Raw genomic sequence first — 112,637 nt, 5'->3', positions numbered from 1 at the left:
TTGTTGACACAGTTAATTTGTTTCAGTTGCTCTCAGAGCACACTTGCATTTGGTAGCAGGTGTTGTAGGTAGGGCACTTTTTTTCACACCATTATTGATGGAAATGAATTGTTTAAAAGTTCCTTCTTTTCTTCTTATACAAGGAATGAAAAAAAAATTTATAAAAGAAATGTAAAGCAAAAAGACCAGTCAAGAAATTACACAAATGTTGATGTTCTAGAATGAAATTATTACTATCTAATACTGACCTGTGGTTATAAGTTAAAGAGAAATTATAAAAATGTGATTTTAAGCCATGTAAAATGATAAAGGAATTGATTGACATAAATAGGGAAATGTAAACAAAAACAGTGTTTTGTGATTCACATTTTTTTGAAAATGAAATAACCTTTGATGTAAAAAGTCCAAAGACAATGGCCAATTTTTATGAGGAGCAGTAAGTGTTGAGAGAGAGAGAGAGAGAGAGAGAGAGAGAGAGAAAAGAAGTCAGAAAGAGGGACAAGAAGAGAGAGAGATATACATAATGATAGAAAAGGAGTGTTCATAAGTGCTAGTTGTCACTAAAGAAATAAAAATCATAAGAGAAGGAAAGGGGGGGGTGATAAAAAGGAAGAGAGATTAGATATTGAGAGAGAGAACATATATGATAAATGAAAGTCAATGAGGATGAGAAAAAAAGTAAAACATGGAATTTGAATTGAATCTCATCCCACCAGGCAAGTGAGAATGCTAGATACATTTCTGTCTTGTTGGGAATTTTCAATTGCATATATTTAAATACAACATATCCAAAACAGATATCTCCAAATGAATACAATAAGTTTGACTATCAGAATGTATTTACATAAAGTATGGTACATAAGTAACTGTTTTAGTCTAATACTGCTTATGTTGCACATAATGGATCTTTGTCCAGCTTAGGCAGCTATTTGAAACACAACTAGTTGTTTTCTCTTAAAATGGTGGTGACAATTTTCCTCTAAGCATGCTGTCTGTGAGTACTCATTGTCAAAAGTACTCTATGAAGCAGAAATGCATCTAGAATTCTCTCTTGCTGTGGTTGCTGGTATGATTTTCACCTCCTTTTGATATATATATTGTGTTTTTAAATAGAGCACATCCATAAGTGATGTTATCTCCAGATAACTTTGCTTATCACAATGTATTTATATTAAGTATGATGCATAAATGGGTAAAGGGTAAAGACCTCCTTGGTCATGTATGACCACAGGATTGCGCCAAGAAAGTTCCCCTCCAAGGCACAAGTCCAGTCAAATTTGTTTATGGAAGACCAGCAGTCGCTCATGCATACCAGCCTCCTCTCTTCATGCCACCAATAGGGAAAGGCAAAGGCTGATACAGCTTGGCACCAGTGACGTTGCAACTCATTTCTACAGCTGAGTGAACTGAAGCAATGTGAAATAAAGTGTCTTGCTCAAGAACACAACACACAGCCCAGTCTGGGAATCAAACTCACTACCCTGTGAAGCCAACACTCTAACCACTGAGCCATGCGTCTTCACTTAAATGGGTATATGCATGTATGTATACATGTATGTGTATATATATATATATATATATATATACATGTTGGAGCTGAGAGGTGAATCTATTACATGGTCTAGTGTTTGGAAAGTCATTGTGGACTGCTACTTCCACAATAAGTAGAGTGGAGATCCTCAGAAATAACATTTTTTAAAGGGAGACACCTGTCACATATTCATGTGCCATCCTTTGGCTCTTCGGGCCTTAAACTAATATACTAGCTGAACCCCTCTCTTATAAGTCCTGCATCACAATGCTATTTAATGATTGGGCGTATCAAGACAACCCCCACCCCCCCGGACAATTATCTCCATAGGACAATTCCCCCGATGACAACTACCCCCTAGGACAATCCCCCCCCCCGGTTAATTTCCCCCTCTGTAATATATTAAGAAGTTTTAAATCATCATCTGTTGTCCTCAGAGGTAATTGTCCTTGCGGGGTTATTGTCCATGAGGAGTAAATGTCCTAGACTCATGATTGGGTGTCTTATTGCATGGCTGAACCATTTCAGTCTCTTCTTTTTATCACTTTGGTAATGTTGTACGTTATGTAAAGAACTTATATTGTGGAAGTGTTTCTATGTTTATCTTGTAATGATATCTCTAGTATAGACTGTAAACACTGCATTTCAAAAACTACTAGTCTGCATAGTCCTCTGAATTAGCATGTGGTTTTAATATCTGTATAACTTAACATTTGGTTTTCTTTATTGTGATATATTTTTCTTCAGATATAGGGGTCAACATTATTCTTGAAACTTCATCTTCTTCCATCTTGCTTCAGACCATCATTCAGTATTTGTTCCTTGACAATCAACTAAACTCACAGAAATTGGAGAGAGAGAGAGAGAGAAAGAGAGAGAGAGAGAGAGAGAGCACTGGTAAGGTAAAAAAATGGTTATTTCAAAAAATTGAATGAAATGTCCTCTAAATTATAATTACAGATTCCAACGTATCTGAATGCCATACCAGATAAGAAAGAAAGGCTATCAAAGTAAACTTATTCTTAACTAAATGAAATGCACCAGTCATTTATTTAAATATACACCTAGTGTTGAAAGGTAAATCTTCCCATTATCTTCTCTCTTTAGAGTAAATTGTTGTCCTTGACTATTCAAATGCACAGGCACAATGGGATTTAACATAGAAGAACAATGACATTTTGTGGTAAACAATGATTTCCTATCAAATCTATAATTGCAATGTTTGAAAGGGTTTTTCATTAGAATTTTAAAATATTTAATGTATTAACTTAGGCACAATTGTTGCTGTGTAGTAAGAAGCTTGCTTCCCAACCACATGGTTCTAGGTTTAGTCACACTGCATGGCACCTTGGGCAAGTGTCCTCTACTATAGTCTTGGGTTGACCAAAGCCTTGTGAGTGGATTTGGTAGATGGAAATTGAAAAAAGCCTGTCGTGTGTCTGTGTGTTTTTGTCTGTCCACCCTACTGCTTGACAACTGGTGTTGGTACATTTACATCCATGTAACTTAGCAATTTGGTAAAAGAAACTGATAGAATAAGTACAAGGCTTTAAAAAAGTACAGGGGCAATTCATTTGACTTAAAACTCTTCAAGGTGGTGCTCCAGCATGGCCACGGTCTAATGACTGAAACAAGTAAAAGGTAAAAGAAACCTGTTGCTGTGCATAATGTATTAACTATTGCTGTACATCCCTTCTTTTTTTAATGTCGATCAGAGAAAATAGAGCAATGCCCACTACCTTTTTTTCAGGATCTCTAAGGCTTATGAGAAGCTGTTATCATCAGGCTCAAATACTTACAGAGTGAACTCTGAAGGCCCTAAGAGCTAAGAGGTGGTATTAACTGGGTTACAAATTAAGCTGTCACCCAAGAAAAAATTAATAAATAACGACATAATAGCATTTGGTACAACCTAACTAGATTACATAATTAATTCTGTTTCTGATTTCAAATATTAGCACTAAAATTTTGGCCAGATTTTAGATAAATTAAAGATTTTAAAATGATCTTGGACCTACCTAATTTTTGCTTATCACTTATATTATGTCCACCCCTACAGCCTTGTCTCAAATTCCTATCCCAAGGTCATCCTCCTTGGAACATAGGTTCTCTGGAATTCCTTCCTTTCCCATGGTTTTTTTGTGGCTGTCCAGTTTCAGTTGATGGAAAAAAATATTAATTTCATTGATCTCACAGATCCCAGAGGTTCTGCAAAGTGCATGGCACAGCTTATTTCTCCAAATATGAAAAAAAAAAAAGGAAATTAAATAGATTAATCTAACCAAAAAACAACAAAACTTTGAGGCTCTTTTTTAATTGCTTAATTTGTTTAATAACTTTTTTCTAGTTCTTAAAAGAAACTACTTGAATAGATGCAGGCATGGCTATATGGTTGAAAAGCTCACTTTGCAGCCATGAGGTTTTGGGTCCAGTTCAGCCCTGCAGCACCTTGAGCAAGTGTCTTCTACTATAATTTCCACCCAGCCAATGCCCTTTGAGTGAATTTGGCAGATGGAAACAGTGTGAAAGCCCATTGGATATGTATGTGCACGCGCACGCACGCACGCACACACACACACACACACACGCACGCGCACGCACACACACACACACACACATACACACACACACACACACACTCATAAGGAGAAGCTGAAAAGTTCATAGGCAAATTATGAAGGAATGATGTTAGAGCTGTGAAATGTTGCATGCATTAATTTCAACCCTTCTTATTAATAACTGCATTGTTTCTTTCCAGGTAAACTGATGTCTGACTGTTCAAAGAAAACTTCAAATGTAACTAGTAACGACTTAAAAATGAATAAAATTTGCCATCGTTGTGTTATCAAGTACTTGCAGTAAACAGGCTTTAGTCCCCAAGGACATTTGTGCTGGTGTGGTCACTACATTTGGGAATGATGCTCCAGCTTTATCAACACCCTGAAAGTGGGAAGCTGAATTTAGGAGAGGAAAGGAGAGTCTGGAAAAATGACTCAAGGTCTGGACATCCTACAACTGTCACTACAGAGGAAAACATTGATTGTGTTCACTACATGGTGATGGATGACAGTCGACTGGCTACAAATTAAATAGCCAAAGCTATTAGCATATCTTGTGAGAGAGTTGTGAATATTCTGCACAATGAACTTGGCATGATGAAGCTTTCTGCTTGGTGGGTGCCACATTTTCTGATACCTGATCAAAAGCACTCCAGGCTGATCACATCACAGGAAAATCTAATACTGTTTGAGGCAGATTCAGCTGGTTTCCTTGAGTGTTTTCTAAGCCAGGATGAGTGTTGGCTTCATCACTTTGAGCCAGAGACAAAGCGACAGTCCATGCAGTGGAGACACCCCTCCTCACCTTCTCCAAAGAAGTCTAAAGTTGTTTCATCTGCTGGGAAGGTGATGGCCTCTGTTTTTTGGAATGCAAAAGGCATTGTTTATTGACTATCTTTAAAAAAGCCACTTCATTTATGGAGAGTTCAATGCCAACTTACTGAGGCAGTTACAAAATGTTATCAAGACCAAATGCCTAGGAAAACTGATGAAAGGGGCCTTGTTTCATGAGTACAATGCTTCAACACACAAGTCCTTGTTTTCAATGGCTGTTATGTGTGACTGTGGTTTTGAACTGGTTGATTACTCTCTCCATGCTCCTGATTGGCCCTATCTGACTATCATCTGCTCCCCAACAGGAAAAAACACTTGGCTGGGAACCAGCATCATAGTGATGACAATATCATACATGCTGTTGATGACTTTTTTGATCAACAGGATGAAAGCTTCTTCACCAATGGGTGCTCCAAGCACTGCGATACTGATGGAAGAAGTGTATGAACTGCAAGGAGGACTATGTTGAAAAATAAACCTCATTTGGTTACATTCCATGAGAGTATGTTGATCAGCTTATGAACTTTTCAGCTGGCCCTTGTGTATGTATAGACGTGTATGTGCGTGTGTGTATGTGTGTTTGTGCTTGTCCACCACCTATTAGCACTTTCCAACTGGTGTTGGTTTGTCAACACTCTCATAACTTAGTGATTCAGTAAAACAGACCAACAGAATAAGAGATAACTACTGGGGTTGAGTTGTTGGACTAAACCCTTCAAGGCAGTGTCCCAGCATAACCCCAGTCCAATGACAGAAACAAATAAAAAATAAATTCAATTCATAAAAGAAAGTCAATAACTTTATTTACCTTTATAAAATCTATCGTCATCTTCATTATTTAATGTCCGTTTTTCATGCTGGCATGAATTGAACGGTTTGATAGGTACTGGTAAGCTAGAAGACTGCACCAGGCTTCACTGTTGTAGTCTTCTGGCTTGCCAGCTTCTGTCATACCGTCCAACCCATGCCAGTATGGAAAACAGACGTTAAATGATGATGAAGAGGATGATAGAATCTATGAATGCAACCATCCTCTGCCAAATAATAATAATAATAATGATAATAATAATAATAATAATAATAATAATAATAATAATAATAATAATAATAACAAGAAGAAGAAGAAGAAGAAGAAGAAGAAGAAGAAGAAAGAGACGAAGAAGAATTGCAAATTTTGACTTCTTTTTGAAGATCTATTACAGTTATGTATATTTTTTCCCACCTATTTTAGATGTGATTTGAATTTAAGGTTATTCCACTACTTATCAAGTCATTCAATATATATTCTTTTCTACTCTAGGCACAAGGCCCTAAATTTTGGGGGAGGGGGGCCAGTTGATTAGATTGACCTCAGTACATAACTGGTATTTAATTTATCAACCCTGAAAGGATGAAAGGCAAAGTCAACCTCGGCAAAATTTGAACTCAGAATGTAAGGACAGATGAAATACTGCTAAGCATTTTACCTGGTGTGCTAACATTTCTGCCAGCTCACCACCTTTCATTCAAAATATATTATGTCTGTGAATCAACAATCTCCTTTCATAATAGTTTTCAGTTTGCTTAAATAACTGTTTCTTTCTCTTTCTCTCTTATTTCTTCATTTTGTTTTTCTTTTCCATTTTCAGGCTCTAGTGTAGTAATAAATAGATTTGAAGAACTTATTTGCTGTTATCAATATAGCAAACCTCTCATCAAAGGCATTCCAATCATTTTGGATATCTAGTGTTACATTATCCAGTGAGATCTCCTTTTTTGAGATGGCAGGATGTGATACAAAGAAGACTTGGCTATTATTTCTTGTATAGTGAGTGACTGTATACAGGCTCATTTTTGGTGCATTCTAGTACTACCTATGTACTGTGAGATCTTCATTATAGTAAAGATAATTATAGTAAGGATAATGGTCCATAATAGTGAGACATCAAACAAGTTTTAGCATATAAAAACTTTATAAGCAGTAATAAACTTTTCTTACCTTCATGCAAGTTCATTATTTGTGTGACAACTTAAAACTGTAACTACTTAGCTAAAGTATATGTGTGTGTGTGGGGGGGTATTACTCTGTCTGTTACAATGACGAGGGTTCCAGTTGATCCAATCAATGAAACAGCCTGCTCGTGAAATTAACGTGCAAAGTGGCTGAGCACTCCACAGACACATGTACTCTTAATGTAGTTCTCAGGAGGATTCAGCATGACACAGAGTGTGACAAAGTTGGCCCTTTCAAATACAGGTAGAAAAGAAACAGGAAGAAAGTGTGAGAGTAAGTTACGGTGAAAGAGTATAGCAGGGTTTGCCAGCCCCCACCCTGCTGGAGCCTCGCCCACATATTTCTTTGTCGAAACTGTGTCCTTAGTGGTTGCAGAGTCCACGGTGGCTTCATAAATGATGGTCTTGGACATGCAAGCTCCATTTAGCAGGCACAAATTTTTATCCCTGCATGAACAGCTGGTTTCATTTTGTGGTTTTTGTGTGTTGTGCTGAAACTGATTTTTAAGTTATGCCTATTGAAGAGCTTTCTGTAACTATGATTGACTGGAAAATGTCTACCTATCAGTGCTAAGAAATACATAGCTATATTAAAGGTCACTTTGGGGGAGCAGAGGTGTGTGAACCAGATTGTTTTCTTATTCTATGTTTCCTTTTCTTTATTATTGGACTGGTGACAGGTGCATAGATTATTTCCTTGCTAAATCCACTATCTTTTAGAGCATTATTATATACTGGGACAACACTATTAAAAATGTCCCTATCAGAGGGGAGGCTAGAAATTCTTTTGCTAATATTTTAAGCAAAATTTTTAAACACTATGGGGGGATGGCAGGAACCCACATTAATATAACTAAGTCTATTGTTGGGCTTCCTATAAGGTTTATAAATATTCTTATTTAGATCTAAGGATAAATCTAGGAAATCGACAACCATCAGGTTGGTATCTGGAGTTATGCTAAGACTGAAAGTTTTCATCATTTGGAGAATGTCCCTCCTAAACCGATCTTGTGCTGGTCCATTGGTATTTGTGGTTAAAGCAAGGGCAACATCTTTGTAAATGGAGAAATATATGTCATGAAAAGTCTTGTCCAACGTATCGAATGTGAGATCGCATGTGCCTGCTCCATCATATGACCCCATGCTCACAGCGAAAGCACCCTCTGTATCGGTTGTCTTGACCCATTCTACATTCTCACTGAAGAGTAAAGTCTTTCCAGCATGGAAGATTATGTCCTTATCTTGTGTACTAATTTCTATAAATTCGCTTGCGAAGGTGAGGGCTTTATCTAGCAGTTCCTTAGAGATAGAGGCATAGAAATCGACAATATCAAATTGCATAAATCTCGCTTTATTCTTATTCTAAATGGCTTTAAACCAGTCAATGACTTCTATACTATTGGACCATTGTACTAACCTAGTAGCATTCCTGACTTTCGTATTGATTTTTCCTATAATTTCTTTACTAATAATACCAATTTCTGATTTAGCTAGGTTAATAAGCCTACATTTAGGATTAGATAGGAAGTTCTTTTTATGGTCCTTGATTGTTATAAAGGACTCTTTTTTGGCTATGATCATTTGTACTTCTTTACTTTTTACTTCCAGAGCAGGTTTCTGCCCCAACATCCGAAACTGGGAGTCTTATTATGGCAACCAAATAATTGTCATATTATATTACAGATAAATTCCTTTATTCACATAATATCGTCTCTTTCATTCTTTTGTTGTCTTACCATTACTGTTAACTGATGCTTCTTAGGTCCAACTTTTCTCTCAAGGTACTTACACTCTGTCGATTATGAACACTGACATTACACATCCATTGGAGCATACTGGCTTCATTTCTTGCGAGCTTACGCATATCCTCAGCAGTCACAGCCCATGTTTCACTACCATGTAGCATGGCTGTACGTACACATGCATCATACAGTCTGCCTTTTACTTTGAGCGAGAGGCCTTTTGCCACCAGCAGGGGTAAGAGCTCTCTAAACTTTGCCCGGGCTATTCTTACTCTAGCAGTTACACTTTCAGCACACACCTTGGTCACCTAGGTAGCGAAAGCTATCAACTACTTCTAATTTTTCTCCCTGGAACGTGGTAGAAGTTGGTCTCTGCACATTTTCAGTGTTTATTGCTCCTGAGCATCTGCCACAGACAAAAACTATTTTCCTAGTTAGCCTTCCTTTGACATTGCTACACCTCTTATGTGTCCATAGCTTACACTTGGTGCACCTTATAGAGTTTCTACCTATGCCTTTTTTACAGATCGAGCAGGGCCATCTACCTGAAGGCGTTTGTGATTGGTCTACCTTCCTACTTATTAGGACTTTGGTTTTGGCAAGGTTGATTCTAAGGCCCTTCGATTCTAAACCTTGCTTCCACGCCTGAAACTTCTCCTCCAGTTCTGATAGTGACTCAGCAATTAGAGCAAGGTCATCAGCATAGAGGAGCTCCTAGGGGCATCCTGTCTTGAATTCCTCCATTATTGCCTGGAGGACTATGATAAATAGGAGGGGACTGAGGACTGAACCTTGGTGGACCCCAACCTCTACCCGGAATTCTTCACTGTACTCATTGCCAACTCTCACCTTACTAGCAGCGTCTCTGTACATGGCTCACAGAGCTCTCACTAACCATTCATCTATCCCTAGTTTCCTCATTGACCACCAGATAAGGGGTCGGGGGACCCTGTCGAAGGCTTTCTCCATGTCAACAAAAGCCAGGTATAGGGGCTTATCTTTGGCTAGGTATTTCTCCTGCAGCTGTCTTACCAGGAATATAGCATCAGTAGTACTTTTCCCAAACTGCATCTCATCTAAGCTAACTCTCTTTCTAATTAGTTGGGCTATAACCCTCTCCGTAACCTTCATTACCTGATCCAGCAGCTTGATACCCCTGTAATTATTTGTATCTAGGGCGTCACCTTTACCTTTGTAGCAGTTGACTATTATGCTGCTACACCAGTCATTGGGTATGACTCCTTCGTGTATCACCTGGTTAACTATATGGGTGACTAGGCTATAGCCAACACTACCAGATATTTTGAGCATCTCTGCAGTAATTCCTGATGGGCCTGGGGCTTTCCCTGTTTTCATGCTTGTAATTGCCTTAACTACTAAGGAACTGTCAACTCGGATTGCTGGTCCCTCTGTTGGGTCGACATTCAGCTGACTCTCTTTATCCCATTCATTTTCCTCATTCAGCAACCTTTCATAGTGGCGTCTCCAAACCTCTCTCTTTGCATCCTCATTTAGCGCAAGTGAACCGTCATCCTTGCGAACACATTTCTCTCCTACCACGTCATGATTCTCTCTCACACACTGTCAAGCAACACGAAATACCTCAAGTCTTTCATCCTCATGGCGCAGAACATTGGCAAATTGATAGTTATAAATGTATGTTACTATCATACAGGAGATGTCTGTTTCCAGTCTTCCATGAAAACATGTCCGAGGAGACAGATGAGTGTTGGTGACAGGATAGACATCCAGCTGTAAAGTAGTTGCCTCAACTTCTGGCTGAATCATGTGAGCATGGAAAAGTGCATGTGAAAATGAGAATGATGATGAGGATAGTACCACCACCACCACCTCTACCACCGCCGCCACCACCACCACCACCACCTCTACCGCCGCCGCCGCCACCACCACCACCATCATCATCATCATTTTATGTCCATTTTCTATACTGGCATGAATTAGGTGGTTTTACATGTGTCCGATGAGGTTCCTATATCTGTTTGGCTAAATTTCTGTGACTGGACACCTGTACATATATTCCTAAACACATTGAAAGTACAAAACATCCTCACATATACACAAAACGTTCTTTGGTCAATCTATCTATCGAACTATCTACCTTCTTCAGTCTGTGTCCCTTTCTGTCTGCTTACCGATTTGTCTGCTGATCAATCGTTCCCTACACGCACACACACCTCTAAGATTGTTACTTCCCTTGAACCAAATGAAAGAAACAAGAGAGACAACTTTATAACCCTGTTAATGTGTATATGTATAACTATTTATGTGTGAGCACGAACTCGTTTTATTTTGATTTCTTTTAGGAAATATGAACTATTATATATTTAAAGAGTTGGTTGTCTTTATTATAAGAATCCAGTATATTTCTTCCGCCTCACCGAATTATTTTGTAAAAATAAATAAATAAATGTAGAGTTTTAGAGTTCAGATCGCTTTTCCCGGAAACAATTTTCAAGAGGTTAACTAAATTTATTCAGTTGGTTGTGCGGCCGGTTTTATCTATTAACAGCGTATCCCTCTATTTTTCTGATCCTAGACAGAAAATTATTGGTCTGAGAAATATCAGATTTATAATTTCCTGCCTTAACTTCACTTTCATATCAGTTTATTCATTTTGTGAAAAAAGAATTAACTTTTTCGCTTTTGAAGTTAATTTTTTTTTTTGTGCCAAATCCGGTTACGAGTGTTGATGTTTAATCTTATGTCAGCCCTTACCTAGAAAAACTATGGTGTAAGGTGTTCTAGCCAGGACCTTCATGTTTTTTGGGTTTTTTTTCTGTTGCAGTGTATCTAATATTATATTATGCAACATACCCTTCTTTTTATTAAATATGGTAGACGTAGAGTAGAAGCGGAGATTTGCCATACTACACAGTCATCATGCGAACGAATACCGTGCGGACGGTATTCGCTTGCATGATGTCTCTCTCAGGAAAAAAATAAAACCATTTGTATTTTTTTAGTGTAATCATCAAATTTGGGTCAGTTTGTCTTCATGACATGTTCTGTCAATCTCTCTCGATGAACCCGTCTTTGGTCTCGATGACAGCTTGCCGGTGACCTCGAAACCGCCCACAGGCTCTCGTCATTGTCTCACGTTTTAGACTCCTGGTGACCTTGATAATCCTGGCCCTCAGCTCGTCCTTCGTGTTAGTACCTGGATTTGATGGTCTCTCGTTCCACCACGACCCATACAAAGAAATCGAGGTGTTTGCAGTCAGGCGAGTTGAGAGGCCAAATGTCAGGTGCTGTGTGATTGAAGAAATTCTCTGACAGCCATGGTGGGGTCTTCTGGCTGGTGTGGCAGGGCCAGAATTTTGCCGTTACTCAGTCGATCCAGGGTTTCATCACCTTGCTCAGAACATGGATGTAGCCAGCGGTGTTCAACCGGAGGCTATAAGGGAAGAGGTGGGGTAGCAAAAAGATACTGAAGACTATGATTGTCGCTGGAAATTTCATCTGCATGACTCTGGCACATCCTTGGGTGAGACAGTGAGCCACTTGTTGTTCTGGGATTTGATCTTCTGGTCTTGACAGAAATTCTTCTTAATGGAGAAGCACCACAGCATGCCTGGCTCCAGCGGCTGTTTAAGCTTGTTGATCAGCTTTTTGGTGTGCTTGAGTCACTTCTGCTTCATCTTGGATAGAAATTGTCCTTTCCTCATCTTGTATGAAAAATAGTAAATGTTTTCATGCATTACCAGCTTGATGAGCTTTTCATCCACAACTTTCTCCCGTGCAGGGATCATTGTTGATTATCTGGATTTCAGTTATGAATTCCTGCGTTCTGATAGTGTCAGATTGTTAATCATGGATTTTCTTCTCTGCTCTTCCCTTGTAGTCAAATCCTGAATCTTCCAGCTCCTTTCTGATCTTTTCCACCGGCCTTCTGCTGATGTTGAGGAAGTCTGAAATCGTGTTTGTCCTTCCAGGGCAGATTCCAAGGAGGACTCCATGCTTCTTCCACAAATTGGGAGGATCAAAATTTTCTTTAGTTAATTATTCTTAAAAAAAAAAATAATAAAGCAAAAGTTATTGTTTTTAAGAAGAAAAAGACCAATATAAAAGTAAAAGAATATGTGTAAAATTAGCAGTTGAAAATTGCAAACAAATACTGTCTGCAACCTGTCCTCCAAACAAATCAGTTGACTACTTAGAAGTTTCTCTGTTGGCTAAACTAACATCAATGTTATCTGGCCCCAAGTGAACTCTGAATTATACCTGTGATTAAAGGTGTTCCATTTTTGACCATCCTGTCTTAATTTCAGGCATAGTGTATCTAATATCACTTTATGCAGCATCTCTTTCTAGTTTTTTTAAAGATGGTAGCATGTGATTTATTTCTGTCGAGATGAATACTTGATATCTTTGCCAAGCATCTTAATAGAGAATCACTGAACTAGAGACTCAACTTTCCAAGTTCTTTTACATGGCTTAGAAAACTGAAGGACCACTGCAATTGGTGTGTAAATGACAGGGGAATACGTTGAATAAAATCATAGTTAACTGATCCTCCTGTATTTTCTTTTACTCAAAACCAGGGACTTTTCAGCACCCACCTCATATACTTAAAGAAGGGCAATGGATTGATAGAATTAGTAAATTGTTGAACAAAATACCTAGCAGGATTTAGCTATATCCCTTTATGTTTTGTTTTCAAATACTTTCGGGGTTGAAGAAGAATTTTGCCCTTCTAGGTTTGGTAAAATAAGCACTTATTAAAAACCAAGGTTCATTAAAGCTTTGACAGTGTAATTAAATTTCATGGTCATTCCTGCAATGATGTTAATTATTCACCAAAAAGTAGAATTTATATTTTCTGCTTCTGCAATACTTTTTCAATATCTTCTGTAGGTATGGTTTTCAAAGCCACCACTAAAAGTATTGAATATTTGTTTTGTAAAGAGATATTTGATGAAATATGTGAAAATAATTAATTTGTAAAGTGCTACTGGGAACTCCTTCACTTCTGGTAGCATAAGATGAGCGAGGTTTTTACAAAGCCATGAGGTAAAACTGCTTTCTGCAGATAACAGAAATAAAATTTTGTGCATTCATATCTACTTTCTGTATTCAGACAGTTAAGCTGATTATAGATTTCTCTCAAAATGAGTGCTTTAGTTTGAAATCTATGCTAGAGCAAATGTTTTGCTGAACTGTTGACGCATCTTACTTCATATGTCTCTACAGATACCAATACATATGTTCAGATTATACACAATCACATTTGCAATCTGTATGTTGTATTCTGGATCTGTATGTTGACTCAAACCATGAATAATGCACAATATTTTCTAAGTTACTAAAAATGATAATGCTCACATTTTCAGATAACTGCTCATGATAACTAGATAACTAGCTCACAGATGAGCTAGTGAGAGATCCTCTACATGATCATTCAGTCTGCTATCTTAAAAAAATGTTGGATAATGTAGTCTTGGGCTCCTTGTACATTGAACAAAGCTGGAAAGCCTTTGATCATAGGTCTATTCAATTAGGTTTGACCTCAGGTTAAACCAGGGGTTGCCAAAGAGGGTCCGAGGGATCCCCTAGGGGTTGGAAAGGAATTACATTGGGTTGATGATAGCCAAGGAGGTCAAATGGAGGTCAGCGTGCAAAAGACCAGCTCATCCAGATGAACTGCTTGAAATACTTAGTGCTATGCTCATCCCTCACATTAATATTGTCAATTCCAATAAAAGATATTCCAGTAATAAGATGTGTTTTTCACATTTTCTAACTGTGAAAACAATTTCATAAAAATTGAAAGTTTAATATTGTATACTCATACACGTAATTTTAAATGTAAAAAGTGTGTCATCCTCAATAGAATTTCTTAATTTGTTGTACATATATATTTTAGGTAACATTTTAATTGCCAGCATCAGTACCTGATATGCATTTAAGATAGGTACAGTAGGGTAGGGTATTAAGATATTTTAAATGAGGAGGGTGGTTGATGCAGAAGGAAAAGTGACTAAAGGGGCATGATGCAGAAGGAGAAGTGGCTAAAGGGGATCCTTGGTGACCCTAAGGTTAAACAATCACAACAACTAGCTTACAGATGTGTTACTTATTCTATTATTACTACAATGACCTCCACTCCTTTGAAATAACTTATTGGATACCTTCTCTGCTCACTCAAGTCTACTTATTCCATCCATCTTTCCTTCCTTCAGCTGAACTTTTATCCATCCATTCTTCCACAATACAGTCGTCCTCTAGAATTCTTTCCCTACCCATAGTCACTAACAAAACATACCAGTGTTTAAGTTGAACATTAACTCTTTCAATCTTACAGGTCTGAGAAAACTTGCAAAAATTGTAAATATTTTCCCCACCTCCTATTACCTATTTTATTAAAAGAAATAACACACATACATATTTACATACATACGTACATACATATTATATTAACATATAATTGAAGCACGACCTTCCAACATTAGGCCTCACCGAGGCAATGACCAGTGACTGAGACTTTTGGAAATATGCTGTGCTTGAGAAGACCCAGCAAGCCATGTGAGACCATAACCTTGTAGCCTAAGCCAGGGGTGTAACCAGCCCACTTATGCGTACCTTCCCTTCATTGGACACTGCTTGCGAAGACCTGTTGAGGCAAGTGAAATTGAAATCAAATTCAATGACTGGCATCCGTGCTAGTGGAGCACTAAGAGCACCATCCAAGCGTGATCGTTGCCAGAGTGGCTAAATGGTGTTCGTGCCGGTGGCACGTAAGAAGCACCATTCGAGTGTGATCATTACCAGCGTCGCCTTACTGGCAATTGTACCAGTGTGCAAGTGACACATAAAAAAAAACGATTTTTTGTGGCCGTTGCCAGTACCGCCTGACTGGCCCTCATGTCGGTGGTATGTAAAAGCACCCACTACACTCTCGGAGTGGTTGGCGTTAGGAAGGGCATCCAGCAGTAGAAACTCTGCCAGGTCAGATTGGAGCTTGGTGCAGCCATCTGGTTCGCCAGTCCTCAGTCAAATCTTCCAACCCATGCTAGCATGGAAAGCAGATGTTAAACGATGATGATGATCGGCAACGATGAAAAAACTGTCAGTATTCAAGGGTTCAAATAATAATTCTATTCTCAAGAAGAGCAATGTGTCTAACTCAACCAGCTGTTGTTCCATCACACCCTCTTCCAACTGATCAAATGTGATGAAGACTCATTAACAACAGCCTTCTTCAATACTTTGAACATCTTTCTTATCTTAATGGCTAAAAGCATGTTTTTGAACTGGAAATCACAAGGTTGCAATGTAAACTTCTTAATGATACAGGCATACTTGCAACAGTCAAACAAAAGAATTCTGGTATTTAATAGTTCATTTTCCAATTTCAGGGTGTGAAATAATTAGTCATATGTGAGAGTTTGTGTAGGACATGATGGTGACAATGATAATGGTGGCGGTGGTGGAAGTGGTGGAAGGGGGGGGGCAGTGGTGGTGGTGGTGGTGGTGGTGGTGATGATGGTGATGATGATGATATCTCTGGTGATAGCGGTAATGAGAATTGGGATAATGATGAAGATGATAATAATAGCATCAACAACAACAACAACAACAACAACCACCACCATGACAAACATGCTGCTGTTGCTGTTACAGCTATAGCAGCTGCAGCTGCATCTGTTGATTGTGATGATGACAAGGAAGAGAAGGAGCGGTGCAAGGGCAGGCATTGACGTTCTTATGGAAGACTTATACAAACTCATAGAGATTAGCAAAAACTGAAAAAAAAGAAGAAAATAGGAGAACAATAGCCAGAAAGAGAGGGGGAGAGAGAGGGGGGAGGGAAAGGGAGAGAGAGAGGGAGAGAAAGAGAGAGAGAGAGGGAGAGAAAGAGAGAGAGAGAGAGAGAGAGGAGAGAGAGAGGAGAGAAAGAGAGAGAGAGAGGGAGAGAAAGAGAGAGAGAGAGAGAGAGAGAGAGAGAGAGAGGAGTGGATTGAACTCTGTTTAGATTGGAATGCCAAGAGCACTTAGCAGACTTTGTGCAGAAAACTGATAATTTGGACGGAAATGACAATACAAACAGTTAAACAGTTTCAGTTGACATACCTATTTTATATACAAGTTAGAAAACAATTTTGTTTCAAGTTTTAGAATGTTGATATAACAAAAACATCACCACAAGATCAACTATCGTTTAGACTACTACTACAACAACAAGAATAACAGCATTAACAGTAATTTCAACACTAGTAAACTAACTGTAGCATATGTATGTGTGCGTGTGTTCTTGTGTGTGTGTGTGTACTTGTGTGTGTGTGTGTTTGTGTGTGTGTAAACTACTGAAACTATAACTATCACTCACAATCAATTATGATTTTTGAGTTAGGTGCAGCTCCTCAGCTTTCCAGCCCTGGTCAAACCGTCCAACTCCTGCCTGCATGGGCAATGGACGTTAAATGATGATGATGGTAATGTAGTGTGTGCTATGCTTTTGCTAATTGTTTTAAGCAGCTATGTAATTGTATGCTTATATATGCACCCTCTTGGTCTGCTCACTCTTGACTTTGTGGAACATCCAGGAAAAGAAAGTAGTAAAGAAAATAAGATGCACCCGCTTTGGGCTGGTTCATTTTTTTCTTTTTTTTTCATGAAACCTGAAATGGTGAAAGATTAACTGGACCTTGATAGGATTTGAACTCAAAGCACAGGAAGCCAGAACAAATATGACAATGTATTCTATTTGATGTTCTAACAACACTTGTATGTACATTATTTACAATTGATGGATATTTGTCCTCATCTTGTTTGCTGTTAACACAACGTTTCGGCTGATATATCCTCCAGCCTTCATCAGGTGTCTTGGGGAAATTTCAAACCTGGGTTCTTATTCCTAAGGTATTATTCAGGTCACTTCCTGGAATCAAACTCGGAATCTTGGGGTTAGTAGCCCACGCTCTTAACCACTATGCCATATGCCCGTATGTATTCATGTGTGTATATATACAAGGTCTGATCAATAAATATCTGGACTGTTGCCATAGTAATGAAGCTAAAGCACGCAGAGTAAAGCCACTTGGCACAGATTAACCTCGAATGATCACATGCTGCACACCTTCCTTCCAAGCACTGCTGTAAACAGCGGAAGTGAGCTAGAACGTTAAAACTTAGTGCACATGCACAGCAGAGTTCAAGGTCCATCTGTGCCAAGCAGCTTCACTCTGTGTGTTTTAGCTTCTTTACTATGGTAACAGTCAAGATACTTATTGATCAGACCATGTATGTGTGTGGATGTAAGTGTTAAGAGGAAAAGGTGATGCTCCAGCATGGTTGCAGTCAAAAGAATAGAAAAGGGGCCTGATGAAGCCTTCCGGCTTCACAGACCCCAGTTAAACCGTCCAGCCCATGCTAGCATGGAAAACGGACGCTAAATGATGATGATGATGATGATGATGATAGGGGATGTTGAAAAGTTCTTGGCTTTGGGCAAAAGAAAATACAGGAGGATCAGTTAATTATGATTTTATACAACATATTCCCCTCTCAGATTCACACACTTATTGCAACAGTCCTTTTACAGTTTTGCTAAGCTCTGTAAAAGAACGCAGAAGGTTGAGCCTCCAGCAAGGCCTTTCATGATACCCTTGAAGCCAGAAACTTTTCAGCACCCACTCATATACATATGCGTGTATGTATGTGTGTATGTATGTATGTATGTATGTATGTATGTATGTATGTATGTATGTATGTGTGTATGTAAGCATGCATGCATGCATGGATGGACGAATGGATGTATGCATGTATGTATGGATGGATGGATAGATGGATGGATGGATGGATGGATGGATAGACAGACGGATATATGAGTAATGTTTAACATATAGCTTCCACATTAGGACACTCTTCATATCAGCTCTCAACAGAACATCACAGTAATTTCAGCAATTTCTTCCAGTATCACATTCAAGTAATACCAAGCAGCAATGATGCTACCTGGGAATGTCCAGATTCTTCTTGTCCTCACTAACACACTTGTTTTCCTATGTCATTCATGCAACCACCACAATAAACTAGATGTAGTCGTAACCACTCCAATTATGGGTTAGCTATTTGGTTCTTTGTTCTTGCACTCATCTTATCCATGACAAATAGTTTTCTATTCTCTGTCTGTCTGTCTCTCTCCCTCCCTCTCTCTGTCTCTCTGTTCTACTGTATTCCAAATCCAATAACAGCCAAATAGGACACAATGGATCCAGCTACAAACCTGTGACATCCCATTTATACTGGAAGCACTATACACAGTCATCTTCATACACCATATAGTTTTCTGAGGCCTTCATATTTTAAACTCTTCCCACTACATATTACACAGTTATAACTCTACATTAAGAATGTTTTGTGTCAAGTCAAATAAAGTCATAAGATCAGGGCATTGATTGAATATTTGCAATACAAGGTGTTCCATTCAAATCCACCAGTGTTTCCATGTTGGTATGGGTTGGATTGGTCATCAAAGTCTGAGTGAGCTTTTATTCATTCTCCTAGACATGTCAGACAACTGCATGATGCTTGTATATTTCATTTTTGGCTTGGTTTCTATGGCTGGATGTTCTTCCTAACACCAACCAGTTCAAGAGTGTATTGGGTACATTTTATTTCGATATATAGGCAGGAAAGAAGTTATCATGTCTTTTGTCTTTTAGAACGGTGGTCTCCTATCTTGTTTGCAGCATGGTTATAAAACCAAATAGCTGGCCCATATTTGGAGTGGTTACGACTTCATCTAGTTTATTGTGGTGGCTGCATGAATGACATAGGAAAACAAGTGTGTTAGTGAGGACTAAACGAATTTGGACATTCCCTGGTAGTAACAATTGCTGCTTGGTATTACTTGAATGTGATACTGGAAGAAGTTGCTGAAATTACTGTGATATCCTGTAGAGAACTGATAAGAAAAGTGTCCTAATGTGGAAGCTATATGTTAAACATTACTCATATATCCATCCATCCATACGTCCATCTGTCTACCCATCCATCCATCCATCCATCCGTCTATCCATCCATCCATCCATACTGCAAGACAATATTTTCATGGACCAGGGGATTACATGCATAACAAAACACAATAAAGTGCATAATATGTAATTTAATTATGACATATATAATACATACATATTGCATATACAATACATATATAATGCCAAAACACCCTACAGACTGCAATAGTCAATAAAATAGAAATGAAATTAAAAACTTTATTCTTTCTGTGTGGCCCAGTACCAAATGATCTACAGCTCAGTACTGGTCTGTGGACCAGTGGTTGAGGGCCCCTGCTTTAGAAAACTAAAGGATCCTCTTGATCCTGCACTTTATAGTGTGTACTGGATGCATTTTATCATGGTACCATTTATAGTGAAGTTGCCATATCCTCTTCAGTAGTAAAGGGTCTTCTCAACCCCATGTCTTTGTTTGTTCACCAACCATTTTACAGTCTCCTGCATGAATTTATAGTGCCACCAATACATGCGAGATTTCCATGTACCCTGTAAGACTACAGAGCCTTCACCACTTTATAATGTGTTTGCTCAGTGCTTTGGGGCTGACGAGATGAATGGAAGAGACTGCAATGATAGAAGGACCAGAATGGATGGGAGAGAAGAGTAAAAGTGTGGTGGTAGAAACAGAGTGATTTGGATGAGAGGATGGTAGAAGGGGTGAGAAAGTGAGTAGACAGGAACTGTATGTCCACAGGGTGGACTGTATCTGTAATTCAAACCTCCAGTTTTGTCACATCATGGGTCTAAGGAATACTCAGTCACTTCACATCCTAAGTCAATAAGTAGATTATTCAGTTGATTGAACAACTGAGTACTTAAAAATTGAAATTAACAGAAGAGACCATATACATACCACCACCACCACCACCACCACCACCTGCTTGATATCATATCATCAAAGAGGATAGAATCAGATTTGCTGGGCGTTGAGGGAGAGCTAAAGATGAACTTGTTAGTGAATTTGTTTTGTAGGAGCCTACTTGAGGAAGAGCTAGCACAGGACAACAAGCCAATACCTATATCAAATAGAAATGTGATATATGTATATATATATATGTATACACTTACACATATGATTCGTCTAAGAGTCCATATGTCAGGGAAAAGATGCACTTGTATATCTATAAATAGAGTGGGTATATTATCCGAAATGTACAGTATTATATATCCATCACAGCTGATCTTACCAATCCGTTTCATGCTAGACCCCATATTCCCTTCCATATTGGCTGACTCTGATGAGTGTAAGGTTACATAGTTGGATTGTTACCTAACACTCCATTGCATTCTTAGCACGAAAATGATTTGTAAGGTCAACCGTAATGGATATATAATACTGTACATTTTGAATAATATATATATCATCATTGTTTAACGTCTGCTTTCCATGCTAGCATGGGTTGGACGATTTGACTGAGGATTGGTGAGCCAGATGGCTGCACCAGGCACCAATCTTGATCTGGCAGAGTTTCTACAGCTGGATGCCCTTCCTAACGCCAACCACTCCGGGAGTGTAGTGGCTGCTTTTACGTGCCACTGGCATGAGGACCAGTCAGGCAGTACTGGCAATGGCCATGCTCAAATGGTGTTCTTTACGTGCCACCTGCACAGGAGCCAGTCCAGTGGCACTGGCAACGACTTCGCTCCAATGTTTTTCACATGCCAGTAAGGCGACGCTGGTAATGATCACACTCGAATGGTGCCTCTTACGTGCCACTGGCATGGAAGCCAGGTAACTGCTCTGGCAATGATCACGCTTGGATGGTGCTCTTAGCGCTCCACTAGCACAGATGCCAGTCATCAAATTTGATTTCAATTTTGATTTCACTTGCTTCAACAGGTCTTTGCAAGCAGAGTTTAGTGTCCAATGAAGGAAAGGTACGCATAAGTGGGCTGGTTACACCCCTGGCATAGGCCACGAGGTTATGGTCTCACTTGGCTTGCCGGGTCTTTTCAAGCACAGCATATTTCCAAAAATCTTGGTCACTAGTCATTGCCTCGGTGAGGCCTAATGTTTGAAGGTCATGCTTCACCACTTCATCCCAGGTCTTCCTGGGTTTACCTCTTCCACAGGTTCCCTCAACCATTAGTGTGTGGCACTTTTTCACACAGCTATCCTCACCCATTCTCGCAACATGACCATACCAGCGTATCTGATGCTTCTTAGGGCCAACTTTTCTCTCAAGGTACTTACACTCTCACGAGTATTTCTTACTTGAAATATAAACATTATTATAATGGCATACTAGCAGCATAGCCCGGCGTTGCCCGGGTATGTAAGAGCCCCTAGTAGGCAACAACTAATCCCAATCTAGTCCTTTCCCTCTAAGGAATGAAGGCGCATGTGTAGGTTGCAATGTCTTCTCTTCACTCGAATACTTCTGTGTATACGATGTACCTAGCTGTCCCTTTGGGCGAAAACATGAAAACATCATTGCGCCTCCCAACGCGTGAACAGCCCACGTAGAGTTGACTGTGGGTGAAGCACTGTTCACCCAACAGTAACCCAGCGACTTGTAGCGTTTGGCCTTGGGATTTACTGATGGACATTGCGAAGCAGAGTTTAACAGGAAACTGAGAACGCCTGAAGTGGATTGGTAGGTCAGCGCCCGACGGTTGAAGGTGCATGCGTGGAATGAAGACGTCCTCTCCCTTCCCACAACCGGTAAGTATTGTGGCCGTTATTAAATGTGGTGCCAAATGTTTCACAACCAGACGTGTGCCGTTGCACTGTTTAGGTGGAACCAAATTCTTGATGAGCATAATGGGCGCACCGACTTTGGACTTGAGGATGTGTAGCGGCAGGCCTGGCGGTTCAAGTGAATTCAGGAATTCAACAGGATAATTGGCAAGCTCGGCGGGGTCTGCTGTCCTATCTAAGAGAGTTAAAAAGGTCGAGTTGCGTCCCCTAGACAGTCTGTGGTTTGTGTTTAATACAGAAATCGGTTTGCTATGTGTGCCACATATGATTTAATTACCGATTTTTTCCAGTAATAAAGTATTCTATTGGAATAAAAAGGGCCATATAGCTCCTTGGAGCAGACATGATGCTCGCTGTGAATTTAAAAAAAAATTCCTGCCAATTTGTGAAAGATATTGTCGAAAATATGTCATCTTGAATTTGAACGCGATTTCCCAAAATGGCATGATTTTATCGATTTTTTCTGATGGTAAGGTATTGCATGGAAAACTAACGTCAGAATTAAGTTTCTTAGGGTAACATTAAGCTTCACCATGAGATTGGTGAAAATCGATTGCAATTTGCAAAAACTACAACAGAAAATGTGTTGCATATAAAAAGCTTAGATTCTGGACCCCATGTTGAATTTATCAATTTTTTTCAGAACTGGGGGAACTTTTTAAAATTTTCGCTGTGTTGGTTTTGAATTATGACATTGGGCTATGTGTGTGTCAAGTTTCATCAGAATCGGTTGAAAGCCGTGGTCAGGGTGAGGGTACAACCTGACAGACACACAGACAGACAAACTGCCGTTTATATATAGAGAGATTTGAACTAGTATCCTTGTTTCCGTTGTTATAGTGATATTATCATGACTTATATTCATGGGCCTTTTTCAGGTTCATGTTATATTTCATAATATTCTTGGAATTTTAAATCAACTGGAGTATATTGTTCTCATTTCCTAGGTCAGTGAGCAATATATACTCTAGTTCAAGCAGAATTAGTAAGTAATATCACATCTATGAGAAAAATTAATGAGAGAATATCTTTAATATGGAAAATAGAATGAAAGCAATCTAGTCTCATAGGTTTAATAGAGGGTTGGGTTCAAAATTTCAAGAACATTACCAAATATGAGAGGTGCCTGATGAAGACCAAAGAGCACAAAAGCAAAATTGTTGGGACTATAATAGTTGTTATGAGGACACTCATCTTAATATGTCAGTATGTAATAGAGAAGATTTTGATTATACTGCTAAGATTGATTCACTCGGCAGCAGCAGCAGCAGCGGTGGTGGAGGTAGCAGCAGCAGCAACACCACCAATACCACCACCACCACCACCATGATGTAGAGTTTGCTCAGATGCATGAACCTGATCCTTTACCTATCAATGTCTTCCATAGTATGTGATAGTGTCTCTTGTTGACGTCCATAGTCAACCACTACTTGATCAATGTATGTCTTCATAGGGTAACTCATGTGATCATGACCGTTTCACAGTGTCCAAGATAGACGTCCTTACTTCTGCACTGTCCATATAGCCCAAGCTCTGGAAAATTGGAGCCTTTAACTGATTGAATTTCTTCACATCTTTCAGACTACTGTCCTTTTAACACTACATTCCATCTTTATTCCTGACCTATATGTAATATGTAAAAATGTGCAGTGCATAACATGATAAAAAAACCCAAAAAACTTTAGTGCTGACTGACACAAAGCCACATATTTGCAGGAGAGAGGTATAGTTGAAAGAAATGACTCTGGTACATGACTAGTACTTATTTTACCAATATGCAGAAGGATGAAAACCAAAGCTGATGGTAATTTCAAAAGAATAATAAGTCCCATGAGCCCTGGAAAATGCCTTCCTTTATAATCCCCTTTTAAACTGATACCAGTATTAGCACCTAGAGGGTGGCAGTACTCTTTGGGAGCCTGGTTGTACTGTATGTCCATTGGAAAGTGTTTTTTATGGTAGTTGTTACTGTTTAGTCCTTGGCCACCCATGACTGAGCAAACCTATTGTCAAAGACATTCCAGTCTGGACCATTCCGTCATTTCTTTGGTCATTGTGTACCTATAATTCATTAACAATTTTGGTGTAATCTGAGAGAGATTCAGCTGCTTTTTCTGAGAGGTCAAGCAATCCTCTTATTTCTTTAGTTAAGAAGGAAAATGGCTGTGACTTTTGCAGGCCTTTCACTTGTATAAAGAAAGCTCACCTGAAATATTTCCTCTTAGCTATATTATTGATGTTTATAATCAGTGTTATTACATTCTTTCTATTTCTTTTTACTTAGTGTTACTGAATAGAATATACTGCAAACTGATGAGGTCCAATAAGATCAGTCAGCTTTAAAAATCAAATCCACTCCAGTCAACTTTGGTTATATTGTCCAAAAATTTCTGTCAATTGATAGACACCATACAGCATGCATGACACTATGGTTAAAAATCTTGCTTCTCAATGATTTGGTTCCCAGTTCAGTCCTACTGTGTGGTACTTTGAGCAAGTATCTTCTACTACAGCCTTAGGTTGACCAAAGACTTGTGGCTTGCTGGGTGTTGAGCCATGTCTCATGCAGCCTGCTTCTCAATCAGTATTTAATTTTGACAAGGCAATGAAAGACGCTTTGTAAGAAATAGCGACTAAATCTCTCTCATATTGCATCCTACTGTCTTCAGTAAACGAGAGACACATTGGATACTGTAGATGAAGACACAGTCTTATTGAATAAAAGACACATGGTCATGTTTAGAATACTTAAAATACCTTGAGCAGGGCTAACTTGTAGCTAAATGACAACCTTCCCCTCTATAGCAACAACAACAATCACTATTGGATTAAAGATAGTTTCTGTATTTCATTGGTTACAAAATAGATGAGTACAGTAATCCTTTGTGTTAGACACCATATCACATTGATCATTTGAAGCAAGATAACTTGCAAGAGGGAAACCTAAACAGCTCTGAATATGTTCTAGTTTAATTATACTTACTCATTTCTTCTATTCTTTATTTCACCTTATTTTTTAATCTATTTATTTTTATCATTTCTATGTTCGAAACAATAAGGCTATTTATTCAAGATTATTACATTACTATCAAAATCAACAGACCAAGATAAAAATGTGAAAATTGACTTGTGAGGTGATAAGATTTGAAGAGTTCTGGAAACATACTTCATCTTACACACACTCTCTCTCATCTAGTCTAACTTTGCCTTTGTCTGCCTGTCTGTCTATCTGTCTATCTATCTATCTATCTATCTATCTATCTATCTATCTATCTATCTATCTATCTATCTATCTATCTATCTATCTACCCTCTTTTATACTCCTCTCTGTTTTTATTTCTTCCTTTTTTGTCACGTCTTCTATAATTTTTTCTTAGTCTCTGTGCTTTTCATTCTTATTTCTATGTCACCTCTCTCTTTCTCCCACACTTTGTTTCTTATTCCACCTTCACCTTTACTTTCTGTCAATTCTTTCTCTTTCCAACTCTTCCCAAAATCTTTCTTTTGTTATTTCCACTTTTTATTAAACTTTCTAAACAACTTTTGGTTTCTTTCTCTTGACTATTTCCTTCACTTCGCCTTTCATTAGTTCTTATTTTTCATATCTTCTAAGTTATTCCCTTGTCTCCTTTTCTCACTTCTGAATTATTTATTCTCTTTCTCTCCCTCTCTGTCTCATTTATCTTCGCCTTTTCTCTCCCCTCCCCGTCTCACAACTTATCTGGTTTTTCTGTTCATTTCTCACATTTTCTCTCATATAACACACCCTTTTTTACTATTCATCTTTCCTATCTCAGTCCCCCACTCTCACTCTTTCTCCCACTACTCTGCTTAACTTTGTCTATCACTTAACTTCTCATTTCTCTCTCTTTGTCTCATCAATCTGTCGCTTATCTTTTTCTCTTACTCTCTCTAACTCCTGTTAACTTTTTCATAATTTCTACTTTTTTCCTATCCACTCTGATAAGTAATCTTTCACATACATTCCCTCTTATTCCTTCTCATTACTTTTTTCTTTTCTATTTGTTTTTGTCTCTCTCTCCAACTTATTGCCTTCACTCTTTGAAAAATAAAATTCCCGTCTCTGTTTATTTCTTTTTATATCTGTTTGTTTCTCTCTCTCTCTCTCTCTCTCTCTCTCTCTCTCTCTCTCTCTCTCTTTTAAGCACATTTATCTTCCTCTCTAGTCGTAAGGAGGGGAGAGCAATCCTACCGGAATACGAACAAGCGGCTGATTATGTTCGTTTATGCCACCAGACTGAGGCTGTCCCATCAGTAGCCGCCATCTTGCTATAACACCTGGTAGCGTTTTTCCTCCTCATACACACATACAGCACAGTCGGTTCTTTTGTAGCTGTTCACTGACATTCGATTTGACGTGCAAGTCTGAGACCTTAACGTGTCTGCTTGAAGCGTGTACGTTCTCTTTGTACAGAATCTACTCTCTCAACAGCTATTCAGTAAAGAGAGTAAGCTGATAGGCGTCGATATTTCTAACACAAACGAGAGCGATGTCTGGCCGATTGCCTGCCGTTGTCATTGACAATGGCACCGGGTAAGTTGCTGATTTACCACTTCACATTTCCTCTGTTAAGAAATTAGGAGCAATTCTTCTATAAACCAATATAGCATTCGTACTTTATATTTGGAGTAAGACCAAGTCTTTAACTAGGAAATCGTTCCTCATCTATAATATTTTAACATACTTGCGAACGACTTTACAACTACCGTAACTGTCTAGTGGTATATAGTATATAGTTTACAAACCAACACCTCAGTATTATGTTTGATTTGGGAAAGAAAATAAATTTATTCAACATTCGCTTTAGTTTTGTTTTCGTATGTTTTCTATACTTTGACGCGATTTTATTTTGTTAGAAAACGGAGAGGGCGTGGTTCCCTTCATGATCAATTTTTTCAGTGTTTTTTTATTTGTTGTTGTTTTGCCCCCATGTCAGCTTTGATTGAGCGGTCCTATAACCAAAGATGCCCCAGTTGTGACTAAACGATCTTATTTATCTACGACCACATTATCTAATGTGTCTCTCTTTAAGACTGGGGGGTGTGTGATTTAAGAGAGATTTGGCTGTCATTTCTAGCAGGTCGAACGACCACGTAGAAGCTCCTAGTTGGCTCGTTTTTATTTTAATTTTTGTAGGTGTGTCTGGTAAATGATATCTATTGTTTTAAGCATTATCTAATTTAGATGTGTATGTGCTTTGGTTGTGTATCAATACTTTTAAATTTCGTGACAGCTTAGTTTATATAATAGCTAAAATTTTGTTACACAAGCCCAGCTCTAATCGACACCTGCTCCTCTCTTTCCTTATGTATTCAGTGACATACCACTGTTTTTGCCTTCGTTTTAGAGACTATCAACTTTGTCTCTACTCCACCCTTATGCACTACTTTCCCCCTATTTTAACATAGTTCAGTTCAGCTCTATTTCTCGAGACTGACTTGTCACCGATCTCGATTTCTTATTACACTCCCCCTTGAATAACTCGATATCTAGTTCCTTTTTTGATTTTTGAAGTGTACTGATCTTAATTTTCTCGGTGATTGAAGTAATATCTATTTGTCTTCCTATCTATGTTTACGAAAATAATATTTCACTGAAGTTTGTAAAAAGATCTGAGAATATTACTGATTCGTAAATATTTAGCATTTCATAATAATAATAATAATAATGATGATGATATTAATAATAAACTCCGTGACGAGAGTAGAAAGAATAGAATTTATAATTTTCACTTCACTACTATTCTATGTTAATTTAAGAGTTAAATGAAGACTGAATAATTCAACCGGTCGGATACGAATAAATTAACCCTCAATTATATATCCAGTTTGAATTAATTTTTTTTTTTAAATATTTTGTCAACCAAATTTATTGAACGTTATAAAGTTTGGTCCCTTTTTTGACTACATTTTGTCGACAGTCGTGTTAATTCGTTATTTTATTTCCCTTCTTGATCATTAATAATTCTACTCGTTGAAACATATTTTATCTTTGTCATGTGATAACCAGGAACTGTCGTAGATCGCTGTGCATATGAAAACTAAATGAATTTAGTCATTTCATTGCTTATTCTTTTATTGATTTGTATGTGAATTTATATACAAGCAAGCATACACATAAGTCATATGGGTGGTTTTTAGGAAATGTCAAGTTTCTTGCCGAGTAAAGTACATTCTGAATTTTGTAGGAATTAAATGCAAAGTTAATTTTATATTCATACAAAATTCATTTCTCTCTTTACATATATTTTCATAAACTATTTCTATTAAAATTTCTCGCCTTCACTAACACATGCTTGTACTTCTGTGGGCGTAAATGTGTGTGTGTGTGTGTGTGCGTATATATATATAAAAATGTGTGAGAGAGAAAAAAGTCTAAGAGTTATCACTAGCTCATGTGCTCCTCTTCCGGCATCACTGGGCCAGCTGATGACTCAGATACACGGCTATCTTTTTGGTGTTAATATATATCTCCTGTTTGTAACTAGTACGCCTTCTCACCCCAAAACCAAAGTAAACTTATTTTTGTCCACAAAATCAGTTTTGTACTCTTTTCCACCCACATAATGCCTAAACATTTCTTAGTGGAATGTTTTTTTCCTAATTCTAGCAACTTAAAAAAAAAACAAAAAAACTCCTTATAAATAGATTTTCTTTCTATTTAAACTTTTAAATTAAATCCTACTTTTCGAGAGAAAAAAAAAATGTCTTTTTAAATGACTGACTCACAGAAAGAATTTTCATAACACATTTAGAAATTATTTGTTCAAAGACACCATTAACCTTCTACATGTGGTAATGATTAACAATAGCAATTCTTTATTTCTTTGGATTATTTCCATTGTTTTTATGTGCTAACCAATTTATGTTTGGTCCTGAAATTTTCCCACAAAATGCAATGAGCACAGTAATTCTCATATCAAGTTTTCTATTGGTGACATGTGAGACTTTCTTAGCTAGAATATAGAGCACAAGCAACTTAACTGGAGAAAGAGGGGAAAAAATAAACAAAGCAGAACTGGATAGGTGGCACTATCTTTTTATGGGTTACCAAACTAATGATTCCCGTTTGTTAATGCCAATGCCAGCAGATGGGTAGCTTCATATCAATTCGTTACTCTCTAAATAACATTTGTTTCTTTCCCAAAAATTGCAATTGTTGGAATTAGTGGTTTTATTCATTTTAATTTTAATAACTTCCTTCTGGATGTCATTTTTATTTTACAATTTTAGAAAAAGCTTAACGTAAGTCCCACCCCTTTTTAGAAAAATAAAAGTTAATTGGTTGTAAAATAGTTTATACTTTGAAAGTTTGAAATGTCTAATACAAACAACTTTTTTAGTAATTCATGCATAATTCTATAATTAATAATAGTAATTTTAATAATGTGATCAGAAGTAAATAAAATTTTAGTGAAATTATTTTTTAGGTAAAATTGAAAAAAATAAAACACTTATTCTATTATGAATTTACAAAATTCAGACTTTATAGAAATTTATTGATTATATTATTTAGGTTGGGGTATTAATTTTTCCTAGTTTGTCTATAATGTTTTTGTATTCATTTAGTTTTTAGTTGATTTGGTTTTCTTTTAGTATGAGATTAAAAAAATAAAACAAAAAGGAAAGGGCCATTTCTATAAGCAGTAGACAATAGAATTTATAGTAATTTGAATGATTTTAAATCTTGCCAAGACTGACTTTATTTTTCCATCCTTGGGTCAGTAGAATAAGTTTCAGCAATGCACTAATATCAATTCAATTTATTGGATTCATTTTAGTTTTGTATCAAACTGTTACAATATACACAAAGAAAGTCTAATCTTGTTTCTTACCTATATTCCTATACTGGTTTGGCTTAGTTAGCTTTGCAGATTATTTAGATATTCAATATATAATGACCTTCCTGGTTCAGTTCTTTCTGTATTGAATGTAAAACACTTCAATCTGAGTAAGCTGGTGTCATCTGTGTCTGTAAAAATCAGCTTAAAGTTCACAAAATGGAATAAGTTTCTCATGTGAGAACTGAATTCTAACATTTTGTGGCAGGGTGCTTTTGCTGAAAAGGAAAAGTTTTCTTATCTGTTAAGGCACCCTATCTGAAATATTAGAATTTTGTCATTTTATAATGATGTGAACTTTGTCTATTTCCTAATTGGAATGATGCAATGCAAAGTGTTGTTATACAAGAATGCAATCCTTTAAAGAGTACTTAAATGTAACCTACATTAAATCTCTTTATATTTATTTCTATTCAGCCTTTAAAACATTCAAAATCTTTTCTTATTTGACCATTTTAGCTTTCTTGAATTAGAAGTTAATTTAATTTGGAGCTGAATGATTCCTAATCAGGATCCTAGTACCTTCTCTACTTAGAACATAAATAGTTCATATGGTGTTGTTTAGCTTCAAGTCAGTCTGATTGGGCAAATATAATCTAGTCCAGACCACCCCACTTTTTAAAAAAATTCAGATTGTTATTCAATGATTGAGTTCTTCAATAGTATGTGATTAGAGCAAATATTTGACTGTTCTTTTTAACAGGTTGAGTCACATGTAGAGGCTTCCTTTTTGTTATACATTCATACATACAGAGAAAAAATTGTTTAACCTGTCACTTAGAATACATAGTACAGCATATATACTAGTCATGACTTATTAAATAATTCTTTCTTGCTTTCTTTTTCTTTTGTGTTAATAGCAAAAGAAAATAAAATCCCTTTCCACAGTGCCAAAATTTGATTGGGTGTGCTTCTTTTTATGATTTAAAAAAATGCTTTTTAAAAATCATTTTGTTTTATATATTTAATAAGTACAATTCCCTTTAACCTGATTTGATTGATCTCATCCATCAGCCTTGCTATGCATATAATTTTCCTCAATTATCTGATTCAGAAATCAGTATCATTCTGATATCTGTAGTTGAATGGTTAATGTTAGGAAGAGTATTCTGCAGCCAAAAATTCGCTCCAGACAATTCATATAAATATGAATTCATATAAATCCAATATAAGGTATAATGGATGTAAGGTTAAAATATTGAACTATTAACCACATACCAAGTTAAAACTCCAAGCCTTATTACTGCAGCCATTGTATTGTGTCCCTTAGTAAACAAAGCAGGTAGTTTTGCATACACAAATTTGTTTACTTGACAAAAACAATTATCACTTTTTACATAGTTCAGTGGTTTACAGTAGGAAGGGCATTCCATCAGTATGAACAACTAACAGAGCATTCCTTACCATGCATGCATGAAACAATAGATGTAAATAGCATTAAAAACAAAACAGAACATTGTAGAATCAACCAGCTTATTACAAGCTTGAAGAAAGTGGGTGTAAAACTGTTTAGAAGCAATGTAAAGCATTGTGGCTGAATGTTATTCCATATTGTTTAAACATTTAAAAGAATAAAAAATTCTATTTTGCATGCCTGTAGAATAGTTTCTCACAAGACCTCTAAATCTTGTATTAAAACAGGTTGCCCAGAAATATTTTTTCATAGAATCTGTTTAAATAGTTGATAGCAGTTTGGTATTTGATTAACAAGCTTGTTTGAATTGAACAAGTTTATTAACAAAAGTTATTAAACTTGGTAAGTGAACATGTTAAATTAATAGAACTATAAGTACCAAGCTGAACGTCTATAGCTCCTGTCAGTTTCCTTTTAACCTTATTCAAATCTAAATAGTGGTGCCTCTGTTCAACTCTAATTGATCAGGCCTGTTTTTAAAGACATTTCAGTTGTGGCAATCTTGTCTTGTAGGTGTATCTAGGACTGCATTAACTAATGTCTTCTTTTTGTTATTCAAAGTGGTACAATGTGATTTGAGGGAAATTTGGCTGCTATTTCTGGTAGATTGAGTGACCATGTAAAGGCTTGTTTGTTGGTTGGTGATAGAGAGTTGTTTAAATCTAAATGGCACTATTCTAGATCCTATATTCCTATTTAGGTCAGGTCATCAGTTTACTGGAACCACTCCTGCCTCATTAACTAAAAATATTTTAAGTTTTAAAGAGGAACTAGTATATTGAATAATAATGATTTCTAAAATCGGTACATGCCATACATTCTAGGGAAGGAACAGTAAATTAACACTTTCTCCATCATATTTGAATATGAGTTTTAATTAATTAAAAAAATTTTTTTTCTTTTTATGTGGGTGGTGGGAATTTAGTAAAATACCTCACTTTTTTATGAATTGGTGTATTAAGCTGGTGCTTAGAACATAACTTTATAGAAGGTTTTTAGTTATGGGTTTATATATAAGGATTAAATTTAAGTACGAACACTTTAAATAGGAAGCTTTGTATCAAAGCATCAGAAGCAGTCCTGTGGGTTGGTATCAAAAGGCCATAGATAGATGAAGGTACAGTCCAGTTAAATCAGCTTCAGCACTTGACTGGTACTTATCAGTCCCAGGAATATGGAAGGTAAAGCTGACCATAGCACAATATATTAGTTAAAGGGATGTAGCTAAATATCACAAAACATTTTGTCTGGCAGATCTCCATTTTAGTCAACTGAATGCCATCACCACTTATAATAACAGAACTAGGGTTTCTAAGAATACTAAAGGCCATATATTTTGTGAGAGAGCATAGTCTATTAAATTTGATCCTATGTATTTTATTGTAATTATTTTGTGCTGAAAGAAGAAAAAGCAAAAGTTGGCTGTGACTGAATCTGAGCTGGAAACACGAAAGAATGTAGTATTCCTCTGCATTTATAATAATACTGAACATAAACAATCCTTTCTACTATAGGTACAAGGCCTGAAATTTTGGGGAATGGGGGTTAGTTTATTATTTTGACCCCAGAACTCAACTGGTACTTATTTCATCGACCCTTAAAGGATGACAGGCAAAGTTGACCTCAGCAAATTTGAACTCATAATGTAGAAGTGATGAAATGCTGTTAAGCATTTTGTTTGGTATGCTAGCAATTCTGCCAGCTGACCACCTTAGTAATGCTCATTGTAATAAGAATAATGTAGGCACAGCTGTGACTATGTGGTTTAAGAAGTTTGCTTTGGAACCACATGTGCCAGTGTTCACTCCCATTGTGTAAACTCTGTCAGTTGGCATCATCTACTGCAGAGATTCTCAAACTTTTTGGGTCACCCCCCCTCATGGTCACATAACACCCCCAGTGCTGCCACCCCTATTTTTATGTATAAATATTTAATGTTTTACTAATTTATATATACTATAAATCATTTGGTATTCAATATAATTTATATACAATACTATAATATAATAAATTCATAACATCCCCCAATACACTGCCTTCCAACGCCTCCTTTTTCTTACCCACCCCCCAGCACCAGCGCTCACTGGTGGGGGCGGGTAGCAGCCACTTTGAGAACCTATGATCTACTTTGTCCATGGGTTGATCAGTACCTCGTGAATGAAATTTGGTAGAGAGAAACTGGAAGAAGTTGTCTTGAAATGTGCAGTGTCATTGGTTTACAAACTACTGCAAGAACATTTCCTAGCTGTTCTTTGTTTGGTAAATTAGGGAAAATATTATCTTGCTTGAAAACTGATAAGGATCGGGACAGGAAGAGCATCTGGTTGTGTTTAAAGTCTGCCTTAATGAAATCTTGTCTGACCCATGTTAGCATGACAAAGTGGACATTGAAGTGAATGATTATTAATGGTTTCAAATTTTGGCACAGGGCCAACAATTTTAATGGGAGGGATAATAAATTCCATTGATCCCAGTGCTCAAATGGTACTTATTTTATTGATCCTCGAAAGGATGAAAAGCAAAGTTGACCTTGGTAGAGTTTAAACTCAATATAAAACTGGAAGAAATGCTGTGAAGCATTTTGTCCTGTTTAGTAACGATTCTGCCAGCTAACTGCCTTAATAGTTATAATAATACTTTGTTCATGTTAAATTTGAAAATATTTTTTGAATATAGTTAAAAAAAAAATTCTTTATCCATAAATTAGCCCTGATTGAGCAGAGCTGTGATAAAAAAAAATTCAGTCCTTGACTCTTCAGGCTTTTTTTTTTTTCCAGGAAGTTTATTTTAGTTTCTGTTGTCTAATGAGTTCTTTTAAAGGTCTGGTATTCTTTGAGAGAGATTGGACTGCTATTCCAGGCAGGTTAGACAATCACATAGAAGCTTATTGAATCAGCTAATATTTCATTAGAAATGTTGAATGGAATTATACAAGCAGAAAGAGAGGGCAGGCAAAACTTTTAGGCTGATATTTATTCTGAAATGAGTGGTGTTAGTATGATTTAGAATTATGATATGAAATTTCAATAAATTTAAAGTTCATTTGCTTTTGAAATATTTTTGTATGATGGCTATAAAATAAAGGCAAAAACACAACAGCGACATACTTTCTGCAAAATCTAAATAGAATATTCTGCAAGTTGAACAAAAAATAAATATACATGATAAACATTAGAGAAATATTGAAATTTTCAGAAATTGTGTTTATTAGTGGTGACTGTGTTCACCTTGAAATAGTTACAAGAATGAAAAATGTTAAGGATTGAGGAACATGTACAGGTGTTAGGGTTCAATAAAGTTAAAAAATGTTTCTTTTTTTTTTTTTTGCTGCATTTATCATGATGAAGAATGTTAATAGATCTATGCATAAAAATGAGCTTCTTATTGAAAGATGTGGTTAAGAAGTTGACACACTATCTTCTACCAAAGGCTTAGGTTGATCGATATGTTGTGAGTGAAGTTTGCAAGCTAGAAAGTAAGCAGGTGACTACTTATACACATGTATATAAATCTTGTGGCATTTAGAGATTATGTCATGTTCCTTTACAACCAAGCTGGATTTGATAGAGATGAATAAAATAAGTACTGAATTATATAACAATGTGTGTGTATATGTCATCTTTTGATGTCCATTTTCTATGTTAGCATGGGCTGAATTGGTTGGCAGGAGTCAATGAGCTGGGAGACTGCATTGAGTTCTAATGTCTGTTTTGGCATGGTTTCTATGACTGGATGCCCTTCTTAATCTCAACCACATGACAGTATACTGGATTTTTTTATTGTGAGATTGGCACTAGTGAAGTCACCAAAAAGCTCTTGAGTGGGGTTGTGTTAGAGAGGGAGTTGGCTTTATGCCAGGTGTTCAGAGACTAAAGTATGATAGAGGCACAAGTATAGAAGAGATACATGGCTACTCCACATTTTATAAGGATGAATGGGAGTAACTTGAAAAAAGGCCATGATGGTGGTGACAAGGTGTCAGAGTGTAACTCTCAAGATGCAAGAAGGTGAGTATAAGAAAGAATACGTAGAATGGAGAGGGGTGGGTGGGTGGATAAATTCATCAGTGTGTGAGGAGGTGGTTAGAGATGAATGTAGTGAATGGAACAAGATGTAGACAATGAATAAATATCAGTAGAGGTAGAGCAGAGTGAAAGAACTAGGCGATAAGTGCAATATAGCAAGGGAGATAAGCAGAAGTATAATAAATGTGTAGGCAGGTCAGAAAATATGGAGATGATATGTAAGGAGAGAGAGTGGGCAACAGTGACAGAGATGGATGTCAGAGATATGTAGAGATGGCTATAGCAAGTGGAATACAAAGGTAGTGGGGAGGTATATAAACGGAATAATTGTTGGTGAGTACAAAGCTCTTTTAAGCTAGAATTGATTGATTAAGCAGTGTATGTTTGAGTGTACCCAAATGTGTTAAATACAAATGTACATAGTTTTATTTCAATCATCACCGCTTCATATGCCTTTAATTAATCTATTAATGCATATATGTGTGTGTATGCTTGCATACTTAATAATATATATACACGCATGCATATATAAATATACACGTCTCTCTTTCTCTCTCTATATACACACACACTCACATATATGCACATATGTACACCTGAAAATATATTGGGCATAGTGTTAACATCTTTGGATCATAGGATGCATACATTTTAACATGTGTAGGAGAATTTTTTTCTTCATACTATTTCTGCAGTGGAAGGTCTTCCCATGTCTGAGTGTGCTCAAGTATGTTAAATATGACTTTACACGAACATATTTTATTCAAGGCTGCTTGTGCAACTTTTATCTGTCATCATCATCATCATCATCGTTTAGCATCTGCTTTCCATGTTGGCATAGGTTGGACGGTTTGACTGGGAACTGGTGAGCCAGATGGCTAGACCAGGCTCCAATCTGATCTGGCAGAGTTTCTACAGCTGGATGCCCTTCCTAACGCTAACCACTCCGAGAGTGTAGTGGGTGCTTTTATGTGCCACCGGCACAAGGGCCTGACAGGCAATACTGGCAACGGCTATGCTCAAATGGTGTTTGCCTGAGCTTGAGTTTCCCTCAGGATATACTCTCCTCCTAGACTTTCACTTCCTGCTAGTGATTAATAAGTATCAGGGTTGTTTATCCCTGAGTGTTAGCCTGCACTTGTGTCTCCCTGGGATTTACTGCTGCACTAAGATGCTGTTCCAGTTCTGCATGGTGCTACAAAGTGCTGAGTTTGCTTGTGTAGCTTTGGAGAGGTTTGACAGTATACTTGATGAGGGTGAGACTGTGTGTTGATGAACTTAGACATTAGGTTGCCTCCTGCTTTATGACATGAACTGGTGTGCTGTAAGCAAAAGTGCTGCTAGTATTAGTACACTAAGAATATCATACCATCTGATATACATATATATATATATACACACACACACATGCATAAGTGTGTATATATGATGGACTAGTCCGTTGAAGATGACTCATGCATGTTCAGCGAGAAGATGGGGAAAAAGTGTGTGTGTACATATATATATGTAGATATATGTATGTATGCTTACACACACACACACACATGTATACTTATGTCAGGTTGCTCTCAAGTGCTACTGGTATTATGTAATCCAATGCAATTTGTTACATGGTTGGGCTGTTTGTGACTAAACTGTCAACTCCATCAAGCTGGCTTGGTGAGGAGAGTGATTTTTGGACACCCTGCAGGATAAAAAATATGCAAGACCCATCAGAGGCTGGAGTAATTCAAGAGAATCAACAACCGTCCAATTGAGGTATACTGTTCATTAGTCTTGTGGCTTACTTGCACCAACTGTTACTATCAGTAGTACCAAAAATCTGAACAGTCCCACTCAAGCCATTACCACTTTAAACAAGTCACTGTGTGGGCTTATTCTTTTTATCAAGATCATCCTGCAACGCACTCCTTTTGTGTGTGTGTATAAGAGGAAGAGAAAGAAAAGAAGAGAGGAAGGAAAATGAAAAGAAGCAATGAAGAAAGGGAAAAGAGAGAGAAGGAAAAAAGTAAAATTCTTTTGCCCTCATGCATTGAATATAAGATAGTCCATCACACACACATGCACATGCATGTATATGTCATCATCATCCACTTTTCCATGCTATCTTGGTTCAAACAGAATTTTTTGAAGCAGATTTTCTACAACCAGATGCCTTTCCTGCTGTCAGCCTCACTTGGTTCCAAGCATCATTGGAAATGTATAGCACCATTTGTGTTATGGTTAGACTTGTTTACAACAATTACACAATGTCAAAATAAGGAGATACACACAATGAGCTTCTTTCTGTCAACCAAATCCACTCATGAAGCTTTGGTTAGCTTGAATGAAATATATTTCCCCAAGATGCTATGCAGCGGGGCCAAACATGAAACCATGTGGTAGAGAAATAAACTTCTTAACAGTTATGCTTGTATATAATGTGTGTGTGTATCATCATCATCATCATCATTTAACATCAGCTTTCCATGCTGGCATGGGTTGGATGGTTTGGCAGGAGCTGGCAAGGCAGAAGACCACACCTTGCTTCACTGTCTGTTTTGGTGTGGTTTTTATGGCTGGATGCCCTTCCTAACATCAACCACTCTGCAGAGTAGACTGAGTACTTTTTATGTGGCACCAGCATAAACGAGGTCAGTTTTGGCATGGGTTTATTTTTTACAGTTGGATGCCCTTCCAAACACCAGCTATTTTACAGTGTGTACTGGATGCTTTTTACATGGCACAGATACTAGCAAGGTCACCAAGTAACTTGCAAATACATATATGTATGATTTCCTGGTTGAATATTAATCTTGATTTTGGTAACTGTCCTTATTGGCTTTAGATTATGGATTGTTTTCTAAAGTTTTGTGGAGTTTTTGACCAAGATGAGCTTGCAGATTTTTGCATTGTCCTTGTTGCACCAGTCATGATGTGTGTGGCATAAGGATTCTGTTGCAGATCCAGCTGCAGAAACAGAGCAGCTCTTAAGCCACTCCATTAAAACTCTAAATTGTATAAGTTTGAAGTATTGGTGTTCTGTTTCTCTACTGGTTGTTGGAATTTTAAACAAGTTATAGAGTACTTCAGTTGTTGAACATGTCAGCTTTTTCTGCAATGGTTTGTTGTTCTTAATATCTTTTTGGCTTATCTTTGAGTCTAATTTCTAGATGTATGGTAAGTCAATGACCATCCATCTAGTACTCCATGACTGATGTCATTTACTTTGGTGATGTTGACTTAGATTGTTTCTTCTTGAAAATGACTGATGTAAGTTCATGTGAGGGCAACATCCCAGAAGTTTAGAAACCAGGCCTCTATAAAACTATAGTGTAGAACAAAGGCAATACTGATAAAGTGAATAGTATGGTAATTTTAAATAACTCATCTCATAAATTTAGATTATGCTGTGATAAGTATATTACAGAGAATTTTAGTATATGGTACCAGAGTGAAATATTAATATACTTGGTGTTGAATTGACCATTAAGATTTTAATTTAACTGTTAATTTGTATTATTAATTTCTGTTGTTATTGATTTTGAATGCAAATAAATTCTTGTTACTTGTAAAGGCTTTAAATACAGAAAGCTTATTATTACTGTAATAGTAATAATAATAATGACAATAAAACTGGTTTTAAATTTTGGCTGAAGGCTAAAAGTTTTAGGAGAGGGGTCAAAGTTGACCTCAGCAGGATTTGAGATCAGCAAGTAAAGAGCCAGAAGAAATGTGGCTAAGTATTTTGTCCAACATGCTAATGATTGGCAGAATTGTTAGTATGTTGGGGAAATACTTTTCACTATTTCTTCCAGCTTTTGACAGTCTGAGTTCAAATCTCACCAAGTACCAGTCAAGTCCTTTCAAAATTGTTAGTCTTGTGTCTAAAACAGGAGCATATTTTGTGAAGGCTCAACAATGAAGTGATTAACACTTTGACTTACTTCCCATAGATCTTAAATTTAACTCTATTAAAGGTACTTTGTTGGGTATTTGAGATTAATAATTTGAAATTGCTGCTAGCTTTTCTCTAAATATTATTTCAACTACACTGGATGGTATCTACTATCTACTCTGTGGAGTGTTAGCAACTGGACATATGCTTTAGTCTGTACTATTTTTCTTTTCAATATTTATTTTTATCATGAAAAGATGAAAAGAGAAAAAAGTCAGATTTTAGTGATTAGACATGTTTGAAATGATATTAGAATCTGCTCCTTTAATGAATTATTTAAGATAAACAAGTTCTACACATGGTAACTAACTTTTTAGAAGCTCTTCTCATGGTATTGAAATTTTGATTGAATCCTCACTGATTTTTGTAGCATGTAGATATGTAAACTCTAACACTTTGAGTGGTAACCTTGAAAGTATGAAAATTCTGGTCATTACTACTACACATTACTGCAGCGCAAAGATTAATTTGGATTAACATGTCTTTAATCTCTGAGAATATCACTAAAAATAAACTGTTACAATAAAAAACAATTTTAGAATTTATAACATTTTCATTCTTCATCAAATCTGTGTATGTAAACATACACACACACATAAACACAAACATACACATAAACACACACACACACAAACAAACATACACACACATGCACACACATATATACACTCATATACACATACACACACACGTGCATATATTAGCTGGAATTTCTGAGATGAGAAAACATGCAATGATAGATTTGGTCTAGTGTCCCCATTTCGTCTGTTATAGTCAAAAGGCTTCTCTTATGTAAGTTAAACAGGTCACAGTGGTTTTCTGATTGATATTCTTGACTCTTATACCTTTGTCTTGGAAGCTAATGCTATACTTGCTCAGTAGTTGTTATTCTACAGACTTTCTATTTCCTAATCATCTCTTGTTGATATGTGTCTGGGTTGCCACATATGAGTTTTGCTTGATGTTGATCCCTTCATGGTTAATGGGAATCAAAGTTCCAAGTATTGCTTGGTGAATGCAGGATTGTCATATGCAGATTCTGTGTGTGTGTTGTTATTAGGACATCAAGAAGACCATTCTGTTATTCTTTCCAATTAGACTCTCAGTATATTTCACAACCAAATATTCCATAGTAGTCGTAGTTAGTTCTTTGTCTATTTAGTGTAACAAAGTTGGAAAGGCCTATGTCCTAGGCTAAGTTGTAAGTGCTAGAATTAATTTTGATATTATTCCTATTGAGAATCTTATAGTAGCAGTGTTGGAGAGGGATGTGTTGCTGAAGGAGTTTGAAAACAAGGTTTTAACAGTGTTGTTACTTTTGAGTTGTGGTATCAGTTAGCAGGTGGAAGATAGAAAAATTTCTTCACTAAACTTGTTCTTTCATTAGGTGGCTTCAAAGCCTGGGGCATTGCATGAAATATGTGATCATTGATGGATAGTCGGAAAATACTGAGTGAAATGGTTTTTTAAGTTGTTACCACTACCTTGGCAAAGGCGGAGATATTGTTTTCAGTCGTGTTTGTTTGTCCAGGGACAAGATATCTCAAGAACCACTGGATGGATTCTGATCAAACTTTCAGGGATGTTTGGCCTTATGACTGGCACAGACTGATTAGATTTTAGGATCGATCTGGTACCAGGCAAAGATTCTGGATTATTTGTTATATTTACTTTACGTGAAGCATTATGATCTTACGTTGACTTTCAAGTCTTTCTCTGATTATTTCCCTCAAAAGCTCGCTCATGGTTTCCAAGTAAGTTATGGTGCCATTGCTGTTTCCAAAGTTTTATTTTTGTTTCTCTATTATTAATTTTATTTGCGTCTCTTTCTTAGAAGAAACTGATGGATAAAGAAATCGAACTACATAAACAAATAGCAGCAAAACCATTTAGAAATTAAATAACACTAACATATTCAGTAACAATAATAAATTTTATTTATCCTTGACAATTTTTAGTTTTGAATATAACACTCCTGTTTAAAACCTCTTACCTACTTGACTATTGTATTTCTAGCTCTGCCTGTATCAATGTTGAAGGGAGAGTGGATTGACTACCTGATCCATAGAAACTATTTAATGTTAAGGACTGTTTACTTTGTGTATAAGATCATTCCAATGTTCCTGTCATCAATCCTGGTGACTCTGGGTGAAACTTTTGACTCAACAATACATAAACCCAGACTCAAACATATGCATTAAAAAGTATCCACATCTATATGCATGTAAAATACTTCTACACACATCCATTCACACATTTCTTTCTGCTCAATACATAAACCCTTACACATGCCCACACTCCTATTCAAGTAATACATAATCACAGACATATATGCATAAACATGAAGTTTTTCTATTCACACTTCTCTGAGCAACACACACATACACACACATTTCTGCCTCTCATACACATATCAAAAAGCATCCGCTCAGATATACAGACACCCATGTACACCTACTCATGTATGCATACACATACAGGGTGCACACACAAACAACATACATATATGGGCAAACAAATATTTGTGTACTTTTTAGTCAGTGACATTTGAAAAGCTTGGGATTTTACTTCTGTTCTAATAGATTTATAACAATAATTTAAGAAATAAAAATTAATTGCAAAATAATATGCTTATATTTAGAGAGAGACATATATGTCATCATCATCAATGTTTAATGTTCGCTTTCCATGCTGGCATGGGTTGGATGGCTTGACTGAGGACTGGGAAGCCAGAAGGCTGTACCAGATTCCAATCTGATCTGGCAAGGTTTCTACAGCTGGATGCCCTTCCAAACGCCAACTACTCCAAGACTGTAGTGGGTGCTTTTCATGTGCTGGTGGCATGAGGGCGAGTTAGGCAGCACTCGCATTGACCATGCTCAGGTGGTGCTTTTTATGTGCCGCTGGCACGGGAGCCAGTCAGGCGGCACTGGCATCAACCACACTTGAATGTGCCAGTCAGGTAGTACTGGCATTGGCCACAACAATGGCTTGACTCAACAGGTCTTTGCAAGCACAGTTTATTGCCCAATGATTGAAGGGTACTCTTAAATGGGCTGGTTATGCTGCAGTGGCATAGGTCACGGTCTCATTTGGCTTGCCAGATCTTCTCAAGCACAGCATATCTCCAAAGGTCTTGGTCACTTGTCATCGCCTCTGTGAGGCTCAACTTTTGACGGTCGTGCTTCACCACCTCATACCAGGTCTTCCTGGGTATACCTCTTCCACAGGTTCCTTCTATTGCTAGGGTGTGACACTTTTTCACACAGCTGTCCTCATCCATATGCAACACATGACCATACCAGTGCAGTCGTCTCTCTTGCACACCACAACTGATGCTTATGTCCAACTTTTCTCTCAGGGTGCTTACACTCTGTCGTGTTGCTTACAGTCGTACTGCTTAATATATATCTGATATTAATCTGACATAAACATATATCTGATATTAATGAGATGCAGGCATGGCTGTGTAGTTAAGAAGTTTGCTTTCTAATCACATGGTTTTGTGTTCTGTCCCAGTGTGCCACCTTGAGCAAGTCTCTTCTATTATATCCCTGGGCCAACCAAAGCCATGTGAGTGGATTTGGAGATTGAAACTGAAAGAAGCCCATTGTGTGTGTGTTATTTGTGTTTCTATCTCCTTATGACATCATGAAATGTTGTAAATAAATGTCATTCATTTCCAAGAGAAATATTTCCTAATTTGGAAACAGATAAGGGTTGGTGACAGGAAGGGCATCTGGCCAAAGAAAATCTGCCTCAGTAAACTCTGATTGATCCATACAAGGATGGAAAAGTGATCATCAATGAATGCTATAATGCATAAGGTGGTAAGTTATAAGCAATTTTTAATCAATTGAAACTACAACCACAATGATGAGAAAAGTTATCAGTATTAATGAAAATATATACGTATTTGTATATATTTAAATTTATTGCTATTCCTTTATTGATTTGATAATTAGACTGTGGCAGTGCTTATAATAATTTGAATGGATTTTCATAATCTTTTAACCCTTTAGCATTCAAATTGACCATATCCAGCCTAAATATTCTACCAGTTTTATGTTAAAACTGGCCAGATCTGGCCTCTCATACCTATCATATAATGTCATTCTAAAAATAAGTAATCAAAGCATGAAAATCTCTTAGCTACAAGATAATGCAAGATTAATTCAAAATAAGCATTACATTTGAAAGAGTAATCTGAAGGCTAAAGGGTAAGGTAGAAACTGAACTGAGTGCAAACCAAATGCCATAAGGTATTTTTGTTCAAAGCCATGATTCTACATCCTTTACAAACAGACATGTTTGATGGGCTTTCATTAATTTCATCCCCATGGCCATGAAAGATGGCATTTGCAGAAGCCACCATGCAGTAGAATTGAACATAGAACCTTGTTGTTGCAAAAAAAAAAAAATTCTTAAAATGTCAGCTTTGTGTTTGTGTGTGACAAAATCTATATCATTGGTTATGGGCTTGGAGGAAATTGCCAGGACAGTGTTTTAACTAAATGCAGTGATCTAGTCCAGTGGTTCCCAACCCTTTTATTTAAATGAATTTAGTTCATGGCCCCCCAGTACTACCTTTGTGAACTCCAGTTTGGGAACCACTGACCTAGTCTTTGATGACACAATAGTGCAAATAATCTCTAGCCTTGAGCAGGTGAGTCGAATCTCATTATGAATAACCTAGTCTGATGTTGGTAACTATTTGGGGAAGTTTTGGTAGGCATTCTCCAGCTAAGTTAACAGAGGCATGTAGAATTAAGTATTTTCATGAAAGACCATAGAACTTCAATAGGATATGAATTTGCAGCCATTTTGGAAGTTTGATATTTTACTTAGTCATTTTGACTCTATAACAAATATCTAGACAAAATGTTTGGTCATGTTCAGTGCATCACAAATCTGACTTGAAGATCTCATTGGGTTTGACTGAAATATTTTAACTTGGGTATGTGAGATGAGTTTTTGTTAAAATAAACAGCAGTAATATATTACTGCTGATTTAATCAACTATGAACTCATCTAACCACCCACACACACTACCATCACCTTATTTTGTTGCAATTGGCCTTGTGCCCATTCAAACGAAACTGATAGTTTATCTTGAGTTTATTTTTCATTCTTTATTTTGGAAGTGTTGGAGGTTAGTCATGAACAGAAAAAGGTATCTTGATATATTTTGTGAAGTGGGAAGTGATACAAAAGGCAGGTGTGTTGTAATGTTTTTAATAAACTTGCCTTAGCACCAGTAAGTGCTGAGGAGAGAAAGCTAGTGTCATTTCAAATTTGCTAGGGTGTGACTATTTCAGGACTACACTCAAATGATTTCTGGTTCATTTCATCTCTGAAGAGTTATGAAATTAATCAGTTGCTTTTAGTAAATCTAGTGTTACCATCAAGCTTTTTGTTTTCTTTTTACTCCGTGGAGATTCAAATTTTGTGATGTGTTTAAATGTGTTTTTGCCAGGGAACATAGTTGAATGTTAAAGTGTTGTGAACTGTTTGAGATCTGTGTACTGACACTTGAAGTTAAAGCCATTAAAGAAGTGGAGGTTGTCCTATAATAGAGCATATGGTGTCACTTGCAACTTTGAACTCGGCTGTGCTTTCACATTGGACTTAATTGCTGCTAGATGACCTGGACCAGTAAGAGTTTATCCAAGGCAGAACATTAAACTTTGGTCATGTTATGAAGTGTGAATCCTTCAGCCACTGTGTTGGCACTCATAACAGTTCAGCATGAAGCAATTCTCAAAATAGCTGTGATAAGACTTAAGTTATATGACTATTGGTTAGCAGTCAGGCCAGTGTTTTCTAATCTCATTTAATGGGAAAATAGTCGGGAGTCTGTTTGTAATGGTTGATAGTAGTGGTGGTGGTGGTGGTGGTGGTGGTGGTGGTGGTGCTGCTGCTGCTGCTAATATAAGTGTAGGGGATGAATATGAGTTTCTAGTTGTAAAGTGGTGGCTTTCATTGGTGCACTTTCCCCCCTATTTAGCAAGCATACCAACGTAGTTTTTTGTTTTTAAATTATATACAGCAAACAACACTCTCTTTAATGAACATTGATACAGTATTAGCTACTGAGGTGAATGGAAGAAACAGTTTTATTAAAACATTTATTCCTGTAAAACTCATTATAAATTGACATCTCTTCTTTATCCTTGTCTACCTCCTACTCACTTAAGTGAAGAAAGAAAACTATTTTTCATTTTTGATGATGTAGAGACAAGTCTGCTGCATAATTTCAATCCCAGATTGCAACCATTTTATTCCATTTATGTTATCTATACCATTTGCCAATGCATAAATCTCACAACTTCCCAATATTGCTTTTCTTACATATTTGTTTTATGCCTATAACAAAATTGATTGCTGGTGTTGCTGCAGTCCTTATCTGAGAGCCAGTTTTGTAATCTGATATCGAACTTGAACTTCAAAATTTGATCAATATGTTGCAATCTGTTTCTTGTTTATTTTATTTATTTATATCCTACCCTAGACCATTCATTCTAAATCATTTGTATTCAAGGTAAAATCTCAATATAAGCAGAATGATATTGTGGGATTTCAGTTTGGCAACAGCAGCATAATATATCAATATATTAAGTTTCAAATAATTTACTAACCTCTCTACCCAAAACCTTGATTATGTTGAAAATTAATTGAAGCACAGAAGCAGTATACTTGTTAGAAATATAATCACAAAAGGGTTAACATCCATGTAGATAGCTGCAGCCTGCCTAATTACTAACTAATGTTATCTTCCATCCATATAGTTGACCTTTCATATCCTGATCATAGCCAAGTCCAACAAGGAACCAAATAGGAACCATCAAGAGGTATAGCTTGGTGCTCCAATTAATGAGTATACTAGCTGGCAGTTTTGACTTGAAATTTTTTTTCCTATGCACAAAATATGCATTAGACTAGCACACTACTCAAGGGAAAGGGGGATAGATGTCACTGATTTGCTTAATGAAAAGCTGGCATGGGAACCTCTTTGTGGTCACTCTTTACCTAAAAGTAGCAGACAAATCTTCAAATTACACTCTGCCATACTTAAATAAAGGAAAACATTGAATAATGTAGTCAAAGATACTCCTAAAAAGGAGGATTGTCATGACTGAAATATTTCTTGGTGCAGATATGGCTTTGTGATAAGAGATTTGCTTTTCAACCATGTGGCCTTGGGTTCAGTTCCACAGCATGGCAACTTGGGAAAGTATCTTCTACTGTAGCCCCAGGCTGACCAAAGCCTTGTGAGTGGATTTGGTGGACAGAAACTGAAAGATCTCGGTCTTATATGTGTGTGTATCTGTGTTTGGTCCTCACCACTGCTTGACAACTGATAACAATTTGTTTACATCCCCCATAACTTAATGGTTCAGCATAAGAGACTGATAGAATAACTACCAAGCTTTAAAAATTGAATACTGAGGTTGATTTGTTTGACTAAATTCTTCAAAGTATTGCCCCAGTATGACTGCAGTTCAATGGCAGAAACAAGTTAAAGCTAAAAGAAAGGTATGTCTACTTTATCAGGGAATGTAGAAAGTGAGGTCTCTCCATGATGTCTGGTAAAACAGTGGAGGTTAAAAGGAAATTTTGTTTTTAAATGAGCTGTGATATGTTCAGAGCAGATATATAATAGGGACTTGAAAGTGATAGAATATATATTGGAAACTGGAACTTTACTCACTGTTACTCTGAATTTCATGCTTCAAATTTTTGGATAGTATACCTGAAGATTAGAGCAACAGTCACTAGGTAACAGTTAGTGATATTAATAGATACAACATAACTTTGCACTTTATATTGAGTTTTGTTTTGTTTGTTTCGTTTTTGCTTGCACAATTTTTTTTGTGCAGATGTGTATAGAACTAGTAATTTATTTATTCAGCATTCATCAGAGTCTTAGCTTTCTTTTTCCAGTGTGTTAATGTGCTCGAAGGTCCACTTATTTTCGGGTTAATGATGCTGAGTTTGTGTAGTGTCTAGTTCCTTATTTCAAAAATGTGAAAGATAAGTAATGTTTACAACAACAGGTGATCTTATATACCAACCAAAGTCTTGTAGTTTAAGCATATAGCTACTGTACTTATAATACATGAATACTCATGTGTCTGTTTCATTCTGCTATTTTAACTTACATTGCAGAGCTCTTATTTTTGAAAGTTTTAATTTCATCATATCTCTCACAAATGTACTTGCTACCAGATCTATATTGTACCACTGCGCATACATCACACTTGCACTCACTGCTATTATGTATACTGTATCACTTGCACATGTTGTTACACAAGCCCCTCCCCATTTGAGACACTCATTCTCTTGTTCAAATTCACTCACACTCACACATTGCTTGAAACTTGTGCACTCTCTCACTCATGCACGCTCACACACCTACACTCCCTTACACTATCGAGCTCATTCTCTGACACATACACGCACACACATTTTCAAACTCACTGCTGCCCACTCTTACCTTAACTTTTAATTTGGAACTTATTTTTAGCTAATTTAATCGTTTTTAGGAAGATTTGATTGATATCAAACATAGCTGTTACTTGTTAATGGTCATTTCCCTTACTGGTGTTGGCATGAGGTAGTAGTGGTTGTGGTTAAAATAATTAGGTTGCATACATGGTGGTTTTACTCTTATTATATACATCAGACTCAGCTAGAACATGGAGAACTAATCTATTGTTAACTAAATTAATGAATGTTATTTTATCAGTTAATTCTCTGTTGCTGGAGACCATTCCCAGTTTTCAGTTGTACTGACATTCAGAAAGAATTGCTGATTGTTGGGTAGAGAGAGATATGTAGGTGAATAGATAGATGGTGGGTTGCTGGTGGGTCAACAACACTGCACTACTCAGTCAGAAATGTGAACTTATTGTTCACTCTTTGCTTTACTTTGATTGCTATTTAAAGTTACAGGTACAGCACACAATTCTTAATGGCTTATTCTATCATTATGTCCCTTTCTGTCTCTCTATCATAAATGGGCACACCTGTGCCTGCTCACTTGCATATGTATACATATGGATATGTGCTGTTACACACACGTACACAAACTGCATGATTGCATACAGTTACACACTTTACTAACAGGTTATTTTAGCGTACTTGTTAATATTTCTTTACAGTTTTGAGTCATGTCAATTTGATATTGATAGATTTGAAAAGCACTAATTGTTATATTTATTTAGTTCTATAATTTGCCTGCATTTTAATCATGTCTTTAAATCCTGTATAGAGGTTTATAGGTTATACAATGTCACTGTGACATGTAAATTAAAAAACAGTACTATGCTATTATTCTGGTTGGTGCAAACTCTTAAAGATTTAAAATTTTAATTTTGGTTAAAATACTTGACTTAATAGTTTGATCAAAGAACTGGAGGTCTCCTTCTAAGCTTTGGATCTATAAAAATATAAATGTCTTTGAGGTTCAAGTTATTGAAAAAAACGAGCAAAATGGATGTTAGTGTGTGTCTGGGTGAGTGGAAGAAAAAGAAATCCCTTTTGTTAGCAACCGGTCTGGCTTAGTTAAGCAAACTTTTGATCAAAGACCTTCCAGCTATTACTTTCCCATAGTTTCAGGTATTGTGTATCTAGAACTAATTTATCCCATGTCCTATTTTTAAAGCTAGAAGTATGAAGTGAGGAAGATTTGCTTTATGTTTTTAATAATAGATTGTGCAACTGCATTAAGATTTCTTCATTGGTTCATTATATCGTTGATAACCATGGCGATAAAATTCATGCCACACACACACACGTATATATATATATATATATATATATATATATATATATATATATGACATCTTTGTTCAAGCTTCTCATTATCAAGAACCCAGGTGTGAAATTACTTCAAAATTTCACTATTTTAATTCTCAATAACCCTATCAGCAATGTAGTCATCATTACCAATACCATTGGCATGGCAGCTGAAAGCTATTCTTATAATATAAAGATCTAATATTGTGGTCCCATTCATTGGTTGGTCTAGCATTTTCATTGTAAAAGGCACTGTAAATCATATGAATTACAAACCTCAGTGTATATAAGTTTGTGTGGTCTCATTGTGATGTAATTTTAAAAATCAGAATTGAAATTAATTGTATATATGAGATCAGCAATTAGAGTTGTGAGTTTGTGTGTGTGTGTGTGTATATATATATATATGTATATATATATATATATATATATATATATATATACATACACACACACACACTCATCTCCCTGACTCCTCGCTTTCTCTCTATCTATATGGCTGAATCAGTATGCCAATGAATAAAATAACTTGTGCTATTTCATTTTCTATTGAGTGCAAGTCTTGCACATTTCCATTTTAACTTTCATCCTTTTGAGGCTGATAAAATAGTATAAAAAATGTACTTGAGTCAAAAAAAATCAACTATATCATAGGATGTGATGCCTCAGTATGGCCACAGTTTAATGACTGAAACTGATTAAAGTATACACACACACACACACATATATATATATATATATATATATAATATATATATATATATTTGTGTGTGTGTGTGTATGTAATTTTTTGTTTTTTAACCCATTCCTTATCAAGGCATATGTAATCTTTTAGGAATAAATAAGGAGAAAGGAATAATCTGTGCCACTAGTCACATCACTATAAGGTGAAATAATATTGGAATAAGATGATCCAGCGAACAGTTGAAACAGAAATATTAAGAAAATCTGAAAAGTTAAACTTGTACTAGTACAGAAATAATATAATGGAAAAGGATTAACTCAAAATGGTTCACTTCCTGAATTGGTATTTATGAGCACTTGTACACAGTGAGGCTTTGTTCAGCCAACAAAGAAGTCTTTGTGCTTGTTCAACTTGCCTGAAATAGCAGCCAGACATCCCTCGCATCATACATTACTTTCTTGAAAAGAATGTTTGTTTGTTTTGTAACAATGTTGTCATTTCTCAACAAATCTTTACGAAGTTTTGCGCAGTGAACCAGTTGCAACTCGAGAATAATGCCTGAACAAAATAAATCCTAGGTCTGAGATGAAACAGAACATTAAAAAAGCAATGTTGAAAAACTGGATGCTGTAGTTGGTGGAAGTTTGAGAAAGAGGGATAGTCACAGAAACTGCAACATTCTAAAATGTGTCATTTTGTGATATGAAATTCAAACCTATTTTTATCACACAGTTTCTCTTTAATCTTCTCTCTCCCTTTCTTTTCTCACCCACACAAATGATCTTTCTGTTTTGCAGAGGACTGTATGGCATATCTGTACATCCTATAATTATATATATAAATTATCATCATCATTTTCAGTGCTAGTATGGGTTTGACCTGAGCTGGTAAACTAGAGAGCTGCTCCAGTCATCTGTTTTGGTTTGCTTTCTGTGACTGGATGCCCTTCTTAATGCCAACCACTCTACAGCGTGTACTGGGTGTCTTTTATGTGTCACTGGCACTGTCCATGACCATGATTTCATTTAGCTTTACATTTCTTCTCTAGCACAGCAAACTGCCAGAAGTCTTGGTCACTTATCAACAACTGAAGTTCATATTTCACCATAATTAGAGATTGGCACTTCTTTATGCAACTGTCCTTATCCATATGCATCTCATGACCATACCAGCACAGTCGTCTCTCATGCACACTTCAGCTGATGTCTTTTATACCCAGTTTTTCTTTTAAAACACACTTACATACCCACATATAGTTTATATGGAGCAGCACCATCATTTTAATGCATACTTTTTATGTTGGCATGAGTCAGATGGAATTCATGACGCATATTTTCTGTGGTTGGGTCCTCGTCTTGTCACCAACTCTCATCTGTTTTCGTGTAAGGTAATATTTTGCATAGTCCTTTGAACATAAAAAAAGGCAATTGTCAGACGTTTTCACAGAAGATTGTAAACAAGTGACACCATTCATGTTATAGTGGCATTTATTTACAATTAGTGCATAATGTTAAGCTTAGAAACATGAATGTGCTCACACACACACATTCCTTATATATATATATATATATTGAACTAAAAACATTTTTGACATTGCCTGTAAACAAAATTATCTTCTATCTTTGTGTTTTTGAAAGCAAGTGGGATAAAAAGAAAATTGCTTGCTTAAAAGCAGTTAGAAGTTTATGCAACGAAAGGCATCCAGCTGTAAAAGCAATACCTTAATATGCATTTGCCTAACCCTTGTTAGCATGGAAAAATGGATGTAAAATGAATGGATATACATGTACATATTATATATATGGTGGGTTATCTTTTTTTTATTGAAACTAAAATTTATCTAGTCTTTCACGCCACTGTGATCTGCAGTGGCTGGTTTTGTTTTCCAGAAGAATTTCCTCATTTGTAATTCTATCTTTTCTATCTCACATGGTGACTTGAGGATCTTCTATTGGCATAGCTGGTAGAATGTGTCCAGCTTCTTGGTGACCTTCACTAGCATTTTCCAAGTTTCACAGCCAAACATGAAGTCAGGAATAAGGAAATAGGACAAAAGGCTAGTTCAAGCACTCTTGGTTTTGGACATTCCAGGAGGACCTTAAATACATGAGGACCAGCTGGGCAGGATCAGAAAGTATTGCAGCGAATTGACCAGATTGGGAGAAGTTTGCTGATTCATTAATCTCTCAATATGAGAGGTCCTAAGTCTGAGCATCTGTATATATTTAACACAAAGACAATGTTGAGTACCACTGCTAGACTTAGACTAAACCTGAAATAAAAGGACGTAATTGTTATAACTGGAACACCTTTGATCATAGGCCTACTCAATTAGAGTTGATCTAGGATTAAACAGCTGTCTTTATTTGTTGAGCCACTGAAGAAACTTCGGTGTGGTCACTTTAGAGAAATAGCATCTAAATCCCCTTCATCCAATATGCTCTTCAAAAAGGAAGGGCATATTGGATAATGTCTTAGGTATTCTATACCTAACCCCCACCAGAAAAAGCATGATGGTTATGGCTGGAATACCTTTGATCAAGAACTACATGATCTGGGGCTGTGATATTGGATGCAGTATTCTCTTATGGGGGGAAATGTTATTATGTTAGTTTCTGTTGTGAATACCTTTGCTACAGTGTTTATCTTAGCTATTTATATTTATTGTTCTTATTGGATGGACAGTGGACTCCACATGAGTATATGTCTATTTGGATCAAGTATTTTATAGTTCTATAAATATTTAGATCAAGTATCTTTGGCCTCAATGCTCTTACTAATACTGACTTGTAGAGTTGCTATTTTTCAATTGAATAGTAATATCCTATTCAGAACATATTTTTTATATCTTTTTAACAAGCTCACTCGCTAATCGTGACAACAGCATCTATTCCGGCACTGTCATTCTATATATTGCTGGCAGGGAGATGAATCACTGCTATCTCTAGTGGTTAAGTGTCTATCATTTACAAGACCAAGGAAGGTCAAAATCACATGATCTGGTGGTTTCAGTGCTGGAGGTGGTGGGGACTTATCTCCTTGCTAGCAGTGTAAACAAGAATGTATTTTGGACCAAAAGCCAATATGAAAGCTTCTCTCATGGTAACTACCACAGTATAGTTTGTTCTAACAACATCCACATTTAAGTACGGATAAATATTACCTTTTGGTATTAATACATTGTTGCTGATAAATAAATATTTAGAGCATTATACAATAACTCTAAATTTTCAGGCTCCTGTCTTCTGTCTATGGTTTTATTATTCTACATGCTCACGTAAGAAAGTTTGGTACCTATCACTTACTGTACCTTCTTTATATTAAAAAAATATATTGTAAGATTTTTGGAGGTGTTCAAAGGATCATTATTGCTAAAAAAATAGCACAAATAAATTTAGAGACCCTATTTTCATTGATGTAACAGTGCTAATTTAATTTCTGACTAAAACACAAGGCAATAATTAATTGGATGAGGGATATAGTTAATTAAATCTATCCCAACACTTGACTGGTACGTAGTTTATTGACCTGGGAAAGATGAAAAGCAAAGTCAATTATGTCAGTGTTTAAACTTTGAACACAATGGGATGGTATTAATATTCTTGCAAATATCTTTCTCCTTACCAATTATGCCAACCCACTGCTCTAACAATAATGGCTTAACCCTGTAGCATTTAAATTGGTCATAGGTGGTCAAAATATTGTATCTATTTTATGTTCAAACTGGCCAGATCAGACCTCTCACAGCTACCCTACAATGTCATTCTAAAAATAAACTACCACATCATCAAAGTCTTAAAGGTACAAGATAATTCATGATTAATTCAAAACATTGCATTTAACAAAAAAGGTTGATATAGTAATCATTCAGATGCCCTACAGTGTGTTTAGTTATTTTTTTAGCATCCCACCCTCACGTCCCAATTTTTCTGCTTCAGGTGATTATCACAATATTTCATTCAGCAGAATTTAAATTTGAATTTTTTCTATTTTTGACTCATTTCATTGAATTCCTCATCAGCTTAAGCTCAGTAATCATGTAACATCTGTGAGAGGGAGTATTAACTGGTGTGCCAAACTCATTTATGAATATATTATTCCGACAGATAACATTAAAATCTAATTCAGGTTATGACCTGAAAACCTTTTAGATGAATCTTTTATTAACATGGCTAGGATTTCCCCCTAACATTTACAGTACAGGTCAAAAATTTACACTTAATTGCTAATCTTGTAGTTAATATATTTATCTTTTTTCTTTTCCTCTTTTATATTCTGTTGTATTATGAGACTGTGATTAGAACATTGCTTTTAGTGAAGTAGAGTTTAGATGTATAGCATTCTCCCATTAAGACAGTGGCATGACTGGAACTTTACTGTCCCTTAATATTTAAGACTATTTATTGGTAGTTGTGACAGTAGTAAGTTAATTGCTAGGAAAACTTCTGATTTTTTTTAGTGTTTAACAACACCTATCTGTTAGTACATATTGATTTCTTTATTATTTCTACTTTAACAACTGAATTGGAAGAACAAAAATAGTATGGTTCTAAATATTTTAAGATGGAGTATTGATTCAAATTTTAGTCTCCTGTATATTCATTTATTACATTATCCTGGAATTTTTTAAAGTTCTAATTAGCCAATTCATTCATTCCATTTCAGTAATTTGATTGGTGCTTTTCAACCCCAGTCTTTATATTTTGCTTATTTTAGTTAATTGGGCAGATGGAATTAAAGGGGTGCTGTTTTGAAATTTTTTTGTGACAGTAACTAATAAAAATAAATGAATTCATATAATCTTCTCAGGCTTTAATAAAATGGAAAAAATTAAAGTTAAAAAACAAAACACAAAGCAAAACAATGCCAACCTCACTTCCAATTACAAAATATCTTGAGAGATTTTATTTTGGGGAAGGTAGATACCTTTTTTTATAAATATTCTGCTTTAAGTTTAGATCTGGGGAAAAATAAAAAGTGACCCAGTTATGAGAAATGGGGAAAATGTTTAGAATGATAAGTTATAAATGGTGTGTCTTACTAATGAACAAACGTTGTCAGTTTGGTGATTATCAAGTGCTTCCTATGATTACATCATACAGTAGAAGCTTTAGTGGCAAACTATTGACTGCATAAAATCCAGAAGAGTGTTGTTAGCAAATCAAATTTGCTATTAAATGGAGTTTATTGTACAGTATTATAGCTGGCAATTCCATTTTATTTATTTATTTTTTTTTTGCAAAGAGTAAGCTGAAAGTGTTGTTGCCATCTGTTTTTTATGTTGTTAAGTGTGTAACTCATCATCCTCTGTCATGATTCTATATTAAGTCACAAGTATCCTGACAGCAGTTGTGGAGAGTTTTAGACTCCTCATGAACTTCACATAGAGAAACTTTCTATGAAGAGTCTAGACACACACGCATACATCTCTCAAAGCTCTCAAGAGACACCTAAGAAGCTATAAAACTAACTGCTCAGTATACAGGTTTGTTACTTAAATGTAGATGTAACCACTGTTTGTGAGATAGTAGGTGTTAATTACTTCATTCAGAGGTTAGCTATTTAGCTTATTTATATATACGACATATCATGCTTAGTAAAACTGCTAGACTAAGTAGTGTGTGAAATAAAGAAATTACTAAGAACTAGGCAATTGAAAATGTATTTTAAATTCTATTTTTTAATTATGATATGAAAAATGTATTTTCTGTTACATCTATTTAGTGCCTTCTTGCATTGTGAATCTGACTATTATGCATAAAAGTTTAAGGACTTTTTTTTCCCTGTTTTTAGAAGTCACTTGATTTGTGAACTTGATTCTATGTAGAATTAATGATTATTTCTTGGTTTGTTTATGGCTGCTACATTGTAGTAATGATATCTGATCGTACATGAGGTCATGACCCCTCTCTTAGGGAAGTATAGTTGATAGCATCAATCTCAGTATTGAACTGGTACTTTTAGTATCCCTCAAGGAAAGATGAAAGGTGAATTTGAGTATGGCTGGATTTGAACTGAGAATTATGACTTTTTTTTAGGACAATGGACATGATGATGATGTAACATCATTGGTCATTTCATGAAGAGTTTTATGCTAGTAGGGTGGTGGTAATATTTGTATGGAATAGTTTAAGCACTTTGTTGATAAGTTTATTATAAAATATCATTAACAATACTGTAAATCATATGCACTTGGTCATTTTTAATCCTCACTTCTTAAAACTATAGAAAATTTTGAGTTCATTTTTGGATAGCAGAAACATCTTTCTTTCAGTGAAAATTTCATAGCAAATAAAACTTATTTTTCTCAAATCTTGTTGAAAGATTAATTTTCCATTGTCCTCTGTTGTAGTTTTGTTTCATAATCTTCTAAATATTTACTGATGCATTCATAGGCTTATAATGACCTAACCTTCTTTTGGTTAGTAGTTACAGAAACATTTTCAGAATTTTTAGTAGACTTGAATGAATCATGCAGGATTCCATTAGTCTACTTCTCTTCTGACTTGTTAATAATTATATGAGGTATTGTGACGAAGCTCAAAATTTGAAACTGAATTGCTAATCAGGTTAATGTTTAATTTTTCTTTAAGAAGAAATAAAATATTTCAATTTATTTATCATGTCTGCTGAAATTTTTAAAAATAATTATCTTGACTAAAATTCTACTTAAAAGAATGCCAATTTCTTGTAACGCAAATCCAAGAAAATAAGCATCAGGAAATATCACAATTGTTCTTAGTACTTGGTATAGTGAGGTGAAACATGTTGGGTGCTCAAAGTTAAGCTATGATGGAAGTCCTGAAGTATATTTTAAGGACTGAGTACATTTGATATTAGCCCTGAATAGTGGATGTGCCCAAAATATAACAACTCTGCTATATTGGATAATATAAAAGTACACATTTTTATGCTACAATGGTGGTAGCACCTCTAAAAGTTGGAATTCTAATACAAATGTTCAGTTTTTATACTGAATTAAAATGGTTGCTCCATCCTCATCTTCAAGTCTGCTTCAACAAAATGGGCTGTGACTCCAAATTGTTGTCTGATAAGTGAGTGAAATAACAGAACTTGCATTCAGTAGTATTGTGATTTTGGGAGTGGTTCCTAAACATGTAAAGAGATAATGCATCCTTTTCATTCTTCTGTTGATTCCATAAACATCTTTGGGAACATCCTCTGGTGAGGCCATGCCAAATCTGTTTCAACAGCAAAAGACTTGAACATTACTCATATCAAAACAAAACCAAAAAAACCATTATTGCACCATATTCCCTCTAAATCATGAGTGGCACTCAGCTAGTGCCTCCAGGTGCTTCAAATGCTTGGCTTCTCTACCACCAAGGATACCTCTTGGCAAAAACACATCCTAACATATCCTAACACAGCTAGGACTGCATCCTTAAGACTAGCACTTGTCTTTAGGACCAGAAGATATTTCAGCTCCCATCAGCTGTTGACATTCTACAAGACTGGGTGAAGACCACAATGGAATATAGTATCCACATTTGGGATTATGATGTTGCTATGCGCACTGACATTGTGGAGCACACCCAAAAAAGAGCCATTCAGTCGATTGGTATCCCATCACCAACTAACACACTCTTGCCTCTGGCACACAGGTGTACTATCATCTCTCTTTCTGTCTTTTCTATCTCTACTATAATGGTCTCTACTTCATAGCTCTAGCTGATCTTTTACCTCCAGCTCTCAGGATTACTTGATCCACTCATCTTGCCATCTCTTGTCTCCTTTCGTATATCCAGCTCTCATTTTTCCACACTAAATATTAATTCCAGTCCTTCTTCAGAACATCATCTCTCTGGAATCTCTTCCTTGCTCATGTCTTTCTTGTAGGCATTGACCTACAGCAATTGAAATGAAACATTAATTAATGGCATGAACTTCATCAGTCTTGGAGGGTCTGCAAGAGCCATGCACTCTGTCCCTTCTGGCAGACTCAGCTAGTAATATATATATCATTTTGGTCAAGTCAGTCTCTTAATGTGTCACCTGTGGATGCACAGGGCCTCTAGGCAAGTTACAATAGACATGACTTGCTTGAAGACCCTGTGCACCCACAGGTGAAACTCGGGGTAGTAAGAGACTGACTCAGCCAAAATAAAATGTACCATCAATCTCTACTATGCATTGAGTAATCTTTGGGTTTTTTTTCCAACAGTCAACCCTAAACAGAAAGTTAATATCATTTTATGCATGTTTTCCATGTTGAGTTGGGTTGGTTGGTCCAACATGATCCAACAAGATGGAAGACCATGTCATGTCTGTATATATCATCATCATTTAACATCTGTTAAATGGGTTGTAACTGAAGCTGGGTAGCTACACTCCAATCTGTTTTGGCATGGTTTCTATGGCTGGATGTCCTTCTTAATGCCAACCACCTTTCAGAGTGTGCTGGATGCTTTTACATGGCACCACACGAGTACTTCTATTTTTTACCTGTTTCAGTCTAATGACTGTGGCCATGCAGGTGCACCTGCCTTGAATTTTAGTGAACATGAATAGACCGCAGTACTTACATTTTTTAAAACCTGGTACTTACTCTATTGCTTTCTTCTGCTAAACTGCCAAGTTGCAGTAATGTAAACACACTTATACCTGTTGTCAAGCAGTGGTGAGGGACAAATACAGGCATGTGTGTGTGTGTGTGTGTGTGTGCACATGCACACACACAACACACGTACACAAAGCTTCTTTCAGTTTCTGTCTGCCAAATCCACTTTGGTTGACCCAAGCCTACAATAGAAGACACTTGTCACAATTTGGGACTGAATCCAGAACCATGAGGTTGGAAAACAAACTTCTTACCTCATATCATGCCTACATATTTATTTTATGTGGCAGATAATTACAAAGTGCACCATAATGATTAGGTGCAATGATGGCTGAAGTTAATGTGTTGCTAGACTACTAAGCACATATATGACCAAGAGTTCCATATAACTAAGGTCAGTCTGTTGTACCTCTGCTAGCATCCGGTTATAAAAGTAATTGCTAAAAAAACAAACAAATAACCCATCCTATCAATGTAATCATAGACAAATGGATGCAAAATGTGTGTGTGTTTGTTTTCTGTGTATATATGTGTGTTTTTTGCTCATAGTGAAACTATTTTTGAACTTGAAGTGTGAAGTACTTCAACTTGTAAATAATCATGTTTTGTTGTATTGTTTTCAATTTAGTGTTTAGTTCCTTCATTACCCTCAGTATCTATGGCAATATATATCAAACAATTAGCTGATTTCTAATTTGAATATCTGTTTGTGTGAGAGATACAGTTCATGCCATAATTGTCTACCTAATAGCTTTTAATTCTCCATTTTATTTGTTTAAGTGTATGACTTGTATACATGTACATAAACACTTCTGTGGTCTATGAAGACAATGGTAGTTGTTGTAATGGCGGACAGTGATAATAAAACCTTACAAGGAAGGTCTGAGGGTTTAGTGACAGCAACAACTGCTAGCTCAAAATTAAGACAGGATGAGAATCCTGATGTCTCAAGTGTTGTTTTATTTATTTTTCCAATGGCTCTTTAATCTCTTGTCTGGCGCACCCTGAATGCCGGAATGTTTATGATCCAATCAATTACAGGATGTCTTTCCCCCTCTACTTCTGACAAAGATGATGAAATTGCCTTTCACCATGTACCATCAACTCGATTAACCATCCATGTCCATTGGCCTTTTTTTTTTTGTTTTTTAATGCTTATGTTTTTTTATTTGCAAAATAAATATTTTTTTAGTTCAGTTAGGAAAAGCAATGTTCATGGCTTTCTGCTGCAGTTTCTTTGAAATTGGTGAGCTTGATATAGATGTTGAGTTAGAATATTTGTAAGTCAATGGCTGCAAGAAAAGAAAGAAAAAAACAAAACAAAAAAAAAAAAGTTGGAAAGGGAATTTCAGAGGGATGAGGTTTGGGGGAGGAATGAGCAGGCATAGTGGGAAGGGAAGATATAGTATAGCTGTGTTGGGTGGAGGTAGGTAGGACCAAGGCACAGAAACCATTGTAGTAGCAATAACATAACTTGTTAGGAGTCAATTTTACTTTCCAGCCCAGATTTTTTCCATATTTTTTTTTTTTACACTCTTCACTCTATTTCTAAACAAGACTGATTGCTTCTATGCTTCAAAGGAATTTGAGAAGATTAATTAATATTGGTTATGTATTGGCATATTAAGCTGGTTTTTATAACACTCCTTCATGAAAAGTTCCAACTGAAACTTATGGTGGCTCTTTTACCTGTTTAAATCTAGTATTTTCATGTCTGTAATAATGGATTCTAGAAGTTTTAAGATACAAACATTTTAATATAGATGGGTAGCTAGTTTGGTATCCATAGGAGCAGGAGCAGTTTTAGACAGATTGGTAAGGAAGAAATTAAATTAAATAACATTTCTTTCACTTAAGTTTTTCTCTCTTGTTTTACTGTTACATAGGAGTAAACAGGATCCTGAATAGTTAGATATATTATTTGATTGAAATCTTTGACTTCTTTTATGACTTAGAGAAGGAAGAGCAACATCCATAACTAATGGGAAAAGGATGAGCAAACCAGGACACATGGATTGCTGTTGTTGGAAGCAGCTGTTCTTAAACTAGAGATTTGATGTAAATGTAAGAGTGGGCTGTGTGAATGTACCCAAGGCCCAAATCATGGTGTTAAACTAATTTAGATCTAATACTTTTAATAGGTACACCATATATAATTAGGTCTGTGGCATATAATTAAGCCTTCCATTTATAGTTTGGAAATTCCCTTCTGACTGTCTTCTGAAAAACCATTTCAGATGTCTGTAAGACAGTTAAATTTGCTGTTCATATTTTGCTGCTCAGTACTTTGATCCTTTCTAAGTCATTTACCTTTCTTCACATCAGTAGGTCACAATGTTGTTTGGCTTAAGGGCACTTTTTTTAAACTTTTAGAATCAGTTATCAGAAACTGATATGTCTGTGTATAGGCAGTATATTTTCTATGTATATGTGTGTGAGTAATAAGTTTATGAACATGTGCTGATGTACTTAAGCATATATTTAACTGTTTTATGTACGTGGGTGTGAGTGTAGATATGTGGTATATATATTTATACATGCATAAACAATTGTTTGTATGCACGTGTGTGTACTCTCACACACATCTTGGCAGAGATTTAATGAAAATATATAATAATTGTCTGTTGAGAAGTCTAATATATATATAGCCTGTTACAATAATATGAAAATTCTTATTTAACAAAGGATAGTGAAAGTGGTCGGTTGCAGATCAGTAAGTTCAGCTACAAACATAACTGTCAACAAGCCATTAAGGGAGCACGTACTTGGTTGCTTGATCTGCTACAAATAGCAGCCATCTAATCACACACAACTGTCTTACAAAAGGACCTATTAGCTAATGTGACTTTGGGTCCCCTGCACAGAAAAAAGACTGGGTGGTTGTGGCTAGAATGAATACCTTTGATCATAAGTTTGCTTGATCAGATCTGAGGCACTAAATGCCACCACAACTGTCAATCATTATTTGAATTTTTCTCATGTTTGTCTTAAGGACAATCATCATTTCCTCCTATATGAACCTTTACCTTATCTTTCCTCTTGTAGATAGTCTTATCAACATCTTGATGGCTGTTTCCATACCGACATAAGTTGTAGAGGCCTTTGAATTAGCATATTGTCATGAATTTCGAGCTTTTGTATTCTCATCTGCGAAACCCACTAGCCTGATGTCTGATCTCACTACTTTGTTCTATTTCTTCCTTGGTCTTCTTTTCCTCTGTTTGTTATTTTTCACTGATAAGTTATGGTACTTTTTCATCCAGTATTTCCATTGCACTTTTCAAGCAAATGAACATTATACATACCTAACAGATTGTGCTCAAGTTGCCTATCTCCAGCCTTCACAGTTGCTCCTCATTCAATATTCATATATCACTACTATATCACATCTCCTTTCCTACACATTTGCTTCATATTGCCTGTCTTGAGAATACATATGATTGATTAGAAAATAACCCCTTGAACTTCTACAGGGTACCAGCTCCCTGACATGAAGTCTTTCACAGCTTTTACTTATTTCAAAGAAAAACTGCCTGAAGTCTCATTTGTCACAAATGAACTATTCCCTTTTCCTTTTGTTGTACAAGCAAAGGACTCCTTGTCTCCAGTTACCTTCCATGTGAAGTCACATGATTGTGAAAACCCTGCACCACAGAGACTTCACTTCCTCTTTAGTGGCAGAAAATAACTTCAACTGTGAGCTGGGGTTGGCCTAAATATTACACTTGCTATTATGTACTGTTTCAGTAAGCGTGATATCACAACTTAATTTTTGCCTAGTTAATTGTGTGTGAATACATTATTTGTAATTTTATTAAATAATAAATTTATTACTAGGTAATTCTGTTAAAAGTAAATATAACTCAAAATAATTTTGTCATGAGTAAATACATTGTTGGTAAATTTGTCAGTTTCCTTATTCCCAATGTAAATACAACCTCAGACATTTCTGTTATACTGTATTTGATGTTATAAAAGACATACCCAATTTCAGCAGTGCATATTCAGGAAACAAGGTTTTGGTGCATTGAATCTTATGGGAAACCCAACACCACACTATAGGACCTGGGATGGCTTTTCTTAATTATTTTTTGAGACTTTAAAAAAAAATGTCTTATATGCCTCCAAACAGGGTGTTTATGATGCACATTTTAAATAGTTTGTAACCCAAATACTGTTTACTCTTATTGAACTCTAATTTCTTTAGTTAAATCAGTTACTATAGCTATTTCAGTTGTTATTACCTGTATTTCTTTGCTTGGCAATTAAGAAAAATTAAGTCATCAAGATGGTGCCCCCAGTATGTTATAAGGTACACAAATTAAAAATACTCATTGATTTTTAAAAATTAAAAATTTTTTTTAGAAGATATCTTCTGCCAATTTAACATAGTGTCAGCTTTATTTGAACTTATGTTAATGAAATTAATTGTATTTAGAGTCAATTTCTTAAATATTGTTTGTAAATTTTCACTTTTTTTGTAACTATTAAAAATTTTATTTTTTGTTTGTAATTTAGTTAAAATCCTATTTTTTAAAAATACATATTTACTGTGCTATTAAAATTTATGACAGTAAATTTTACTTACTATATATATATATATATATATATATATATATATACCTGTGGCAGAATTACCTTGCAGTGTACTTAATTGTGATGTAATTATCTTATAGTGAATTTACCAGGCAATAAAATTACAGGTGATGTATTTACCACAATGTATTTACCTATGATGACTTTACCGTGAATCCTCTTAACCATGAGCTGAAGAAAGTAATCTGATCAATAAATATATGTAAATTGTGTCAGGGATCAGATCGTATATATGTACTGACATTTTTTCGACACTTTATATTGTATAATACCATCACAACATAAACAGCAGTGAATATATATATGTAATGGTATGTGCATTTTAAATGAGTATAGGCATAGTGCAATGGTTAAAAAGTTTGTTTCACAATTATGTTGTTGAGAATTATATCCCAGTGCACAGCATCTTGAGTAAGTGTCTTCTACTATAACTGGAAGTTGTGTTAAAGCCTCTTGTGCATGTATGTGATGTGAATGTGTGTATGTGTGTGACATGTAATAGACACCCATGCTTGTGACACATAAAAGGCATCCACTACACTCTTGGAGTAGTTGACATTAGGAAGGGCATTCAGTCGTAGAAACCATGCCATATCAGACTGGAACTTGGTACAGCTCTCTGGCTTACAACTTCCAGTCAAACCTTCTTACCTATGTCATCATGAAAAGTGGATGCTAAATGATGATGATAATGATGTTATTTACAGGCTGACCATAAAGCCTGGATAAATGAATGTGGTCAAATAAATAGAAATATAGAGATATTGCATTTGAACTTGAAAATGCTATTGAAAATATGCATTTTCACCTATGTATCTAGACTTTGTAGTCATCTTGTATACACATATACACTTTTATATAAATTAAAAGAAAAGCAATGTCCATGGCTCTTTTGAAGGTTTCAGGGACTGGCGGGAGAAAGTTATTCTCAGATTGGAGACCTGGTGACATAAATGCATCCAACAAAATGGACTTCACTAAAGACAGGGATGGGTAGTGCTTGTCTTTAGGAATGGTCCTTTCATTGATCCATGTCTGTAATAGAAGTCACTAACCAGAGTACATTGCAGTGGATTGAGCATGAAGCCATGTAGTTTTCAAAATTCTTAATCACATAACTCTACCTGCACCCATAAATATTGTATGTATGTGTATATCTTTCTCTTTGAATGAAGTCCTTTTCAATATTCTATCTGGAGTTATAGATATTCCCTTGTCACTCATTGTCAGTAAACAAGTGATTGGCCAGGTGGGAATTTGTAACCAATGACGTTATTGTTTACTAATTGTGATAGGAAATAAATGATTATCATGACTCTTCCACAATTTAATTCATTCACTTTGAATGCTTGATCTCAAATGAAGCCTCTTACTAAACTAATACAGATCTGAAATGATTGATAAACTCCTCAGTGAAACTCTCACCTATTCCTCATGGTTGTGCATGTCCATTCCACTTTCACTTGAACAAAGCTTTTCAACTTGTTCTTCCACTTTATCACTGCATATTATATTTTATTTTAAACTCTGCCTGAACCATTGCAGTTAATCTTTCAGTTCTTGAAACACTGCCTTCTTAAAGTGTTTTTACTTATGCATGACACTCTAATTCAAATTCCATATTAACCATACTAATCACATTCAATTATATGTCTAATAGGAGTGATATTGAATAATTTTTATAACATTTAAGTCTCTCTTCATATAGTTTATGAGAATATAGCTACTCGTAAATCTGCGCTTACTAATTACATATGCAGTGTAGTTGTCATTTTGTTTGGAGAAAACTTTTCAAATTCTTAACTCTTTAACGTTCAGACTATTTTGTCAAATGTAATAATTATTTATTCACATTGTTTTGAAATATTCATGCATTATTTCTCAACCTCAAGATTTTGATGCTTGATTGTTTATTTTTAGAATGACATTGTAGAGTACATGTGAGAGGCCAGTTTGTCCATAAAACTGGTAGAATATTTAGGCCGGATATGACTGATTTAAATGTTTATGGGTTAAAGCTGGGAATCTGCTTGCTTGTTTGTTTGATGGTGAAATATAGTGAAGTTGTCTGAATATTGATTGCTGACTCCTTTGAATGATCTGTTCAGGTTATGTGCACCCCTATTCACACTATCCATGGTGGATATCGTTCCTACTGTCTTGTGCATGTTTAACTATAACTATGCATACCTAAGATCGGTCAGTTATGAGTAGAAACCAGAATATCTTACTGCTAGTGTAGACCACTGTAGCTGAAGTCTTGTCACAAGTTTTGTGAAGCAGTTTTAAATCTGTTACTTTCAAACTTGATAATAACTAAGAGTTAAGTGGATAGTAGATGTTAAACACTTGGATGTCAGATTATGAATTCATATCCTGTTGTGGAAATTTATTTCCTCCAGTAAACTACTATTCAATAATTTACTTTCCTTGTACATACTCTCTTCATTTACTGTTGTAATCTTCTTTATTTAGAGATAAACACCTTGGCTTTCTATTGTTCTGTTCCTTATGTTGAGGCACAATATCCTGATGGCAAATTCTCTATTGTCTAGTTAACATCATAAGAAATGTTCTTATTTTTCTTATGAATCTGTTGAGTTTAACTCTCAGCTTCCCATCTATTAATGTCTTTAGCTTGAATTTTATTAGGTTTCATAAACCTCTCATGATACCATTACTGAAAATCCACATCTTTTTCCTAATTATCTCTTTTTTTTTCTTCTTAAATTCTCTTGTGGTGCCAATTAATTGCCTAATTGCATGTTTTCTTTACAACCTAAAATCTAAATATGATCCTTTTTGCACTATTTCACATCTTCGTAGCTTGATAATTATGGAGTCATTTCATCACATTCATAATTGAAAAACAATATTTGGATAGCTATAGCATCACCAACATTTAAAACAGCACACTTAGCAATTATAAATTCTATTTCCGCCCTCTCTCTTTAACAGATTCATCATTCCCTAAATCCCTGACTAACCCCTAAGAGTCCTTTCTAATACCACCTGTTACTTACACAAGCCAATGAGAGATCATCTAAATGGTTGCTTGATGTGCTAGAAATAGTAGCTGAATCTCCCTCAAATCATACATTACTCTCTTAAGAAGATGGTTACAGCTGGAATCTCTCTTTGATCAAAGGTCTGCTTGACCATAGCTGACTTGGCTTAAAAAACAACAGCCAACTGAATTTGCATACTTGCTCCCTCTCATTCCCACTTAATCACACACCTGTTGCACTGTTTGTTCTTTGTCATGTTGTCCATTTTTATATTTAACTTCCTAAATATTGCACTAAATACTTTGAATAATCTTTCTACCTTAAGTCTGCATTTCTGGAACTTGCTTCCTGTCCAGGCCTTTTCACTACATATAGATTTCTCTTGAAAAGGTGCCAGACATGATTCTTTTGTACATCAGTCACAAAAGAAATTAATATGCACACATGAGATTGTGTGCGTAAGAGCTTAGCTACTTAAAATAATGTATTTATAATTATACATTCTGTGTGCATTCTTTTCTTGCCGGAAAAAAATATCACACAGCATAAGATTTTCGCACATACTGACTACTAAAAATTAAAGGGAACATTGGTGCCAGGCCAACATCTTTTGTGATGTGATGGTAATTGGTTATAAAAATTATTATTGTTGATTAAAAGAAGAAAAAAAGAAAAGTATGAGCCCACTTGTGATTGGACTTAAAAACATTGAGTTAATTGACTAGTTGGGTACTCTACTTTCCTTGAATTCTTCTCTCAATGAGGCTTTCTAACTTTGGTACCAGGCCACAAATTCCCTTAAAAATGTTGATTGATTCAACCTCAGTATGTTACTGGTACTTATTTGATATCCTACTTGCTGAAGAATGAAAAGCAAAGTTGAACCTGGTGGAATTTGAACTCAGAACATAGAGAGATGTAATAAAATACTACATGTCTTGGCACTCTACAGTTTCTGCTGCTCAACTGCTCTTGTATCTCTCAGCATGTATTAATTTACAATTCAAATGAAGCTTCACCATCCCAACACCTCTTAATGAGTAGTGATGGGAGATATGAAAGAACGCATCAGTCCAACTATATATTTTGTGATATATGTACACAAATAAAGTGGTTGAATAGTATATTTGGTGGCAAGTATCAAAATAAGATTCACCACCACTACCAATAATAATCAATCAATCAAATAAACAAGTAACACTTGATCTGTTGTCTGTTGTGACTTAATGATTATATAGTTGCACAGAGTGTTACTAATTTGGATTTAGGGAGAAGGTGTGTGTATGTTGGTGCCTGCTTTAATATACAAAGAATATAATTATTCTGCAGTGTTGGGGGAAACAGTTAAGGAAGTAAAGGTAAACAATAATAACAGGTTTTTTTTCTTTTTTGATATTTCCTTTCATTTTTTTTCTTTCATATATTTTTCTTGTGCTGATGAACTATTAATAGTACTATAATGAAACAACCTGATATTTTATGTGTGTGTGTGTGTGCATATATATATATATATATATATATATATATATATATATATATGATGATATATATATAGACACATACACACCATATAAATGAGGTGCTGCAATATTTTTATTTCATCTCCTAGTCTGTTTCCAAGCTACAGTTAATTATGTTCTGGTTATGTTATGTTCTTATGATACGTGAGGCAGTCTACAAGATGCCTTTGGCATGTGCATTTAAGAAGCCACAAGTTAAATATGATATAGTGAAACAAAAGGAGCAATATGCTGGTACACTTGTAGTTTCTGCACTGAGTATCTCATCAAGACCTTGAGACGAAAACAAAAATAGAAAAACAATGATATAAAAAATATTGTGTAGCTGGATAATTGTAGTCATTTAATATTTAAAGTCCTCTTTGGGCAGATTTGCTAGAAATGGTAAAGTACTTCTCATTATATTGAGCAAACATATTACAAAGCCAGCTGTTTTCATTCCTCTAGAGTTAATATATCTGGAATTGATTTCATCAACTATATTAACCCTTTCATTTATAAATATTGCCCTTTTGTCTTCAAAAAATAACTACCAGTTTGTACTCCTCTCCAAACCAAAGTTATTTAGTATAGGATTCTTTCTTTATAGCTCTACCCTCTCCCCAGACATTGTGTATTATCTTTTCAATGTTCTAACAAAACTAGTGATAATATTATTTCATTCATACAAATTGTTGCACCATTGTTTTTGACTAAACTTTAGGGAACATTAAACTGAATGACTATTTACAAGTGTTGGTTAACAGTAAATTTATTCTCCGAACATTATACCACTGTTGTTTCATTGTTTGTTTGAGCGAACATATTTATAGCTTGCAAAGGCTATCATTGTACTGTGCATAGCTTTTTAGTTGTCTTTGTTTTCCTTTTTTCTTTTTCTAAAACTCAAGCTGATTATTATCCTTTTTGTTTTTAAATAAGTGACAATATAGTCTTCTGGAAAAAAAACCCAAAACAACTGATAACATCTGTCTTTAAGTACTCTTCTGGATAACAGAATTAACACAAAATTAAATAACTATTGCCACAAACGGTTTCATTGTTTTTATGGTTACATACATCACAAGTTACTCCAACAGTATTCTTTTATTGTCTTACCTTATCTTAAATTGGGATATTTTAGGCTACAAGAGTATATACAGCTATCTTGTCTTGTATGTTGAGTTTTCTGTTGCTAACCTAGTTCAGTTTTCTTTTCATTGTTGGCAGTTAAAATTAAACCATTCTTTTGTAATCTATTTAACAGGTAGGGTTCAGTAAACTAGTATACGTGGTATTTCCAGTTCCATGTTTAGTCTTGTTTGTATAACTGAGTTGTACTAAAATAAGAAAAAATGTTTTAGTCCGCTTGACCTGGGGCTAAACTATAATTAGAATTAAGCTGATGGTTCCGTTCTCATTTGTTGACACCAAATAATTGTGCTCAGATGATGCTTCTCTCTGCAGGCCTGTATGTAGTTTGGGACAGCAGTCAGTTTTGTCATCAGTCAATACATAATATTTGAGCTAGTTGATCTTAGGCTAGTAATGCTACATTATCAGCTATAAAGTAATAAAAATTAAATAAAATAAAAAGTAAAACCTAAATCCTTTTGTCACAGAATTTGAACTCCAAACTTTTAATATGCCAACCCTATTCATTAGTTAAACTAGTTTTAACTAATCATCGCTAATCTGGACTTTAACTTTATCTGTTGCTGTTTTTGTTATCAGTTTAGGAACCTAAATATTTGCCATTGATGTGTTAGGGTACACCCCTCAATATGTTTGTCATGTCTGAAAAGAAGTTATAGCACATGTAAGATTTCTGTACTATACTCTCAGTGATGCTGTTGCAATGCTTTAAAAAACCCCACAAACTGAAGAATTTCTTGTATGAGTTCTCTTCCATTTTCTCACACTGTCTGTGTGTCCATTTTTTTTTTATAGGATGATAGTGCATGGGAGATTTGGCTGTTGCTAGTCAATCATCTGGGGAGGATCCTTCATTGGCTCAAAAATAGTAAAGTCGTAATTGCAGTTAATTACTGAATTAATTAGACTGTAAAAGATGACTGTTCGTTTTTCATTAAAGCAATGAGGTTTTATTTCTCTTGAAATAAGGACATTTTTTTCTCTATAAAGAGGAGGGGATTTAATTAGTTGCATTAATATCATTGTTTTAGCTGTACTTTATGAACAAATAAAAGGCATTTAATGAGGAGATAGGAAACACCAAACTTCATATAAAGTAACTAATTTTCTCTAATTTCTGTAAAATATTCACTTTTATTATATACAAATAGAACTAGTTTAGTTGAGTGTGTAGATTCATTAATTTTGATGATCAACATTACCAATCCTGCTAAGGATTGAAACACAGAACAGAGAAGCTAAACTTTAAATGCTTTTCACTGTACCATCACCATTACTCTAATAATGATGATAACAGATTTCTAATATAGTTATAAAGCCACATTGTAAGGAAGAGTATAGTAGATTATATAGACCCCTAGAAAGTTGATCACAGTTCTCTCCAGTGCTCTATTGTTCCTGTCAATGCATTTGTTGGCACTTTAAATTGAATATTGCATTTTGGCTGGTATATGAATGTAATTTTCTAGTTAGTAGGGGTCAGAGTAATAATGAGGATATATTTGACAGCAAAAAAAGATATTTTTTTTGCTTCAAGACAAGTGAAATTAAATGTTTTGCCAGCTCAAATAAGTCAATGGTAACTCAAATATTTGTTAATAACAATAATGATTTTACACATTGGCATGGGACCACTGATTTGTGAAAGAAGGAGTTTAGCTGGCTTATGACTGGTATATATTTTAACAATATTGGGAATAAAAAAAAGGGTATGTCAAGCTCAGTAAGATTTTAACACAGACTATGAAAATAAACATTATTAAATACTGCAAAGAATAGTGCCCAGCACTTCATTTCAGCCACACTATTGCTATCTGGCTTCAATATTATTAGTAGTAATTTGATACGGACACAGTTGGCAGTTAAGTTTCACTTCTCAACCATGTGGTTTCAGGCTCAGTTCTACTGTGTGACCCCTTGGGCATGCGTCTTCTATGTAGTTTTGGAACTGACTAAAGCTTTGTGAGTGCATTTGGTAGATGTAAACTGAGAAGCCCACTATGTGTGCGTGTGTGTATTTGTGCCTCCTTGTCTTGACATTGCATGAAAGTTGTAAATGAGTGAATATCACTGTCATACATGCAACATCATTTGTTTTCAACCTTCTGTGGAAATATTCATAGGGGGAAATAGCTTATTTGGAAACAAGTGAGGGTTGATGACAAGAAGGGCATCTGGTTGTAGAAAATCTGCCTCAACAAATTGTCTGATCCATACAGGCATGGAAAAGGGGACATTAATGATGATGAAGATGGCTCCAGGTTCAGTCTCACTGCATGGCACCTTGGGCAAGTGTCTTCTACTATAGCCTTGGGCCAACCAAAGCCTTGCGAGTGGCTTTGGTAGATGGAGACTGAAAGAAGCCCATCATATATATACAAGTATGTATGTGTTTGTAGGTGCAGGTGTAGGTAGCTGTGTGGTAAGAAGCTTGCTTCCCAACCTTATGATGCCAAGTTCAGTCTCACTACATGGCACTTTAAGGCAAATGTCTTTGGTTTACCTCAGCTGATCAAAGCCTTGTGTGTGGATTTGGTAGATAGAAACTAAAAAAGCCTGTTGTGTGTGTGTCCTCCACTACCACTTGACAACTGGTGTTGATGTGTTTACGTCCCTGTAACTTAGCAGTTCAGTAAAAGAGGCTGATGAAATAAGTACTATGCTTAAAAAAGTCCCAGGGTTGATTTGTTTGACTAAAAAACCCTTCAATGTGGTGCCACAGTTAAATGACAAACAAGTAAAAAAATATATATATTTTGACATATTTATTTGCACATAGCCTATATGTAGGTAATGAGTACTGGTCAGATGATTCTACCTCAATACATGATTGGTACTTTAAAAAAAAAAAATTATCATTACCCAGAGTGATGAAAACAAATGGCAGAGATGGCAGTATTTAAAATGAGAACACAGGACAAAATTGGATGTTGTTAAGGCATTTAGTTTAGTGCTACTTACTATTTCTGCCACACTGCTGCTGTTACATTAATAGATAACAATGGCAAGACAGTTGATTGTGATAGAATATTATTGGGTTGGCTTGGTACAATAGGAATTTAATGTCAAGGGAATTTTTCAAATGCAGTAAAGTATTTGCTGATATGGTGAAGTTGATTAAAATGAATATAGGCAATCGGCCCTGAAAAAAAAAAATGTGGAGTATATTAAATAATTATGAAGGAGGAAAAAAAATGTCTGCTTGCTTTTCATGTAACCATTGCAGGAGCCTGTAGTGATTCAGTCTGCTAGAAATAGCAGCCAAATCTCCCTCAAGTCACGCTCACAGTTTTAAAAAGGTGAAGGTCATTTGAAATAATGTTGTCCTAGATATCTGAAAAATATAACAATCATGCTAGAACATATTTGATCATAGTTTTGCCCAGAATTAACTTAATGCAAAATGAAAACTAAGAGGCAATGGTAAAATCAGCTGATACTTGTTCAGAATGGCTCAATGCTAATATCTTTGATATTTGGTTAAATTCATTGGATGAAAGTATCATGTTGTCAATTAGTAAATAGATCTTAGTATGAATTGATAATGGAAATTCAGTTGTTCAATCAAATTATCTGTTCATTGAATTAATATTCCCCTCCCCAACATGCATGCCATTAACATAATTCTTAGAATCATTGTGACTGATATAATGGCTGTACTGTTGAATTACAAGTACAGTTCATCCAAAAGGCTTCCACACAGTTTTCCTCTACCCAATTTCACTCACAAAGCTTGCATTGACCAAAGAGAATTATAAAAGATGGTGGTCTAAAATGCCAAGCTGTGGGATTGAATCCATGACCTTGTGGTTCCAAAGTAAACTTCTCAGCCATTTAGCCATGTTGTGCCCACATTTGTTAGATACCCATTGGAAAAATATGTAAGAGATAGACTGATGCAGCTACACAGCAGAAATTGTTGGATAAAATGATGCTGATAGTAATAATAATTGATTTATTACATTAAGGGCAAAGCCATACATTTCTAGGATAGTAATATAGTTGATAGAATATTACTGGAACTTATTTCATTGGCCCAGTGAAATAAAAAGTAAAGGTAATCCTGAGTAGGATTTCAACTCAGAATATAGATGCATGAAACTCAATATCATTAGTCATTTAGTTCAGTACTTCATAATCTTTTACCATTGTTAGAAATATTAAACACAGGTTGTAATTATACTTGCAAACATTTATTTCATGCAAGCTTCCAACAATCTCATCCAGAAGCCAAAGAGAGAGCCGCTATGTAGTTGCCCAGCTTGTTAAAAATAGCCAACTCTTCAGATCACAAACTATCATCTTTTAAAAAGATGTTGGGAGGACATATTAAATAATGTAATTCCATATTAACCTTGGTGGGAAAATGACAGTATGATTGTGGTTGGAATATCTCTAGATTATAGCTTGCCCCACCATGCTGACATGGAGTTAAACAAAGCCAACTCTTATCCACACCATGCTCCAAACAAATTGAAGATAGGAACATTGGAATCTTGTCTGTGCACATATACATGACAACTGATGATGAACAGATTAAAAACCATTTGAACTATTTATGTCTAGTAGCAACAGCAACGAAAGTGGGGTGAGATTAATAGTCTGAACAGTTTGCTTTTTCCCATTTTTTTCCCTCAAAAATTGAGGCATATGTTTTGAGATTAGAAACTAGTACATCCTCTACATTTGCTGAAAATTGATCATTGCCCCAAATAATAATGATAGTAATAATAATTCATTTTTTACTATACTTAATTAAATATGTATATATTATGACAATATGTAATGGTGTTTTGCTTTTGAAATAGCATTTGTGTCAGAAGTGAAATGGAATAGCTTCAACCAGAAATTAAAACTGGGTTGTTGATTTGGGTCTTTAGGAATTCCCTAATTAGTAGCTCAGCAAATTACTCTTAGAGGATTGAGTGAAACCTCTATATATAGCTGACGCTATATTTCATTGACTTCGAGAACTGAAAGGCAACTTGAGCCCAGAAAGACTTAGAACCTAGAATGGAGAGTAACATAGATATTGCCACTTGAAGACATTGTTGTTCATATAAATACCAAGGTTTGGTAATTTCAGAGGATGAGAGGGTTTTTATATTGACAATAGATATGTAAAGATTGAATTGAAATACTTTGAAAAAGAACTCAGATTATAGAATTTAGAGACAAACACTTTGTAAAAAGTTATTAATGTAAACTAATTTCACGGTTTATATGATGTTAAAGGACAGCATACATCATGAGCAAATTTTTCTTTCTATAAAAATCCTCTCAGTAATTTCTTGATTGCAGCATCATTCAGAAATGTTATAGTTGCAGATATGTTCCATAGTTGTAAAAATCTTTAATTAGATAACCTGACTTTTCTTCATTTGTTTGTTATTGCATGGTAGTCTTATTCTCATTTCATTTTTGGTATGGAATAAAATAAGCAAAAAAAAAAAAAAATCCAATTATTTGAACTGAAATGGTTTGATGACACAGCAGGAATCAATAAGAAAAGGTATCAGTAATATACTGAGAGTTGATTTGGAAGACTTTATTGCTTTTTTTTATTATTATAAATCTATGGCTTTGTATTGATGTAGGAAAAAAAAATTCTGAGAACTTAGAAGGAACTTAAGAAGTAATTGTCTTTTATAAAAAGGTGTTATGAACTACACAAATGCTGATACCTGCCATTAACATTTACACCAAATCACCTTACTGATTACTGATATGAGCTGTATTTTTCATGCTACATGTGTACAATTGAGTATTCTGGAATATAGAAAGATATCTTTGTCAGCGACATAGTGTGCAAGACTGGTGATGAGATAAGGCAGCCTTTCAGCCAGTATGTCAACACTGTATTCCAATTTTTGCGTATTTTTTCATCACAATTTTGAGTTTAAATCTTGCTAAATCACTTTATTATTATTCTTTATGGACATTACTATGAGAACTGCACCAATAGAGTTAAGGAATTACATAGTAATAAGATTTGAATTGTTAATAATGGTATTCAGTTATGAAAATGAATACTCCAACATTTAATCAAAATGTCTAAGACTAAAGAGAAAAGAAAAAGAAAGACAACTGTCATATTACCTTAGAAGGTAAAAAATAGGATATAATAAAGAAAAATATAATTCTGCATTTGAAGTTAATTTTGATAAACTCTTCTGTTTTTATTTGACGTAGAATTCTGGGTATGCAAGACATTTATAAAATGCTTTTGTCAAAACAAAATTATTTATGCATATTTTCTTGTTTCAAACATAGTACTTTCTGGAGAATAAAAAACAAAATGGTGAATGCCTGAAATATTTTCAGTACAGCAATGGTTTATACTGAGGGGAAAAAAGTTGTTTAGTAATATTTGTGAACACCATAAACATTGACCTGAGGTTTGAAGATAATATCTGTTATGTAGGCCCTATGTGAAAATAAGTTAAATTTTTGTTCTAGGAAGAGCTACTGAGTTAGTGAATGGGATTGTGTGTGTGGTGTGTCAGTGTTGGTGGTTGTTGTAAGTGGGTGATATTTGTATGTGAGTTGACTGTTTCTGTGAGTGTAACTCTCTTTGCTAGAATTCTGTCTTTGAAATATCTAATTTATTTTACTTTTTTCACAGGTATACAAAGATGGGCTATGCTGGCAACACAGAGCCACAGTTTATTATTCCATCATGCATTGCCATCAAGGAATCAGCTAAAGTTGGCGATCAGGCAATTCGACGACTTGGCAAAGGAGTTGAAGATTTGGATTTCTTTATAGGAGATGAAGCTTTAGATGCTTCCTCTTATTCAGTCAAGGTGAGATTATAATTCTTCAACAATACTCACATGTCCTGCCCTTGTTCTCCATTCACTAAACTCACCTCCTCATACCCTTACAAACTTACTCACCCTCATTTTTTTAATCCTCTGTGCATATTCATTTTTATACTCAGCCTCTTGTAGCTTGAGGCTATACTCTGACACCTTGTCACAGTATCCTTATCTCTTTTTCCGACTACTCCTATCCACTTGTATATAATGTGGGTTAGTGCTATATCTCCTCTACCATAAGATACATATTCTCGTTCCTCTGTCAAACTTCAGCCTCTCAACATCTGGCACAAAGACACCTCATTTTCTACTACACTCCACTCAGTTGAGTGATCTTTTTCATTGTCTGCAAATTACTTAGCAGCCTCACTAGTGCTGGTATAACAAAAAAAAAACAAAACAAAAAAAAAAAACTATACACACTGTATCAAAGCAAAGATGCCCATCCTAACATTGAGCTCATTACAGTCCTGTAGCTTGTCAGATCCGGGCAAGCCACCTATCCCATGCCAGCAAGGAGCACAGACATCAAGTGATAATGATGGATAGTTTGTGAACACACACTTTCTTTTGGTATTGCAAAAAAATGATCTAACGTATTACACCACTAACACATGTTGTCTTGCAGGCTTATGTGTACACATTAATGACTTATGGATATTTTTCATGAAATCCTTAAGCCCATCATTCATAATAGGTAACTCTTTGTGTGTAAAATCTTTTAGTATCATTTCAACACTCTCTGAGGATTTCAGGCATGATAAATATATAAACATGTATGTAACCATGCTAACATATTCACCATTTTTGACTCTCTCAAAACTCTTCAGTTGTAACTTTAACAGTGGACTGTGTATTATAAATTTTTAATTTCATCTAAAATATCAGAAACATTCAAATATCTATACATATAATTACATAAGTGTATGTGAAGAAGCTCAACAGATATGTGCAAAGTCCTAATCCAAAGCAATATTTTGATACCAAACAAAATGACATCATCATCTGGAAATGGAAACTAACCATTGCCAGAGTTGACAGCATTTGTAGGCATTCTTGCATGTAGTACTTTTGAATCTGTTGCAAGGGGTGCAATTACTCTTATCCTAATATGATTATAAAGCAAGTAGAGCATGAAGAAACTGCAGCTCAAGGTAAGAAAAGCCTAATCAGACAACATACATAACCTTTATCTTTTCAAATATTCTGTCTAGATATACACTGTACAATACACACAAAACTATTGTTTTATTTGAAGATATATAAGCTATTCACATATATCTATAGAATAAATATACACATGGTTTACACACAAAACTATTCAATATTTTGTTTATTTCATTTCATGTAAATTAGAAGATATATTTCTGAAAGAAATATAAAAATATATTTTTTTTCTAATTTAAAATATCTAGTGGCCAATCCGACACGGTATTATTGATGACTGGGATTTGATGGAACGATTTTGGGAACAGACTATTTTTAAATATCTACGTTCTGAACCAGAAGATCATTATTTTCTATTGGTAAGTTCTTGATAATTTTTGTTTCTGTCAGATATTTTCATGTGATTTTTTTCTCTTTTGTCTGTGCTAGTTTTAAATGTAGCTGAAAAGTTTTTATGTACCCTGTCTATTACCAACCATTCAGCTATGAAATAGTCAGCTTTACTGTGTTTACTGGACCAAGAAAAGTCATTAATTTTTGACAGATTACACAAAGCAGATTAAACTTGTGATTTTTGATAGTCAGCAGCTCAGTAGCATAATATTATCACCATTTAACCATTTCAGTGCAATTCTATTGAGCTGAGATGTTAAAAGTAAATTTTCATTTTAATCTTTTATTTTGATAGATTTGCAATTGTGTACTTATAATTTTTTAAAACAATTCTTTTATAGACTGAACCTCCTTTAAATACACCTGAAAATCGTGAATACACTGCTGAAATTATGTTTGAATCTTTTAATGTACCTGGTTTGTACATAGCTGTTCAGGTAAGTAACTCAAATGATTTTACTATTTACCATTTAGAGCATTGGTTCTCAACTGTTTTTTTTTATCTATGAACCTCTTTGATTCCTATTTTACTTGGGTGAACTCCCATAGCCATTCGATGTTTAAAAAAATCTCATTATATTTTTACAATTAAATATTAAGAATTGTATCAAAAATTGTTAAAATATTTTGTCTGTTGTAGAAGTATAACCAATTTATTGCGTATAATTTTTAACAACAAAATCTTATATGAACCCTAGTTGAGAACCACTGGTTTAGAGATATCTAAAAGGAGAAACTAATGTTAATAGCAAGTTGTGTAATCCTGCTCCTCCATCAGTTTTATCTGTTCATAATTTTTACATAAGCATCATATATCTAACATTTAGAATTGTAAATGCTGAATATCTAAATATATTAACCCTGTCACTGTGAAATGGAATTTCATGCTTATTCCAGTAATAAGCACTATGGACATGTGATTAAAATGCTGCAGAAAGAATTTTGAGATGGATTCTTCAAGCCAAGTCAACCAGCAGAAGATCTAAGGGTAGACCAAGAATGAGATGGTTGGATAATAACCATAGTCTCAGTTGGAAAATCTAATGATGGTTGTTTCTGTTAGGACCCTATGGGGGAAGTATCTGATGACTCTGCCCCCACAACCCTCCTGGAAAAAATGGAGATATTTTTCATCAGTGGTCAAATTAGCAACATTTAAATTGCTCCTTGAGTGAATTAAGATCCATTTTCTTGATGAGCTACAAACTGCTGTTTTGCTATCACGCTACTGGATTAGACATATTCTAGCAAGAACTTTAAAATGTTTGAAAAACTGCAAGCACTCGTTGGCTATTTGTTTCAAATATCCATGCAAACACTGGTCCCTCATGCATACATCAGCTGATGCCCAAATGTCCAAATTTTCTTATTTAACATGTGCTCTGATTTTATGCAAATTAACCCCATACATCCGAAAGATCATACCTGAATCATTTCTCCCCAGCTCTATAGATCTTCTGCATTTGTTAACATGCATCATACAGTCTAGGTAGTACATAGATGAGGGATAAATTATTTTGTAAATGTGACCCCAATCTATTTCAAATAACAGTATATAAAGAATCAGTTACTTATAATTAGGTGTTTTTCGAAATACACAAGAAAACATCTGCATAAAATAGCATATCTACTGTAACAAAAATGCATGTAAAAATTGCCTTAAAAAATATTACTATGTTCTTGTTTAGCTCAAGTTAACCCTGTTTGAACTGATCTATAATCCATTCACACTATCATGTCTTTTCTTTTGGGCATGGTGTATCTAGGTCTACATGATCAAATGTGTCCTTGTTTTAAGATTGTAGGCTGTGATTTGGTTCTTGTAGCTTGAGGGATTTATTGGAAGCTTTCTTCTGTAGAGTTTATTTAGTTGTACTGAAGGAAATTAATAGACATTATTACCAAGACTGCACAAATGAAACTACCCAATAATAATAATCCTCTCTTCTATAGACACAAAGCCTGAAATTTTTTTGGGGGCATGGAATAGTTGGATGCATTGATTCCCAATATTCAACCGGTACATAATTTATTGACCCTGAAAGAATGAAAGGCAAAGTCAACTTTGGTAGAATGATGATGATAATTCATCATCATCATCATTGCTTGTTACACTTTTAACAATCTTATAGAATGAAATTTAAGATACAAACAGAATGTTAAAATAATGAAACAATGTTATGAAGATGTATAAGTTTATGCATTGAAATAAGAAAATTTATATAATGTTGGTCAATGGGTCCTGCTAGTAAGAATTACTTGACCATGCTAATCACTATGATGGAAAAAGGAGGCAAAGAGAGCTTTGTGTCAAAAGTTTTTCTACATTTAATTATATTCCTCTGCATTCTCACCTTAGGTGAGAATGCAGAGGAATATAATTAAATATGGTTGATTTCTCTTTCCATCTCTCCAGAGTTGATAGCATTTGATACAAGCCATGTACTGGGTGGCAGAATGGAACTAGTTACTAGACACTTGACTGCACTCCCCCGCTTCAAATATGTGGCTTTGTGCCAATATAGGAAGCTATCATTATTACAAGCATTAAGAGTATAAACCTCTTTAATACAGTGACTCTATGGTTGTTTATAACATGATCTAGTTTAGGTAATTATCATTGATGTAAGGAAGCCATCAGTGTAACAGTTTATATTGAAAATTAGTAAATAAATAAAACAACAAGAAAAATATCTTAATAAATTTATTCTTTGCTTGTAGCCCTCTATTTTCTTGCTTTCAAAATGTCAATGTTACAGTTTGTGAATATGTTCCTATTGAATTTATACTGAAAGTTTTTTTGTCATTTTTAACATATTCATACTTGGATATGACTGTGCATGCATGTATTTATAAAACAAGTATGTTTATTATGCACATACACTGTACACAATCTACTAGCTGGGAACTGTGTGTTTGTGCATATATGTGTGTTTACATGGCCACAGTCCATTGACAAGGACCAGTAGTATATTGTTACAAAGCAACTATGTATGTGCTAAGTTGTATAAACATATTTACATATACACATGTATGTATGTATACAGCTATGCATATTCACATGGGTACCCATCCTTGAATATATGCACAATGATCTTGGTTACTGGATTGCTGTGCTACTGATGACTGTATAATTTCTGAGAAAACTTGAAGGCAAGAGATGTGGCTTGGACCATAAATGAGTTTTAAATTATGTCTATGAATTTTAATATCACATAACAAAGATAGTTTTTGAGGAATATGAACCAGACTATCTACCATTCAATGTAAAAGTTCAGCAAAAAAGAAAAATGAGTTGTAATTATAAAATATCGTTTTGGAAGAGGATTTCATCAGCTGTTTTATCTGTTAAAATAATAGTGAGATTTCATTGTAAATTGTAATACACTCCCCCATCTCACTTTTATATCTCTTTATTTTTCTTTTGATATTACAATATCTGTCTCCTGTTTCTCTGTGTATCCTTTTCTTACTGTCTCCTCAGCTTTTCTTTGTTTAGATTAACCATTGTTGCTGTCCATACTTTAGGCTTCTAATTTAGAAGTGTATCTTGCATTTCACTAACCTAGATTGTGTTTACCATTGTCTAGTTGTGCAGAAATGGCTGAGACAGTTGAGTGGCAGACTAAATACATTAAAGTATTTAGTTTTCTCTTACTTTAAAATTCAAATCTCATTCAGCTCAACTTTGCTCCTTTTATCATCAATAACATTTTGGGGCTGATACAATTCAATATATTGCTTTCCTACAAAAATTTAGTTTTCATTTAGTTTAGATTTCATTTGATGACCGAACCAAGTATGTAATGATTAGATATAATATATATATATATATATATATATATAAATATATATATATATATATATATATATATATATATATATATATATATATATGAGGGGCGTTCAATAAGTAATGCCCCTGACCCACTTCCCATAGCAGTAGAGCAACGAAACTTGGCACAGGTATTAGTCTTTTTCAACATAGGAACAACCCAGAGTTACGCATTTCTCCCATCGTTTGATGCAGCTCTGGAGACCGTTTTCGTAGAAGACCCCAGCTTGGTCCTCCAACCACGACGTGACTTCAGAAATCAAGGCTGCATCATCTGGGAAACGCTTTCCTTTCAAAAACAACTTCATGGTTGGGAAGAGGTGAAAATCAGAGGGTGCAAAGTCAGGAGAGTAGGGGGATGGGGGAAGAGTTCATAGCCGCACGCCTGTGCTTCTGATCTGGCGACACGCGAGTTGTGGACCGGAGCATTGTCCTGCAGGAGGAGGATGCCTTTGCTGATCTTACCCCGCCTCTTGGTTTTGATAGCTTCTCTTAATTTCCTCAAAAGTGAAGCATGATAAGATCCTGTAATTGTGGTACCCTTTGCCAGGAAATCTGTCATCACTACTCCGTCCTGGTCCCAGAAGACTGTGAGCATGACCTTGCCAGCGGAGGGCTGCACCCTTGCCTTCTTTGGAGGAGGTGAGTCATAGTGCTTCCACTGCATTGACTGGGCTTTGGTCTCTGGATCATAGTGATGGACCCAGGTCTCATCCTGTGTAATTAGTCTTTTGAAAAATTTTGACTCATCTTCTTGGCACATCCCTAAATTCATCCTCAAGCACTCAACGCGTTCTTGCTTCTGGAAAAGTGTGAGCAACCTGGGAATCCATCTGGCAGACACCTTTTGCATATGCAAATGGTCATGAATGATAGTTTCCACAGACCCAGTACTAATCTTGACCTCATGGGCTATTTGGCAAATAGTTATGCGTCGATATTCCAAAATGGCAGCCTCAACTTCAGGGACAGATGCCTCATCAATGGCAGAAGGGGTGCAACCAGATCTGGGAGCTGTTTCCACAGAATTCTGACCATGTTTGAATTCACGATGCCAGCGTTTTACAAGGCCATATGATGGGGCATCATCACCATAAGTTACTTTCATTTCATCAAAAGTCTCCTGTGGTGTGCGTCATTTCAAATACAAAAACCGGATCACTGCTCGACACTCAACAGGCTCCATTTACCACTTGACTCATTCCAAACACATATAAATCAGAAACCACAATTAGTTCGGAGCTGTAATTTGCCACTTAATCTATAGAGATATAAATAATTGAACATGCAAAATTTCTACTAGATCAAACAACGGCAAGTGGGTCAGAGGCATTACTTATTGAACGCCCCTCGTATATATATATATATATATATATATATATATATATATATATATATATATGGAGTTTGTATATAGAATTCTCCTTGCCCACTACTGATTTCTGCTTTCCAGAACTTCTCTATATTGTTGTCTATCTGATATTATTTGAGAACTACTGGCAAGTTTGGTTTCTTTGTATCTATTCTTGCCTATACACATTAGTCTTACTGTGCTGTCTATGAAACAGTGATAAGATTAAGAACAATTGGTGATAATAATGATGGGAGTTGATAGTTATGTCTAAACCAATCATTTCACTGGAAATCAAAATACATTTTTGTTGTTGCAGCTGGTAGTGAAATTCAATGTAGGAGTGGCTGAAATTCAGTAGGATAATTAAGTCAACTAATGGTAGATTAGATATGTTTGCATTTGTTGAAATTTGTCCCATCAAGTTCAAGTTTTGCTACAAGTCTTTAGAATCACACCTTTGAAAATTATCAATTGAAAAGATAATTAAGGAAGATTTGGATGTTAATTTTTTCATTGGCTTGCTATTTTGGAAAACAATATGTGGAGTAGGAGTTTTCTTTTGAATTTGTTTTCTAGGATTTAAACTTCCTTAAATTATATCATATTTTTCATACCTATCTGAAGATAACCTACACCATTTTCCTGTCACTGTCTTCAAAATGCATCTTAAAATATTTTTGCTAGTTTGCTATTTTGTATCAATAGTGATATATTGAAATACAAACTATTCATTTCTAACAGACACAAGGCCACTAATTTTTGGCAGAACGTTTGTTCAATTAAATCAACTTCAGTACTTAACTAGTATTTAATTTTATTGATCTTGGAAGATTGAAATGTAAATGTAACTTTTGAGGGATTTGAATACAGAAAAGCTTTTATGAAACAGTCTCTGTGATGTGCTAATGATTCCACCAAAAGTTAGATTGTAATATTTTTACATAAATACTCACAAATGTGATATAGGCAAAATGTCTAATATGGAATTAGTTATATTCTATTTAGACATGTACTGTGAGTATACTCAGATTAAAGGCATAAATGACCAGATGACAGATGGATGGTTTGTATCTTGTCATCACTTGACATTATTTCTATTGTGGCTAGAAAACAAGGACTCCAGGTTACTAGTCCATCAATAGATATAGTAGGGTAAACAACTCATTACTATAAGCAGCAACACTTTAAAACTGATGACTATATTGTTAGCTTGCAACGCTGAGTTTAGCTCCTGTGGATATAACTTCACGAGGAGGCTCTCTACTAGGTGGACTTGTCCATACATTAATTTGTCAAAATCAATGTATTATGAGAGTCACTAACCATATGCTCAAGATATACTTTTTCAATAGGTGCACTCAAGATAATAATAGGAAGAGGTTGTTTAGTCCCAGGTCAACCCCGATTGTGCAGACATATGACCAAAGGACAGTCAAACCATGACTGTTCTGTCAGATTTAGTTGCTATGCCTAGTTTGGTGAGCTAACACATAGAGACTCCTTTATTGCCCAGAAAGATGTTAATAGTAGTGATAATCTCTTGAAACAATCCCAGAAAGATTATTTACATAAATTCTAGAATAATTATTTTACAACAGTGTACATATGCAGAATTTTTTTTTCTTTTCCATATTGTTTATTACATTTCCTTAGTGTGGTTACAAGTGTATCATGTAGCATCATTAAAAGATTAGATTTTATTACAACAGAACATTTTTATCAATGAGCTTATCTTATTGTGCCATTTATTTTATATAATGCTTAGTTTAATTAAACAATTTGTTCTATCTATCTGAACTTCCTATGTGTATATGGTTTATCTTTTTTTCTTGTGTGCTAAAATCATTCTTTTAGATGATTATTTCTCAACCATTTCACCCATGGACCCCTGTGATTCCTATTTTACTATACTGCCATTAATGTTTTAAAAAATCCTATTATATTTGTATAATTAAATATTGTTAGGAATTGTATATAAAAAGACTTTAAATATTTTGTGTATTGTAGAAGTATAATCAATTTATTACACATAAATTTTAACAAAATCTTATATGGACCCCAGTTGAGAACCACTGCTTTAGAAGAAAATGGATTTCTGCCATTGCTATACAGGCATCATACATTTTGTGTGACTGTGTTGTTGAACTTGGTTTGATAAATTCATTTTTTTTATGAGAAGAAATAAAGTCTAACATTTTCTGCTTTGTTCTTCATCCCAGAATAAGGAAAATGTGGGAAAGTGTGTAGATTGGGTTAGAGGCAAACCTAAATGGCAGCACCACTTTTTTCCCTCATACCCTCATTGTTAGATGAAGAGCAAAGCCCAAAGCATTAGTCTTTTGTAACACTCTTCACTAATGAACTAACTGAACCTTCCTATTGACTTATAATTGCTGATGCAGACCATCACCAGTTTCCTTGGAAACCAGATTTTTCCTTAGAATCAATCTAATTGAGCTTGGCTGATATTTATTTCACAGACCTCAGAAGTCAGTGATGTAACTGAATACATAAGGGGACGTAACTGTCTCTGAGTTCGTTGAATGAAATTTCTTTTGACTAGGGCAAATGGATCTTTTCGGTTTGAACGGCAGTTTTTTCTAGCGGTGTCATATGAAATTGTCACCCATAATTATGACCCTAGAATTGATCTATTGCATTTCAATTTCTGTTAGGGTTAGTGGAAAGGTATCTTTTTTTTTTCCACAAATGTGAATAAACCCAGTCTGTTTCTTAAACGAGGGACATTTTCATATGGCACAAAAATGCTTTTTAACTCAATGGACGTCATCGATTGGTTGAAATTGCAGAAATTGAAGAAAAATAACAACAAATATCCTACAAACTATAGAATTTTCTCAATAAAGCCAAGAGAAAAAGATGTTTTATAAACACATTCTACCACTATATGAAGTTTAAAATTTTTTAGTTACCTAGAAAGTATGTCAAAAACTGCCGTTCAAACCGAAAAGATCCGGGCAAATTTCAAATGTGAAGACTAATTGAATGAATTGATTCTAGTTTGTAAGTGATCTCTATTTTTAATACTCGTGAAGTAATGAAAAAAAAAAAATAATAATTCTGGCAGAATTTGAACATAAAGCATTAAACTATATATTTGACATTTATTCTGGTTGTTTGATGTTACTTTCTGTGCACTATCATTCTTATTGATTTGAATATTAACCAGAAAACTTTATCTTTTATTCTAAAGGTTTTATAATTTTTAGTATTTAATTTTTGTTTAAATTTCATTTCTAAATTTCATTTTGTTTCCTTTTATTAATATTAGGCAGTCCTAGCCTTAGCAGCTTCTTGGGCCTCTCGTCAAGTTGGTGACCGTACACTGACAGGTACTGTGATAGATTCCGGAGATGGTGTGACACACGTTATTCCTGTGGTAAGTAATTTATTGGCTTGGGGCATGCATGTATGTCAAGTTACTTTAACTGAGTAGTGTCTTTAAAAGAAATCTTTTACTGAAGTTTCTTGATCATAAAAACTGACTGAACCATGAAAGAACAGATGTTCAGTAATGTCATGTCCTGTCCCTATCAAGATGAAAGTTGCACACACCCAACAATTCAACTTTGTTGCTTGCATTCAAAGCCATATGATAGAGAAATTAGGCTAGCTTTTGATATCAACAATCAACATGGAACTACTCGTGTAAGAGTTTTTTACTCAGGGACTTGTATTAAAGGATATAATGGACATGGATACACTCTTATTTGCTATCCACCTGTTTTTAGTGGAGCATGTCTTATGGATAAAAGTTGGTTGTCTGCCAAAGAAAATCATATCTGGAGAGTTGCATCAGCTATTGCTGTATATACACATAATTGACCAATGCTTGTTCTCCACCCCACCCCTCGATGTTCAGAAACATGCTGCTCTCTTATTTTGATATACTGATTGACCTGACACCTGGAATGAATGAGCTGGCTGTTGTCAGAACTTACATGAAATGCTTAGCAGATGGTAAAAATTGAGATAAATAGATGAAAAATGGAAGTGTTGAAGCATTTTATGCTGATTTTTACACATGTAATGGGTATGCTAGATAACAAAAAAAAAAAAAAAAAAGAAAAGAAAAAAAAAATAAATGTAAGGAAGTGCCAAATGATATTGTCTTGTTCTGGAAAGCAATATCAATAATTTTCATATGTATAACTTGATATTACTAGTATTCAAGCTGTTTTATATATGACATTCTCTTCTCTGGTTTCTATTTAGGTCATATTGTGAACTGACAAAAAATTCTAAATATTATTCAAAATGTAAAATTGAACATCTAAATGTATAAAATTATGCCTAAAATATTTTGTATTTTAATATTTAACTTTTCACTTGTAAACAGATTATAAAGGGCAAACAGAATCCAGATTTTATTCTGAACTGGTTTAGCATATTGCTTCTGTTAATTGGTATTTGATAACTTATTAAAATTGGGGTAAAGTAATAAAGGAATGTGTAAAACTCTGTTTTAATTTTCTTTTTCATTTCATATTTAAAATTCTTAGTCGTAGAAGAAAGCCTTCACAAAAGGGTTTTTTTGTTATGCTCATGTCCAACCTATGCCAGGATGAAAAGTAGATGTAAAATAGTGATGATGTTGATGGCACATGTGTGGGATGCTTTTATAGATTGATATAGAATTGTTTTTACAGCTGGTTGTTTTTTCTACTACTCTGATGTGAAATATGGAGAGAGATATGTTTTATGTTCATGCAAATTCAAGCAAAGCACCTATATACTTTGCTCAGATACACTATAGCTGTAGTACTATAGTTTGAATTCAAGCTCCTATTGAATCTCTTAGCTGTTGTGTCTCCTTAACTCAAAATGAAATTGAAATAAATTCCCTTGTTGGTTCATCAGCTATATCCAAAATATGAACCTTCAGTAGGTAGGGATTTAAAATTAAATAGAAGTCCCTTACTGAAAAGGATGTGTAATTTTTCCCTGTATGCTAAAGTTGTTTAAATTACTGTTTGAAGAAGATTAAACTTGAGTCAAAGACAGCATTATAAACCTTTACTTATTTACTAGAAGCAGCTGCTCAATTTCTCTTAAATTTTACCCTAATATTTAAAAATGGATAGACAAATTGGATAATGTAGACATAAATACAGTATTCTTGAAAAAGGCAGGAATTGTCAAAGTTGGAATGTCTTTTAATTTAAGATCTGTTTAACTAGGGTTGATCCTGGGACTAAACAGCAACCTTATAAGATCTAACTTGTCCTGTCTTAGTAATAGTATTTAAGAATCTCTCATAGTCAGGGAAGATATTCATCTGGCAGCAGATGTCTAGTGATGAGTTTGATGCAGAATTGGCTGTTCCACACCATCAAATATATCTTATCAGAACCATAGTCTAGATCCAATGGGAAAACGAATTGGAATGACTGCTGAACTCAGTTCTGATGCTAAACCAGATTGATCTGGTACCTATTTGACTGAGCTAAGTCAACAATGTAAAGTATGCAATGAAACACCCACTATGGAGTTGAATTCTTGACATAGTTTAAAACATTAATCACTCAGCCATCATATTTATCATGAAATTATTCTTAGTTTTGTAATATTTATGCCTGCTTTAAGGAGTTTACATTAAATTAATAACAAGTTTCTCAATATTCTGTACCCTCATGATAACCTGTTGTGCAGCAATGTTGAATACATCTATAACCACACTGAAAGTTTATCATAGCAGAGTAAAAGAAAAAGAAAATTATTTGAAAGAATATATGTGTGTGTAAATATATATATATATATATATATATATTATATATATATATATATATTTATATTTCCAATGTGTGTTTATTTATTGTAGGCTGAAGGTTATGTGATCGGTAGCTGTATCAAACACATCCCCATTGCTGGTCGTGACATTAGTTATTTTATTCAACAATTATTGAGAGAACGTGAGGCTGGAATTCCTCCAGAACAATCCTTAGAAACAGCTAAAGCTATTAAGGTAAGATCTTTTCAGTTTTATCTACTTATTCATTTATCTATTCTTTTACTGGTTCAGTCATTGGACTCTGGCCATGTTAGGGTATTGTCATCAAGGATTTCTTTGGTACTATTTAAAAATTTTTTTACAAGAAAAGCATAATCTGTTGTGGCTTAATGGAACAGAATCAAATGTCACAAGATATTTCTGTTCAACTTTTGGCATTTTCCCTCATTATGTGCATACAGGTTTCTGCACTGTTTTGATTTACCAAATTTCATTCACAAAGCTATGTTACAAAAAAACTTACTCTAGGTCCTGTGCAGTGCTTGCACTTGCCTTTGTTCTAATTGAAGAGCCTTTCTAGACAAATTCAAGCAATACAAATGTTTTGTCTCTCTCTCCTCTCTCTCTCTTTTTTTTGTTAGCTAAAATATTTTTTATGTTGAAATAGAATAGTTTTGAGCTAGTATGTTTTGATTCAGAACAACAAAATCATTCTTGCTTTTTCCCTTCTGTGGTTTTTACATCTTGCTTTGGTTCAGCTTAAGAGTTCCTAAGTTGTAAAGAATAAAATACCAAAAGAGAATATTGTATGTAACATGTAGGAGCAGGTAGGGGTGTGTGGTTAGTAAGTTTGATTTGCAACCATATGAGTTCAGTCTTATGGCACAGTACCTTGGCAAGTAACTTCTATGATAGCCCCTGACCAACCAATGCTTTGTGAATGAATTTGATAGATGGAAACTGTAAGAATCTTTGTGCATGTGTACACGTGCATGCAAATGTGCATGGTAAACCCATCTTCAAATATGCTCCCCCCACCTCCAATCCATGTTAGCAAGGGAAGAAAAAAAAAGGACATTAAACAAATGAACAAACATCTCAACTGGGAAGGATTGGAGATTGTTGTTTCTTTGTGTAGTTCTTGGTGAGGGTGGGGTGGAATCTTTAATTTTTGTTATAATTTAATGTATAAAGGATCGTGGGTAAGGCCAGAACAATGCGAAGTAAATGCAAGGCAAATCACAAGAAAACAAATATATGAATTAATGTAGATTTATAATTTAGGTTTCTTTGTAAAATTAATTTATATATAATAAAGTTGTATTACATTTGATATATTGAAAAGTAAATTCTTTTCCTTAGTTTCTTTATCTCCCAGGGTTCTTTTCATATTTTTCCATATTTGGTAGTTTGGACCAACTTTGAGTCTTTTGGACTCTCACTTCCATGCTTCATTAATGCCTGCATAAACGTGCTTGCTTTTAGAGATGTATATATGTATATAAAATTATAATAATCATATGTGGAGGGAATTTCAATAGGAAAATAATCACTATGAGTGAAACCTGTGGAAGGGGTAGACCCAGGAAGTCATGGGATGAGGTAGTGAAGCATGATCTTCAAACATTGGGCATCATGGAGGCAACGACAAGTGATCAAGACCTTTGGCGATATGCTGTTCTTGAGAAGACTCATCAAGCCAAGCAAAATTGTGGTTGTGACTGATGCCAGTGTCATGTAAATGGCACCTGTGCTGGTGGAACATAAAAAGCAACTTTTGAATATTGGACTTCATGGAGGCAATGATAAGTGATCGAGACCTTTGGTGATATACCATGCTTAAGATGACTCAAGCCAAGTGAGATCATAGTTGTGGCCGGTGTTACAGAACTTGCACCCATGCCGGTAGCATGTAAAAGGCATCCACTACATTCTTGGAGTGTCTGGCATTTGGAAGAGCATCCAGCCATAGAAACCATACCAAATAAGATTGGATGTAGCCCTACAGCTTACCAGTTTCAGTCAAATCTTTTCACCCATGCTAGCATGGAAAGCAGATGCTAAATGATGATGATGATAATGTATTTACACTTCGGGACATATATGTACACTCTTGCACATCTATATCCACTTGTTCAAGTTTGTATACATACCTGTAACATGTACTTTACGTTCATCCATGACTGTCCTTCAGCTATAGCAACAGCTTTTCTCCTTGTTTGTTGCCGTTTTCTTTCACTCTTGGATTGCATTTATTGGTTTCAATGGTTGTATATTTTAGGAGCGATTTTGCTACGTCTGTCCTGATATAGCTAAAGAATTCAACAAGTATGATCAAGATCCTACGAAGTGGATCAAAAGATTTGATGGTTTAAACAGCGTGAACAAAAGCCCTTTCAGTGTAGATGTTGGTTATGAACGATTTCTTGGACCAGAAATTTTCTTCCATCCAGAGGTAAGAATTAATATTAATTTAGATATGTAACACACTCTTCATGCCTTGAAAAACTTTTTCCTATTGTTGTTTGTGCATGGCACTGCCATGTTTTCCAAATGGAAAATTAGAACTCTATAATTTGAGTAAGAACTTATTTTTTTCATTTCTTGTTAACGTTTGTTTCAATTTAATATTCCTTACAACCTAGAAATCAGTGTTTACATTTTCCTTTTTTATTACTTCATCACTTGTACGAAAAATGTATCTTTTACAGCTGCTATGCTGGGAAGACATACTTAGGTTGTTATTTCAGTGAAATTCATTCTATTATGTGAGCAGAAGACAGTCACATGTAAATCAGTAATTATTTAAACCTGTCACTTCCTTCAACTGTCTGTCTCACTGTTCATATTACAAGTTATCTAATATTTTTTTTTACAGTAACACTATTTCATTGGGGATTTCCCAACATGCACCTAAGCATCATTCACAATAAATCTTCAGAGTTTATTGTAAGACATTGAGAGCCAGAATATTGCTTTCTTCTGACTAAATAGACAGCCATTATTTACATTGTAATCAACTGAACTGAGACTCCTATATATTGCTGTCATGTGTTATCTGGCAGTGAACTTGAAACTCTGGCCATGTTAGCCATCATTTCTGCTTTTCCATAACTTTATAAATTCAAAGACCTTCCTTTTATTTCCTTCTCTGTGAAAAGAATATTTATACTAGTCATGCTTTTCATATGAAATTATTCAAGTTAGCCCTTTCAGTGTGAAATGTTATTTTTTCTTTCTTTAGTTTTCAAACCCTGACTTTACCATTCCAATTTCTGAAATAGTGGACAATGTCATCCAGAATTGTCCTATTGATGTGCGTCGAGGTCTATATCGGGTAAGCCAACAAAATATATTTAATACTGTTTTCAAGATAATAGAAAATTCTAAAGTAGACCTTTCATACTTTGCCATTAAAGTATTCTAGCTGTCATGTATTTTTGGTGCATAAATAACAAACCAATTGAATTATTTGAATCATGTTATAACATTTGTGTCTTTGTTAAGCACAAAACCTCAAATTTTAGAGAACAGAAATGAACTTGTTTAATCTTCAGATCTTTTTGAAAAGTCATTAAAAACATAAGTGAAGTGATTAGTATACAAATGGAATTTAATACTAAGTTATAGATGTGGTTTTCCTGAAACATATTTTCAACTGCAATCAACTAATTTGCAATTTTCAAATATTAATAAATTCAATAGCTAAATGCATGAGGTGATATTGGATCTGCACCAACACATCTTTTAAGTAAATTATTCAACATGTCTTTTGACACCAGTCACAATTTAGATAGGTTGAGCAACTAATTTCCAACATTATTAGCTGTTGGTTTACTATAGTACAGCATTTTATAAGAGCAATTCATGTTGTATTTACTTAATGCAACTGCAACTAGGTTTTAACACTTATGTGTGAAGTGTTTTAACTTGGAAAAAGCTTAAAATTTACAGGTAAATATTTTCCATTCTATAGTTGGCAAAGATTTAGTTATACTTAAAAGGCTGTTTTCTTAATTTTATGAAAATTCTTCAGTCATTCAATGATACCAAGTAAACTACATCTAATTTTCTGCTTCAAAATTTTTCAGAATATAGTTTTGTCAGGAGGATCTACCATGTTTAGAGATTTTGGTCGCAAGCTACAAAGGGATGTCAAGAGAATAGTTGATGCTCGCCTGAAAGCTAGTGAAGAACTTGGTGGAGGTAGATTAAAGGTATGTTTTCTAAGACATGAAGCTGCTTGAGGTGTGCGTGTTTGTGTGTACCAATTGTCCAAAGGAGAGTTAAAGTACACTGCAATAAAAATAGTACCAGGGTTTTCTGAAAATCCGCCCATCCATTAAATCACCCATGGGCGGTTATGTAGTTGAAAGTTGAAACAGTTAGTATTCTTGTTTGCATTCTGTTTAGACATTCATTTGCTCTACATCTGTAGATAAATTCAAAAGATTTTTATTCCCAATAATGGAGTTGAAAGAAAATAGATCAAAATGTGTTCAATGATCATATACTATTAGTGAAAAATTGAGTGCTATTAAACAAGTGAAAGAACATTCTGGCAATTTATCTGCTGCATCAAGAGACTTAGATATTGATAGAAAATGATTGAGAGGATAGTGCACGAAAGAAGCTGAGTTAATCAATATGTCAGACAAGAGGAGGCGCAGATCAATTGGTGGAGGTAGAGGACCAGCACATAGAGATCTAGAGATTGAACTCTTACAGTGGATTGTTGTTCAGCATGCAAACAATATAATTGTAAATTATTGCCATTTATGGGAATATACTTTTGAATTGGTAAAAAGGTTTGGAATTGAAATGAACATCATTAGATGTTCTGATAAGAGGATTTTTAAATTTCATGAAATGGAATAAACTGACTGTTAAAAAGATTACACATGTTGGTCAGGTGGACAATAAAACACTTGGAGAAAAGGCACAAATCGCCAGTGACTATCTAGATAGCATTCCAGTCTTAACAGCGGGTAAGGATGCTGACCAGATTTATAATATGGATGAAACACCTGTATACATTGACATGTTGAGTGCAACAACCATAGACTTTGTCAGCAATAAAAGTGTAGATGCTAGCCACTGTGGTGCTACCAAAGCTTGTTTTACTGCTGTGTTGTGTGTTAATGCTGCAGGAGAGGTGTTAAAAACAATGATTATCCTTAAAGGATTGAAAAATGTGCCTAAAATCAAGGTCCCCAAAAATATTTACTTAAGTCTCCAACAAGGGATCAATCACATATGAACTCATGCAGCTGTGGGCTGACAAAGTGTTTGGGCAGAGAACAGCACAACTATTCCATGCTCAAAATTCAGTGCTATTCATGGATGAATGCTCAGAGCTCCTAGAAGTGTTCAAATGTAGGAATATGATTCTCAAACTTATACCTCCTAAAACAACATCTTACTTGCAACCATTAGATGTATCAATTATTGGTCCTTTCAAGAAAACCCTTCATGCTGAATGGGAGAGTTGGTTTTCAAATGGCAAAAAGAAGTATACAAATAAAGGATATTGCAAAAAGCCTTCTTATCAAGAGATAGTGAACTTTGTGATCTAAGCTGTTGCCACTTTAAATAAAGAAACTATAAAGTGTGCTTTTGAATGTTGTGGAATTGCTCCTCATGGACAGACTGTAGAACAGCTTCTTAAACTCACGCTTACTGGATGTTTTGTCTGGCCTTGAGGTAAATGCGCCAGATGCACATATTGTCAAAATTGAAGAAGATACAAGTAAATGAAATTTGCTCTGATATGAATTATGGCCAAGCAGCAAATGAGGAAATTCATGATATTTACCTTGAAACTAATTGGTTATTATTCTACCAGAAATGCCCAAGAACATTATTTGTTCATACGAGGCTTCTATTCATATTTTCAACAATTGAATTTTCAATATTTCTTAATAGATCCATTGTTAACTTCAGAATATTTTTTAATATGCTACTTCTTTTAAGACTGTTTCAGTTTCTTTGTCTATATATCTGATAACGGAAACGACAGAAGTTCATCATCATCATCATCATCGTTTAACGTCTGTTCTCCATGCTAGCATGGGTTGGACAGTTCGACCGGGGATCTGGGAAGCCAGAAGGCTGCACCAGGCTCCGGTCTTATCTGGCAACGTTTCTACAGCTGGATGCCCTTCCTAACGCCAACCACTCCATGAGTGTAGTGGGTGCTTTTTACGTGCCACCTGCACTGGTGCCAGGCGAGGCTGGCATCGGCCACGGTCGGATTGGTGCATTTTATGGAAGCCAGTCGAGGCGGCACTGGCTTTGGCTACGATTCGGATGGTGCTTTTTACGTGCCACTGACACGGAAGCCAGTCGAGGCGGCGCTGGCATCGGCCACAATTCGGATGGTGCATTTTATGGAAGCCAGTCGAGGCGGCACTGGCTTTGGCTACGATTCGGATGGTACTTTTTACATGCCACCGACACGGAAGCCAGTCGAGGCGGCGCTGGCATCGGCCACAATTCGGATAGTGCTTTTTACGTACCTCCAGTCCCAGGGCCCTGGCATCTGCCGGGTGCTAGTCATAGGATTGGTTCAATTTCGATTTCACTTGCCCCAACAGGTCTTCGCAAGCAAGGGGGGTTGCCATAGGTGCCTGTCGTCGGATGAGGTTCAATATCGACTTCGCTTGCCTCAACAGGTCTTTGTGTGTCCAAAATAAATATGGTTTTTGAGAATATCTTTGTTCTTCCTAGGTGAAATATTTTACTTCCATATTATTACCCCTGGGTGCTTATTATAGGTGGGTGGTTATTTAAGCCAAAAATAGTTTTGTAAAATAGAATTTTCCATTTAACAGCCCTGGGCAGATTTTCGGAAAACCCCGGTACGTTTCTTGAAGAGAAACACTAAAGTCAATCAAAAATATTACCAGTTAAAAAAAAAAATATGGTTCACAAATTATAAGCAATTAACACTTAAACTGCAAAATTAAATTTCATTGTTATTCTAGTAATGATCTACCAAAAAATAGAATTGGTATTTTCTACAAGTCATGTTGCCTCAATATACAGACATGCCTCCAACAAAAAAGTAACATGATATCCTTAACAAAAGACAGATCAATACATAACAATGCTTTTTGCAGTGACAAGGTTAAAGCACTTGTAGAAATAATGTGTGTTGCAAAAATTTCAATATTTATCACTTGTTCATAAAAAACTGGTCAACTTCCATAACAGCAATTTCACAAATTTTTTTGTTTTGTCATATTAACATTTCATTAGCTGATATATAACTTTTGTATTAAATTATATTGTTTTCATGAATAATTCTTTACAACCGTTATGTGTTTTCTTTGGCAGCCAAAACCTATTGAATGCCAGGTCATATCTCATCACATGCAACGTTACGCAGTTTGGTTTGGTGGTAGTATGCTTGCTTCAACGGTGAGTATTTCAATGACTTTAAAACCTGTTAGCTATGCAATAACTTCTAACCCCACCATGCTACGTAATACATTATTTTGAGCAAAGGTTTTTTTTTCTCTTTTAAGCTGAACATTGGTTGGGGAGATGCAAAAAATTAAAATATTTTTAGCAGAGATACTTCTGAAAATTTTGTTTTTACTATTAACCTTATTATCTTTAGAGAGTAACTTTTCTTTAGCATTTGCCTCTATACTACATCTCAGGTGACTTATTTCTGGATATGTACATAGAAACAAAGTGAATTTGAACTAAACGTGAAAAAAATCTTATTTCTCAACAAAGGGTAATATAGCTCTTATCCACTATGCCACTGATATATGTAAAGTTATACATTTTGTTCAAAATTTCAGGCATAGTAAACTTCTTTATCTTATACTAGTAAGTTATTATTAACCTGGAAACATTAGAAAAGAACTTACAATTACTAAACAAAATTTAATGTCATATAAAAACTAGAGATACAATAGCTGTGAACTTAAAGGTTTTTAAGTGCAAATCCTACTTTAGTCACTCTGTTATATCACTGAGCAAGATTCTGCTTGTTCCAGCTTGCCTGTTAAAGAACAAAAAAAAGAAAAATCATTGAATGATCAGCGATATGAAGAACGTTTCAGCAGTAAAATACAAAATCAATCAATCAATAAATAAAACAAAATGAACCACCAAAATAAATTAGAGGGAAGGAGAAACCATTCCATCCTTGCAAGCATGGAAAAGTGGACATGAAATAATAAAAAGAATATTATATAGAATGGAGTTATTGTTAACTGACAACATATAGTTATTTATTTTCTTCTATATTATATGATTTTTATATAAATCTCAGTCTCAAAAGGCAATCATTTTTTAAAAAATGATTAACCAGAAAACCAGTTCATTGACATGAAAGGAAATTTTTCTTCCTCAGATACTATTTAGGTCTTTGATATATATTTTTTGCTGATTTAGAATAATATGAAAATGTTATATGTGATGTGGTGTATGTTTATTTAACCCTCCCCCACCAATGAAGCTGCCTTATTTGAAAAGAAAACTACATATTGATTTAGGCCAATATGAAAATTGCATATTGATATTGATTTTGGTAAAAATGTCTTTAATTCTTCCTCTCCTCATCAATTTAAACTTTAGATTTTCAACCGAAATATCTGTTACTTAGTAAAATAGGGGTACAAGTTCTTTTCTATCATTACTCTAATACCAGCAAAATATTATCTGTGTTTTCCACCCACTAAAAATGATCAAATCTTGTTAAAAGAGATTGTTTTCGATCAGATCATATACATATTGAAGTTGTTTAGCTGTAAGTCAAGCCTGATTGAACAAACCTATGGTCAAAAGCACTCCAGTTGTCACTGTCTTTTAATGCTATCTTGGACTACATTATCTAATGTATCATTCCATTGATGGCATATGATTTGAAGGAGATTTAGTTACTATTTCTAGCAGATCAATTGACCAATTAGAGGCTCATTCACTAGCCATTTTACTTGGTGATGAAATGGTAAGATATTTCAGTAAAGTTTTCAGTTCAGTTTTATGCAATCTTTATGGTATTCTCTCAGGGAAAGCTTGTAAGACAAAGCACCTACAGTCTGCCTAACTGAGAGGTAGTATGTATCCCCACAGGGTGGCGAGCTGGCAGAATCATTAGCATGCCGGGTGAAATGCCTAGTGGTATTTTGTCTGCCACGTTTTAAGTTCAAATTCTGCCGAGGTCAACTTTACCTTTCATCCTTTCAGGGTTGATTAAGTAAGTACTAGTTATGCATTGGGGTCGATGTAATTGACTTAATCCCTTTGCCCTTGTTTGTCCCCTCTATGTTTAGCTCCCTGTAGGCAATAAAGAAATAAATATGTATCCCCACATAAATGTGGATGTTCTGTCAGAACAAACTTTACTGTAGTAGATCCCATGAGAGAAACTCTCATAGAATCTTTTGGTGCAAAATGCATGCTTTATGTATATCACTATAACCTGACTGCAAAGATCCCAATCCTTGATAGTTGAAAGGACAGCTAGCTGTGGAGACAGTTACTTCAGTTGTAGATAAGTGTCCAATGTGGAAGCAGTTGTAAATAAGGATTACATTCCTATCTCAAGGAAGAGCATAGTATATTGTCATCATCATTGTTTAATGCTCGTTTTCCATGCTGGCATGAGTTGTATGGTTTGACAGGAGCTGATGAGTCTTCACCAAACTCCAATATTTGCTTTTGCATAATTTCTATGACTGGATGCTCTTCCCAACATCAACCACTTTATATAGCATTGGCACTAGTGAGACCACTAAATGACTCACAAGACTCCCTCAACTGAGGAGTGTAGTATTGAGGGAAGTGGCTTTATGCCGGATGATGAGAGGTCAAAGTATGATAAAGGTATCTTGCAGTAGTGGAGATATATGGCTATCCTAGTTGGAAAATGAGAGATGGTGATGTCAGGTCATAGCTTCCAGTTACAGGAAGTTGGGTATTAGAGGATAAGATAGGGTAAATGGGTAAGTTCATGATTGTGTGAAAGGAGAGTGTAAATGGATAGGGATGGCAGTGAATGGTGGAGGCATGGTTAATGGTAATAATAAAGTTTGAATCATGGTGTTGATGAAAATCTGAGAACCAGTTATTTATATATATGTATATATACTTATTTTTTTCTATTCTAGCCGGAATTCTACCAAGTATGCCATACCAAAGCCGATTATGATGAACATGGGCCTAGTATATGTCGCCATAACCCTGTGTTTGGCTCAATGACGTAATTCTGCAATTGGTTCATTTAGGGCTGATGCTGGTTAAATTTTAATAAAAATAATGATGATGATAGCAACATCAACAAATAAAATGATGCTGCCAAAACCATACATACTATGACTGTAACAACAAAAACAAAAGCAAAAAAAATTATGAAAAACAAATTTTTAAAAATTGAACAGAAGGGGGAAAATGAATAATAATAATAATATTAATAATAATAATACTAAGGGTGGAAAATGGAAAACTTTTTACCCTAGAACCAAATGAAAGACCGCAATTTATTCCATTGTTGGTTGTTAGTTGTACATTTTCTAACAGTACTAACACTAATTGTATGGTAACCTGCAGTGTATAAAATATTTTTTCAGAAGACTTAAGAGTTCCACTTTGATATGAAGGACAGTATGTTTACATTTACTATACATATATTCACACACTCTTCCATACATACATTATTTCATATATATATATATATATATATATATATATATATATCTTGATGTATGCGTATGTGTGTGTGTTATATATATGTATATATATATATATGCTTGCACATAATGTATAGTATGTACAAGTTGACTGGGCAGTGGTACCTATGATCTTTATGCAAATGTAACTGATAAAAGATGGGCGTGACCTACAGGTTACATTTTCAAATTAAACAGGGATACCTGTAATACTCCATCATTGCTACATTTGGATAGAAGTCATTGAAAATTGATGCTTTTAGGTGGTTTGGATCATCTTTGGCTACTGCCAAATATTGTATGTATGTATGTATTTATGTGTGTGTACATGTGTGTGTGTGCTTGTGAGTTTGTGTGCATGTAGATGCAAACACGCACACATGCCTTTTGCAACTTTTGTAAATCTGACCTTTTCTGCGCCTCCCACCCCACTTTTTTAATCTTAAACTCGAAAATTACAGAAAAGGCATGCGCACAAGTACACAAACATACATGCACACATACTCTCTTATATCATTTTCTGCTTTTGGACTAAAACCAGAATCTAATGGTTCAATGATAGACCTGGATTCTTTACTGGACTCTTTCCATTTTTTTAATAAATGTACCAAATTTGTTTCCCCCCTCATGGACATTTGATTACATAAGTAGCATGCTAGACTGTTTCAAAAAGCCATCGGTGACCTTTCATCTTAATCTTGGAAGATAGAAAAAAAATGTCATTAATAGGAGGGTTTACATCTATTTCTATTGCCCTTCAAATCTCTTTCCCCCTTTATTTGTTGTTTTGCATTCATGTTTTCTACTCTTTAAGCTAAACTTTTTAGTCTGAATGCATTTTGTGCATGTGTATAATGGTTATGATGTGGAGCACACTCAGGTTGTGCATGGGTATCACATATCCTCTATGAGAAAAAGTTCTTTTTTTAATGATGAGTATGTTTGTGTGGTACATATACACATACACACACACATATATATATAGATATATACAGACACACATCTACATGTATTTGTGTCTATGCATATGATGTCTATATCTATGTACATATGAATGTGTATATATATATATACATATATATATATATATATGCATATATATATATATATGTGTGCATACATATATATATATGTGCATATATATATATATATATATGTGCATACATATATATACATACATACACACACACACACACACACATATATATATATACACACAGATATGTATATATGTGTATGCATATACACACACAGATATGTATATATGTGTATGCATATATACACACAGATATGTATATATATGTGTATACATATATACACACATATATAAAATGTACATAATTTTCAAAACTTACAATGCATTTTATCAAAGGTGATTTTTCTGTGTCTGTCTTCTTTAATGCTTGATGGACTGTATAAATGCAAAATAAGATACATTGCTTCTTCTTTTTCTTCTTTCTTCCAACAGTCTAGTTGTCAATTCTGATGAAAATACAGGAATAACTTTCTCTTTGAAATTTGACTTCTTACATTATTTGTGATTGAGTTTCAGTTTGTCTGCCTAGCTATCTGTAAGGGTGTATCTATCCATACACACACACCTATGTCTGTCTTTCTACACACACACACTGCCTCTCTTCTGATAGACCGTTTGATATACTTGTATATTTGTAGCTATTTTATTTATTAACTCATTTTCTTCCTCAGTATTGTTTTAGATACTATAAGGCTATCAAAATTGTTTATTGAACTTTTCCTTTGAAAAGTTTGTCTACATTGACTGACCCAGTTAGAACTTTAAGCAAGAATTTATAACTATAAGAACCTTTAACAAGTTGAAATGGAATCTACTTTCTTCATCTCAGTGTGTGTGTGTGTATTTATTCATACATAAACTAGATTACATTATTATTCAAGACATATTTGTTCAATTGTCGGTGTTTTGGTTTCTTGTACTCATCAAATGATATATTTCCTTTTTCTTCTCAACTCTGTGATGTGTACAGTTGACTAAAGTGCTGAGTGCTGATAGAATAAAAACTATGTTTTGTATAATTATGTAATTGTGTTTATCTCATATAAGGTGGTGCTCCAGAGTGGCCTTGGTTGTGGTGGCTAAAACAAACTAATAAGCATATGAATAAATCTATCTCAGACTCTGCACACTTCTAACACAAAGGCAATATTGAGTACTTTTGTTTTTGTATCACAAAATAAGCAAAAACTCTAAGTTGAATTTTTCACTTGAAGAATCCCAGTTCTGTTTTTCAATGAATTTCTTTGGTATGCCTGTTCATTAAGATATGTTAAAGCAACTACAATTTGTTCATTGTGAAGACTAACTGCAATACTATGCTATGCTTTGATAAGTTTGTCAGCTATTACAGGCAGGAAATATTTTTCCATTTCAATGTCTTAGTTTACTAAAACATACACTGTTATTGAATCTAAAGGTTATAGAATGTCACTCACTTCACTAATCTCACTCTTTGTATTTCATAATTTTTTCTTCTGGCAACATGGTTTTTCCAGTGAATATCAGTTTTCTTTGTGTGTGTATAGTGTGAGGTGGGGGAATTCAGCTTTCATAGCAACACTTCTGTATATATTCCAGTAGCTAGTTATTTTCCAGATATGGATTTCCTTTTCTTGATTATAATCTTCTCATTTCAGAATCTATTTTTCATCAGCATGTCTTTGTGGGGTTTAAATTTTTATTTAAAGTTTTGTTTTTATGACGATATTGTCTGTCAGGTTACATACACAGACGTGTGTGTGTGTGATATCATGGAAGTTTATTGATAAGTTTTGTTGAAGGAAGATTCAATGATGAATATAATAAAGACTAAAGAGAATGGTTTATACAAGAAAATAAAACCTTGTTCTTACATTTCAGGTACCAGCAGGTTGAATGTCTTTGTTGAAAGTTTAATTTTTACTGGAAAAGTCTATTTTCTTTTTATTATTTGAAGAATTGGTTTAATATACTAAGAACTGCATTTAGACTATTCTTCAGTGTTTATTTTTGTCATTATTGAATCTTACTACTAAGAAACTCACCAAGAAACTTAAATGAAAGCAAGAATTTTAAATCTTAAGTGTCAGTTGAAACTTGATTTCTAATATTTTCCTTCTACTAACTCATGTTTATTTAGTTAAAAAGAGTAATGTAGAAAACTATATATAAAAAGTTTAGATTTAAACATTAAACCCTGCAAATATGAGAAATAGATGTTGAAATGATCAGTATGAAAGCAAAATTCATATCGTAATAACTCTATTACTAATGCAGAATAACTGGTGGTTATCCATGGAAAATGTCCCAAACTGTAATTAAAGGGATTAATCAAGTACACTACATGTTCTTTATCATTTAACAAAATATACATACAATTACACACACGTGTACAATTTATACATGGTTAGCTAAATGTATAATGTACATTTCTACTCAGTATACAGCTAAGTGACTTGTTTGTGTTTTAACCAAACACAGAGATAGTGAAAGTAGCATAGTAGCTAATTGCCTTTGATGTGCTTGTCAAGAGGATGGACAAACAGAGAGAGTGAAGGAAACACTGCCAATTATATAAGTAGATGCTACAGATGGCAGCAGACAAAAATTAAAGCTACTCATAGCAAAAAGAGTTGTGTAACGGTGCAAGATTAAGATATACAGAGAAAGGGAAATGGAAACTTCTTAATTCTACACACTCAGTCACAAATATTTCTGTTATACTTAATATCATCTTCTACAAAGGAATATATGGATAACTTTCATGTCTTAAACTTTTTAGAAAAAAAATGAAACCTTTTTATAAAGTCTAAGAACTAAATTTCATTTTTTTTTTGTTTCCTTTCATTTTTTTTTTTAACCCAGTGGAAATATTTTATTAATGAAACAAAAGAAAACATTTTAAATTTGTTTTTCAGAAAGGGATAATTTTTTTAAAAGACCTATTGATTTATCATTGAATTTCAGTCCATACCAGTGAAATCTAGTTGTATACCGTTCTCTTTCTTGAATTTATGTCTATATATGCGTAAAACATAGATAGGCACATCAAGAGTATTGTACTGCAATAATGTTAGCAGTTTTGTTGCCTGTTAAGAAAATGATATAATTAAAAGATATTTGCAAAGAAAAGTTCAAAGTTCATTGAATTTTATTAGTCTTCTGAAAGAAAGCAATAGGAATTATATACTGATTGCGTCCTATTTGGAAATAGACACATGCCTCTTTAACTGAAAACCCCTATGCAAAGCTATGTTTTTATTTGAGTTTTGGCCTAAATTTGCAATATTTTATATATATATATATATATATATATATATATATATATATATATATATATAGAAATATACTGCAAGGAAATATATGTGAGAATTTAAGTGTAAATGGGTGAATGTAAAGTCTATTTTGATCTTTTTTTTTTTAAATTAACAAATGAAAGTTCATAATTGACTTATTTCTTTTGATATTTTTTGTTCATATAATTAATTAAAAGAAATATTTTTCAGAGAAATTGTCTTTAAAAATATTTTCAAAATAGAATTTTAAAAATTCTTTTTTTTTTCTTTTTTTTTTTAAATTCTTACTCAAAGGAATTAATCTCCTTGGGAATCTTTTTTGCTATTAAGCAAAATGTATAATATTGCTTTTGTAAGCATATGATAAAAGTTAATATTATTCCATCATAAAAACCTGACATTAACATTGAAAACTTTCCTTTTTTTTTTTTTTTTTTTTTTTTTTTGTTACATTTGAAATAATTACCAGATAAATGGAATTTTTATCATTTTTATTCTTAGCAATTTCCAATATACTATATACCTTTCTGATAAAATAAAGCCAATGGATGAAAAGTCTAGGCAAATTTTTTTTATTATTTTAGCTGTTGTATTTATTTATTTTTATTTATTCATTTCTCTGTTTTGAACTATTTAATAAGATTCTTGAACTTTCAAATGGTATTCTAGAGAGTTTGTGTCTGAAAACTTCTTGCGTTGTTTTTCTAAGTGTATGTTAATTAGAATTTCGATCTAAAACAAGGAGGAGATAATTATATCCTTTTTATTATCTAAATTTGAAGAAAATTCTAATTCTAAATTGAGTTTATATGGCCCTGCCTACAGTGGTCTTAACCTACAGGCAGATTCTCTCTCTCTCTCTCTCATTTCGTTTTTCACCTCTTATGATACTGAAATCTAATAAGACATCAACTCCTTCCATATGTTATGTTAATTCCCAAACCATGAAAAGACAGCTTTCCACATTTCTCTTGGTAACAAAGCTTTCCTTTTCTTAATTTCTCTTTGTTTCTGGCAGTGTTTTATCTTGGTGCCAAGTAGTGACTAACACATGAAAATACAATTTTAAAATACATATTCTTAAATACTGAGGATGATTTGTAATGGAAGTAAATTATGGTCAGTTATAAAAGTGTCTTGTTTGTTTCATACTATTAGTATGTGATGTAAATGTTTTTTTTTTTTTTTAAACTCTGGAGTGGCGGAACCATATTGCTCAATATGAAGTTTTGCTATATCAGTATTTTTTAAGGGGCAGATATAACCAGTTTGAATCCAATCTTTATGACATTAGTTACTTTGGACCCCATGGGATCTAAATTGTGGAAGTAATTAAAATACAAATAGAGGTTTGTTTAATGTGTACCTTTCCCATTCTATTACATAATCAAAAGTAATATTTATCCCAGTATTAAGGAAGTTTTATTTCTGCATCATCATGTTACTCTGTTGGTACTTGAAGTATCACTGAAGAACTGGTTATCATACAGTAATTCTAAAGATGACAAAGGAATGTTTTCTCATTGCCTTTTCCAAACTCACAGCAAGCTTTTAATATTACAGCTATTAATGGACTAAACAATTTGGAAATTAAATACCCTGATTTTTATTTTTGCTACCTTATCCACAATAGCTGTTAATCACCTCATCATTTAATGTCCACTTTTCCATGCTTGCATGAGTTGAACAGAATTTGTTGACGTGGATTTTCTACAATCAGATGCTCTTCCTGTCACCAACTCTCACATATTTCCTGTGTTTCCAAATAAGGACATTACCTGCATGATTGTGACAGTTAAAAAACTATTATGCATTGTTAAAGCAAGGAGACAGCAACAGCATGTGCAAATACACACACACAAATATATATGATGAGCTTCTTTCAGTTTCCGTCTACAAATTCCACTCACAAGGCTTAGGTTGGTTCAGAGCTATAGTAAGATACTTGCCCAAGGTGTCATACAGTGGAATTGAACCCGAGATGTTGAGAAATAAATTTCTTAACACACAGGCATACTTGCACCTATATTTGATGGAGATTGTGTTATGTGACTTTGTGTATGAAAACATACTTTTGTGATTTAAAAATTTTTTTTTTTTTTATCTAACCCATAGTTCACCCATCGTGTAACATGTTAAACAGTTCTGGGCTATATATGACAAAAACTCCACCTTTCCATGCTTGCATGGATCAGATGAAATTAATTGAAGCAAATTCTGTATGGCCAGATGTTCTTTCTGTTTCCAAGCAAGTTAATATTTTCCAGGTCAAATACTTTTATGGAAGATTGCAAACACATTGACTATAATGTTTGTTTACAATTAGTACATGATTTCAAGATGCACATGCACACACATTATACAAGCAGTGTCCTTTATTTCCAATTGTCTCTGAAAACATGTCTGGCCTGGCCTTGCTTGGAAGAGGTAAGCTTTGAACTGTAGAAAATCTGCTTTGGCAAATTCTATTTGACTCCTGCAAGCAGAGAAAAGTGGGCATGAAAAGAAGACTGTCTATCATGATGGTGATACATACACACAAGTCTTCTTTCAATTTCCATCTATCAAATTTGTTCAGAAAGTTTTGGTTGGTCTGAGAAGGCACTTGTCCAAGACTTGTAGAATTTAGTTAAAAGAAAAATCATAGAATTCACTTTATTGTATATCAGTATTGCCATCATTTTAATGTTCACTTTTTTGTGCTTGCATGGGTCAGATGGAATTTGTTGAAGCAGATTTTCTATGGCTGGATGCCCTTCCTGTCTCCAATCTGCACTTGTTTCCAAATGATCTATTATTTCCCATGACCGGACATGTTTTCATGAAAGATTGAAAATGAATGATGCCACTTGTATGACTGGGACATTTACAATTATCACATAATGTAAAAACAAGCATAACACACACAAACAAGCATATAAGGCAATTGTTTTAGCTTCTATCTACCAAATCCACTCACAAGACTTTAGTCAGCTCAGAGCTATTGTAAAAAATACTTGTCCAAGGTACCACACAGTGGAATTGAAGCCAAAACCATGTGATTGGAAAGTGAACTTCTAGACCACACAGATAGACCTGTGCCTATTATCTTAGTATAGATTATAGTAGATTAAACCTATAACATAACTGATGTTATGGGTTTAAAATGATTTGGGACTGAAAATCAGAAGGTGTATTATATACGGACCTTTATAGTACTTATCCAAATATCTTGCTAAAAAAAAACAAATTTGATGTTTATTTATTTTAAACTTTGGTTTAAATTTACTAAAGAAAATATTTGAAATTCCTAGTTTCTGACATAGCAAATATGGACAATGCAAGAAACAAGCAAGAAAACAGGAGAGAAAAATAGTGACAACATTTTTAGCAGTTATATATATATTGTGTATTATTGAATCAGAAGAATGAAGTTGTGGATACATGTAATTATTATAGTATTGTGGAATTCCAGATTAATCTAATAGCTTCTGCTTAATTTGATTAAATTTAATTACCTGTTAATTTATTAATTAAATAGCTGCTAGGCTCATGTTATCTCCACTCGGGCATTTCCAACACATTTGTGTCTCCTCCTCCTCATTACCCTTGTTGGGTGCAACCCCACCATCTGGCTCCACAGTAATCACCGCAACCAGTCTTCCTTTTTTAGAACATCAGCCCTCTGGTGTTTTGTCCCTGTTCATGTCTTTTCTGTAGGTGTTGACTTGGAAAGGTTAATTAGAAACCTTCACTGGCATCAGTCTCACTGATCTAAGGGATGGGGCTTGCAAAGGCCTTTGTCACTGGCCCTTCTTCCGAACCCAGCAAATATATAAAAACAAAAACAAAAAAAAACCCCCAGATCTAGTAGTTCTGTGATGTAAAGTATTTCATTCTGTCATATTTGTGTATATTTACCACATTATCCATAATAAAAAAAATAATAAATTATTGCATGTATATTTTAGTATGAAGTTTTTACAGATGTATTGTATGGGACCTGTTTCTGGATCTATTTTAGCAGATAACAGAAGGACTTTCAGAATTTATCTAAGTTGCTGCCATTTATTTAATAAATTCCAAAGAGATGAAGAATTGAGGATACAAGTCAGCATAAGTCTTTGAAACTATGTCAGATGGAGGTGGTATACAATAAGCTAACTTTGAGGAACAAAAGCAGATGGAAGAAACAGGGCTAGAGGTTGGAGTGGGTTGGTGAATAAGTGCTTGCCATTGGCACAGTTTGACAGGACTCCCTCATGGCTGGCAACATAACTGAGGTTCTCGTGTTGAATATGGTCCCCATACATGTAACAGACCTATGGAAGGAGGTGTAATGTGGTTGCTCAGTTTGCTAAATCTCATATAACCTCTATTCCTAAAAAAGGACATGTTGGATAATGTATACCTGAGTTTCTTGCACATTGGGAAAAGATAAGATAGTCACGACTGGAATTCCTTTGATTATAGGTGTGTTTGGTATGGGATTTCCAGGAGCTAATCTACAACATAGCTATGAGGTTCTTATGTTATATACAAAAATTTTGTTGCAGGCAAGAATAAAAGCATTTGTTGAAGTTCTCGAGGATGATTAAATGCTGATGAGTTACATACACAAACAGATCTCCAGTTGTTCTGAGTCTACAGAAATATAGATGGTTGCTGAGAAACAGAGGAAAAAACTAAGTAGTAAAGAAAACAGAGGTTGTTACTGATTGTCTCTATTAGTTTTCAGATACCTTTTACTATTTTACCTTTGTTTCTGTTATTGGAATGTGGCCATGATTGAGCATTACATTGATGAGTTTAGTAGACCAACACCCCTAGTACTTTTAAATCTAGTATTTATTCTATTGGTCTCTTTTGCCAAACTGTTCTGTTATAAGGACATAAACAAACCAACACTGGTTGTCATATATGTGTATGGGAGATAAACAAACATACATGCACACACTTATATACACATATATGATGGGCTTCCCAGGCAGTGAGCTGGCAGAATTGTTAGCATGCTGGACGAAATGCTTAGTGGTATTTCGCCCGTTGCTACATTCTGAGTTCAAATTCTGCTGAGGTCAACTTTGCTTTTCATCCTTTCGGGATTGATAAATTAAGTACCAGTGAAACACTGGGGTTGATGTAATCGACTATCCTCCTCCCCCAAAATTCAGGCTTTGTGCTTATAGTAGAAAGGATACATGATGGGTTTCCACATAGTTTGTCTAATTCATTCACAAGAATTGGATGACCTTGCACAAGGAGCCATGCAGTAGAACTAAACCTGAAACCACATGGTTGCAAAGTAAGCTTCTTAACCACACAACCATACCTGCACCTATAATAAATTGTAGAAATCAGGCTAACAGGTAAGTTAAGTAGATGGCAAGGTTAGGAAGATTATCTTTGGAAATAGGACTCAATGTTGTGTTTTCACAGAAAGTAGGGTGATTCCTTCTGAGAGGAGATTGAAGAGTTTAACTCTTTAACATTTAAACAGGCTATATCAGACCTGCATAGTCTACTTGTCATATGTTCAAACTGGCCAGATCCAGGCTCTCACAACTACCTTACTATGTCATTTTAAAATTAAACAATCACATCTTCAAAATTTCAAAGCTACAAGATAATACAGGATTAAACTTTAAAAATATGAATAAGTAAGCATTATATTTGACAAAGAAATTTGAATGCAGATAGGAGCTAGCTTGGGATAATACTGAAGGAAGGAACAATGCTGGAACCTATCACCTTCATGTACGGAAGTTACCAAAGAAGCTTATTGTCTTAAATATGTGTTTGTGGTGGTAATACATGGCTTGTTAATTTTGTTCATACTTCGAGCTGTCATGTTCTTGTTTTGAAAACCACATTTAATTTTGCTAAGTAGCTTGAGAGATCATGTTTTGTTTTGAAAACTAGCATGGTCTTTATTTCTAGCAGCCATCTTCTTCCTCTTGGTCCCTTATATATATATATATATATATATATAGGCTCTCTTAACCATGTGCTTCTTCACTAAGGATCTTACCCATCTATTCACTTGCGTCATCCAGGTCATGCCAGGGTGAATTTTTATCTCAATCACAGAAAGACAAATAAAATATTCAAGCTACATTCAATGCTTTTCTTTTTTGCTTCTTTATAAACTTAATGATGATGTGGAGGAGGTTGGGTGAAGTATGGCAGTGGATGATGATGATAATGATCTTCCCTTTATTTGTCACAAAGGCAGTAGCAAAGGAGACATACAAGAACAAGACAAGCAAATGGTGGGAGGAGAGAAGCTAACTAGGCTCTATACATTTAGGTGTCAATTTAGTTCTGTTATAAAATATAGCTGTGAATGACTTCTTCTTCTTCATTATTTAATGTGTTTTCCATGCTGGCATGGATTGAATGAGATAAAAAGGGAAGTAATTGCCTGAGCTTCATGTCACAATAGTTGCAGCTGTATAACAAGAGCCACAGTAAAAAATATTGTCAATGACATTGTCATTTGATTCATTATCCTTTCTGTGGTGCAGTACAGGTAGGTGGTAAGTGTTATCCACTAAGATTTGCTAAGATATACAAATCCTATGCTTTCTGAAGATCATAGACTTGGTTTAGAACTGTACTGCCTTTTTGATGCTGGAAAAAAAAAGCCATAAAATTAGTGATACATAGTAGGAAATTGAGTTGCTACTCATGTGGCAGTAAGGACCATATGAGCTTCCTGCTCTGAGGCGGCTGAAAGACAGGGAAGATAGTAGAAGAGGCTTCAACAACAAGAAGAGGTTATTCTCAGGGTACCTTCATCATGGTTTTGAAAATGCTGTCCTAAGAGCTAATGAACAGAAACCCCTACAGGTGGTAAAGATAATAGCTCATATAGCATCATATAAAAGGATATATTAGACAACATTTCCCTAGATATGGGAAAATATGAAATAGTTATGGCTTGAAGAACTTTCATTATATAGAACTGATCTGGAGTTAAACAACAACAGTAACAACCAATGTCAAAATGTTGATGATCATTTTGATGGTGATGATGGATTAGACTGATCTGCAGTATGGCATATTGACACTTGTTTGTTCTTCTAGGTTGTGAATTCAAATCTATCTTAAGTTGAAATATTTTCTGCCATTGAGCTCAAAAAAACAAAACAACAAAAAAATGTGAGGGTGTATGGCCTAGTAGTTAGCATGTTGCACTCATGATTGCAGGATCATGGGTTTGATTCCCTGACCAGGTAGTGCATTGTGTTCTTGAGCAAAATGCTTCACCTCGTGTATGGTACACCATGCACCAGTACTGTTAATTTGAGACTAATGTACAGCACAAAAATTTGATCACTATAAACAAATCATCTGTGCAGGTTGTTCAGCAAGAAATTGCAGAGGTGTCTTTCTTAGACCCAAGAGACTACCATACTTTACACACTCACACACGTGCATACAGTCACACACACACACACACAAGAGCTTCTATATGTCTCATGAGACTATCATAGATCTGTGCTACAAAATTTCCTCTTGAAGCTGCTGCCCTTAGTAAGGTTTCTTTCTTAATGCATGACCACCATTGATGATGTACAACTGTTGTCCAAAGGCAAAACAAGGACTGATACAGTTTGGAATTAGCTTCAACACAGGTTATTATTGTCAGAATACAAATATTCAGAACATACCATAAGACATCCAGTCAGGTACCTAACAATTCCACTAACCTCTCTCTCTCTTATGCATATGTATTGTTTGATGTCAAACCTTTGACTTTTTTTATTCAAAGGGCTTTTAACTCTATATTTATATGCTATATTTATAGTTTATCTGCTTCAAGTTCCAATGTTTCGAACACACACACACACACACACACATACATACAGAACATAGTTCACACTTGCAAGTAATTATGACATTGTTATATGTGCCATGTTATAACTTTCTGTTTTTTGTGCCTATGCTGTCATGAGTAGACATAAATATCCTCTCAGTCCTCCAGCTCTTGACTTAGTGGAACATCGTCAGCAGGCTGGAGAAATCAGCAGCACCAACACTCAGTAAATACTAATTTTCAGCTAAAAACAGCTAGTGTAATATGAAATGATGTCTTGTGGAAGTTCATAATGTGCTGCTCAGTTGAGGAATTGGACCTATGACTTTATGATTCTAAGCCCAATACTCTAACCACTAGACTACATGCCTTCATGCTCCCTCATACTTTTATATATTGTGTACCTGTGTGCTTGCATACGTACATGTGTGTATGTGTGTGTGTGTGTGTGTGTGTGTGTGTGTGTGTGAGACGTGACTTTGTTTGGAAAAGAGAGGCAACACCCATGATCTCTTTCAGGATCCTCAAGGCTAATGAGGAAGATTCTTCAAACAAGAGGCTGGGTTCAGAATGCTTGCAACAGAATGAACTCTGCTTAAGTCCACTCAAGGGTCAAGTAGTTGTGTAAAACAATATGATGTATTCACCCACATAAAAACAAGAATAGTGCTTTCAACAGTTCCCATCCACACTGTTTTCATCAACCAAATTTCACTACTAATGCTTGGACCAACTTGAGGTTATGATGGAAGCAACTTGCTAAATAGGGTCAGTCCCCTGACTCAATTACAAAATGTCAATTGCGTGTAAGAATAAGCATTTTATTTATTTAAATACTGGTGCCATGGCATTATTAGTGCCACGGCATTGCTGGTGTCATGGCATTGCTGGTGTCCTGGCATTGCTGGTGCTACGCCTGTACTTGTGCCATGTAAAAAGCATCCAGTTCATAGTGTAAAATGGTTGGCGTTTGGAAGATCATCTAGCTGTAAAAAACGTGCCCAAACTGACCTCGCCTGTGCTAGTGCCACATAAAAAGCATCAAGTCCACAGTGTGAAGTGGTTGGTGTAAGAAAGGGCATCCAGCCATAAAAACCAGGCCAAAACAGACACTGAAGCTTAGTGTAGTCTTCTGGCTAGCCAGCTCCTGTCCAACCCATGTCAGCATGGAAAATGGACGTTAAATGATGATGATGACTACACCCTTGCTCCATTTCAATATATTATTGGTACCCCCTTATCCAATACCCCCATTCTGGTGAGCAGCAAAATATCTAATTGACTGAGCCTCACAAAACTGAGGTCTTGAAATTTGACTTTTGTAAATTCCAGCCTAACATCACAGGCTCAAGTGTAATTCACTCTGTTGTTTACTGCCATCATTCTTATATTCAATCAGGCTCCTATTCATTCTTGAGTTTTTATGTTGATTCTGTTGTTTTACATCTGTATATAAGTTTCCTATATGATACAGAGTCGAAGGCTTTAGTAAAAGCTATAATTATTATATCTACACTAATCATTTTGTCACAGTTTTCTTTCAAATTCTTGAAAT

At 35.0% G+C, this 112,637-nt stretch overlaps 1 protein-coding gene and 1 long non-coding RNA gene across 2 annotated transcripts; one reads left to right on the top strand and one right to left on the bottom strand.

The window, feature by feature from the left end:
* Positions 1-2,192: 2,192 nt before the first annotated feature.
* On the bottom strand, positions 2,193-3,764 carry LOC118762530. Its single transcript, XR_004998286.1, has 2 exons — positions 3,550-3,764; positions 2,193-2,364 (listed from the first exon to the last, which is right to left on the bottom strand). It is a non-coding gene; the product is annotated as an uncharacterized LOC118762530 (long non-coding RNA).
* Positions 3,765-26,631: 22,867 nt separating this feature from the next.
* LOC115209058 (actin-related protein 3) lies at positions 26,632-98,875 on the top strand. Its single transcript, XM_029777131.2, has 11 exons — positions 26,632-26,952; positions 75,586-75,766; positions 77,197-77,307; positions 77,683-77,778; positions 85,823-85,930; positions 88,373-88,516; positions 90,564-90,737; positions 91,527-91,619; positions 92,374-92,499; positions 95,621-95,704; positions 98,413-98,875. The coding sequence occupies exons 1-11, from the start codon at positions 26,909-26,911 to the stop codon at positions 98,506-98,508; spliced, it is 1,257 nt and encodes a 418-aa protein (XP_029632991.1). The 5' UTR covers positions 26,632-26,908; the 3' UTR covers positions 98,509-98,875.
* Positions 98,876-112,637: the final 13,762 nt, after the last annotated feature.

Source organism: Octopus sinensis, linkage group LG3 (genome assembly GCF_006345805.1).
Source record: "Octopus sinensis linkage group LG3, ASM634580v1, whole genome shotgun sequence".
Lineage (NCBI taxonomy): Eukaryota > Metazoa > Mollusca > Cephalopoda > Octopoda > Octopodidae > Octopus > Octopus sinensis.
This window is presented reverse-complemented; position numbering and strand designations above follow the sequence as displayed.

Bases quoted from the DNA above. Each gene is read 5' to 3' on its own strand.
- LOC115209058 (XM_029777131.2), top strand. From the start codon at position 26,909: ATGTCTGGCCGATTGCCTGCCGTTGTCATTGACAATGGCACCGG. The intron at 90,738-91,526 runs GTAAGAATTAAT...TTCTTTCTTTAG, and splicing joins AAATTTTCTTCCATCCAGAG to TTTTCAAACCCTGACTTTAC. The intron at 91,620-92,373 runs GTAAGCCAACAA...AAAATTTTTCAG, and splicing joins TGCGTCGAGGTCTATATCGG to AATATAGTTTTGTCAGGAGG.